General features: G+C 34.3%; 17 protein-coding genes across 34 annotated transcripts; 8 read left to right on the top strand and 9 right to left on the bottom strand.

Moving 5' to 3' along the window:
* The first annotated feature begins 4929 nt into the window (after positions 1-4929).
* On the top strand, positions 4930-6304 carry LOC118267310 (transmembrane protein 11 homolog, mitochondrial). Its single transcript, XM_035581233.2, has 3 exons — positions 4930-5095; positions 5238-5458; positions 5675-6304. The coding sequence occupies exons 1-3, from the start codon at positions 5073-5075 to the stop codon at positions 5953-5955; spliced, it is 525 nt and encodes a 174-aa protein (XP_035437126.1). The 5' UTR covers positions 4930-5072; the 3' UTR covers positions 5956-6304.
* LOC118267318 (dehydrogenase/reductase SDR family protein 7-like) lies at positions 6296-9308 on the bottom strand. Of its 2 annotated transcripts, none has more exons than XM_050702841.1 (6): positions 9144-9308; positions 8774-9023; positions 8465-8608; positions 8054-8273; positions 7572-7817; positions 6296-7198 (listed from the first exon to the last, which is right to left on the bottom strand). In XM_050702841.1, the coding sequence occupies exons 2-6, from the start codon at positions 8921-8923 to the stop codon at positions 7008-7010; spliced, it is 951 nt and encodes a 316-aa protein (XP_050558798.1). In that variant the 5' UTR covers positions 8924-9023; positions 9144-9308; the 3' UTR covers positions 6296-7007. The 2 variants fall into 2 exon arrangements, with proteins under 2 accessions (XP_050558798.1, XP_035437138.1); XM_035581245.2 differs by having other exon boundaries at positions 9109-9263.
* A 616-nt stretch (positions 9309-9924) lies between these two features.
* Positions 9925-11992, top strand: LOC118277315 (uncharacterized). The gene is made up of 2 exons (XM_035596053.2): positions 9925-10362; positions 10541-11992. Exons 1-2 carry the CDS (start codon positions 10235-10237, stop codon positions 11697-11699), a joined length of 1287 nt encoding a protein of 428 aa, XP_035451946.2. The 5' UTR covers positions 9925-10234; the 3' UTR covers positions 11700-11992.
* Positions 11985-14646, bottom strand: LOC118274205 (uncharacterized). Its single transcript, XM_035591638.2, has 3 exons — positions 13759-14646; positions 13347-13599; positions 11985-13255 (listed from the first exon to the last, which is right to left on the bottom strand). The coding sequence occupies exons 1-3, from the start codon at positions 13951-13953 to the stop codon at positions 12000-12002; spliced, it is 1704 nt and encodes a 567-aa protein (XP_035447531.2). The 5' UTR covers positions 13954-14646; the 3' UTR covers positions 11985-11999.
* Positions 14647-16847: 2201 nt separating this feature from the next.
* LOC118267316 (nipped-B-like protein B) lies at positions 16848-29640 on the top strand. The gene is made up of 27 exons (XM_050703312.1): positions 16848-16998; positions 17353-17462; positions 19246-19414; positions 19513-20075; positions 20278-20486; positions 20571-20802; positions 20991-21152; positions 21256-21443; positions 21540-21777; positions 21858-22123; positions 22209-22445; positions 22521-22742; positions 22823-23005; positions 23631-24386; positions 24465-24785; positions 24926-25064; positions 25141-25265; positions 25346-25580; positions 25740-25894; positions 25969-26233; positions 26405-26595; positions 26920-27116; positions 27204-27327; positions 27505-27651; positions 27792-27985; positions 28438-28615; positions 28694-29640. The coding sequence occupies exons 2-27, from the start codon at positions 17396-17398 to the stop codon at positions 28856-28858; spliced, it is 5928 nt and encodes a 1975-aa protein (XP_050559269.1). The 5' UTR covers positions 16848-16998; positions 17353-17395; the 3' UTR covers positions 28859-29640.
* Positions 29641-31913: 2273 nt separating this feature from the next.
* Positions 31914-36542, bottom strand: LOC118267317 (uncharacterized). Its single transcript, XM_050703313.1, has 4 exons — positions 36386-36542; positions 36212-36305; positions 34109-36095; positions 31914-32100 (listed from the first exon to the last, which is right to left on the bottom strand). The coding sequence occupies exons 1-3, from the start codon at positions 36404-36406 to the stop codon at positions 34201-34203; spliced, it is 2010 nt and encodes a 669-aa protein (XP_050559270.1). The 5' UTR covers positions 36407-36542; the 3' UTR covers positions 31914-32100; positions 34109-34200.
* Positions 36543-37431: 889 nt separating this feature from the next.
* On the bottom strand, positions 37432-46301 carry LOC118267305 (VPS35 endosomal protein-sorting factor-like; the record flags this gene model as incomplete). The annotated part of the gene is made up of 17 exons (XM_050702939.1): positions 37432-37994; positions 38239-38504; positions 39193-39361; positions 39687-39826; positions 40038-40209; positions 41078-41240; positions 42174-42343; positions 42752-42898; positions 43305-43486; positions 43755-43858; positions 44103-44278; positions 44540-44882; positions 45144-45316; positions 45434-45588; positions 45715-45859; positions 45941-46045; positions 46206-46301. Coding segments are annotated over 17 exons (2796 nt in total), but the record flags the coding sequence as incomplete, so codon positions are not given.
* A 1581-nt stretch (positions 46302-47882) lies between these two features.
* On the top strand, positions 47883-50060 carry LOC118267309 (mpv17-like protein). The gene is made up of 4 exons (XM_035581232.2): positions 47883-48302; positions 48456-48589; positions 48922-49053; positions 49344-50060. The coding sequence occupies exons 1-4, from the start codon at positions 48176-48178 to the stop codon at positions 49536-49538; spliced, it is 588 nt and encodes a 195-aa protein (XP_035437125.1). The 5' UTR covers positions 47883-48175; the 3' UTR covers positions 49539-50060.
* Positions 50061-51156: 1096 nt separating this feature from the next.
* On the top strand, positions 51157-57202 carry LOC118267301 (tectonin beta-propeller repeat-containing protein). Its single transcript, XM_035581219.2, has 6 exons — positions 51157-54275; positions 54355-54551; positions 54636-54845; positions 54960-55049; positions 55136-55457; positions 55792-57202. Exons 1-6 carry the CDS (start codon positions 51470-51472, stop codon positions 55971-55973), a joined length of 3807 nt encoding a protein of 1268 aa, XP_035437112.2. The 5' UTR covers positions 51157-51469; the 3' UTR covers positions 55974-57202.
* LOC118267312 (splicing factor 3B subunit 1) lies at positions 57192-66039 on the bottom strand. Its single transcript, XM_050703182.1, has 21 exons — positions 65834-66039; positions 64404-64675; positions 63505-63631; positions 63304-63383; positions 63003-63194; positions 62722-62914; positions 62266-62516; positions 61878-62067; positions 61178-61461; positions 60895-61098; positions 60534-60732; positions 60296-60454; positions 59888-60180; positions 59653-59811; positions 59380-59568; positions 59110-59292; positions 58845-59023; positions 58516-58761; positions 58224-58436; positions 57898-58114; positions 57192-57606 (listed from the first exon to the last, which is right to left on the bottom strand). The coding sequence occupies exons 1-21, from the start codon at positions 65859-65861 to the stop codon at positions 57448-57450; spliced, it is 4017 nt and encodes a 1338-aa protein (XP_050559139.1). The 5' UTR covers positions 65862-66039; the 3' UTR covers positions 57192-57447.
* Positions 66040-66565: 526 nt separating this feature from the next.
* LOC118267302 (vigilin) lies at positions 66566-75638 on the top strand. The gene is made up of 17 exons (XM_035581220.2): positions 66566-66639; positions 66722-66788; positions 68372-68642; positions 69739-69954; positions 70074-70280; positions 70369-70584; positions 70684-70867; positions 70962-71092; positions 71452-71635; positions 71730-72686; positions 72776-73062; positions 73248-73496; positions 73582-73719; positions 73828-73922; positions 74092-74305; positions 74391-74603; positions 74679-75638. The coding sequence occupies exons 3-17, from the start codon at positions 68418-68420 to the stop codon at positions 74967-74969; spliced, it is 3807 nt and encodes a 1268-aa protein (XP_035437113.1). The 5' UTR covers positions 66566-66639; positions 66722-66788; positions 68372-68417; the 3' UTR covers positions 74970-75638.
* Positions 75639-76479: 841 nt separating this feature from the next.
* Positions 76480-78003, top strand: LOC118267314 (phosphatidylinositol N-acetylglucosaminyltransferase subunit P). Of its 3 annotated transcripts, none has more exons than XM_050703184.1 (3): positions 76480-76719; positions 77006-77134; positions 77273-78003. In XM_050703184.1, the coding sequence occupies exon 3, from the start codon at positions 77395-77397 to the stop codon at positions 77872-77874; it is 480 nt and encodes a 159-aa protein (XP_050559141.1). In that variant the 5' UTR covers positions 76480-76719; positions 77006-77134; positions 77273-77394; the 3' UTR covers positions 77875-78003. The 3 variants fall into 3 exon arrangements, with proteins under 3 accessions (XP_050559141.1, XP_050559140.1, XP_035437132.2); XM_050703183.1 differs by having other exon boundaries at positions 76480-76778; XM_035581239.2 differs by having other exon boundaries at positions 76483-76778.
* Positions 78004-80935: 2932 nt separating this feature from the next.
* LOC126910600 (myb/SANT-like DNA-binding domain-containing protein 4) lies at positions 80936-84363 on the top strand. 3 transcript variants are annotated; one of them, XR_007706788.1, is made up of 6 exons: positions 80936-82369; positions 82646-82778; positions 82872-83054; positions 83169-83370; positions 83586-84097; positions 84216-84363. XR_007706788.1 is itself a non-coding variant. In XM_050702794.1 (6 exons), exons 2-6 carry the CDS (start codon positions 82308-82310, stop codon positions 83924-83926), a joined length of 921 nt encoding a protein of 306 aa, XP_050558751.1. In that variant the 5' UTR covers positions 80936-82114; the 3' UTR covers positions 83927-84307. The 3 variants fall into 3 exon arrangements, 2 of the variants coding, with proteins under 2 accessions (XP_050558751.1, XP_050558752.1); XM_050702794.1 differs by having other exon boundaries at positions 80936-82114; positions 82308-82369; positions 83586-84307; XM_050702795.1 differs by having other exon boundaries at positions 80938-82114; positions 83586-84307.
* A 79-nt stretch (positions 84364-84442) lies between these two features.
* Positions 84443-85507, bottom strand: LOC118277416 (putative nuclease HARBI1). The gene is made up of 3 exons (XM_050702796.1): positions 85406-85507; positions 85155-85296; positions 84443-84889 (listed from the first exon to the last, which is right to left on the bottom strand). Exons 1-3 carry the CDS (start codon positions 85406-85408, stop codon positions 84501-84503), a joined length of 534 nt encoding a protein of 177 aa, XP_050558753.1. The 5' UTR covers positions 85409-85507; the 3' UTR covers positions 84443-84500.
* A 1676-nt stretch (positions 85508-87183) lies between these two features.
* LOC118266839 (serine/threonine-protein phosphatase 2B catalytic subunit 3) lies at positions 87184-90249 on the bottom strand. Its single transcript, XM_035580423.2, has one exon. It carries the CDS (start codon positions 89980-89982, stop codon positions 88495-88497), a length of 1488 nt encoding a protein of 495 aa, XP_035436316.1. The 5' UTR covers positions 89983-90249; the 3' UTR covers positions 87184-88494.
* Positions 90250-95342: 5093 nt separating this feature from the next.
* Positions 95343-99851, bottom strand: LOC118266758 (protein RER1). The gene is made up of 5 exons (XM_035580284.2): positions 99539-99851; positions 98979-99083; positions 98089-98185; positions 95756-95979; positions 95343-95539 (listed from the first exon to the last, which is right to left on the bottom strand). The coding sequence occupies exons 1-5, from the start codon at positions 99614-99616 to the stop codon at positions 95456-95458; spliced, it is 588 nt and encodes a 195-aa protein (XP_035436177.1). The 5' UTR covers positions 99617-99851; the 3' UTR covers positions 95343-95455.
* A 1311-nt stretch (positions 99852-101162) lies between these two features.
* On the bottom strand, positions 101163-125762 carry LOC118266757 (TOX high mobility group box family member 3-like). 13 transcript variants are annotated; one of them, XM_050702845.1, is made up of 17 exons: positions 125568-125761; positions 124582-124766; positions 113205-113279; positions 110269-110397; positions 108091-108200; positions 107339-107377; positions 107028-107247; positions 106241-106318; positions 105933-106066; positions 105718-105853; positions 105552-105632; positions 104412-104687; positions 103923-104156; positions 103664-103795; positions 103511-103633; positions 103204-103322; positions 101163-103084 (listed from the first exon to the last, which is right to left on the bottom strand). In XM_050702845.1, exons 2-17 carry the CDS (start codon positions 124645-124647, stop codon positions 103015-103017), a joined length of 2022 nt encoding a protein of 673 aa, XP_050558802.1. In that variant the 5' UTR covers positions 124648-124766; positions 125568-125761; the 3' UTR covers positions 101163-103014. The 13 variants fall into 13 exon arrangements, with proteins under 13 accessions (XP_050558802.1, XP_050558801.1, XP_035436176.2 ...); XM_050702844.1 differs by having other exon boundaries at positions 103511-103795; positions 103923-104153; positions 125568-125762; XM_035580283.2 differs by having other exon boundaries at positions 103511-103795; positions 124582-124828; positions 125568-125760.
* Positions 125763-141913: the final 16151 nt, after the last annotated feature.

Genomic DNA, 141913 nt, shown 5'->3' with positions numbered 1-141913 from the left:
GAGAGAAATGAGATGTTAAGTTTTTAAATTTTGTAGAATGAAAGAGATAAGTCATGAAAGTTAAAACAATTCAGTATTTCCAAACCGATACGACCTTCAAACTTTCAAGAAAAGAGCGTACCCCTTTTTAGTAAGGCCGGCAACGTAATACCTGTGTCTCCTCTGGTGTTACTTGTGTCCATAGGCGGCGCTGATCGCTTACCATCAGGTGACCCGTCAGCTCATTTGCCACCTATTCCATAAAAACAATTAATAAGCACTTAAAACAACATCATCAAGATATGAAATACTATAGGGCTAGATGAGTGTAAGGTACATTATAAAGCCGAGAGGAAACTTCGCCCGCTGTGTTACTTATTGCAATGACATTCACCTCTGCAACACAACATTATTTTGTACATTACTGCTGGGCTATTGGCCTTACTTGTGACCACCTTTGCCAGCATTAGACAAAGAGGTAGATATATAACATTGGCATTTAATTTTATTGAAATTATCAGTACTGCAAACGTTCTTAAGATGGTGGTTTACCTCTGTGGTTTACCTTCCTAAGAACGTTTGAATGAGATTGCTGATTCATTCATTTATTATTTATCTTATAAATTACGTTGTGAAATCGGTTGTTTATTATAATGTTCTTATTATAATTAGTTATCGTTTAACATATTTATGTTAAAAATTATAAAATGAGCATGCGTTAATTTCCAGTTAAAGGCAGGCCTTTGTTTCATCCCAAAGGATGGATTCGGCCACCTTCCATTATAAGTTTAATATTTTTATCCAGTATCACAAAAAGAGCTTGTAGAAATAGACAATGTGGTGTTGCCCGAAGGAACTGTGAATTCGTGAGCACGAGGTAAGTCGGCACAGGCGCAGGCGCGGTTCGCAGCGGAAGCGCGCGGCCGACGCGCTGCTTGCTCGTGAATCCCGCGGATGCTCGGGTTCATTACCCGCGCCCGTTCGATCACGGACCATCCACAATGGGGGCCATACCATACTTGAACGTGGTAAACCACCGTCTTGGAACCGTTCACTAGTAAAAGTAATACATATTCAACTATTACAGTATCTAACCTTTACAAAATTTATAATATTATTTTATCAATCACATTCGCTATCCGGGTCGTAAAACGGTAGATTTTAGCGCCCACATTTAAGGACACAGTCAATATTAGGAGTACATTATGTGTCATAACATTTGTATTTACCGTGTAGGCGAAATAGCACTGACATTAATTTTATGCTTTAAAATACACAGTAAGACTACGGAACGATAAAACTTTAAGTTGCACTTAACTTAGGTCTATTGAGCTTAATACAAAATCCCACAGAATGCCTAATTTGTATGTAGTTAAGAACCCACCTACTAAGTACTTACCTACTTGCAACAGTAACAGATATTAGTATTTCATAATAAATATGAAATTCAATAACGCAAGCGCTTTTTTAAATAAGCTCTACATCTTACGAAAACAGACAGTTGATTTATCTATATATTAATACGTGAAGCAAAAACTTTGTAATTCTTTTTACGAAAATTGCGCGGACGTAGGAGCATAAAATTTGGTACACTTATAGTTTATGTGTAGGAGAAGTGCATAGCGCTAATATTTTTCAAAAATAATGCTTATAAAGTACATTAAATCAATAAATAAAACATTACACACACATGCATAGTATCTGATCGTATTTGACAAAACGTCAAAATCGATAGACATTGCGATGATATTCTCACGTCTCATATGAAAAGAGTTTTATAAAAGAGTTTGAGTTAAATAAAAATTATCCTTCAACGTACGTTAAGTGGTATTGTAAATTAAATCATATATGGTCGAATTTCGGCCACTAGGCGACCACTAGTATAGATAAATATGCATTTTTAGATTAATGGTATATTAAAAGGAATTTAATATATCTAGTATCTATTATTCTTTCTATTTTCTACTTAGTATAATATAGAACATTCAATATTATTATAAGTAGATTATCTAGAAATCTGAAGACTTATTGGAACTCATAGAAGAATAGTTGTTGTTTATGATGTTAGAATTATTACAGTCCTGTTGTTTATGTTAAACCAGTAGATTATGCATCGCTGCCGTTTCTTCCTAAAACGCAAACGAGGATCTGGATAGTGCATGGCATACAATACACATAACATATATAGAACTTATCGATATTATTATACATATATGTATAAATAAACAACACAAGCAGTCCCATCGATTGTATTTTGTACACAGTAGACAATATGAAGCATTGCTCTGTTAGGTAATTATTTAGCAAGTGTTGTTTACCATTCTTTCAAATTGTTAGTTCAAGTGAACCAAATTGTATCATTTCGGTATTTCAGGTGTTTTATTGGGAGCAGATATTATTTGTAGAGATCTCCAATAGCGATAGTTCTACTTTCTAATATATTCAATATTTGGAGATACCTCTACTTAACTAGAAATTATTGCAAAATATGAACTAGAAACTAATATAATAATAACCGAAACAGTTGTTGCTAACTTTTGGGAGGGGCTTGGTCAGAAGGGGCTTCTGGTTAGTTTACAATACCTATGTACCTAATAGTACAGATTAAGAAGTCATCTTACCTACAAACTTCTGAAACAGAATTTGTTGGCATTATAACCTTTATTTAGGTACCGCCCAGTACCTAGTGAGGTGGTTATTAGAATAATATTAGGATAAATATCTATAGCTTTGTCTAATTATAAGTTCTACTTAATACAAGCACGATTCGACACACGACAGATGATTGATACCTAGCAATTAGACGCACTTCTAGCGCATCTATATTTTTCAAGTCTTTCATTAATTATACTTAAGGCAAGTAAAAAGTAGGCATGTTATAAAACATTCACGAATCATATAGTTTTAATATCAGGTTAAAGTTCTTTTACATCATTTATGGTGATAATAGCAATCGAGTGTGGGATGTCAGGGAAATCATTCTAAATGTTTAGCGAAGACTGTGGGTAGCACCTATAAGGTCAGCCTTGCACCCACACACTCCTTTTAAGTAAGTATCTCTACACTAAACAAGATAATACCAAAACATACACAACGTCGAATGTCGCAATTATCCTACATTTGAAATTCAACCTTATGTTGTGATAATAAAGTGTCAACCCGTAAAGCTTTAGTTTTAAAGTTACTTTTATGTTACTTGTGGGCACACAGTTTGCAACATTCACCTTTTCCTAAACAGGCAAGCGGATTTTAGAACGGCTGTTGTGGGCGACAATCGTGAGTGGAGGGAAATACTTTGCTTCAAACACACATTCAAATTTTTACATTTTTAAATCTTATTTTAGCTGTGTGGCTGTGTAGAATATAATTGTTATCACCCTGCTCGTTACCATGTAGTTATCGTAATAACCGACTAAGGAGCTACATGATACATCTACACAGCTATACATATAATAAAAATGTAGAAATATTAATTCTGTACAATATTTTTTATTCTATAGCATACAATTGCATAATACTTTGACATAATTTATGATCTAGTTCTAATATTAACAATTTTTTTTAAATTTCGTCACGCATTTTATCTCTGAAAGGGCAGACAGAGATACACCTAGCGACACGCAATGCCACTGTACGATGTACCCCATGTACACCATTTATGTTATAAGTCCCATGTGTCCTATATAATAGGGGGGTGAGCCTATTGCCATATGCTGAGCACAATTAACCATAATTATATTATTTATATTATATAAGTCTGTTTCTATAATTTGTCGTACTCGTACCCGCCTATAGTTATTGATGTTTCTACACTCTTACCTATATTAGTGTACCTATTTGTTTATTTATTTATTTACTTTACTTGATATTTACTTACATTTTTAAATATTCAATAAAAAAAAATACATTTAAAAATATAAAAAGTAATGTACTTTATTACTAGTTACGTGAATATTAACTTCCGTGAGTCCTTCCCTTCCTACCTTGAAACATCCTTTACTGATTTAGATACTGTAGGTAGGTGTGAGAGGAGGCCTTTGCTCAGCAGTGAGCACTTACCTGTAGAGTGAATCATCATCATTAACTTATGTTTTTCCATTTCTGACACCTAAAAATTTGTTCTACATAGTTGTTTCATCAATAGTCCCACGAGGTAATTAAACCTCATGGGCACATTTTACAGGTACATGAATAAGTTTCCATAAAAAATCATGTTGGTAAGATTAGATAATAATCACACAAATTTTGCAATCAAATGTCCGACTGAAGACCGAAGAAATATAAAAGAGATAATCTTTTATATTTCTTTAGCTTGTAAAAAGTTGAAAACCCTTCCTCTGTCCATAATTTAACTTTTACCATCTTTAAAATTCGGGGAAACCATTAAAATAATTGAGAGTGCTGTCACAACAAAAAATATATAAATTAGTGTTGTCATACTAACAGTTGCCATCTGACAAATACAAAATACAACGCATTTTAATGTTTGTATTCTATTATAATACATTTTTCAACATTATTACAATTTATATACTCATTTCCGATAAATATGAAATATTTTATTTGTACATTTTATTTTTGTGACCAAAATGCTAGTATGTAATTTATAGTATCCGACCAAAGCTTCAGCTTCAGCATCCGCCAACTTCGGGCCGAAAAAAAAGTCCGAGCAACCGTCGAGATCGTAACTTGTTGTTATTGTTATTTACAAAGAATTTAGTGTTTATTATGTTATTTATTACTTTAGTTTCGGTCTAGTCGAGTAAAACAAAGACTGATTGATTGGTTTAATTATAATTTGTGAATTACATAATAAAGAAATACATATATTTTATAAATACATAAATCAATTTTTTTTAATTATGACTGATCATTTAAAATATAAAAAGTTTAAACTTTTATAAGCCCAATAAAATCCATATTTTTTGCCTTGCTTGCTGATTTTCAAAATTACCTATTTATTCAATGGTAGAATTCTAAAATAAAGGACGTTGCGTCCTTGGGTAAAAAATGATTTTTTCTAACCATAATACTAACTCATCATAACTCTACTGACTCTACTCTATAAAATAGTAGTTGTCTATATTTATAAGATGGCGGGTGATGAAAGTGACAGGTTTGTAAATAGTAAATGAAATACCAAAAACATAGTTTTAATAATTATTTCTCCAAATAAATTAACTTTTAACAATTACCCTCTAAACTTATTTGTAGTATATCATTTGTTTTGCAATTACATAACCGGCCTTTGTTTATAGTGATCTAAAGCCATCCAGTGTCGCGATCATCAGAGAAGTTTATGATAGTGAAAATGCTCACATCAAGTTTGAAATGGAACTGGAAAGAGCACTGGAGGCCGGCGTTAGCGTTATTGTGATAGAACCAGAGCCACTTGGTGAAGAAACAGCACGCTGGATTTATGTAGGAAACCTCTTGCATAAGGTTTCTGTTTACAGTGGACTCTGTAGCATTGCTTCAGGTGTGTTATTTTTCATTGTTATACATGATTAGAAAAAAATACAACATTGATAATAGAATATTATAAAGCCTTTTTGTTCATAATTCATTGGTAAATAATGAATTTGTAAGATTGAAAGCTCACAGTAAAATGTTTGTTTACTTTTTGAGGTGAATTTAGTTATTAAAAAACTTTGGTTTCGTATTAATCATTAGTATATTTTATCATTTATTTCAGGTCTTGCATGGAGTTCATTAGCTTGTGCACCCTTTGGCATTGTGTCTGTACTGTGTGCAGGTTGTTACACATTGTCATGGCAGTGGGATCCGTGTTGCAAATATCAAGAAGAAAAAAACCGCCGCCATTTATCCACATTACCTATGTTGAGTGATCTAACATCTGCCTCACCTGTTGTTCTGGTGCACACAGACAATAAAAGAAAAATTACTTTACATACAACAGTGTCTATAACAGCGGCAGCTATATGCTTATGGAGACTATATAACATTTTTAAATAAAAATATAGTCCTGCAAATAGCATAATAATGGTGTTGAGCTTTAGTCATTAAATGCTCCAATGAAAAGCATAAAATATATTAGTGCTTTCTAATAATGTTGTTTACGTCTGAAGTCTAATGATGTAATTATACAATATGTATAATTTGTTGTAGGATGCAATGTAAAAATGTTATTAATAGTAGAATTAGTTTAAAGCCTGTACAAAAGATATTTTCTTGTAATTTAAGGATGCTTTTTAGTTAATCAATTGTGATAGTGAAGGATTCTGTTAAAAAGCAAGGTAATGGTGATCTCCAATTAATAATATCCTCACTGTTATCATGTAATAAAACAATGATGCAATTTGAATGATTGTTTTTATTTATACCTTTATAATATTAAATTGCTATTGTGCCCATAATAATTAAAAACAATAATTAAGTAGTAAACATTTTCAATAATTTTTAAAATAATCGTAATATATTAAAGGTGCTTTGTTCGAAATACAATTTGCTTATTCATATAATCTAATCATGAGTGTGTCACATTGGTGCAATATCATTTATACTTTTGTCCGAGATAAAATAGTATTATGTAATATTGACTAAAAATAACCCTGTAATATGAACCATAAGTAAATAAAACTGTAGCAATTATTGATGAAGGTGAAATCAATCAAATAACTTTATAAATTAAAATTGTAAAACAATTGCAACATTCTTCAGTCTTTCACCATAAATAAGCAAGTTAGCTAACAACAATTTGAGTATTAATTTACGACAGTTTATAATTAGCAATGTCAATGTTACTTCCTAATCTAAAATAAATTTATCCTATTGATACCACAAGTTTGGTAATGGCACAAGATACATATTGCGGAAATACAAATTGTATTTATAAAAGAATAATATAATTTCTTATATAATTATAATTAAAAAGTGTCCTCCTTAAAACTAATAAAAACCCCTTTGCCATTAGAGAAAATAAACAGTGCCCGTAAAAGTTTTCATTAAAATCTTTATGGACATAAATCTCTTTCTTTGTAAAGTACTTATGTTAAAAGTTGAGGCCACTAAGATGTGTTGACAGCTCTCTTTGCCATAATCCAGTGATACAATGATGGTGTACAATGTCTTAGAGTTACAGCTAAACTGGGTAAAAACTGGCTAATAACCAAATCTTTTTCTTTGTTCACAATTCCATTAAGGATCCTGTTTGCAGTGTATTCTGGAGAGAAACCAGCAGCGGTGCTTTTATCCATTACTGAAACAGATTCAATAATATTTATGTTTTAGTATGATAAAGGGGAATGACAAATGTGGGAGAGCCATGCTTCGGCACGAATGGGCCGGCTCGACCGGAGTGATACCACAGAAAACCGACGTGAAATAACGCTTGCGTTGTGTGAGCGATGTTACTGGAGGCCCAATTCTCCCCTTTCCAATCTTCCCAATCCCCGATTCCCGAACAACAACCCTTAAATTCCTAACCCCCAAAAAGCCGGCACTTGTAACGCCTCTGGTGTTTCAAGTGTTCATGGGCGGCGGCGTTTGCTTACCTTCAGGTGATACGCGATTAATTTTACAAAATTAATCTACAGATATAAGCAACAAATATCAATTATTAAAAAACTCACCTCCATGGGCTTCACCAGATCCTGTGTATGCATTTAAAGATATAGCAGTTTTTATATAACCAGGGCTGACAACTGTAACATTGATGTTATGCTGATGCATTTCTGCTCTAAGAGAATCTCCAAAGGCTTGCATAGCATGTTTTGCCGCCGCATACGCAGAGCGCTCAGGTATGGCAATGAGTCCCTGGACTGAACTCACAAATACTATGTGACCAGATTTACGTTGAACCATTTTTGGAAGACATTCTATAAAATAAACAATAGAATTAATAAATAAGATAAAAATTGCTTACATTTAGTACAAGTAATATATTTATTATGAATTACTTGTGGTTATCACATCAAGTAGAAAAAACATTTGCATCAAACCTTAATCAATTCAATGCATTAATATCATGTGATGATTTCACATTAAGTTTTATGAATCAACCAAAAAAACAATTTCTTACAGAACTACAAGAATATCTGAACAAGAAAATTACCTTTTGTTAGAGCAACAGAGCCAAAATAGTTAACATCCATAATACTCTTGAAAACATCTATCTTAGAATTCAATATTGATCCTCGATGTGAGATACCTCCATTGTTAATCAAAATGTCTATGTCTCCACAGGCGTCATAGACACGTTGAACAAATGAACTCATTTCTCCCAATTTCATAAGGTCCAACTCCAATACAACTGGTTCCAGTGTTGGAATAGACTGAAACATAAAAATAATTTTAATAGTATTTTCTATTTATAACAAGTTGAGACCCACATTCCCTATTACTCCAAGAAAAAAACCAAAACATTCAAAGACCATGGTGCCCAAAAGGTCTGTTATAGAAAATTTACTGACAGAGTAGCGGTTTAAACAAAGAATGTGTGTAAAGAAAGTATGAAGGTACATACCAGATTCTTAGACATTAGGTCATTTTTTACTCTCTCCAATTCTGTTTTTCTTCTAGCAGCTAACACTACTTTACTTCCTTGTTCATAGAATGCATGAGCCAATGCTTCTCCTATCCCAGAACTTGCACCAGTTATTACTACTACCTGGAAATATAAAATTACAAACCATATTAACAAGGTGACATACATAATAGACATAATTATGATTAAATTGCCTCGCCATATTATTGCCACATACAACTTCTATGTAAGAACTTGCCCTGAGTTTTAAAGTAAGGTAAAATTTACTAAAGTGAACTAAGGTCATACCTTTCCTTGCAATGCAGCACGACGTCTATTTGTGGTGATACAATTGAATAATTTACACATTGTCACACCAATGGTCAATGGTATACCAACGTACTTCAGGTACCAAGTAAGTGAGTGAACTGCAACTGCATCACAGTATAAAAGATCCATTTTGTTGAACGTTTATTAGTGATGATCGTTGAGCTTAAAATCCAGTTATTCCAGTTTACAAGTCCAGGCGTAGAAACTCCAGGCAACCAATTTATTAAAGCTAAAATATTTGATAAGAATAATTATTAGTTAAGTTCACAATTTAATTGGTTGAAGGTTTCAATGAATTAAAAGTAAAAGATCACCGGTATTATCCTAACTGTTCAAAGGGCCACCTTACCTTATATAATTATAAAATGTATTGGTTAAAAATTTAAACAAAAACATTCAATTAAATTTAAACTTCAACCTTGACTTTAACCTTACAAAGTTAATATTATTCTGATATGACAGATGACGGAAACAGATATAATAAAAAATGAACTTTAGACTATAGATTGCGATGACACAAGTACTGATACAATATCGGTAATCGGTATGTAGTGCTACTATGATTAGTAGAATATTGTCTGTGCGAGTTTAGTACGAGTACTCATATCGCACAATGAAATTGATAACTATTTTTGAGTTAATTACAAATAATTTGAATAATAACTCGAAACTGATGAACCAAAAATACTTAGAATGTAGGTAGGTTTCTATTCAGGGAACTTATAACATAACTGATGAAAAGTGGATGTTTGGTTTATGTTCAGCTAGGTTTAAATAGCAATGTCTATAAAAATGTTAACTATTAGGTAGGTATATAAGTGCATTTTTGCATCTTCCTCCAATAGGGAATAAGGTAGTATTCCACCACTAGACGTTAATATTTGATAGCTGTAGTGATTGGATTAAAAACCTCTTACTACATTGGTGCCATCTAGTGAGCAAAAAAATGGTAGCCTCCAGATGGCCCCAAAGAGTACAATGAATATAGGGGAACTGGGTTGGCCCCCAATACACAGAATAATAAGTACAAGTACAGAAGCACCACTTCCCGTAACAATTCATAGAAATAGAGACTCGTGCTACTAAGCAACAAAGTTCAATTCAGCTCACATAAGCGCTTAGTACCTAACGAGATATTCACCTAATAGGCTAGTATCCACTATGAATAAATCGGATGGATTAGCGTTTACAATTAATGTTTATGATATATAGCTACAAAAAAATAGAACTATTTAGAAAAATAAATAAAGATTGATAATATTTTTAGAAAAGAAAATCGAAAAAAATAGGCATTTAGTCACGTGACAGTAAACGCCAATCAGAGAATGTTACGTCACGCCGTGTCAAACATGGTTGTTGTTGACGTTTTCATTGAAAAGGACGCGTTGACTACTTCACATTTTATTCGTTTTTAGCATTATTCTCAAGTTGATAGTTATCATGGAACCAGGTTTTGTTAAAGCAGACAGTAATAACTTGCCTAGAATCGACGCAATTATGCTTGGCCGATTTTTCGCGTCAAACAATGACTTTTGCTCATCGGAATTTCGCAATGTCAAAACTTCGATGTAAGTATACCCAAGTGTAAAAATATTAAAGCTTAAATTAAAGCAATATACAGTTTCAGTATAAACTAACATATCTATTATGTAAATTTATTTAGTAGACCAATTTTTTGTTAATTTTGAGGTTAGAATTACGAGGTGTAAACAAGTGATAAATTAATGTGAAATAATTTAATTTCAGGTCATCACGAGCTTCTTACGGAGATGACGCCGTAAGCTATGTGCAGCTTAAGCGAGAAAACAAATTTTGTACTGTAAAGTGCAAAATATGTCCAGAACACAAAGTTCATGCCAAATTATATGGATGTACATTGGTGGTTGATGAAGAAGATGACATTATTCTGTCTGTCCAGTGTCAAGACTGTGTAGCATCACAGGGTGGCTGTAAGCACGCTATAGCGTTCCTTATGTGGGTTCATCGTCGAAGTGAGGAACCATCATGCACTTCTGTGGAGTGCTATTGGAAGAAATCCAAACTGTCTCAAGTTGGTACTACAATTAAATATATGACAGCGAAGGAATTGTCCAAAGGAAATCCCATATTACCAGCAAATCCATCTGTTTTTAATAATTTTTTAGAAGAGGCAAGAAAGAGAAAAGTTGAGGACTGTCAACTTTTAAAATACCAACCTACTTATAGTGAAAGTGAAACATGGGCTATCTCAATGCATCAACTTACTTATAAGTTTAAAGAAAGATGCGTTGAAGATTTTTTGAAGAAAATTGAAATAACAGCATCTTTAATCAAGAAAGTGGAAGAGGAAACAAGAGAACAGTCTAATAGCGCTCTGTGGTTTGAACTGAGATATGGTCGAATAACTGCTTCCAAAGCATTTGAAGTAAGCCGATGCAAAACAAGTGACGGCACACTCATTTCCCTCATACTAGGTGGTAAAATTCCTGATACTCCGGCCATGAAACGTGGCCGTGTTCTAGAAAATGAAGTGAGAAAAACAGTTGAGAGCAAAATAAAAAAAAAAGTTAGTAAGTGTGGCCTCTTGTTAAATTCTAAGTACCCAATGATTGCTGGTTCACCAGACGGAATTTTCGAAGATGGGATAGTTGAAATTAAGTGTCCTATTAGTAAAATAACATATAAAAATTATATAAAAAATGCACTGGCTACAGAAAAATATTATGCCCAAATGCAGCTTCAGATGTATTTATCACAAAAGAAAAACTGTTGCTTTTGTATAGCTGACCCAGACTTTAGTCAAAATAAAAAAGTGGATATAATAAATATAGAATTTGATCCCCAATATGTTGAGAATTTTATCAATAAGTTATTAAACTTTTGGAAAATTAATATATATCCTTTATTATATCAGAGTGTAGAGTGAGTATGTTTGGGTTTTAAAGAAAAGTTACATTTTAAATTAGTTATATATATAGTTGATGATACTCATAAACTGCATAACTAACAGTGATTCAAATTTAGACTGAACAGAAAGATTCAAATTTATGAGTGAGTCTATGAGTATCACCGACAATATATTTCTTGTATTTGTATGTATGTCCGCTAGTATTTTATAAAATAATCTTACACTTTATTCATCATAGTGTAGACTTAGACTAAGTGTGTGTATGTAGGTTCATAATATATGTTTTGAATAAAAAAGAAATAATTTTGAAATTTTGTTTTATTTTACTAAAGAATCTTGCAAATTAATTAAAGCACAGGCTATGATTACTATGTCATCGAGTATTTTTACATGTTTTAAATTAACACATGCATGTGGTTTAAGCATATAAAATTCACGTAAGCGCCGAATAACTCTTTCTACATGTATTCTCAAGCTGGCTATCTGTTTGGTTAGCTTTGCTTGACTTTTGCTCATTTTCACTCCTGTTTCAACGCTTGGAGGCCTTACTAATGTAATATTTGATTTTTTGAGATACTGCTCTACATGCTTAAAGCCCCTGTCTGCCATAACAACCATACCACTTTTTAATGATTTCACAAAGTCACATGATTCCACTACACATGTGTCAGTTGTCCTGCCTCCAAATCCAGGAGAAATATAATTAACCAATCCATTTGGTGTGCATGATATTAAATATTTTATGGTATTTGTTTTTTTATATTCAGACCATGTCAGAGCTTGGTTTATTGCCTTAGATGGCTTTTGGATCTCAATTTCAAGGCAGTCGATAATGCAACTTACATTATAATATTTGTGCCTGAATGCCATAGGTAAGGTCCTTTTAATTATATCCCTGTCTAGCTCCACAATAAAAGGACGCATAAAGCTAGCTATCAGAGGTATATTTTTTAAAAATATCTTGCTTAAACCTGCTGGAGTCATTCCATAATCATCTGTGAGCTGATTAAATTTAACATCCAAACGTATCTTATTTAAACATAGCAATATATGATGTTTAGGAATATTTAATTCAGCTTTTAGTATGTCAATTAAGTAGTAACAACTGCTCGGAACACCAATGTATATTCGAGGTTTCTTTTCAATTTTTCCAATTGTGTGCAACAGTGTCTTATCAACTTCTAGTCTTCTGTCTTCTGCAATTAATTCACTACAGTCAGAAGATGATTGAACTTGTAATGATTGCACTGATGACGAACAACTGTGGGTGGCAACAGATGGTGTATATAAAGATATATCACTATCAGAGTGCTCTTCTTTATTCAATACAGTTCTTGTAACTTTGTTTAGATTGGAGACAGAAGGATATGTTTTTTTGATGATCTCAGCTTTAAACGGGGATGTGGAACTAGATATTATTGATGGCTTCAAGGGTGATGATGCCTGGTCTTTTGTTTTGATATTGATCTGGACAGCTTTACTTCTGAATTTCTGCGTTATACATGCTTGAACTGATTTTTCTACTTTATGCTCACATGTAACTTCTGGCTCATTTTGTTCAACTGTTTGGAAATCTGCAAAAAGTAAAGTAATTAATTTCATAATGATGATTAACTACTTACTTATTGAATAAAATTATTTGTTTTGTTTATTACTCATACACACCTGAACTTGTTTGAGGAGTATCTTCGAGAGACGAACTTGGAATACAACTTTTATCTAATTCATTAAGACACTCTGCTATTGTCGTAATTCTTTGTTTTTTTACTATGTATGGTCGTTCTGTGCTGCTACATGTTCGTTTTCTTCTATCTTCTTGACATTCAAATTTACTTGGAGTACAACCTGGTTTCATGCGCACTTGTGATACTCTTCCCATAACACGATACTCGGTATAATTAAGCATATCATTCGGCAACTAGAACAATAAAACGTGTATGTTAAAACAATGAATATAAATAACAGATTCTAGATCATAAAATCAAAACAAAAGAACTAACCCCAACCACTATTGAGTAAATTCATTTGTTTTCTTTTACATTTATATTGCTTACATTATGTTGTGAATAATACTTACATCGAAATGATCTTCACAAAAATACATTCTCGATTTTGTTGATAAAGAATGAGCATCATCCCTTCTTGCTAGAGTTAGCCACTTTCTTCGTATTTTTACATCGTTTGGAACATATATAAATAATTTGTTTGGCGTATTTATGCTTGTGCTTGTACACTGGGGCACTACACAGTTCTTGTAATACGAGGGATTCATTTTTCAATAAATAAAACACTGATACTCTCCGTTCTCTGTATACAAACACACTTGTTTGCCAAGGCGTGACGTCATCCAAGACGCCATGACAGTCTTAAGCGTTTTAGAGGATAATTTGAATTGGTTTTTTTAAATGCAAAATACTTATTGTGAATAACGCTATTTTTCAAAAATATAGGGTTTTTGGGGTAAAATAAACATCAAAGTATATTTTAAACCAATTTTTCAAATTTAGTTAATTAGCCTATAGTCCGGTTAATTTAGACCTGAAAACTTAAAAATCTAATCCTTATAGTAAAATTTATTTTTAATCCTTATAGTAAAATAAAGGTCTGTACCAAAATTCAGCTCTGTCGGAATTTTTGTTATTTCAATATCGTGTAATGACCGGACCGGACTATAAGTATTGCCGCTCTCTTAGCTCTGTCGCTGTCTGGCGCTGAGTGACGCGATACCTATGTCGCTAGGGATGTCGGCTTGCCGATGCGTTGCTACCTACTACTATAATATTCATCGTCTATCTATCTACATATTCTATCTTACGTTTGATGCGTATTATTTATTTATTTACAAATTTTCATATACAACATTACAGCTTACGCCAATATGTTATACAGCCAAAAGAAGAAATTAAAATCTAATACAATTCTCAACAAAAGAGATACAATTAAAAACAAATATATATCTAAATAGTAACTAAACATAAACACATCTTTACAAAATACATAATATAAAGGACATGGCTAAACCAAAGTATGGAAGTCGTAACCCGTACAAATAAATCTATTATATAAAAATAAGTCGGGTTTTCCTTCCTGACGCTATAACTTCAGAACGCACGAACCGATTTCCACGGTTTTGTATTTGTTGGAAAGATCTCGGGTTCCGCGAGGTTTATAGCAAAGAAAATTCAAGAGAAAATTTAAGAGTAAAGCAGGAAAACAGTAAAAATCATTGATGGCGAAACGGAGTTCGCCGGGTTCGCTAGTATTGTATAAATATGGTACCTAGCAATAAATAAAGCCGCATAATTAAAAATTTATATTTTGTAATTAAGAAGGTCCAGAAACTTGGCATATCTGCGCAATCCTGAAAATAAAGTAGCGCTCCTACGTCAAACAACGTTACAAAAACTTCAATCTATAACATTGCTGTGAACTTTTACCAAGGCGTTTTGATGTACCTGAGCCGAAAGTTATTTATATATGAGGTAGATAGGTAAACAATTCTGCTTATACTAGATAATGAACACAAAGTAACCAAGGACAGACACAAAATATATAGTAAGATTGTGCAATCTTATACAAAATATATATTTTGTGTCGAACAAAACATTTATAATTATTTCGATTTGATTTGCGGGGAAACTAATGTCCTAATAATAGCTTGCAGTACCTACTTCCGTGTTGTCATGTCAAACCACAACAGAAAAAAATAATTATGAAACTTATTTTTTGTTAATTTTTGTTCACCAAGTTATAAGAATTAGTTAAACACAAAATAATTCATAAGTGAATATTTAATTAATACGGGTTAGCGTGAAATTCGTATTCTTGTTATTATGCCTGGGTCAGTCATTTAGCCATCTCCTTTATAATTACTCAGTAAATGTTTGTTTTTACTCAAATATTTTTCCAAAACAGTTAATAAATGCCTTTTACAGTTTTAATTTCGTCATTGGGAGGGTGACAACATAAAAAAAGCCCAGAAGTTTGACTTGATCTTGATAATGTTTACGAAAAGAAATATTAAGTTGTAAAATATAGGAAATAACGCATAACTATGTATCAAAAAGTTACTCTCTTTCTCTACTACACACTACACATTTTGTTAGATGTTGAAATAAAAAATAGCACCTACTTTCCTTATAAAAACTGGTAGTATTCCTGTCCCTTACTGTAGTGGCAAATTATGGCGAAAAGTAGTTGTTATAATGCATTTGATAATTGGAATTGTCGTGCCACTTACATAGATACGGGGATTTTCAATGATCAACTTGTAATATACAACTTGTCTATTTAATCATGAAAATAAATAAAAGCCGTCGCTCAAATAGCAACCCCTTCAGCGTGACTATAAAAAAAAGTCATATAGTATAATAGTATATATTATAGTATTCATATATATATAGTCAGTTATAGTGTAATATTGATACTAGCGTATTATTTTATATTAGAAGTAAACCTGAATTACCGATAACATGTTTACTAGTGAATCTAAAATCAAGAATACATAGCGAGTAGGTATATTAATTAACCAAATAAAAACGACCACTTTCAAGTTATCTACAAAGTTGCTTACTGTATTTTCACACAAAAATCTATATTTTTTTTAATAAATAGACACTGTAAATAGGTATTTAGATTAAAATAAAAAAAAAGTAAATAGATTTTTGTTTTGTTATCTGTACTTTTGAAGTGACAAGCAAGCAAATGACAGTTATAGGTCATTGACTCAAGTCAAAGTTGACTCACAGGCTTACAGTAGAAACCGTGAAACATCATTTTTGTCTATGATTCCTTCCATACACCCAGGTAGTGGGTAGGCCACCGCCACTCGGCCATACCTGTCAGCGATATAATATACCAATTGTCAACAAATTTACGAGGCGCCGGCGCCACTCCAACTGAGGGGTGTCGCTGCTCACGCGTAGAGCTCGCACGTTTGTTTGGTGGAAGTTTTAATATTACTATAATACTAAATAAGTTTAAAATAAGAGAGAATGTCTGGTTTAAAGCATTGCGCATTTGATGGATGTATGTCAAGACAAAAGGACGAGGGATTGTCCTTTTTTTCGTTACCTGCAGATGAGAAAATGTAAGTTCAAATTACTATTTATCCGGAAAAATGTTCATCTCTAATATGTATCTCCAGTTCTAGGGATGTAGCAAATTGTCTATGGTCCTGGAAAATATTTTAGCGTCATGTGGTGAAATTTTTAATGATTGGCAACACCAATTCGTAATTTCTTGATTATCTAAATGTTGGGATTATGTTTGATTTGTCCTGGATAAATAAATTAGACATAGTTAACATAATGTTTCAGTGAGTATTTGCTACATATTCAATCAACATATGGTTTAGTGTCAGTAAAACTAATTTTCTCAGTTTCTCATGGGAGTGTCGTACAGATGCGCTGACCTTCGTTTTGATGCACAACGCACAACAAAGCATCAAATTGACGGCTGCCCCATTTTCACAACAATCTTTGGATTCGATGTAACTTCAATTATTAGTGATTTGTCCTATTTGATAAATAATCAATTGGTAATGTTAAATATTCTTGTGCAAAAGTGTTACGTGAGTGGAAAGTAAAATGATAATGGAAACTACTACGCAAACAATTTTGTATGGTGTGTTTTATAGTACCACAGCAAAAGCTTTCTTTTTAACTTCTAGGAAAATAATAGTGCACCTGAGAAAATAAAACTGTTTAATCAAGATGAATGAAAGGGATATCCCAAGTGTCCCTATTACGACTTTAGCAGGAGTAGCCAGCTTGACAGACTGTAAGTATGTGAACTACATCAGGTATGAGTTCTTTTGACAACTAACATTTACATAAAACTCCTCAGTATTCTTGGCAAATCACATCAAGTAATTTAATGAAATTCTACATTATTGTTGTATCATACTTGTCTTAGGAACTGCATAACCATATATATAATATATAATCATAATAAACATAAAAAGTATTATTTACATAACATTAATTCTAGGTATGTACCATCTGATTAGTTGCTTCTTGGGTGTTTTTTTTTTATTTATTTAATCTTAAATAATTCATAGTTATTTTTTCTAATAGGAACAAATTAAGGATGCCTTAAAGAAAACTGTAGTATAATTCATAATTTTATTGGTTTAATATTATGGTTCATATATTACATTGATTCTTAGCTGTAATCAGACTTAACATTAAAATATAATGTGGTTAGTAGGAATCCTTATGTGAAATCTTACTAATATTATAAATGAGAAAGCTTGTTAGTTTGTATATTTGTTATTCAATCACAATCTAATGACTGAAGGGATTGGGATGAAATATGGAATAGGGGTAAATTGACAGCTAGAATAACACAGGCTATTTTTTATCCCATGGGAATGTGGTCAAAGCCGCTGGCAGGAGCTAGTTTTCCATAGTTGAAGGTTGATTATTTAAATCTATTTCGTATATTGTTACTCTAAAGTCAACAAATGTGTTCAATTTACTATTGTACAAAAAATATGTAATTATGTCACATTTTAATTTATTTATAGATTAATCAGCATTAATGAAATAAATATGGTATTTATTAATTACATTTATTTACATTATTCCCCTTAAAATTGAAACTATAACATTGTATATTTTTTTATAAATATTTTATTTATTTATTTGAAAATGAGCCTAACCATAGACTTGTTGTAGTCATCCTTAGTGGTAGAGAAACTGTTATTTTATGTAAAATGTTGGAATATTTTCAAATATTTTTAAAACTCAGAGCTAAGCGTTAATAAGTGTTTAAGAAAAAGGCATCAAAGGAGAGGAAAAAGGAGATTGATATTTGTATTGTATATATTTCAGTAAATTAGATACTATTCAATAAACTAGATACTATAGAAACACATTCAACTTTCTCTTCCCAAAATAGTGTAAGTGGATGTATAGTATTATCATCAAATTTCTTTTAACAGATTTTTACTAATAAATAAATAAGAAGGCATGTTATTTCTTGGTAGATTTACCAATTAAATAATATAATGTTATAAGTAAAATATTAATTCATATTGAAACTTAGTTTTCCGATTACTTTCATACAAAGTGTCCCTGAAGTCAAAGTCCAAAAGGCACCAGGTGATTGACAAGGTTCTAATAGTTATCAGAAAAATATATTAATTATTTTAAGTCCTACATTTTTAAATTACGGACTGGTTTATTTTGGCTTTTACTATAACATAATGAGTACTACACTACACTATGGTTAGTGTTTAATTAGCAGCTTGGTGCATAGTTTTGTCCATTAGCCTAATCCTGATAAAACTAGTGTGTTATACATATATGTGACTGTTATATATGGTGGAACAAATTTTACCATAGTAAGTTAATTGGAATATGGAATGTTAGTGTATTAATGAGCTATTGCAGTGGCATATTTACAGTTTGTAAAAATGTGTACACCCTCCATTATCTTTCACACAACATATCATGGCGATCTGTTACATATCTACATCCATTAAAAATGTACTACTACTACTTTTAATTCTAATTATAATAATTTTTAAAAATGTAATTTGATATTTTTTCTCTTCCAGTGTTACCTGTGTTACCTCTTCCAGCACCACTGCCTGCAACACTTAACAACAAATCACAGTTGTTTCACCCTCGTGTTGCTGAAGAGGCAGCGATTCTGTTGGCAACACGTGATGAAAATTTAGTATCTTTACTAATTCAATCTCTTATGCAGACATCAGTATCGCACATGTAATATTTTCAATTGATTGTACATATCTATTATATTATATTAGATAAGGTTGAAGTAATTTACATGCTCTTAATGAATGTAATTTTCATCTTTTCAGAGATTTAAAAGATGATGCTACTGCAAACACTTCAAATCCTCCAACACCACAACCTTTACCAGAGCTATTGAGGGCAATTTTAAGTGTAAATCCTAATGTGTTTGAACAGCAACCAAGAACACATTGGGGTCCAAATTGTCACTCACACCATAAGTTTAATGGTATATCTCCTAATACTGTGCCCTCAAGTCCATCATCACATGGTACAGCATCCATTCCAAATCAACAATTGCTGGCTACGGCCTCTCAGTCGTCTCCCCATGTTAACATGGGCTCTCCCCCCTCGCAAGCCAGGCCAGGGAACCAAGTAAATAGTACTTCTCAGAACAGTGTGTCCCCAATTTGGAACAGTGGAAACTCTTCCAATATGTATCCAAGCCCACTGTCAAATGCATCCAATTCCAACCCACAAAATGGTGGTTTTTATAATAGTTTAGTACAAGATAATAGGAGTTATGGTACTAATTTAAGTGAAGATAAAGATCCACTTTCTATGTCGCCAAGCAACCAGCCGGATCAACAGAGATTATTAATGCAACTGCAAGAGAAGGCATTTGAGCAAGGTATTTACTGCTTTACTATGTTCTACTCATTTCTATTTTTCTACCCCTAGAAGGAAACAGGTTTGTGTACCATGAGTACACCACTCATGGTACACAAACTTGTTGTTTTTAATTATATTATTATAATTTTTATTCTTGCAACCAAGCAATCTTTAATTTTTTTTATTCAACTTTTAACACACTATCAATATTAATATTGTAGATGGTAATGTGAGGACAGGGCAATCTCCAGCACAAGCCAGTGTGGCGCCATCGCCGCTTCGTTTAGAACCGCAAGTGCCTCAGCCTTCAATGGGAGCCCCATATGCTCCGCCACAAGCTCAAAATAGTAACCAAGACAAGCAAGACCCGAGTAAAAGTACGGGTTCTATGAATAATAGATATCCTGTCGTCAAACTTGGGCGTTTATCAGTAAGTTTTAAAATTGATCATTTTAGCCTAAAATGATTTTCAAGCCCATGGTTTTCAATGTCCAAATAATAATTCAATTTACAGGAGGGATTGTTGAAAAAGCATGACTTTACAGCTGAAGAAAGGTCGAGGAAAAATAGTGCCCTTGAGTCTGATTCTGATGACAATGTTCCTTTGAAATCGAAGTCAACTAGCGGTACACCGACTGTAGATAAAGAAAGAGAAGCGATAGATATAGCTAGGGAGAAGAATTGGGAAGCAGTTAAAAGGAAACATGAAGAAGCCAGTAAGAGGGAAGAAGCTGAGGCTGCTATAGGTATCAAACAACTTTTTATTTATTAGACTTATATTAATCTAATATTATGTCAAATTTTTGTTCCATATATTTTTGTCATAAATCGTAATACATTTCGATATCTAGAACGTGTGACATAAACTTCTATTTTCTCCTTAACAAGATCAACTTTAACTACAAATACATAATATTTTTAATTGTTATTTCAGTGCGCCCAAAGTTACGTAAAGTAGAGCGGAGATTAGTACCTGTGCTAGAAATGCTATCTGTAGATGAATTAATGGAGACAAATACTTACCAACGTTTCAACAAATTGATTGAATCAGTATTCGAAGCTATTGACGACGACGTATTAATTACTGACGAAATGGGTAAGTTAAACCAAATCTTTTAAGCCCTTATTATGAAACTTGCTTTCAATGTAATTATTTATAATTAATAATGATTAATATTTAATATGGATTTCCATTGCAGAAGGAACAGATATACCTGAAGAATTATTATTACCACGTTACCAGCTTCAAGAGCTGTGCTCAGAAGCTGCTAAGTTAAAGAATCTTGGTGCTATGGAAGCTATACCAGCAGACAGATTAGTTCGATTGTTAAACATATTAGAAAAAAATATCAGGGCGGCGGAGAAAATGTCGTTAGTCAGCGACCCGGTAAGTAAGCGTATATCATTGCTTCAAACGATACACTATATTATTCTACTATCTTATTTACTTGTAAAACATTAAATAACTGGTTTGTCTTTGTAGGAGGACAGTGAAGAGATGCGGCAAATATGGTTAGAGTCTGCGTTAGAAAGGGTCATGTGTGCTTCGGATGCATGTCTGACGTCACTGTACGTGATGACGTCCCCAAACATGCCGAAGCGGATATTTCTTGAAGATGTTATAGATAGAATTATTATGTTCATCAAATTCCAGTTGAACAACACAATCTATTGTGTCTACGACCCTGTGTATAGCATCCAAAGTACTTCTAAGAAGAAAGGTAAATAAGAAAGGAAAATATTCATTTTAGTCATAAATTAAGTTTGAATGAGAAGATATTCACATCGATGTTATCCGCAGTGGATGGTCGCAAACGGCGCGGCGGCGGCGCGGGCGGCGGGGCGCGGCGCAGTGGCGGCGGCGGCGGCGCGGGCGGCGGGTCGCAGCGCGCGGCGCGCGAGCTGTACACGCACGCGCACGAGTCCGTGACGCTGCTGGCCGAGCTCTTCGCCGCACACCAGCTCACCGACACCACCGTGCTGCACGCCTCCACCGTCGGAGTCTCGCCCTTCTTCGTCGAGAACGTCAGCGAACTCCAGCTCAGTGCGCTCAAGCTCGTCACTACCGTCAGTATCCGACCCTTTACGGCTCCGCTCCACACCGAAACAAGCATTTTATCGTCTTTTTATTGACATCAAATCTTCCTTTCAGATATTCACAAAGTACGAACAGCACCGGCGGCTGTTGCTAGAAGACATACTGGCATCGATAGCACGTATTCCCAGTTCTAAGCACAACCTCCGATCGTTCCAACTTAGTTCGGACCAACAGATACAAATGTTGACTGCGCTCGTTCTTCAACTAGTACAGTGCGTGGTTACGCTGCCAGAAACATTGTGCAAGTCCCAAGATAAAGACAAAGATCCTGAGCTATCTGATAGCAAAAAAGTAAGTGACGATTCTCATTTCACCTCCTCCTATTAAGTTTGATAATAGGTACCTTATTTATATAATTTGTTACAGAATGCAGTGGACAAAGATCTCATGATAATTTCTAAGTATGAGGCAGCAATCAGTGTGGGTGGAACATTCCTGACGTCATTCCTAAACAAGTGCCGAAGTCGGAATGAAGAAGTTGACTTTAGGCCCCTGTTTGAAAATTTTGTGCACGATTTACTTACCACCGTGAACAAACCAGAGTGGCCTGCTACAGAGTTACTGCTCAGTCTGCTAGGAACTATGCTGGTATGTTGGATTTGATTGGTGATTTTCAAGTATTGTATTATCTGTTGTGGGCGGTGTCCAGTAAAGAATGGTATACGCAGGTGAAGTACATGTCAGACAAGTCGATGGAGATGTCGGTGCGCGTGGCGTCGCTGGAGTACCTGGGGCTGGTGGCGGCGCGCCTGCGGCGGGACAGCGTGCACTCGCGCGCCAAGCTCGCCACCATGGACGCCGTCGTACGCGACATCCGCGCCGAGGAGGAGAAAGACGGCAACCAAGCACAGGTTTGTTTTACCTTATGTTGTACACTTCCTATAAATAAAAGTTTTATAAACTGAATGTAAGAGATTGAACAAACTGCGCGAACACTGCCACAGTTCAAAAATGGAGCTTTCGCATCCAATCACCAAACAGAAAGTCATTCAAACGGGCGACGAACGTAGCCGTGCGCTAATTTGAATTTAAATGTTTATCATTCACTTTACCAAAAAATTCCAGTACCTGATACGATTGTAAGATAGTTTGATAAAAAAAAATAAGGTTTAGTAATAAATATAAAAAAATAACCCCTATTCCTCTATTGAAGTAGCCTGTACTGGAAAATTTTATTTATTTTTATGACTTTTATATTCGCAATATTGGCATAAAAAATTGCGAATGTCAAAAAATGTGCGAATATTCGCGAATGCGTATGCGAATGTGAACATTCGTTACATCACTAGTACATATAATAATATAATGTACTAAACAATGTAACAAACTTCCTTATTGTACCAGAAATATCCACCAATACTCACCACTTGATAATGTAAAAGTGTAACACGACCCATGAAGTAGTTCATAAAAAAATATATTGCACCATTGTTCTTAAATTTATTATAATAAGTAAATATTTTATTTTATTTATAGAGCGCAACTTCGGGACTGGATGAAGATGAAGAAAGAACAGAATTCTTGCAGCGTGTGTTACTGGATTACTTGGCCATCAATGGACAAAAAGATCAGGCTTGGAATTGTGCGCGGCATTTCTACATTACGCAGTGGTACAGAGATATGGTGATACAACCTAAAAGTACATCACCGACAAAGAAACCGAAGAGCAAGTCGAAGAAACGTTACATAAAGGACGAAACCAGTGAGGAGGAGTCTGACGCTGACGATGACAGCGACGAAGAAGGACGACGGCTGAAGGCTGACAAGAAGCTGGCCAACAGTGCAATTGTGTCCGCTGAAAAGTTTAAAACTATAGAGCGACGGAAAACTTTCTTCCTCGAAAAAATCCGACCGTTTAGGTATCAAGGTGGCACCCAGGTGCAAGTTATGCAATCCTATATAGATTATAGTGGAGCTGAACTAATCTCTCAGTACTTAGCTTCAAAACGGTCATTCTCACAGAGTTTCGACAGGTATCTGAGGAAAATCCTTGTAATTTTATGTGAAAACACAATAGCCATACGCACAAAGGCAATGAAATGCCTTGCGATGATTGTGGAGGCAGACCCCGCGGTACTAGCGCGACCAGATATGCAGATTGGGGTGAATCGATCGTTTCTGGACCAGTCTACTGCCGTCCGGGAGGCTGCCGTCGACCTCGTCGGAAAATTCGTGCTCAGTCGGCCCGACCTTATTGATAAGTATTATGGAATGCTCTCAAATAGAATATTGGTGAGTGTTAGGTGTTTATAATCCTTTTAATTTCTATTACGGTTAGTGATCAATTTAAAAAATGAATAATTTTTTTAGGACACTGGTGTATCGGTGCGTAAACGTGTTATAAAAATTCTGAAAGACATCTGTATAGAGTGTCCGGAATTCCCTAAAATACCCGAGATTTGTGTGAAGATGATCAGGAGAGTGAACGATGAAGAAGGAATCAGAAAGTTGGTGATGGAAGTGTTTCAAAACATGTGGTTCAGTCCGTGCGCCAACACGGCGCGGCCGGGCACGCTGGACATGACGGCCGCCGCCGCCGACCCGCTCACCAGGAAGGTACTCAATATCACCGACGTCGTCATTTCCTCCCGGGATATTGGCCTCGAGTGGTTCCAGCAATTGTTGACTAGTGTAAGTATTATAATACCGATCGGTAACTTATAGAATTTTGACATAAGCTCCATACAAAATGTGTCAAAATTGTACGGCTATACTTGTTGAACAACATTGACATTTTTAATATATTAATTACCATTGCATATTTTTTACAGTTGTTCAAACCTAAAGAAGATAAGGATGATTCTACAAAAATTATTTATCAACCCCCTAAATCACTATTGCTTGCTTGTCAGCAAATAGTAGACTGTCTCATTGAAAGTTTACTGCAGCTAGAGGAGACAAGTGCTGATGGTATAAAATTAATAAATATTTATATTGCTTAAATAATGTTGTGGTCGGTAAATAAATATTATTTTTGTATTTACAGGGACTGGTTCATCACAGCGCATTCTAGCTTGCCTCTCCACATTGCATTTGTTTGCGAAAATTAGACCGCAATTATTAGTAAATCATGCACTTACTCTACAGCCGTACTTGAGTTTAAAGTGTCAGGTAAATGTCTATTCAATTCTATGGACCATCAAAACCTTCCATAGACTATTAGGTATAACATCTCAATTTCCTATTTACAGAATCAGTATGAGCAACAGATTATGTCGACGGTGGCTTCTACGCTGGAGTTGGTAGTGCCTCTAATGGAGCACCCGAGCGAGGTGTTCCTGGCCCAGCTGGAGGAGGACGCCGTGAAGCTGATCCTACAACGAGGACAGCTCGTCATCGCCTCCTGCATCGCTTGCCTCGCAGCCATCGTCAACAACCTCACGCACAACTACAAACTTATTAGGGACGTGTTCAATAAGTACCATGGTGAGTTTTATTATTTTATCTTTTATTTTTATTTAGAAATGTTTTTCAGTTATTTCTATAAAATATTCCACTCTGTGTGTTGAGTTAGAAGTAGCTACTGCGACCCTTTAGTTCTCATTTTATGAATATTTGTTAGATAACAAAATAAACTCATTCCAGGTGTACTGCTTCAATGGAAGCACTGCTGGCAGCGAAATCCTGAAATGACGAGAGCATTACACTCAAGGCCTTATTTCAGACGCGCGTTGTTTATCGTAGGACTTTTGTTGCGGTACTTTGATTTCACGGAAGCGAGAGTCATCGAAGGACTACCAGTAAGTACTTTTAGAACTCACAAAAATTTCAGTTCCCATCTTCATTAATTAATTTTATTAAATTTTGTCCACAGGCGGATATAAAAGAACAGATATTTACAACGTTGATGTTTTTCGTTGGACTTGAAGATGAGGACTTTGTGTCCCATACTCTGAAGGCGTTGGGTTCGGTCTGCGTGAGGCATTACGAGTTCATGTTGAGACCTGAACTAAAGGAATTCTATCACCAACTTCTCACATCTGATTTAGCGCCGATTGAGATGAAAGCTGATGTACTGAGAAACATTGAAATGTACTTACAAGAAGAGGAGCAAAGGATGATAAGACAAGATAAAGAATGTAAGTATATTTATTTTGAACACCTTATCAGTTTTGAAATAAATTTGAAAAAATTTTGGGTAATTAGCCTTTTAGTAACGTATTCAGTTGTGGTGTAATAATAAAAATCATTTTAATTCTATAAGTTTAGTATAATATGAGATATTTATTTATGTATGCTTGGACTTTCAGGGTCTAAGAGATCAAAACATGAGAATCTCAAGGAGATGGGTGACGTGTCCTCGGGTATGGCGTCGACGGTGATCCAGTTGTACCTGAAGGAGATCCTCGGCTCCTTCCTGCATCCCAGCACCGTGGTACGCTCCAGTGCCATGAAAGTCGTGCAGCTGGTACTGGCACAAGGTCTCGTGCACCCTGTACAGGTATGCTCAAATGTGTATTACATATTTATATTTTATTGATCTGTTCAAACTAGCAAGTCTAATTGAATTAGATAATAATTATTCTTTGATCAAGTAAAATAAAAGGGTTCAATGGAACTTCTATAGATCCAGTTAAAAAATGAGCTTCTTGTTAAAAATAATAATAGTGTAAAGTTGTGTGATTATTTTACAAGGCCGGTATTAACTTCTCTGGTCTTTCGAGGTGTCCATGGATACGATCGGGCTGATTGCTTTATAAATGTAAAAATCTACATTTATTTGGTTCTTTGGATTGTTATATAAAACTGTGTTTTTATGTTTTAGATTGTTCCATATTTGATTTGCATGAGTACGGATCTGGAAGTGACAGTATCCCATACGGCTGACAAACATCTCCAAGAGATAGACAAGAAGTATCCAGGTTTCATTCACATGAAGGCACAACTTGGCATCAAACTTTCTTATCAGTTACAAAAAATATTACAAGTTAATGCAAAAAAAGGTGTTATAAGAGGGTTTAGGTATGTGTTCATCTTGTCTGTATAAATTTTAATTTGTAAAATAAAACTTTTATTTTATCTGTTATTGTAATATTCTTTTATTTGCAGGAAAAAGGATCAAGATGAATTGCCAACGGCTCTCAATGGTTTCTTGTATTCATTGCTTCGCAATACGCGACCACAACGACGAGCGTTGGTTCTATCACTACTCAAACAATTTGATGACGTCTCTGTAAGTTTTGCGAAAACAAGTGCATGTTTAACCATATTTTGTTTGCTGGTATTTAAGATAGATTGTCTCGCGTTAAATAGATGTAAAGTCAAACTTATTCTTAAACAGATAATTTTGAATTGCACAATATGTGTGTTTTGACTTTGCAATAAAATAATATGTGTTACTTTATTACAGACTGCTCCATTGGATCAAATGCTGTACTTGGCTGATAATTTGAGCTACTTTCCGTTTCAAGTTCAAGATGAACCTTTATTTATTATACATCACATTGACATTATTATATCGACATCGGGATCTAATTTGTTACAACTTTTTCGCGAGGTAAATATAATAGTTTAAATTAGATTTTTAACATTAACTATCCTGTATATTGTATTAATATTGTAATGTACATAATCAGGTTACAATGACTACCTACCAGTGGTGTAAAACAAAAATAAATTAATACTTTCGTGATACAGGGACTCAATAAACCAAGTACAGAGGAGAAAGAGGCGCTGGACGAGGAGGAGGATGACGAGGAAGCGGAGACGTTGCTGGCTCAGATGCCGGAGTGCACGCGGCCGCTACAGGACGCCATGCGGCAGGCGCGCGGCTGTCTGCTACTGCTGGTGCTCAAACAGCATCTCAAGCAACTCTACGGCTTCACGGACGCGTTCGTATTTACTATTATTTGAGACATTACCACAGCTATGGCAGTGTCCGCCAGACTTGAACCAAACCCCTGCGTACAGTGTGTTGCGTTGCGCACGCGTCCAAAAGAACCAGACCACAAATGGGGCCCATTAGGTCTGATGCCCGACCCGGAGCTGCGGGCTATCTAGCGGGTTACCAGGGATCCGGCTCGAAGAGCAGGAGTAGGAATGGGGTGATTTTTAGTCAGTAAGAGTCTTACACTCCCTCTCGCCTCACCCTAGGTGGGAGAAGTCGTTGGATGAATTTCCTCCCGTCGAAAAAAAAAAGCTACACCATAGGGTTTCCACACTCAACAGCTTCTTGGAATGAAGGTTTTTTTGTTGTAAATATTTTTTTTCTGCAGAGACCATAATATGCTTGATATTTGCAATGTATATACATGTAACTTAATGTACCTCGTTATTTTAACAGAAAAATCAACCAATACTCACCATCTGAGAACGTAAAGGTGTATGAAAAAGCAGTATCTCGGCGCCACGCGCCTATATTCGAGCCTAAGGCCACCATCACGCAATTACAAGAAGACGACCTCACTACTGACGAACTGGACGAGCGCGGCCGCCGGAGACTGGTCGATGATTACCTCGAGGTAAGAGACGTTACTATTGTTTCACCGCTTTATTCGCCACCGTGAACATGATCCTTACTGAGCGCGTGTTTATTACAGTTCAAGCAGCTGATGCTGAAGTTCGACCCGGAGGAGGAGGAGGACGAGGAGCAGCCGGGACAGGCCGGCGGCAGCGGCGCGGCGGAGGGCGCGGCCAGCGCGGCGGCGGCGGGCGCGGGCGACGGCGGGCCGCCGGCCCCGGCCGCGCCGCCGCCCGCCACCTAGCGCGGAGTCGCTCGTGGCCCGCCGCGGTCCTCCGCCGAGTCGTGGGGCGCCCCGCGTCCTATTTGAACTTCTTTATATAAGTTGTATTTGAGAAACTCGATTTTGTTTTTATATTAAAAGTCTTGTGTGTAGATAATTTTTATGAGAATATAAAGTATATGTACCTACTCCGCCTCGAGTCTTTGCAAGTTCGCCCCGCCCCTCGACCCGGCTCGGCTCAGTCGCGACGCGACGGCGTCGATTCTAATAATAATGTTATATTTGTTGTACATATTTCATTGTTGAGGGTATTAAAATAATTACGCGACTTTAAAAAATATCATTTTATATTTACATTTAAAGAGTACAAAACAAAATTTATTTCATAATATTATTGTTATTAATAGACACACCAATACTTGTAGTTTTGCTGTAAACCTATTGTTAGAGGACGACCTTCTTCTGCCGTTCGTCAGAAACCGCGAATTTGTTACAAAGGAAAAATATGAGTGTCTCTGGTGTGGGCTTCACTTTACCATCGGCGATGAGCCTTCGCAGGTTACGTATACGTTGCTTATGTGGGTACTCTCGAGACTGTGGTTGCGGCTGGAATAAAACATAGAATTAGAGACTGAAAATGGCAACGTCCACTCGATATACCCAGTTACAACCATGCTATAATAGTACACAATGTTTTGTTATGATTATAATATTTATCGCTACATATGTGATTTATGTATGTACATATATATGATGATAATATAATTTTAGAAAAAAGGCATATTAAAGCAATTTCAACTCTTTGAATTCTTTTTTATTTAACACAAAAATGTTCCGTTATTTAATGTAGAATGCTCCAAAAATATTGTGTGCTATTAGCGTAGCATTTCGTATTTGCAATATATTTAACAAACTTAATATAAATTCACTGATTTTGGTTCTATAGTACATAATTATTATAGAAAACAAAGAACAGCTGTATCGATTCGCGTTTGTTTTTTAGACGGAAAAGTTATGAGTATTCAAAAAATAAACAAACTGAGCTATGTAAAATGTATTTTGATCTTAGACGTCATTACTCCACCCATGAACGCTCACATCAAGGCTTTTCCTGTCTATCGATACAATAAATAAATAAGCTATTTTTTCAATGTTATCGCTAGTACTAAGAAATTGCAATAACGCTATAGCTACGCAGTTACTGGGAGCACATACATTGTAACGGTCCAACCCTCTAGTGATATTGATATCTGACTTATAGTTTTTTTAGACGTCTAGTATATTTGGCAACGATCCTCGTTTCATTCAAGCAGGTCTAAATTTGCAATCATAAAAAATACATCCATACAACGATATATAAAAATATAGTCATACCAAGGACATGTAATAAACATTTTAAGACAGGAAGTTATTTGGTTAAAAAGTAATTGATAAATCATAGATGTGGTTACCGTTATATTTTATAGGTAGGGAAGTACAAAGTTAGTGTAAATAAATATGCTGTTTACGATAAAAACAACAGGCCGTTAGATTATATCCATAGCTTTACATTAATACTTTTTCTAAATTCTACTATACATCGGAAACATTTCATTCAAACAAACATTAATAACTTGGCACACAAAATATATCGTGATAGACATAATGAAGTTTACACAAATCTGTTTGTTCCTCCTTTAAACTGTTGAAACCTCGATGATTTATTTTGTTTGAATATTTAAATAACATTGGCACGCTCGAGTCTCGAGTTAATTGTATGAAGACATACAGCGTGTATTAAATCTCAATCGTCACTGTGGTATGCGGTTTCCGACTTGCCAATGATGAAATTTTATGTATTTTTTATTATCAATTTGATTTAGTAACCAAATTATAGTAAATCACTTATTAGAAAACAAGACTAGGTATCAAACCTAGATCAATATAGAATATTATAACATTATTCTTTAAAGTGATGCTTGTGAACATACTCGTATGGTTGCATACTCATACAGTAATGAAAATATTCAAAACAGTTTGATGAGAAGTGTTCTCTGCTGATCCAAAATGTACGAGTCAAGTCATACAGTGAAAATGAAGGTACCGAGATCTGTGTGTGTGGAGGACAATAAAACAATCCACTAGCGACAAGACTTCACGTTATGTGCGACCCATTGACATAAAAGGTGACTACTGAATATGAAAAGTGCAGGCACCTTGGAAAAGAATAAGAGACGAAGAAAACAGCGGCATGTTGCCATAGATAAATACCCATTAAGCACGGCTTCCAAGCGTTGCTTGCTATCGTTAGAAATCCCCACATTATAGGTTTTTGGGTCTCATTAGTAGAGTGGCACCATGTGCTCGAAAAATAAGGACAGCAGCTCTTCAACGTTTGTCAGCCGAGTTTTACATATAGAATGCATAATAATTAAATAATAGGCATATGCAAAGATAGCATACAGTGACGAACACTACTTATACTACATAGAAATAATTTGAATCATGAAGATTAAGACAGGCGAGTTTTCGCATCACCGACACAATAATGGCTAAAGTGACTGAGCTGACCATTTCCTCCGGGGGATCGAAGTCAATAAGACCACGAGGGTTCTTGAGTCGATGAGCTTCAGCATAAGTAATGTATGGCGACTCCCAGCGCCGAGGAACCTGAATAAAGCAACTGGACTAGTCTCAAGAACTTTTAGAAATTGGTCATCCTTTGTAGTTGTAACGATTGTCCTCCTCGCATCATATTTTAGGTAAGTAACTGGTTAACTGTAAGGGAAGTAACTAACTTCATATCTGAAGTAAAATACGTCGAGCGTATCATCGGTTGAGTGTGAACGGTCAAGTGTTTTTCTATACATTTGTCTGTTCTGGCGTCACGCAACTGATAATACGTGACACATGTTCCCTCAGATATGAACCTTCCCTAAGGCTTTTAACAATATTATTTACAGGGACATAACTTTAACAAAGTGTCATGAGCTTTGTTTTTACTGTACAGTAGGTAGGTAATTAGTTAAATATAGGTTCCAATTTACAAATTAATTGGTTTTAAGACAATTTGATGCAGCAGGATAGGTATACCTCATCTGTCTCCCTCTGTTCTTGTGGAGGCATAGTGTTTAGGGAGTCGTCCCACATGACGGGATGCCAGGGCCGACGCACAGGCCGCTCTGGTGGTACCATGGGCTGCGGGGGTCTGAGTGGTAAGGAATTGACGTCGACGTATCCTTCTTCATCATATTCTATCTCATTCATTGTTTATAGTAGATTGTCTGAAAACGTATAAATTAACTATCATCACTTCAGTCAGGTACTCATGTTAGATAGGCGTATGTTGCTGAACTATTTTATTACAATAAGTACTGAGTACCGTACCTAAACTATCGAGTCTATCGAACTAAAACATATGTTTTTGTTTGTAATAAATAAAAGCGCATCATGTCAACACCGTCTCACCTATCATATGGGTCTCATAACTGATGAAAAGTGTGTTACACTGTAAATCTGGAGTGTGTCGTAGGTATGTGCACTTCTGCCTACCTCTTTGAGAATTTAAAGACATTACTTTATGTATGTTATGTACGGACTCACTTTTACGTTCTGTGGTAAATGTACCACTCAATTTCACGTCTTGTGGAATGCCACAAGACGTGAAATTGAGTAGGTACCTACCTAGGTATTGCACTTACGATCACTTGACCAATGGTGGCCAATGAGGCAGTCTAAAGTTAGCTTAAAATTGTAAATACGATAAAAATAAGTCTCGCAGCCAGCGTTGCGAGCCTCTGATCAAACGCTGCGCAATAATATAACCCCGTTTTTTGTTCAATTGACTTCTTGGCACAGCGACAATAATTTTTTTCAGTGTCGATACACAACGGCGGCATTCTTTGTATCGGATAAGTTACGAATCTTTAATAGTTTTTTTTTTTGATAGAATAAACTTAATAATGCAATCCACTTTGCACTTTTTGCTTAGAGATGATGAATTAAAATTAAAGTATACAAAATTAGGAACCTAATAATAATAATTTATTAAAAAGAGATATAGATAGTTAATGAAAGTTTATTTACTTAATTTTATGTAGCATATCGATATTAAATACTTACAATAACTTCAAAAACACGGCCGGTACTGGTTGGCTACGGACTAGTCCGTCAGTCACTACACAAAACAAACAACTATCTACAATTTTATTATTGGCTTCCGATCTTGCACAACTTTATTTATATCAAGAACAGACAGAACACTGTGCTGTTGTATGACCGGCTTACGACTGAAATTAATTACTTTCTTCCGAAGTCGGTACCCTGCTTCTGCTCATACGAGTTTGTTCCTTAGTGACGTTCGTATCTTGGACAATTACCAGCAAAAATAGAAGCATTAAAACAGTATTGACATCTAGGACACTGACCGAATATCATGCCAACTATTGTGACCTGACGATACAGTTTCATCTAGGTATCGGTACATGTGGCTAGCATTCTAACCTAACTAGCTGCAGTTAGGGTTCTACCAACACAAACAAATAGGTAGGACTTATGTTATATGCTTTTTTTAAAGTTATGATAATATATGCCCATTTTTATTTAAATATCTAAAAATATGCATCTATGGTAGGTAGGTAGGTATAGCAATTCCGCGAGGGGCGAGTGCAGGACTTACTTTTCAAACAACTGAGTTACTGCTTTAGGTAGGTATGTACCTAGGTACATACATAGGTATCTACAGTGTGAAAGTCTGTTTAACCGACGAGACTTCTCGGTTTTTTTGGTTAACTTAACACTAGTTAGATTTGTTACATTTCCTTGACAATAATTCTACTTAACTTTTTAATTTATCTAGAACACTTTTATGCAATTAACTCTTGTAAAATTATTGTCTAATGTTTGCGGATCACATCGGTGTAAGTTAAACAAAATGAAAAGAAAAGGCCATATAATAACAATAACGTCAAATTTAATAATTTCATAACATCTATAACTAGTTAACAACGTAAAATAAGTACTTTGATATAAAATGAACAGTCATCATACGAAGTTCTTCAGTAGGTAGGTATGACATCCTAAAAATATTTTTGTATTACATACGCCTTACTACACATTTCCACTTTATTCGTAATTATATTATAATGAGTAGCCAACAAAAACACTACCAATACGTTGATTTGTTTGCACGGCGTGTCTGCGAATATATTTGTTGTTTTTCAATTGTGACTCGCAGCACGTCAGTCCGTGAAATCTTATTTTATTTACTATTACACAACAAATACCCGTTACCTTTAGTTCAGGTTTTATCTAAAGCGTTGTACAACCGACACGCTCTACTAATACTGAATTTGTTGGCTAACAAATCAAGCCTTAAATATCTTTTACGCGCTGGCGACGGTTTCATCAAACATAAGTTCGTGCTCCGACCTTGACAGCATGAATTCAGGCAACGTTACACCTAACGATGCGCTGTATCTTGGCATGGTATCTGCCCAAAAAGCTCCTCTAGAGTCGCTTCCCGCGAATTCCTCAGGCTGGGCGATATTGGTTACATCTACAATTTTTGCATTTTGTTCCGCTTCAGTTTCAACGCTCCTCTTAGTTTTGCGTGCAGCCGGTGCTGCAGGTGCAGGTTTAACTGCCGCTGCAACTGGCGCGGTAGCCGCTGCAGCAACACTCTGCGGCGCCTTCTTACGCTTTAACTTCTTGCCGTAATTTGTATTGTCTACTACATACGCAGCAGACTTTTGAGCTGGAGGAGAACTTGTAGTCACGGTTTGACTTTCAGCACCCTCATTTCCTTGGTCGAGTGTGGCAGGCTTAGATGTAAATTCTTTCAGTTCTTGATACGCTAAATGGCTTCGTTTGGGCGCTGATTCTGACACAAACATGCATTCTTCATTTTTCAGACCATTTTTGTCGATACATTGGTAACAGGTCATTCCGTTTTTCTGAACTTTCTTGCATGAAGACCTATCCTTTTTCTTGAATTCTGCTAATACGTGTTCCACATCTTTTTTAGGCTCATTATCAGTATAAAAACCTGGCAAAGCTTTTTGGTAGTCATAAGCTTTTCCTGAGGAACCGTCTCCCTGCTCCTCCGAACTCTGTTTGTCGTCTGCAGCACGTAAAGCTTCGCTAGGTGTAGGTTTTGAATTATGTATGTAGTAAGCCTTATACTTTTCTCCAGAATTATCATCATTGTTTGGTGCGGGTTCGGCTGCCTTACTGTACTTGTCCTCGCTGCTCTCAGCGGACTGGACATATTTTTCTGATTTCTTCGGTTGTTCACTTTGTTGCGGTGCCTCAGCTTCATCAGGCTCGTCGTTGCTGTCAAACTTCCTTTCCTTAGAGTAGGCATATTTGTTGTTCTTTGGTTCAGCAACATAGGAGCATGACTCAAAGTTTCCTCCAGTTTTGGGATCTTTACACGTCGTGCAGGTCATACCATCTTTTTTCACTTCTTTACAGTTTCCTGGATTTTGTTTGATCTCAGCGGCCTGCTTCTCTGACAGCTGCTTAATCCTTTCATATTCTTTGTGGTCGTACCCTGAGTCATAGCTGTAAGGATACTCGTAGTCCTTGTTGTTGTCTTTTTGTTCTTTGTAAGCACTGCTGTACAAACTACTGTCGAATGCTTTCGGTTTAGAAATGTATTCGACGTTGTAGTTATAGGGATCGTCGTCATCATCACTGCTCTTCTTCAGGTTTTCCCTTTGTCTTCCGCTAGTGTACCGTCGGATACGAGCTGGTCCTGGAATATAAGCATTTGGCTTGTAGTTCTGTTCAATTTCAGAATTTTCGTTTAATTCTTCCTTGCGATAGTTTAGTGGATGAGCCACTTCAACATTGGTTTGTGTGGGTTTAAAATAAGCAGCCACGCTAGGATTTTTTTTCAAAGCAGCTAAAATCTCTTCGCCCTCTTCCTCATCCTCAGGTTTGTACACTTTATAGTCAGCATCATGCACCGTGCGAATATCATATCTCAAAGGAGAAAGCTGCTGCCCAATAGGTATCGCTTGTGGTTGGTTATGTTGTTGTCTCGGCGGCGCGGGCGCTACTAGTCTAGCAGGTTTCCCCGGCGGCAAAAAGCTTTGACTGGCAATGGGATTAAAGCCGAAACTTTCGGCAGAAAATGCTTTTTCTATGGGTGCTACACGAGTTTGTAAGGAATCGATGGAACTACTAACAATAGTGTCAAAAAGTTTCGGATATTGTCTTTTATCTACATTTAGCACTGCAGCTGCTATAGGTTCTGAAGCCAGCGAAGTAGCGCCTGAAAAGACGATAACAGTGAAAAATAAATAATTATATTAAATATTTGCGTGCGAGCATTAGCAGTTGGTGCTGTTTGTGTTCTCTACATCCTGAGTACTACTATAAATTAAATACCTGATTCAAAAATTGGCCCAAAGTCCAACGGCTGCACGAATCCATTTTGTTCTTCATTAGCAATAACTCCTTCACATACGGCCCAGACTAACAACTGCAAAAAGTATTCAAAGATTAACTATATTATGTCACGACTTGTTCAGCACATAAAATAAACCACTAGCGATAACGTACCAAACATCCGAGTTTGGACATTTTGAAAATGGGTTTACACCCAGATAAGATTTTTGCACGAAGATTACTTTTCAGGTAGTCGAGTTGTATTCTTCGTTTCTGTTGGAATGAAAGTAACTTCACATTATTGAAATGACAAGGTTTTATAGGCGTCAATATTGCGAAGGTGAAAGATCGGCGCAACAGAGCGCGCACCACTCAAGCGTGTCTTGCCGGACAATGTCCGCTTACTCCATCCGGCGAACTACTGTAGGGGTCACCTGCAGCAACGCGACCACTCGCGCCTCGCCCGCTGCCACTCTCGCCAACCGCCGTCTGCTACCGAGCACCCGCTGCAAACCTCATCACTGTATTATTTTCAAAGTAAGGGTTCTGATCGCATTCAAGTCATCTTGGAATTATTATCAAAAATAGAGAAAAACAACGGTATCCATCGAAATGAAGAATCAACCAGATGTCTAGTTATACCTAGTCAAAGCCAAGCGAATACGTTACAACGTATTTACTTATACACATAACTTACATCGTAGAATCTATTTAAAAAAAAAATTGTATAATAAATTAATAACTATCATAAGTTAACTGAATATATCGGTTTGCCGACTCGCTTAAACTTACCTAAGTCGTTTTACTGAGAAAAGCTCTCCTAATTAAACTAGTAGAGCTTACGTAAATAAACCGATATTTTGGTAAATAATTGAGGTTGTCAATAATTGCAAAGGAACTAGTCAACATAGGTATTTCGTATGTTTACAACATTGTTATCAAAACTGCTTTTATTCATAAAAACGTAACTGCAACTATGTTACTTCACAAATAAATGAAAAAAGCCAAATTATGTTTAATAAAAGTCTTTCTAATTGAATGAGAATTGCACTCAACAGTGCGTTACTCGATGGACAATCACCAACCGCATTAATAAAACCAATTTGTTTTCTAGAAAAGTCTATTGTGGTATTGTAGTTACAGAACTTATTATACTGATACTTGTTACTAAATGGTATATTGTCATTACAACATAAGCAATTTAGGAGAATGAAACACACTTATAGATATTGATACATATATTATCATTTCTCATATTGTTTTATTTTCAGTGACCATGATACATGAAGCACCTGTAATACGATTAATTATAAATATAGTAATTACTAAATTTACTAAATAAAACATAAACTAAACATATTATACTAACGGAATGCTTGAATAAATCTCTAATACTCTAAAAATAAACAACAATAACATAAATCATTGAACCGAGATTTCTCAATTGTTATGAAATTAACGGTAATTAAAGTTAAATTACAAAACCTCTTTTACAATATTGAGCGATATCACTATGACGTCAGATTCATAGAGAATAGATATTTAGTGCAAATCTTTCGAAACTGTCATAGGTATAGTTAGTGTACTAATTTCACTTAGACCGACTTCTCGAGCAAAAAATAGTTATAAAAAATGCTAGAAGTAATCGAGACATTTATTTGAATAGCGCCAACTAAGATCTTAATAAGTTAATTTAAGTGCTTTTTGATCCTTCTTCCAACTTTTGAAGTAAGACGCGTATAGTGGGGTTTGTTTCTTTTTTCAATGCAGCAATTATTGATTTCTGTAACAAAAAATAACTATTAGTAGATAATAATTAAGTTATAAGTTGTTAAACTGACATGGTCACTAACACTAATATTAGAACTTAAGACGGAAATATCGGAAACTCAAAAACATTAATAAACATGGTAAATATTCTGTCTTAAGTTCTAAAGTTAATAATTAAGTTATTAACTAAAAATATATATAATGTTTCTGATGTTAATCGGTCAAAGTAAAGTGTGTGTATTGTTTGAGTCACTCACCCCAAGTTTATTGTTAGAGTCTTGTGTTTTTTGTGACAACATCCACAGGTTAGCCGCGAGGCTGAGCATGGGACGCTCCTTTAGCTCGCCGCGTCTCACCACCCGCCAGAACAACTCCAGAGACAAGTTGTATTGTTTCTTAGTCTCCCTGTTATCGCCCAGCATCTTCAGCACTACTAGTAACTCTTGACAAATATTCGTCGCATGTTTGTCTAATACACTTATGAATTCCGGATCACATCCATATAATTGGTCATTAGAGAGCACTAGAAACAAAAATAAATTATAAGAGAGGTCCAATTCATATATGAGTACTTTTTATGTAGTTTTAACTAGTATGATAACGAGTATAATGATTATAAAAAACAATATGTTAGAGCCATTGACTTATAAAACCCAAGATTCACATTCAACGTCTCAAAACCGTCCACATGAAATGAGAGCAACAGCAACATGCGAAATTGCACTTTTCAATCAGTCTTGTATCGAACAATATGCCATTAATGTTCTCTGCAGAATTGTATAATACGGTAAAATTGTATAACCGCTTTTTCGATATAAGAACGATTCATTAAGTTTCCTTCTTATTCGTATGTAGTATATTGCCTATTTATTATAGTCGCAAAATTTTTAATATTATGTCTTTTAAAGAACCTAGATATTCGTCTCCATTCAATGCCTTGTCCAACTAGCCAACGTCAATTATACAATTTTATTGTTTTTCGTATAATTCATTTTAATAACAACTTTAAACGTTTCACGTAGGGTTGAATTTGCAATGTCATATGCTTATGTGTATGTGTGTTTTTGGGGACAGTTTCCAGTATTATTCCATCTGCATCTTGGGTTTTATAAATCAATGGTTAGAGCACTTGATATAGTAATGTATTAGCTATGTATTAGCTTGGCAGCTATTATTTAAAACCACTTGTCTTTCTTAATGAAGATACTGACCTGACTCCAAGTGATGAATGTAGGTGTCCTGCGTCATTTCACAGAGCAGGTCCAAAGTCCGAAGTAACGTGCTGTAATACAGAGGCTCAGTCTTCTTCCAATGTATCCTCTCCATCGTCTTTATAAACCCGGTCAGTATGTAAGCTTTGCAGTTGCTATCCACGTTGTCCTACATATAGGTAATATCATTTTAACACATTACATAAAGAAAACATATTCTTACCGCCATACTCAGAGTTATTTAATGATTACTTAACCCAGTCGTTAGCAATTATTTTCGATACAATAATGTTACTAAGGAATAGTTAAAGTAATCATTAAATGTCTCTGAGCGCGGCAGTGAATGTTTTTCTTTTATAGAAACTTCATTAAACTGCTGTTTAAATTATCAATATTTCCTCCAGTTTCTTAACCAAACTTACTTCAAGAACTTATAGGTAAAATACTTTTAAGAAAACATAAAATATAGGTGTCGATATATGTGCAAGACTCACAGGCAGCAACAATAAAGTAGACAAGAAGTCGCTGAGAATGCCTGCGACTTTAACATGAGTTGGTTTCTTCTGTCCATCTTCTAATATGTAATCTGGTATGTCAGGTATCAAGCCAATGAGAGCTTTGAAGTTTGCTTCCGCTACAAAACAAATCGCTCTGATTTATCGTCACGCCTTTAATCCCCGAATTGGTAGGCAGAGAAGCACATTATGGCTCTGATTTAAGCCTTTAACTGCCATCAGAAAACTGTTGAAGGCAAATCCTCCACTAACGTAGGTCACCGGTGACCTCCGGTGTATCCAACCAAATTATCTATCATACCTACCACCACGTTATATTCTAGTACATACCTTGTCCAATACAATTATTGAGGAGTGCAACCTGTCCTGACAGAAGGTAGAGCTGAGTTTTGGTGAGCGTGCAATGCAGTGAGGGCACGGTCACGAAGCAGTACGCGGCGCAAGCACGCTGCAACCACTTGCCGCGCGTCGATTTCGCTCGCGCCGCTAATGTGTTCACAGCCTTATCACGGAATAGGAATGCAAATATTAATTTATTAAACACTAGTGGGAATAGCGAGCATCGAGTCTCGGGTCGGTAACATTGGGTTATTTTCGGTTATATCGAGACCTGAAACTGGGCCTCGGTTATGGCAGTAGAAACGCCTCCATTATACTGGACTTATAACTGGCAAAAACTTTTGTTATAATTTTAATATGTGCAAGTCTGTGCACAGTCAATAAGAGGCGAATGTGTTTTTTCAGATTAAGTTAACTATATCACTACATAGTATAAAACAAGGTCGCTTTCTCTGTCCATATGTCCCTTTGTATGCATAAATCTTTAAAATTACGCAACGGATTTTGATGTGGTTTTTTAATAGATAGAGTCATTCAAGAGGAAAGTTTTTATATATAATGCATGCATAATATATCACCATAGCACCAGTCTAATATATTACAAATAATATTATCATCATGTACGCTCCAGACAGGAATTTCTGGTGGCATAGATACCGAGACGCCTAATTCGAAATAAGGAAGGAAGCAAAACATTACCGAGAAAAAACCGTCCGTCTTATAAAACTTGGCACAAATATCAGCATGTGGGGATTTTACTGTAAACTGAACTCAGTTTATAGCAAGCAATGACGCCAGTACGATGCGGCTCGCTAATTTAACGAACGATGTCATACAAAACTGTTTACATTATTCACGCACATGCAACGTGACTGAATGCGTGTCTTTTGGATTTTGATCCACAACATAAAAGAATATCCTAGTGTTTAATTACCTAAAGTAAAGTATAAAAAGGACAGGTTCGATGTCGCAGTATATTTTAATATACTAAAAAATATTGACATTGCAGATTTACAAGAATGTATACTTACATGAACGAGAGTAATGAGTACGGTGTCCAATTTAATGAACGAAGAGCGACATTCCACATAGAAGTTCAACTGTCGCTCGAGATCATCTTGATACGTCACGGCTTGTATGAACTTATTGATCAACTCGCCGCAAATTTTACTCTCATCTTCAACTGTTACCGCACTGAAATAAGAGTTCTATTTAAATATTTTTAAGGTTGCTAATTTATATCAACGATATTACTTTTGTTTGAAGAATGATATGAAGAAAATCGGATACATATATGAATACTATGACGACAATAATAAATGATCAAATGTAATAAAATCTAGGTTCCTAATAATAGAACTAACATTTGCTAGTAGAAAGCTTAGATTAGTACTTTTAGTACTACAGTACTACACAGTATTGTGCCATCCGTACCATTTCATCAATTTCTCATTTTGGCCTTTGTGACTTCAATTCTTTGGTTGCAATAAGTATTTAACTACTTCATTCAGTTTTTGTAGCAGATTTCAAAACATCTTAACAGAAAACCTGTCGAGTGCTAAGAAAAACATAATCTGTTTCTCAATGCGACTGGATCATTGCAGTGAAGCGTAACAACTTTATGTCTTATGATAACAGATTCATTATGAAGTAGAACAAAAGTCGGAAGCATTTAGGTAACTAGAAACTTCTCGTTGTTTTTTTGTACTTCAAGTGTTTGCAACCACAAAGCATTTAAGTTTAACCCGTCGTGTGCCGGAACGCAGATCTACGTGAGACACAATGTATTTTCTATTGTCTTATATACCAAACGAAAGATTATTTATTTGGTGTTTCGTATTGTAAAGCTCTCAACAATGACAGGAGTCTTATAACAATATGTATTTTATCCCTAAGTCCTGCACATATTAAAATATGTTATTCAACTTTTCGCCAGATTTTTTAATTAGGTAATAGAAGACTAATGAACTGCCGCGTACTGATCGCAATTCTAGATTCAAATTGAGTCGGTTGTGAATGAGAATTGATACTTTAATTTGTGCAGGGCTTTTAGGCATAAAATACACGTTGTTATGTACGTCTGTCTGGTTGATTTATTACTAATTTAAGATGCGAAATTGTGCGTACTTTATAGAATCGTGAAGGATGCAGCATAGCCTCATTAGACTAGAGATGACGATATGGTCTTCAATGTGCACCGAGTTGTATCGCGAGAAGAATATTGAGAGCACCGTCTTAGCCAACATGGTGCGGGCGTTCGAGGTTTGTACCAACTCCAACAGAGGCATGAAGGCATCCTGCAACAAAATATTAGTGTAAGTAATCCAATTTAACAATTTTTTTGATTGAGAACAAGTAGGTAGCACTATATTCATCACATGAGTATAGTTTTCGGTTCCGAATATTGATAAGTTAAGTAACTATTATTATTCAGGTACAAATTGGTGATTGTATTCAAATTATAATTAATCGGTGTTGATGAAGCGAAAGAGGTATGTAAGATTCGTAGCAATTGGCGTTCCATTGTCTCTGCCTACCCCAATGGGACACAAGCGTGACGTTATGTATGTATTTGAATGTCTATTTTAATTAAATATGATATAAAATCCATATTGATTTTTTTATACTTACTTCTACTATTCTATTACAGTTGCTTCAAACATTTAGAAGTTATGAGTGTATATGTTCAGTTACTTATTACTCACCATTAAGAACAATTCTTCAACATCAGGGATGGACTTGAGCATCCTTTTAATAACGAACTGGAAGTTCCCAGAGAACTCGTCGGCGGGTTTACCACACTTGATCATGTAGCGTATCGTGCCACGCAATATTACGTTCACATGCTGCGTCTATAAACAATGTTCAAATATAAGTAACAGTGTAGCAGTTTATTTAGAACTTTATTCTATACATCTAGTTTCTTAGGTACCGTAAAACATTATTCAATTATGAATTTTAGACTATATTTCTTCATTCAAACAAGATTGGACATCTCTTCACATTATTACACAAGTCCAAAGGTACCGTAAAATGGGATGTATAGATACAGAAGAGGGGTAAATATATTGGGAAAATGATCTAACATCTATCCACCCCATTCCTCTGTCTATTCACCCTTTGAATTTTATTCACCCCGTTTTACCTCTGCCTCAACCAGACAAAATATAGGTACAAAAATATTATAACCGCGTCAGCAATGTTATTGATCGCTAACTGTATAACTGAACTTTTCTTCTTCCAAAATATTTTATTTACCGATAAATGCGTGCAAGCAAATTGAAGCCATGGCTCTAGAACTTGCAAGAAGTGGTTGGTAGACTTCATGTTGCTGGCAATCTTCCACCACGTCTGTATCAGAGACTCGGTCGCTATCTGGCGATGTGTGTCAGCTTTGCACAGGTGCTCGCCCAGAGACGCCAATACTTCGTTCATCATAACTATAACAAAGAGTAAGTTTAAAATAGGTAAGGTAGGCTCAACTATAGTAGTGTACTAACAAAAGGTCCTTATTTCATGAAACTTATAAAATCTATTTTGCAACTGAATTATTTCAATGTCGTTAAGTGGGTGTTACATTTAAATGGTGGTTACTTTTTGGGGATGAAATATGTCATGATAATTTCATAATTAAAATAAATTTCAGCTCTCAGCATACTACACATACATATTCCCAAAAGTCTACATACATCACAAAAGAAAACATACCCATTTTATCAGCATAACTGTGCACCATCTCTAAAATTTTCGGAGCCTTCTTAATTATTGTTGGAGAGTCAAATGCAGACACAAGGCAACATAAGAACAATTCACTGAAACAAAGTCACAGAGCTTAGTACAATAACAATAAATAAGCATATTCACAAGTAAATACAGCCTGATTTTTTTTCACCAACCAAATTTTTCTTTGAGAGTTAGGTATCATTCAAAATTCCATTAAAAAAAAAACGTTTTTATTTAAAATTGGAATGTTTGAATAAATATCTAACAGTCAGAAAAAAAATAGCTGGTGATAGAAAAATCAGGCTGTATGTGTTTCATAATCAGTCTTATTACTTGTTTTCAATTTCTTCGCATTTTTGTATGAATTCATCCAATAGGTCACTTTTACATTTATTAGAATTCAGTGTCCCAAACAGCAGCCAATCCAAAGCTGGTACAAAGAGATTCAAATACTTGTCTTGTGTTAGTAATTGTGTTTCATATTTTTTCCTCATTGAAGTTAAAAATATCTGAAAATCAAATGATAAATTGGGCATGGAAAATTGTTAAACACATTTTTTTATAATTAGGTCTATTTTCATGAACGGAAAACGTCAGCCCCATAAAGAATACATCATTCAGTACATACTACATTTATGGCCTCAGTCATAAGGTTAAAATTGATTTGACAATCAATACTACATTGCACTAATTTGTAAATTTAATTGAGAAACAGCAAAACAACCACACAAAATCTAAACATTTAAATTATAAACTTTTTAAAGAATTACCTGCTGATATTCTTCAATAAATTCCTTTAAATTTTCATAAAAATATCCCTCACTGTCTTTGCCTAAAAGCTTAGAAGCAGTATGACACAAGTACACACGTAAATATATGGCCACTAAGGGATTTCCTATTCCTCTGATCATTGTGGTAAGCCTTGTGATGGCTGGCTTTATTTCTTCTCTGGATATGAAGACGTAACATTTCAACAGAGCCATCTCCATATACAGTCGAGGCAGCAACTCTCTGATCGACGCCATTTTGTACATCCAGTTCTGGCATGTCTCCTTTGCTGTTTCAGGCACTGTTCTTGGATCAATATTGTGGACAGTTATCAAATTGTTGTTCCTGTGGAAATAACCATAATATTATTTGTATAATGGAAGATAGAGAATTTATGAATTTTGTTCAAGGAGGTTTATACTACAGTGCAAAGCTTTTTGAAGAACTGGCTTTTTGAAGGCTTTTTACCTTTTGGAGTTGTCTCCAGAAGGTAAAAATATAATGAAATAAGCTCAATTGTGCAATAACCAACTAACACTTTGCCATCACTCCTTCAGATTGAGCTATTTTACTGTAAAGTTATAATTAAATTTAAATAAAACTCACCCAAAACTTTTTTCTTTAAGACGATTGAACACTAGATTGCCAAATGTATCCAGTGTATCAGTGATCAAAATAAACTTGCTGGGATAAAACTGCATTACATTGATATCAGACAACAGTTTGGAACACTGTATGCCTATTTTAAATGCCTTCACCCTTTGCTCTGTCTCCCAAGCCTGTAACAAAGTTGATATAAATATTACTTAGTACCAAATTATATCTTTAATGTTAATAGAAAAGTGACACTACTTTTCAGTTTATTTAATTTGGGAATAAATATTTTAATTACTTACCTTTTTAATTTCATCATTGAGTAAGTTTATTTTTGTGACAAATTCTTGTTGACTCAATCCCATTGTCTTCCTAACTGACCCTTCATCAAAATCATCTAATTGTTCCAGCCTGTGTTTCACCTTTTCATTCAAATTGGATACCTGTCTTATAAGAGCTGAAAAGGAACTAACTTAAAATAGAACAAAAAAAAAAAACAAAAAGTAAAGAAAATAAAAGATAAGTATTAGTATGATAAGTCAATAAGTACAATTTTTAAATAAACATTTGCTATGACACATACTTTTTTCTCCACCTGGTAAATAGCTGCTAACAATTGTAAGTTTTTCACCAGTTGTGTACTTATTCAGAATGCCAGTTCGCCTTGAATTCCAAGCTTTAGTGTAATTAACCCCTTCAATGGTTTCTGCCTCCAAAGGAGATATCTCCTAAACATTATCATAAAAAAATGTTTAATTATTAAAACTCAATAAGTACACCAGATAATCATTTAACAAGGGTCTACTTACTTCCTCTGCATTCATTTGTTCAAACCTTAACAGTGGATCCACTTCTTCGAAACCAGAACTCCATTTATTCAGGTGGTCAATAAGGGTGGAGCTAGAGGGCTCCTTCTACAATAGAGAAATATATAGTAAACAGACATGAAGGGATACTGAGAACTGAGAAATCAAATATTAAAACATGATGTGTGAATGTAAGTGCAGGATACATCTCAAACTAGTATTTAACATTATACAAATGTCTTTTTAAACTGCATAATTTGATACTTACAATGGTAATAACATTTGTTTTCAGAGGGTAGCTGGTCACTACAAAACTAGGTGAATCCTGTTTGAATCTCTTTGATTTCTTCAATGATGTCCTGAAATAATTAAGTAGATATTTCAAGAATTTTTATACAACTTCTTTTTAGTTTGGATCCTGCTAAGTATAACATAATTCACAGATTGTTAAATTCAATTAGAAACATTTAATATGGGTTGAGTGTAATTAGGGGCGGATAATTTAAAACATTCTAATTTAGTCCGGTCAATTTAGACCTGAAAACAGTAATGAAAGAACAAAAATTCCGACAGAGCTGAATTTTGGTACAGACCTTTATTTTACTATAAAGATTAAAATATTAAAAGTCCCCATCTATCCCATATGTGCTTCAAAAGTTATTCGTCAAAGGTCAAGATTTTAGGTTTTTTGAGTTTTTCAATAAGTTTTTTGAAAAAATACCTCAGACCAAATTTGTAGATCTCAAAATTCTCTACAAAATGGTCCTTATAAGTTTTTCTATAACTATTACCGTTTCTAAGATAGATTCGTGTGTCCCCAACTTTCAAACGATTGATTTTAACGAAAAGTGGTTTTAAAAACCTTAATGTCTTTTTTAAAGACCTATCCATAGACACCCATCACGGATATGTTAGCAGAAAAAATTTTTTTTTTAATCAATTCCATTTATTCCTTTAATTTTTAAATTTATTAATTGTTATTCAAAATTCGAATAGCGGTTATCGAAATACATCATCCTACAAAGTTTCAACTATGTAGACCCAACAGTTTCGTGGCCCAACAGGCTGTGACATACGGACGGACGGACGGAAGGACGGACGGACGGACGGACGGACAGACATTTATTTCCGAAACTGTTGGGCCTACATAGTTGAAACTTTGTAAGATGGTGTATTTCGGTAACCGCTATTAGAATTTTGAATAAAAATTTAAAATTTAAAAAGTAAAGGGGGGCAACTGGAACTGATTAAACAGCTTACATATCTGTGAGTGCAAATTTTTTAAGGTTTCTAAAACCACTTTTCGTCAAAATCAATCGTTTGAAAGTTAGACGCTTCCAAAGTGTCTCTATCTTAGAAACGGTAATACTTATAGAAAAGGACCATTTTGTAGAGAATTTTGAGATCTACAAATTTGGTCTGATTTTGTCACAATAAACTTTTAATCTTTATAGTTTCTGTACCAAAATTCTGTCATTTATATTTCAATATCGTATATTGACCGGACTAATTGTTATAAAATTGTGATTACAGGGATTGTCGTTAAAATGTCAATGTTGGATTTATAGATATAGATATGTCAATCAATTAGAGATGGTGGTATATGCGTTTACATTGTTTTAGAATCTATGGTCTTGCAAACTAAATAAAAACATGGTTGGATTGATTGGATACTGTGCTGACTGTGCTGGACGATCTATTGACCGTTATGAATTAGTAGGTACATTTTGTATTACTAATACTTGTGGAGTAAACTGAATGCATGATGTATGCGAAAGAACTAGGAACCGTACTCATTAAGATTACTAATAGTTATTTCATTAGTTAAATCAATTTTGGTTATCATTCGTGATCGTGTACTGTTGTGTCTATAGTCTTTGATATCATTTTAATGAATGTCTATATTGTCAAATTCAAATGACAATGGTTAATGGCAAATGTCATTGTCAATGTCAATACTATAGAAGTTGCTCGATAGTCGACATGAACTATGGTGTTCAAACTTAGTCAAAGTCAAATTAAAACTTTGGCCTTGGTGTGATTTTAGAATTAGCTGTAGTATAGCATAGTTATCAGTGGAAGCGTTTTGTACTTTCATGAATTTTATTTATAGGTGGCTATATTGGCATTCTACCAGGAAATTTCGCTGCTAAGCGACATTTCCTTATTCCTCTTCTTTGGGTTATGGAATTATGAACTTATATAAGTGTAATTTCTTGCTCTACTGTCTAAATAAATATGGGGGCATACAGCAAATTTATCAATGCTTTCAAGAAATATCCCCTTTTAAGGGGAATGGCATCTTATAGTATTATCTGGCCAGGTTCTAGTTTGATACAACAAACCTTTGAAGGAAAGTCTATTGGTAAGTGCATTAATTTTAACTTTAACCTTTGGTAATACTTTGTTTTAGTTTTATAAGTAAGTTCAATAAACTAGTGTATATTATGTTTCATTGGAGAACATTAGATTGAGTTTTCTTTTTCAGTAATTTAATTTTTTTATTTATTTTTTTCAGATAACTATGATTGGTGGAGATGTGCTAGGTATGGTCTCTATGGCTCTTGTTATGTCGCCCCTACATTGTATAGTTGGCTGACAATTGCTAACATAATGTGGCCAGGAAGTTCTATAAGAGCAGGTATCATTAAGGTAATTTAAAGACCAGCTAAGTACACATAAAATTAATTATCGAGCAGAGTGATTAGTGATGCAAGAGTTGTAGTATATGGTGTTATTTATTGCACAATGTTTCTGTTTATGTAATATCTTAATCTTAATTAATTTTAATAGTAATTTCCTCAATAAAAACTTGATAAATACTTTGCACACTGTATAATTATCAACTAAATAACTATAAAAAGATCATACTTACCTAACACAATAAAGATAATTATGTTTATCCGTGAGTAGGGTCAATTATCAATATTGTAGATACAAAGGGCTTTTAAGTATTTTATTGCGTTTTTATTTATTTTTTTCAGACATTTGTGGAAACAATAACATATACACCATTTGCAATGTGCAGCTTTTATTTTGGTATGAGCTTACTTGAATCAAAGCCCTTCAATGAAGCTATTGCTGAAGTTGAAGCCAAGTTTCTGCCTACTTATAAGGTAAGTTTTCATAGCTCTGTGTTTTAAATGTCCTATGTAGATAGGTCTATTTAGCAGATACATGGGCCCTTATAATTATTTATGTACCCAAATGCTATTCTAAACTATTGTGATTGCTAATTTGAATCACTTTTATCACCACAGTACAGGCAGAGGTGGCAGAATCGAGATATCACTAAGTAAATAGAGATATCATTAAATGGCCTTATGCATACCTACTTCATACATTTGATAATACTTTTAATTTAACTATAAAGAGTATTTATTCATTTTCTTGTTTATGTTTTCAGGTAGGTGCCTCTGTGTGGCCAGCTATTGCTATGATTAATTTCTGCCTCATTCCTCCAAGAAATAGAGTGCCTTTTATTAGTCTGTGTAGTCTTGTATGGACATGCTTCCTTGCATATATGAAACACTTAGAAAAAGAGAAAGTTGCTGCAACAGCAAGTGCAAGTCCCATAAAATTATTAAAAGTTAATTTATGAGAGCATGACAACTTAGCAAATTTTTAGCTGAATTGAATGTTACTTTATGTAACATGTTTAGATTGTGCTATTATTTATTTTAGGTCAATTGTTAATAATTCCATCTCAAATATGTGTGATATTTAAATAATTTATAGTTACTATTACAATGATCTTGATTATTATTTATTTCTGTGTTAATATTTATATGAACAGTATTTACAAAAAAGTAGGATATTAATAAATGAATACATATTATATTGAATGTTGGAATAATTGGGCTTATTTATCATTTTATGTAGATTTTATAGTTAAGAAGTAATTGGCAAAATGGTAACAAAAAAAATCAATCAATGATAACCCAATTATTCTAATAATTATATCTATCTACATATATTTTAAATGTAGTATTCGTTTCTACATATTTTCATTCAATGAAATCATGTAAGAGACCAAAACAGGGTGATAATAATACATTTCAAATACAAGGTTCCAACATGAATGTTATATAGATTAAGTAATAAAAATTGACAATATACTGAATGTTGTTTTTATTGAAACCTAGTAGTCTAGTACCTATTTCAATACCTAGTGAAGGTTACGGCCAGTAAATTACGAATGCATGACTCACGTACACGAGTAGGTAACAAGTAACACGTGCAAGTCGACATACTATGATATATACCTTATTAAACAATAGTCAGTGCTGCCAATTTTCTAAAACATTCTAGAATTTGGCAGATAGTAGGTGAATGTATTATTTACTATGGGGTTTTTTTGTATTTACATAAATTATTAATTAGTATTTTTAACTATGCATACATTGGCAAAGGCCTTTGCCCTGCAGTGGGACGATCATGGCTGAAATTAAATCATACATTGGGGATTATTCTAGATCAAAGAGTATTTATTATATCTTAACCTACATAATTATAATACTATTGGTAGATGGTTTTTTCTTTCGAAATAACAATAAGTAATTAATGCAATTCCGAACGCTACGCGCACAGCTGGAATCGCTGGCTTCTGTTTTGTTGTATTTGCTATTGTAAGGCATAAGTCGGTTAATAACCCCTGGATGAAGCCGGAACAGGCCTCCAGAAGACTATACTGTTATGATAAAAGGAATTTTATTAGTTGAATTAATCTGCCAAAGACTGGAACTTATAAGTTTCGGTTTATTATTGTTATCCAGCCAAACTGAAAATTTCCATAGATCTATATTAAATCTACAACCAAAAATACTACCTGTTAGAACTTGATTGTCCCAAATATTTAGAAAAACACAGTAATGAGTAATATTAATCAACAAAATAAAATTAATAATTTCGATGTTATCAATTCGCGCGCGGCGCGCGCCACTCGTGGAAGCGGAAGTATATAGTCTATGGCAATTGCACTGCAATATAGATAATACACACAACTGAATGAGCAAGACATTAAATTATTTACTGTTTTTATCATTGTCATTTGATTATTATGTGTTAGTGGTTGAAGGATTGTCCTTCGCTTTTTGTAGTCCCTTTTACATATCATTTGGTTTGTGGTTACAACATCTCGATCTTTTCTTGCTGCCTGCGAATGGGATTCTCAGTCTGCGTATAAGCAACTGTCATTCCAATGCGACTGTCATGTTTTTTGTTACTTGTCACTTGTCAGCTGCTTGAGAGAGTTGAATGAATGAGAAGAGAAATTGGATTCGCCAAATCGAAAAAGTGATTTGGTGTAATCGTATGTGGGTGCTTACTAAAATTTAACCGTTCGGTATATAGAAATAGGTGAGTGTGAGTGATATATAGTCCAATGTTGCAGCGAAATGGTTCTTAAGACAAGTATTAAGTTTTGAACGCCAACAATGGCATATTAATTCAAAGACTTGACCAAATAATGATACATAAATAAACAACAGCTTGCAATAATTTTGCTATGCTTGTATGAAATAAAATTTTACAATGTCTAGTAATTCTTTACTGTTTTCCATTAATAATGAAGGCAAAGTTTACGCTTTGTCAACAAGTGGATCATGTTGGAGAGAATTCATGTATCTTGGCTTAGAATTCAAAACATTATCTGCAGTACCACATTATCTTTGGGCCGTTGGAGGTGATCGACAAATCTATCTCCACGTTCACGGTCTGGAAATACCTATAAGAGTTAAAGAGGAATCATATGAGAATGAAAGGTGGTTACCACTAGAAGGCTTCAGTGGAAGACTATTACCCACAGACAGATATCATTTCTCTTCACAAGATGGTACTAAAGACAGATCAATTGATCGTATTAGACTACCATCCATGGCCTGGCAGTGGGAGGGCGATTGGCAACTTGAATTGACATTAGATGGTCAACCCTTAGATCATGATGGATGGACATATGCAGTAGACTTCCCAGCTCAATTTGGCCCCTCTAAACAATGGAAATCTTGTGTAAGAAGAAGAAAGTGGATAAGATACAGAAAATTCAGTGCTATGAATTCATGGTGTGCTATTGCTCCATTGCACAAAGATCCAACACAAGAGCCTTTCATAGATGTAAGCATTGGGGGCAATCAAATCCCATATGCATCTCCTGGAACATTAGCAGTTTGGGCCATAACTGCTCATGGGCGTGTTATGTATAGAGCTGGAGTCAGTACTACATCTCCTGAAGGATTGAAATGGATTAACATAAGTATACCTCCTAATTGTGATATTAAACAAATATCTGTCGGACCCACTGGATTGGTATGGGCTCTATTGTGGACAGGAAGAGCTATTATTAGGAAAGGCATAACCAAAGACTGCCCTACAGGAGAAGCATGGATGGAAGTCAAATCTCCTAATGATACAAAATTGGTGTCACTCTCTGTTGGATTTAATGCTATTTGGGCTGTGAGTTCAGATACAAGAGTCTGGTTTAGAAAAGGTATAGACGGGAATTCAGCTGGCACTTCAGAAGGAGCTGCAATGGGAAGTGGTTGGCTAGAAATATCAGGACATATGAGCTATATTTCTGTTGGCATCAATGATCAAGTATTTGCTATTGGTGACTCTGACAAAAGTATTTACTGGCGTAGTGGTATCACACCTGCTGAGCAAACTGGTAAAAGATGGCGGATGGTTCAGGCTAATATGCAACTAAGTAGGACATCAAGCTCAGCAAGTGTAGTGTCTTCAGCTTCAAATGCCAAGCATCATAGTCTAAATATGCTCAATGAATCTACAACTGAGCTTAAGTCTAACATCAATCTGCATAATTCTTGGGAAGAATCACACTCTGCCCCTATTGAACACACATTACCCATTAAACCAAAAGAAGCTCGCCAAAAACGAAATGAGCAGGTGGACAATATTGATTATACAGGGAAAAGTTATGAAACCACTTTAAAAAATCCAAGAGCATGGAGTCCCGTGAGAAGTGTGGGCTCTGTTGTAGGAATGGAGGCGCAACCAGACAGTGACAGCAGTGTGTTTGATGTTGATTCAGGAATGTTTTTTGATGATGAAATTAGCCAAACTGCCTGGGGGACCTGTGAAACTACCTGGGCATTTGTGGAAGCTGGGGCTTGTTCTGTAGATGTAATGCAGGTTCCTCATTGGTTTACAGACTCTCACAGTGCATTTAATTTGGATCTCACTTCTAAATGGAGACTCCAAATTTTGGATAATCTCAAAACCAGGAATAATAATGTAACAGTAGATCTATCTAATTATGGTGTAGCAGTGGAAGAAAAAGGCTGGACACGGAGCTGTGAGTCAAGATTGATAAATGCTAATAATTCCAGTGAAGATTGTATATTGTCTTTGTATTGGCATGATTTAGAAAACATTGGGACACTATCTGTTTTCCAACCAGATGGTACCATAAAGTTTATCCTAAATCTAGGTGAAGTTACTAGTGTAATAACATCATCAGAACCTGGAAGTCCCAGAATAACATTGTCTGTTCCACGCCAAATCAAGAGCCCTATTAAAGTACAATTTATATCAGAAATGGAGCAAGAAGAATGGTTCAATGTTTTAGTTGATATTACTTCTCAAATTAATGGAGTTACTGGCAAACCATCCCAAAACTCGGTTTGGGCAATTGCTAGTTCTGGTGATGTATTGAATTGGGATCCAATGCCAGCAAAACTAAACATGTCAAATAATGGGCAATATGTCAAGGAATTCCAAGTCTTTGGAAAGGATATAGTTGCTGGTTTCACGACAGCTTTGCACAATAATTTTCCGCCTGGAAGCACAATAAAAGTTTCAGGTTGTTTAAATGATGAAATAAACAGATTTCATATTAATTTAGAAGGACCAGAAGTAAAGAAACAGAGACATAAAATTGAAACTGAAGTCACTGAAATACCTTTCCACTTCAATGTAAGGTTTGATGAAAGAACTGTTGTTTGTAACACAAAAATCTTTGGTAGTTGGGGAGTGGAAGAGCGACATGATTTGCCTTTGTCTCCAGGACAGGAATTCTGCGTAACAATAATTTGCGATGTGAACGTTTTTAAGATCCTCGTAAATGATAAACTTTACTGTTACTATGAGCATAGGCTCAACCCTAAAACTATAACAGCAGTTTCCATAAAGGGTCCCCTAAAACTTTTTTCTTTGGAATATTCCACTACAAATGCTATAATAGGATCTGAGGAAATGTACTGGAGAATCATTGGAGGATACTTGCGACGTGTCGAGTCTTGTCAAAAAGGAATTGTTTGGGGGATATCTCACGACCACCGAGTCTGGGTTTATACAGGAGGATGGGGTGGTGGGATACTTAAAGGTAAATAAAGAAAACTTTTATTCACTAAGTTTCTTATAATTTTCTCTGTATGATATGAAAAATATCTTTATAATTTTAGGTATAGGTAGCAAAGAAGGAATTCATTCAATGACTGATACACAAACTTATTGTGTATATGAAAACCAGAGGTGGAATCCTCTTTCTGGGTATACGTCTACAGGCTTGCCTACCGACCGTTACATGTGGAGTGACATAACTGGAAAACATAAAAGAACTCGAGAACACACGAAACTTCTGAATCGTCATTGGCATTGGGTAACACATTAATGATTAGTTTTATTAGTATTTTTTTATCGTGTCGTAGCATTAAAATAATGCATTTCTTTCTTCTGTCTTTAGGTATCTGAATGGATGATTGACTATAACACTCCCGGAGGTGTTGATTCCGACGGATGGCAGTACGCAACCGATTTCCCGGCACCATATCACGGGAAAAAAATATTTACTGATTGCGTTCGACGACGAAGATGGTATAGGAAAGCGCAGATAATTACCGAAGGCCCATGGATTAGAGCTGGTAGTACTGCGTTGTTAGATATTTCCTTATGGGTAAGTAGCTTTAAACAAATGTGACGGTTATTGAGATTACTAAGTACCTACTTACCTAGCACAATCTAAGTATTGACTTCAGTATTAACTGAGTTATAAAAAAAACCTCGACAGGCTAACAGTGACGACGACATAGCAGTTTGGGCAATCACTTTGGCTGGCGATGCCATATACCGGACTGGAGTTACAGTTTCATCACCCACGGTAACTAACTATACGTTTTTATATAGGTAGGAAAATACGTTGAATCCTTTCGTAATTTGTAAGTTAATTCTGTTATAATATTGTAGGGTACTCATTGGGAACACGTGAACAACCCACAATCGCTTATAGCAATAAGCACATGTAATAACATCGTTTGGGTTGTTGGCCGAAAAGGAGAACTTTATTATAGAGAAGACATATCCAAAGAGCATCCATCCGGACTCAGCTGGAAATTGATTGAGGCCCCTAAATGTAGTCATTCCTATAACCACAAGGCTGGCGCAGGCGCTAAGGCAGTTTCGTTAACCAAAACATCAGCATGGGTGTTGCTCTTAAACGGAACTATTGCCGTCAGGACCGACCTTTCTAGAAAACAACAGGATGGTAAAGAATGGAAATATTTAACAGGTAAATAATTCATTCATTGATATGACGCACCCAAAAAACCCAATATGATTAATAATTATCCTGCCTACCGAAAAGTAAACCCAAAACTCATAAGGAAAATATGTATGTATTTATATTCAAGTTTGTAGTTGCAGTATATCAAAACGGTTAAAACGTACCTATTTATTTTTATTATGCCCAATCGTATTCCTTACGCCATGAGTAATAAGTATATGTAATATACTAAGCCTAACTTAACCTAAATAATTAGAGTAGTGAGTGGTGACTCATTAGTAAGTTACGCAAAAACATAATATTACACATAATAATTTTAAACTAAAACCCTTATTTCCAGATTGTGATATGACTTTCAAACATGTTTCTGCTGAAGACAACGAGGTATGGGCGATTACTACAGACGGAGTAATTCAGAGAAGACTCGGTATATCTGCAGATAATGTCACCGGTTCAGCTTGGCAACACATTTTATCAGCCAACCTCGTACATGTTTCCGCTAGGGGCGGTTGTTTAAAATGAAAATAATTACGTCTCTCGTTTAGATAACTTGTACATTTAAGTTGCATGAATTTCTTTCTACTCAACTCAGTTAAGTATTAATAAGTTATTCATTACAGGCTTGAGTAACAGCAATCGTAGAGATGTCAATATGTAGGTATACTAAGTTTCTCATTCTTAGGAAATATGATATTATTATAGAGACATGCTTTCTAAGACTTTTAAAGAGCAACTATATCAATTGTGTTTCAGTCTTGTATCGTCTTGATGACACGTAAAATTAAATAGGTCTAAAATCCGTTGACAAATGTTAAAAATGTATTTGTGTAAAAAAATCTAACTAAACTATATCTTGCTGTGTGAGGAGAAAAGCCTCACATTCGCAAGTTAATGGTCGGAGTATCAATCAAAGGACATCCGAATATGATCTCTGGGAACATTTATATCTATAGATATTACTAGTATAATTATTTTTATTGTTTGTTTCACACTCTTGTGTAACTAAATATTATTCCCATATAAAAAGCCTCGAAATCGACGTAGTAATATTAATTTTTCTAGTTACTTATTAGCTAAAATTATTCGGTATAAAATATTTGTATACACATTTAATCTTGAGACATGTATTGCTTCTTCGTGAAAACTTCCAAGTATTAGCAACACTTAGTTAATAAGAATAAGAGCAAAAACCACTAGACCCAACTTATTACAGTGGTTTTTGCTTTTTGTATCGTCCTGACGAAACGTCGCATCGTCAAAAGCCGCATAAGTTTATGTAACGTATTTTACAAAGTGACATTTAACTCATTATAACAACAAAATTTTTTTATTCACTGTTTTGAAAAACTTGCTGCATCCTTTTTATATAAAATTAATTTATATTCAACTATTTAGTAACATCAACATATTCAATATTCGATCGTCATTTCGTTAGGTTATCTCAACGTTTTCGGTGCGTTTTTCTATAGTGATTTTTCGATTTCCAAATATAAATTGTGATTTTATTATATAATTTTAGACTGAGGCTATATTTAAGTTTAAAATGTTAGTAACATTCCAACTTAGTAAAACTCCTTTACTTTATTTAAACTTTTACTCTAAGTAATAGGATAAGTAATAAGATATTGTTTTCTAGTCATTGGTGTTTATTGTACTAAACTTATGTTAACTAATTCGAATATACCAAAAATAAAGCTTGCGCTAAACAAGGTACATACTTAAAATTGAATAAAACAGCTATCATATTATAATGCCTTTTTAATAACTCAAAAACTGGTTTATTTTAATTTAATGTATGAAGTTACATCTTAATCAAAAGCCATACTTATTTTGTAAACATCAAATTCTTGTTACGGCTGCTTTTTATAATAATTAACACAATTGCAAATATTTCAGAAGTTGCATTATACATATTTCATTGGCTGTAGTTTCTACAATGAAAGAAAATAGTTTATATTACTATTAAACGAATCTGTAGCACGACATTTATATTTATTTAGAGCAAATAATCCAGTTCATATCTCAAATAGTGATTATTTGGATCATTTTGTATTCTTGGGTATCCAGCGACTAATGCATCTTGTCCTCCAATATATAGAGTGTTGTAAATTTTCCAGTACACATCACGAACTTTTCGTGCAGGGTGGAACAGTCCCTGTAACAAACAATATGTATCATGATTATCGAAATAATGTGCATATTAGAAACCTTACAAAAGAAAATCACATCAGTAGCCTTATAAGGAGGAGATATGGCATTAATTATCAGCGCCTTGAGTAATCAAGGTGGATTGGCAATTTCAAACTTATTATCAGAAATTTACAAGTCCAGGTTTTCTAATGACGTTTTCCTTTCACGATCATCTTAGAATATACGAGAAATTAAATGCAGCAAATTAACTACATAATGTATTCAACCCTTAGCAATTTTACCAATATGCACATACCTGTAGGGCATACTGTAAGATTTTGACAGGTCCTAGGGCAACCCGCATGCCTTCCACGGCATCCATGAAAGCTTGTACTAAATGTGGTGAAGTCTCAAAGATGTTTGGCCACACATGGTTGAGCAGGTGAACTAAGGCATCTTCGCACCCGAATCCATATACTCCCAGAGCCATGTGCTTTATTGCAGCACACGCAGTCTGCCGATGCACCAGATCTCTGAAAATATTACAATATTAATCAGTTTTTTATTTAATTTTACTACACTGATATAAAGTGTTCAACATAAGCTCACATACAACACATCTGATAAAATTGGTTATCTCACCTGTCCATAAGAGCATCTTCTAGCAAGGGACATACTGCATAAATGTAATCTTTTCCCATTTCTCCAATGTACTCAAACAAGAAAGAGAGTGATTTTAACACTCCATTTTGTACATTCAATTCTGGTACACGGTATTCATTCATCAGCGCTGGCAAAACCGTGAAGGGAGAGCAAGTTTCCGCAACTATAGCGATAGCCACTGTTGTACACACTCTAAAACAGAAAATAATATTATATATTGGCAATGTAAATATCTACTATTATATTGTAGGCACGAAGAAAGATACATTACCTGTTCTGTCTCTCCTGTACTTTCAAGTTGTTGAGCAAGGTGGCCAACACATCATGAGGACCAATTGCTTTGGCAATGTAACCAAATGTATTTACAGTTGCTCGTCTGATTGCTTTTTTGTGAGCCTTTAGCAGCTCCAGCAGTTCAAAGCATATCCTCATCCATTCCCTTGCCGAGACGAATTCTGGACCTCTATCAGCAATACGTCCAACCAAATCAATGCAATTTTCTTGTACCTTTTCATGCCTAAAAAAGAAGTAATACAGTTTCATTAAATCAAATATAGCAAGTATTTAAACATTAACTTTTATAGATTAAATGCAACTTACCTGTTTTTGAGGATAGGTGTTAATCTAGGTAGAAGATCCTTGATGGGGGGTGTCATTTTTGTCATACCAATCACATTAACGATAGCCTTTAGAGCACCCAATATCGAACCCAGTACTTCCGGATATTCTTCACCCAAGTATTCATAAAGTACGACGCCAAGATGTCCCATTAGTTTTTCCTGCGCAAAACATTGAAACGGTATTAAACATATCATGAGAATGTATATTTTTATTTTAAATATAAATAAAAGGACTCCGGACTTACCTCCTGACAAGTTTTCATGACGACAGCAATGCGTGAAATGAGATCAGCTGCTTGTTGACGAACTTTGGCGGATTTATTGTTCATACGCCATAATATAATACCGCAGATCTGTGGCAAGTACGGTTTCACGCGCTTGCCCAGTTGGTTTACTATTGTGCCGAAACCATTCAACATTACAACATCCTATAATAATAAAAAATAGAATTAGTTTACAAATTTTATTGAAAAAAATAATCTTACTTTTTTCAGACCAGATTAAACATCTCTTACCTCTGTAGTCTGTTCTTGGAATGCGTACAATATACCATCAATAAGAGCTTCCTCTAGTTTGGAATCAATGTCAGCTGCGCCTAGATTGGCGAGAATCTTTTCTATGGATTCCATCACCATCTTTCTGTATTGTTCATTATCGTCTTTCAGGTCGTCAACAATTCTGTTTATTATTTCAGATGCACCAACCTGTAGAGTAAAAAATTATATTAGAAAAAAACAAAAAAAATGTAAAGTACCGTAATTTAAGCCTTATTTGCAATATAAACTTACTTTGTTGGCGATTTCAACTGTGGTGTCCACAAGTTGGCGGTAGTTGCGTCTATCAAGCGCCATACGATGATTCCAGAAATGTTTAAAGAAATGTGGAAGAATTTCGTCCATTATATATTGGGGTTCCACACCGTCAGTACCACAACATTGTTTCACTACCTGTAAAAAAGTAAAACATTTAGAAATTCAGTTGATTGGGTTACAAACGTAAAGCTATTTGAACTGTATCACATACCTTTAACACAATCTTTTTCATTTCCTCATCTGGAGACTGGAACTCACGAATAAGGATCAACATCACTTCACGCGTGTAATAATTAGCGTATTCGGCGTCCATGAGTGGGATAAGATAACCGATGGCCTTCAAGAAAGCAGCCAGACCCTTCCCGCGATGAGTTCGGATACCCTTCCACAGAGGTTTGAGCACAGAGTCGAACGATTCAATACCGTATGGCGTGGCTGCCTCAGCGAGAGCAGCGCTCGCTAAAGCTGTGATGGTACGCACTTTTTGTTGTTCATCAACTAACCCTGAAATTAAAGAAAATAAAGATTATAGATACACGCAAAATTAGTAATATGCTAAAAAGCTATGCTAATTAGGTATATTAAGTAGCTTTCGCTCCGCTGATTACAGAATACATACCATGTTCAATAATTTCCACCAAGGATTTTAGATGGGGCAGGATAGCGCAACCCATAAGAATAGCAATTTGCTGCACAATCTTTATTCCAGTGTGCCTGGCTTGCCAAGATTTCTTTGATCTGCAGACAGCCTTTAAAAACGGAAGGAGTGATGGAATACCTGTAATAAATTAATAAGAGTTACTTAACATGTCAATTTCAAATACAAAAGTTATATTATAAAATTTTCTTGTACTCACCCAAAGCAGAAGCTACAACAGCAAAGGCCCTGGCAGTTGTGTTACGCACGTATTCATCGATGTTGTCTATATCAGGTCTCATCGTAGAGATCATAGTAGCCAAACCAGCGGCCTTAGCCAGGTTAGAGATAATTTCTCGACCTTCAACGCGCGCATAGTAATCTTCGTCAATCAACAGAGGTTCAATTACGACAAGGATCTGAAAATAAATTTACCATTATATAAGTTCAATAAAATTATTATTTCAAGTTCAATACGGCAAAATACAAAAATTGGGTCGCAGAAACAAATCATATATTTTTTTTATTTATTATTCAATTTAGTTTTTATTTAAATACATATTACAAAATTAAAGTCATACCTTATGGACATATGGACGGACCAAATCATCCAATTTGTACAGAATTCTATCAATAACTTTGACCAGCAAATGTCTCTCTTGGTCTTCTAAAGTAGGACTCATAAGAAGTGGCAGAATCTGGTTAAATAAAGGGCCAGCTCCAAATTCACGAGCTTTGTCTGTTATTTGGCGAAGCGCAGCTTTGCACATAGGTGGAGTACCATTCTGGAAAAAGTTCATAAAAGCGTCAGTAGTGTCGAAAATATCACGTAAAAAGAACTAAAATAATCTTGTTGAAAATTACCTTAATTTTTAACAGAAGTTTCATAATTTTCCTCTCTTTTAGTTCTTCTGGAGAAAGAGTGTCTTCGTCGACGTCAATGAGCAGTTTATCAAAGTACTGCGCATCTTCTGGTTTCATGAAGGGCAGTTGCTGGCTGCCTTTAGGCTGCGGGTCCAGTAGCCGCGCGGCTGCTGCGGCCGACCCTCCCAGTTCCTCCGTCTGCATGAAAAAGCCGATAGGGGTACCACCCAGTGGAGTAGGAGTTGCTGTCAGCTTTCGGGCTGGGGTCCGAATCGGAACATAACCTGGGCAACAATACAGAAGGTTAACAATATCGCTCGAGTCGCATGCCGCAACGAAGACTATTATCTTGTTAACATGCAGATTAACGTAGTATACAATCAGCAACTGACAAAATATTAAAGCTCAATCTGGCAGATTATCCAACGGCATGAGACTGTAAAGCCATATTGTCATCATTCATCTGAAAGAAAAATTAAGTATTAAAATGTAGGTATATTAATCTATCATTTTAATTGTATAACACATGTATGTATCGTACAACACTCAGTTACGGCGATAGATTTCCACATGTTGTTGACTTTGTTTAATACATGTGTCCTGAAACTAAAGGGGTTATTAATAACTATGTGTAACCCTTAATATTTGTCACTCTTAAACACAATTTAATAAACCTAGGCCCACATTAATTTGTACATACCGGCAGGGGGCGGTAAAACCTTGTACCCAGGTGGGAACATGGCATCTAACTCTTCATCAGTGTAGGGACGGTTGCGCTCATCAATTTCCTTCTCCCAGCGGTAGGCTTGCAACTGCTCAGGTGTCATAGCAGCCACGTGTCCCGGAGTTGGTGTCGCCATCGCCATAGCCTTCATCCCCACTGGTGTTGACTGTAATATGAAAACATTCAGTAATCTAACATACAACAAACAAAATCTAAATCCTAAAGATGTTTAAATCAGGACAAACAAACAGGAAGACCAATTCCTTTAAACATGGTAACTTAAAGAAAGCATAATTCATATTTTCTTTTCTAAAATCGTAAAAGAAATTAAAGCATAATTATTTGGATAATAAGAAGAACTTACTCCTCCAGGTGTAAACATGGGCGTATGAGGAGTCGGTGTAGCGTGTGAGGGAGTAGCATGTGAAGGAGTGGCGTGAGTAGGCGTGGCGTGCGACGGTGTCGGCGTGGCGGCGGCCGGCGTGGCGCCCGGCGTCTCGTCCCAGCGCGAGCGGCGCTTCGTGCCCGGCGTGGGCGTCTCTTGGATAGTATCCACGCCAGAGCCACGGTCAGTGCGGGGTGTTTCAGCCCAACCACTGTTATGTCCGGGTGTTTCTGTAAAAGCATTAAAAAAATATTTCAGAAATGTAAAACCAGATCTGTAATTTGTTGAAGAATGTGGGTGCAGTTACAATAACTTAAGTAAAACAGATAAGTCGTTTACCAGTAATTATTTTTTGATAGTTATATAGAGATGAATCTTTACTTAATCTTTCCATTTTTATTATTATGCACCAATTTTGTGTGACTGTGTACTTACCTCTGTCGGTTTTCGGGGTTTCATCCCAGCGGTTACGGCGGGAGGCATGTTGAGCAGGAGTGTCTCTACCAGGAGTGGCATGTCCGGGTGTGATATGTCCAGGCGTGGCATCCCACACGCGCGCTGATGGCGTTGCTCCGGGAGTTTCTCCACCTCGACCAGGCGCACTGGGTGTTTCCTCCCAAGCACCTCTCTGAAAATTGTGATTTATACACAGTAGAATTAAATTGACAATACTATTATATATGAGCAATCAATTTCATAAGGAACAAATAAGTTACCTCTTGATCCCAGGATGGAGTAGTTTGAGAAGTTGGTGTAGCCGAAACAGTTTTCTTGGCCACTGGTGTATCCTCAGAACTTTGATCCCAACGACCTTTGCGTTTTGATGCTGGTTTAGCGGCCTCACCATTGGACTGAGCTACTGGCTTAAGAGTACCTTCCCTTGCCTTTTCCAATAACTTTTTTCGCAACTGTAAGCAAATGTAAAATAATAATATTATTGAATGAACTACTGTTAATATTGAAAAGAAAAAACAAAACACTGGCTAATTACATATCATACAAGAATTAGTAGCGTACCTCAGTTTCTTCAGCTCGCAAGTACTGCTCTTTCATAATCTCAGTGTAAGTCCTAGATCCAACATCTGGTGTTTTTCCACCTGTAAAAAATATGAATTATTTATAATCAGTACAATGTTTTGAAACCATTTAACTTATGGCTTCATTAAGGTTGATAAAAAAGCGAAAAAAAAGAACAAAATTACTTGAATGAACAATTACCTTCTGCAAATGGATCTGTACGCTCTGGAGATATTATCATCCTACGCCTCTTTTGACGGTACTCATCTTCTCTGTCGGCAATGGTTGGTCTTCTTTTATCAGCAAATGGATCATAATCCTTGTCGGTCTAAAAAACAAAATAAAGTGATAAGATTATAAAAAAAAATTAAGTTCTAGGTATAAGGCTCGGTTCATATTTGACGGAACATATGTCGCGTTTTACCCTTCGCACAACGCCCAATGCAATCAATTGATGATACGATTGATACGTTAGTGCTATCGATGATTGTGGGTCTGGGGACGGGGAACGAGTCTCAAAGAGCGGGGAAAATTAGGAACGGGGTGGTTTTTAGTCAGTGAGTGTCTGACACTCCCTCTCGCCTCGCCCAAGGCGGGAGATGGTGATGGTGAAATTCCATCGTGGTGTCCAAAAAGTTACAGATAAAGTTAGAAACTGCTTTACTTTACTCATTTGCCATTAAAGAAAAGAAAATATGAGAATTAGAAATTTTTCTCTCTTCAAATTCTAATTATCAATGGTGGAGATGTCACTGGCTGCTGAGTGAGTGACATACCATACAACGCTACAGTAATTAGTGGTAGCGCGACCAGTGTCGATGTATGATTAGTAACATTCTGTGCTGCCGTCAGAGGTGATCGTGCCCTAAGATTCTTGTTATCTAAAACACTGTGCAGTGTACACCTTACACAATGTTGTGCAAGTTTACACCTTACACAATGTTGTGCAAGCTTACACTGTGTTTTATGGAATGGTTTTATTACCATTCATTATTTTAGTAACCATTACTTCCAATACAAGTAATTAATATAAAACCATTTTGTGATAACATTGTATACAGTTGTTTTAATAAAGTAAAATATAAAAACTAAATAAATACCTGTGCAATATCATTCAGCAAGGAAGCTGGTGCAGTATAACCTCCTGACCTCTTTTGTGTGATTGGGACATTTTCCACATCATCATCCTCCACTTCATCATTAGCAGCTATAGAGGTTACATATCCATCATACCTAGATTTCCCACCCTGGCCAGCATTATCATAAATATCACTGTCATAGTATGTCTCGCCTAGAGATACACCTTTATTTGAACCATTCTCTGGTAATTCATTTTTCTTTGACTGGATTTCTCTTATCTGTGCTTCAATAGCTGTGAAATAAAACAAAAATTGTATTATACTTATAGTTTCAATAAATTAAAATTATATTTGGCACAATTTAAGAGGTCAACTCTGATGTTTGTTCTGGAATATCTACATAAAACATTAGAAAATCGAATTTGTAATATTAATTCATTATTTTGTTACTCATACACTTTCATAAAGGATATCATTTATAAGCATCAATTTCATCTTAATATTATAGAAATGCATTTAAATAGATGAATTATAGAGAAAATAATATACAAAGAGGCTGCCATCACATTATCTATCCTTCAGGTTGGTTACCAATACACTCCATTTTGAGGTCTATAATAATATTTGAATACTTGTATTATGAAATTAAAAGATAGAATAATAATATCAAAGTCGAATTTTATATATTTCTGGTTTCATTTTATATACAACTGATCTTTGATAATGTGTAAGCTTAGATCTTCCAAAACCATTTTTGTCTTGATATCATTTGTTTCTCGTCTACACATTCTCACATTATTTCACAATTTCCTGACATATAATTATATTTTATTTATAATCCAGTGATTACAAATTTTAATTATTTTTACTCAATGTAACGTAGGAATCGGTCATAAATGGCAACCAATCTTATTCACCCCTCACTACATGGCAATTGTCAGAGTTGCCTTCTCAGATTGTGTGGACTATAATCACTAACTTAGATATTCGAGAAATTGAGAGGTTCTAAGTTAACTCACTTGGAGTTAACTTAGAACCTCAAGAAGAGAAATTTGAATAGAAACCTTAAGAAGAGAAATTTAAATGGTATGTATGAAAACAAAAATAAACATTCTATTGGACTACTTACTATACATTAACACCAAATAGGCAATAATCTAACATTATGAAAGTTATAATTTAAGCAATATATATTCAAAAATAAAGCAATAAACTGTTTATTCCTGATTAGTCGTATCCTATACATCCATTCCTGTTTCCAATGAACTATTCTCCCAAGGCGTGGTAATCAATACCATGTTAGAGACATGTATATGCAGTTTATTATTAAAATACATCCAAGAACATTAAATTCCGATGCTGCACTATAATAACAATAGAGTTATAACAAGTCAATTGCACAAACAATGTGTAAACTAATAAAATATGGCCACACAAAACAAATTTATTACCTTCGTGAGTCCTAGGAATCTTATCCATTATTCACGAATCATAGGAGAAACTAAATCCGGAGTAACAAATACTAGTGAAATGTTATCTTTATAATTATATGCATTCAAGCAACAAAATCACCACCATTTAATTTCTAACCAATTTATTTAGCCATTGACAAAAATATGCCGTAGCTATGTATGTCATCGAGAGCAAAGATAATAAAAGTCTTATTATAGAGTGATTACCATAGACTAGTAGACAATGGCTAGGGGTGTATGTTGATATTTGTTTGTTTAAACGTGCAAATCTCTGGAACTACTGGTCCGATTTGAATAATTCTATTTGTATTGGATAGTGCAGCTACCAGGGAAAACTATAAGCTATAAAATGACCAAAAGGAGTTGAGTTGATAAATTATATTAATAAGAAAGTAATTTGCGTCTCTGCCTTTTCTTTGCGCTAAACCAGTACCGTAGCTTGATTTGAAATTCCTTTTGTGTTGAATAGTCCATAATATCGAAGAAGGTTACAGACTATAAAATATTACGCTACGATGAATAGCTAGTATAACATTAAAACAATTTTACTAATAGAAGAATGAGATCCTATTTCCCGAGATTTGATCCCGAGAGATATATTATAAATGCAAATGTTGTATCTCAATGTTTTAAGCGATAATTTGGATAAATATTCAGTACTATCAATTTTGAGTATTTGATAATATTTTTTTAAATGTTACCAGACTCAAAAATCTCATATATTAAATTCTCTTTTAAAACTTTCTACTGTTATCTGTGCATATTTCTCTCGCTACTGCAGCTGGGTACGTGTGTGTCTGTCTTAGAAAATTAAAATTTATAGTTTTTACTTTTAGATATTTATTGATAATGTTAATTTCTGTACAGGGAAATATATAACCGATCCTGGCGACTAAAGGATAATCTTCCAGATTGATTAGCTACAGTACTTTGGGTAAGTGTTGTTGTATTTTGTTAAGACGAGTTCCACGTCAAATGTGCTGGAAGGTGACACGTATTATCAAAATCGGGATGCCAATTTGTCTTAATTTTTTTTACTCATATTTGATTATTTTCAGACCGAATGCGACACAATAACGCACATATTTCTATTACATTGAGTTGCTAAAAAACCGCATTACTTTTCATTAATTACACGAACATTGAAATTAATCATAAATGTCTAGTTATGTAGAAGTCTCATGCACCATATACATACATAAACGCCGAAAACTTATGATATTACTTAAATTTCCACTTAACAATATAGTTTGACAGATAAAATGTTATAATCCTTCTTGTATAAATGTATTTTTTGTATGAATCTATTTAGAAGCTTGAAGTTCTACAATAATTTCTTATTTTTAACATCATTTTTAATATAATACAATTTTTATTTCATATTCTTATCAGATTTCTAAGAACCCACTGATCAGTTTTTTTTTAATAAATAAATGTGTTTAAATTAAGCCTTTTTCACTTCAAAATCATTCTCAGGGCATAGAAAGTATTCCTCAAAGTACATTCTATTAGATATTTCTATAATAATAATGTGTTCTGTGAATTAATCATACATATACATCAAAATACATGTGAATTTTTCCTTATAAATATTATACTTTTTTGTTATCACTAACTAGATAGATAAAGGCTATCTCAACATATGCTTTAAATATTCTTAATTGCATGTTGGTCTACATTGTTGGTATAACTGTAATAGTTTGATAATTGAGCATTCTAGTTTTATGTTCTCTATAACTAAGGTTTTACATGTTGAACTTAGGCTAAACTATTTCAAAACATTAATCAATTATAAATTATACACTAATTGTATATATGCATCATATTAAGTCTTTTTAATTATTAACTAGGTAATTTGTGGTAATTGCTAATGGCAATATTTAAAAAGTTATTTATTGTTATTGTCATGATTTCTAATGCCATAGTTAGATAATGAGTATTTAATTAGATTAATCATTACGTCAGCACACTCAGCACATTATAGTTACCTTAAATTCAACATTTGAATATTGATTGATACAGCTATTTAAATTGGTAATGAAAATTCTTTGCATTTATTTGGAGTGTAGAGTAAATTTCTTATGTTATATCAATAAAGAAAATCAGGTAATTGCCTAAGACAGTATGATTTTACTTATCAACAAATTAATATGTAGTTGAACTTATAAAGTTGAACATATTTTACTATAATAATTTTTACAATACATATTATATTCCTTTTTTAAACACTAATTTCAACTTCAATATTTCTAAAATCTCTACAGCAGAAACTTAAATGTTCCTATATTTTTTAATCTAGGTTGTACACTTTAAAGAATTGTCCTTGATTAAAGCTAACTGAATTATTATAATCAACTTATATTGTATTCAATATTGGATACAATGAACATAATTTTAGAATGAATAGATTTTAAACAATTGTTCAAATATGATAACGCAAATAAGACCACACTGCTGCTGTTGTACTAACTGACTATGTTATCAATAAAAATGATTGTGCTCTATTTAAATTATTAGTACTGTAACGACTTGGCGCGAAAAAGGACTGCTGGAGGGGACGAACATGATGCATCAGCAATCCATGATGGTTGGAGATATGATTCCTGTTCATTCTGAGATACCCGGGCATGTTGAGGAGATGAATAATGTGAATGTGACCTACGAGAACAACGCTTCCTACGCCTATGACGATCTGTTTCCGGCTTTGCCTCACTCTCAGCCACCTGTCCAACGCAGCATTCAACAAGCTACTAACAAGTTGCGCGTGGGATCGTCGCTGCATACTCAGGTAGTTTTCATATCTTATCCATTTTTTCTAAGTTATGCTAAAAGTAGGATTTTACCTAACCACCTACCCACACGTTATATCACTGTATAAAGAACAAGTTTAGCAACCCATCCGGAAAAAAAACTAGTAATTTAGGTACCCAACCCAGGCAATGGAACCTAAGACCTTTTACATATTGAATTACAATAGCAACCATTGGAATTAGTTGTAATAGGACATTTCGATTAGCAGTCAGTTGCTATACATTTTGTATGATCAACACTTTAGAGTTTTGATAGGTACCTAGTACCTACCTAATATTGATATTTTGCAGTGAGCTACATACGTAAATTATACACGTGGAAGGCATACTATTTAAATCTTACGTAATCAGTAATGGCTAGTGATAAATAAATGTTGGGTAATAATATTTAAGTTCTTACAGATAATGAAAACAAAATGAGTTGATAGCCAACATTGTTATCACCAAACAATTTATTACGAGTTTTGATTTTTAATATCTTTCATAAAAGCATATTGTTTGAGATTATATATTTTTATAAAATGTACAGATTTATGTGAACTTCTACTGAAGCTCAACAATGACATTCATGTATATTAAATGACTTGGGCATTTGTAGTATGTAGGGCACTTGTCCACGTGTCTGAACACATGTAAAAGCTAATACAAACTGCTAGTCTTTTTTTTTAATCTTTATAACTGCTAGTCTTGTATTAGTATATTGCTTACATACAAAAGACGTATACTCATTAATACATATCTAAGAATTTGTAGGAATTCAATATTATTAATTAAAAAAGTTTTCGACGCATATTATGTCGTCATAAAATAATATCGAGATTTCACCAAACGATTTAATATTCAAATAAAAAGTTAGTAAAGAAAGTTTGAAAGTTAAAATTAACTAGTTAATTGCAGTCTAACTATTGAAGTCCAAAGCATGGGCTTAATATCAGATTCTACGTGACAGTCGTAAATACTTTCTAACAAGATGAACATCACTGGGTTTTATATAATACTATACGTTTTATTTGTATAAGACCACCACATAATATACGGTTAAGTAGTAATACTATAAGAAAAATACATTTACAGGTATTCCATGTGCCATATGAAGAGAGAAAGTTAGACAACGCTAACACTTTTGGTGAAGGAGAATCCTTGAGAACTTGTCAATCCATCACTAAAGATACTGGAGCGCACATCGAAATATCTACCAGCAAAGACGGCAGTTTGACTTTCTTGATAACTGGCAAGCATAGCGCTGTACTTGACGCAAGGCGCCTTATCTTGACCCACTTCCAGCAACAGGTAATGTTATAAAAATATGTACTTTTTAATTAAATTTATTTAACTAGATTCAAACCTCGCCAACGGGGCAAATCGTCGCGCAGCCAATAACAATGTCTATAAAATATATTTGTTCATAGGCCAGCAAGCAAATTAACATCCCCAAGGAACACCACCGTTGGATTTTGGGAAAACAAGGTCAGAAGTTGAAGGAGTTGGAAAAAGTGACTGCTACCAAAATCAATGTTCCTGGTATTGCTGATAATAGTGAGACCATTACTATCACTGGCACTAAGGAGGGCATAGAAAAAGCCGAACATGAAATCCGCGTTTGCTCTGAGGAACAGGTAACACTTTTGTCTTTAATTATTGTATCTTGCAACCTTATTTTGTTTTTGTAAATTAGTATTAAATTATACGATTTTTTATTTACAGTCGCGTAAGGCTTTGGAACGCATCAAGATCCCGAAGATTTACCACCCATTCATTCAGGGTCCATACGGTGAACGTGCATCTGCGCTTAGTGCCGAGACGGGAGCACGCATCCATATTCCGCCTGCGTCGACTCAAAGCGATGAAATCGTGATTGCCGGCGAAAAGAATGGAGTACTCGCTGCTAAAGCACAGATTGAGCAAATCTACGAGGAAATGGTAAAAAACGTTAACATACCATATATTCTAATTAATTTATTATTTACTCTAAAAATTAGCATTTATTTTTTATTAATGTGATAATATGTTTGTTAAAAGGTCAAAAAATGTTCAACTGTTCGTGTTGAGGTACCCAAATCTCAGCACAAATACGTGATTGGCGCTCGTGGTACAACTATTCAGGAAATTCTTAAAGAAACTGAAGTTTCTGTGGAGATGCCTCCTCCAGATTCTCCCACTGGTACCATTACACTGCATGGACCCCACAACAAGATTGGTTTGGGTAAGAACTTCTGACTATCACTTACACTGGCAATATAAAATAGGAAATGTGCCTAAATTATTTTAATTCTAAAATTATCCAATTTTATCCACAGCTCTTTCAAAAGTATGCGAGAAAGCAAACTCTGTGAAAACTGCTACTGTTGATGCCCCAACTTGGATCCATAAGTATATCATTGGGAAGAATGGCTCTAATATAAAAAAGATAACTCAAGACTTCTCAAAGGTATGTAGTATATAATATCATTTTATAACTATCACTCGTGACTTCGTCTTTGTAGAATAATGAAGTTGGGGTTCTGATTTTCTTCTAATATAAAATACTTTTTCTAAAACAAAAGTAGCCTAAATGACTCCTTAGTACATCAGCTACCTGCCAATAAAATAAGCTGTCAGCAGCTCTTGATTACTCTACTTGATTAAATCAAGCATTTTCACCTAATTTGTTTGTGTTTTTTTTTAATAATATTTTGTTCTACTACAAGTAAACTCGCATTTTTCATTTTAATTATTAAAATATTTATTGTTTATTTGGTAGGTTTTAAGTCTGTGTGTCAATGTTCAATCAATTTTTTTTATATTCAGGTTCACGTTGATATTACCCATTCTGAAGATAAAGTGAAGATTGATGGTCCCCCAGAGGAAGTAGAGCGTGCTCAAGTGGAGTTGGATGACTTTGTGAAAAACTTGCTGGCTACTCTGACCTATGTTGAACTATCAGTCGACCCTAAATTCTTCAAACATATAATTGGAAAGAATGGAACTAACAGTAAGTTTGTCTCATTACTTTAGATTTGCTATTTTATGAACATATTTTTAGTTTAGTATTCATTTATTTTAACAAATGATTGTTTTTGTTTCAGTTAATAGACTGAAGGATGAGACTGGGGTAGTTATTAACATAATTGAAAACGAAGGCAACAATATAATTCGCATTGAAGGTAGCCATCAAGGTGTAGCTGATGCAGAAAGAGAGTTAAGAGAAATGGTGATGAAGCTGGAGAATGAAAGGACAAAGGAAGTCTATGTTGACCATAGATACATTAAATCTCTGATCGGAGTTAGAGGAGAAAAAATAAAAGAGCTCCGAGAGAAATTTGAACGAGTCCTTATTTCTCTACCTGATCAAGGGCAAAAGAGGAGTCCTATTAAGCTTAGGGGTCCCCAGGAAGATATTGAGAAATGTGAAAAATACCTTCACAAAGTAATAAAAGAAATAGCCGAGTCTTCATATGTCCAAGAAGTGCCGATTTTCAAGCAATTCCATAAGTTTATTATTGGTAAAGGTGGTGCCAACTTAAGGAAAATTCGAGATGAAACCCAAACTGTGATTGATCTTCCAGCTGAAGGTGACGACAGTGATGTTATAACAGTGCGAGGAAAACGCGAAAATGTTGAAGAAGCTGTTAAAAGAATTCAACAAATCCACAATGAGAAAGCCAATGTTGTTACAGAAGAAGTAACAATCGCTCCTAAATATTACAATTCTTTAATTGGGGCTGGTGGAAAACTTATTCATTCCATTATGGAAGAGTGTGGTGGAGTGCTGATTAAATTCCCGCCTGCGGAAAGTGATAGCGACAAAGTCGTCATCAAGGGACCCATTGAAGATGTTGAGAAAGCTAAGCAGCAACTGCTGGCACATGCTTCAGAACGTGAACTGACCTCCCACACTGCTCATGTACGTGCTAAGCCGGAACATCACAAATTCCTGATTGGTAAAAATGGTGCTAATATTAAAAAAATACGCGAACAAACTGGAGCTCGCATTATCTTCCCGACTGAAAAAGATGAAGATAAAGAAGCTATATTTATTATTGGTATGTTATGCTTGAAATATTTATTCAGGTATTAAAAATTATTTAATTTTGAAATTACAATGTGTTCATTAAATTTTATCGTAATACAGGTCGCGAGGAGCAAGTAGAGGCGGCTCGCAAGCAGCTGGAAGCCGCCGTAGCAGAAATCAGTAATGTTTCGGAGGGCGAGATGTCAGTAGCGCCACGTCACCACCGGCACTTCGTGGCCCGTCGTGGTGAGGTGCTTCGACGTATCGCAGAAGACTGCGGAGGCGTACAAATTTCATTCCCAAGGCAGGGAGTTAACAGTGACCGTGTCGTACTCAAAGGTCCCAAGGACTGCATAGAGGCAGCTAAAGTTCGCATTAACGAAATCATCGAGGATTTGGAAGCAAAGGTTATTACCATATTTATATCTTTAATGTCTTCTGCCGGCGAGTTTGCCCGCGTCCATCCTGATCCCTTCAGCTGTTTTGACGTGATCGAATCGCAAACATACACACAAACTTTCGCAAAAATCCTTATGCGTTCTGAAGTTTTCTGACACATATTTTTTACTTAATCTTGGATCTTATTTTACAGGTAACAGTAGAATGCGTTATACCTCAAAGGCACCATCGTACAGTGATGGGCGCCCGTGGTGCTAAGGTTAAAGACATCACAGCCGAACACGACGTCCAAATTAAGTTCCCCGAACGTGACACGACTGAAGGCGCAGATGTTCCCGTTAAAGAAAACAACGAGAGCGCTGAGCCTGGACCGAACGACATTATTAGAATCACTGGTCGCCCCGAAAATTGCGAAGCTGCTAAGAAAGCTTTACTTGAGCAGGTACTATTGCGTTTAGACATAGAATTAAATTCACTATTATAATTAATAGAATGCTTTATGATTTATTATTTTTACTTTTTTCCAGGTGCCAATCACCATAGATGTGGAGGTTCCAAATGAACTGCACCGATTGCTCTCTGGTCAGAAGAGGAGGGAACTGATGCAAACATATGATGTACACATCTTGCTTCCACTCAATGATGACCCTAGTGACTTTGTTAAAGTAAGGAGATATAGTACACATTTGTATTTCATATCCATTCCATGCCAGTACCTATAGTAATACTCATCAAAAATATTCAAACAATAATAATGTATTGCTTTTGTTCAGGTTACAGGTACTCCTGCCAATGTTGAAAAGGCCAAACTTGCACTACTTGACAAAATTGTTGACATGGAGAAAGAGAAAGAAGACAGAATTCTCAGGTTAGTACTGCAATGACATTCCAGCTGGGTGGGTGGGCTTTACAGACATCCATAAAATTAAACAATTTATATGTATAAAAAAATCCTGTTGCTTATTATTTGTATACTCAGAATACTATTCTGTTTGATGTTTGATAAAAAAAAATACAATTTATTCTTTTGTTTTTAGATCATTCGAATTGAAATTTAAAGTTGACCCTGAATATCATCCTCTTGTTATTGGCAAGGGAGGTTCTGTCATTTCAAAGATTCGGACTGACTACGGAGTACAAATAAACTTACCAAAACGTGGTGAGGCTGATGATGACATCATCACAATCCAAGGCTATGAAGATAAGGCATTACAAGCAAAGGAAGCTATCATGGCCATTGTGCATCAGCTGGTAAGCTTCATTTATATAATTATATTTAGTATGTACTAGTTCTATTTCAAAACCAGATTTTCATAACTATTTCTCTCCTATGCAGGATAATCAGTGCCGAGAGGAAGTGGACATTGATCCAAGAGTTCACAGGAGGTTGATTGGTCTGAAAGGTAAAAATATCAGGCGCATTATGGATGAGTACAAGGTAGACATTCGGTTCCCGAAACAAGGCGATGACAGTATCGTTGTCATAACTGGAGACGAAGATAATGTCCTTGATGCAAAAGACCACCTTCTCAATTTGGCTGAAGAATATGTAAGCATTATCTATGTAATATTTGATCACATTCTATGATAGGCTATATAACTAATAATATTTTGTTTTCGTCAGATGCAAGATGTTGCTGACCGCTACCAACGACCAGCTGCACCTTCTCTAGGTGATTTCGGTGACGTGCTTGGTTCGGAAAGAGAGTCTGTAAACAGCAGCGCAGGTTCGACTGCTACGTCCGCGGCAGCTGCAGGTCCCGGCGCCGTGGGCTTCGTGGTGAAGGGAGGGCCGTGGGAGCAGCGCGCGCCCGACACAGCTTCCACGCAGGAGTTCCCCACCATGCCGGGAGGCCCGCGCGCCGCCGCGCCCGCCGCTCCCGCACCCACTACCGCCTGGGGCCCCCGCCGCTAGTACTCGACTGTCGTCTACGTGTACTCGTATGCGTGCATATTTTTAATCCTATAGTTCTTAGTGGAGTATGCCGCATGATGTTTCATCGTCGTGAAGCATCTGCTCATCATCATTATAGTCTTGAAAACTGCAAATATCTCCTACTCTCTCATATTATTACAAATTTGAGGAGCCAGCTATTTACGCCAACGACTTTCTTGTGATTTATCGGATGAGGTCGCTTCTATTTTATGGTGATCTCTCTGGATTATATAAATAATGAAGGTTCAGCCGGACGATTATATCATATAAGTATTCGGTTACGCCATTTCGTTATTTTTAAATGAATTAATATTATGTATCTAATTATTATCTATGAGAATAAATGCCATTGTACTAAGTTGTTATCTACTATGATATATTTATAATAAAATACATGTTGATGTATTTTGAATATATGCATCTTTATAGAATGCATAATAAACTGATTCCGTGTACTTATTTAAAATTATAATGAAATTTCTATTTTTCATACATAATAGTTTTCACGTTTTTTTATCATGTTTATAATGTTGCCTATAAAAATAATGAATCAATAAATAATAAGACAAGAATGAATATTTTTACAAAATAATGTGTACATAGTAAATTGTGTTTGAACATATAATAAAATCTTTTACATGAATACAACACTACTTTTTGCTTCTCGCACAAATTAGTCCTGTCCTATCCTAAATTAACAGCCAGTGTACCATCATTGCGGAGACCACATTGAAATAATATTTTATTGGTCATTAACATCTGAAAAGGATTTTAAAGACCTAGTGTGAAGTAATTTATAAATATCTACTGTAGAATTTCCGGAGCTCGACTATCGTTTTTCCGTAACTGAGTACGATGAACAAATAGTTGCGTGATTGTGTACGTATAAACAACATAAGAAAAAATCTAGTGAAGGACAACGTTTTCTAAAGAAAGAATGATAATAATATTTATGTAGGGCGTATGTTTAGGTATATACAATCAGAGATCACTACGCATACGATGTATTTGTGTGAACTTGCCCTAAGGGCGTGGCTTTAGTATAGTAGCAATAAGCGAGTTGTTTGGTTTGGTATGACCTTTTTTAAATTTCTATTACATTTTATAAAAGTACGGTTTATTTATTGATTAAACAATTACTTGAGCAGTAAGTATTAATTAATTTCATTATACAGATGACGATAAAAATTCCTTTCCTTATAATTCTCTTTGCCATGGACAAGCAAGAAATACTTATGGATTATGATTGTCATAATTGTCATGGCATTTTAAATGATGTCATCTGAATTCCCCTTTACTTATTATACTCTTTGATCACACTCATACATACCTACAAGATACGCGCGTATACCCTGAACCTTCCTAATCGGGTAAAAAAATGTACCTTCTGTTAATATTGCTAAGGCCTTCGAAAACATAATTATTTCTTAAAAACACGGCAATTTTTTTTTAATTTCTCCCTGGCAACACTGATGTTCGTATATGTCATGGACTTATGGTTCATGGTCATAAAATGAGACGACTTCATCATTCGATTTATTACTTTTATTTTATGTAGCTTCTTTAATATTTAGTATTATTAAACTAAGCCCATATCTATATCCAATCAGATTCAGAAATATATTTAAATTTCCTACGATTGAGTTACTACATAAATAGACCTGCAACAATAAAATAATCAGTCAAATGATACATTACAATAATAATATACACATTATAACCTTTATCGGTTCGTATTGATGCTGATTACTGCATATTATTATTAATTTCTATTTAAAATATGGATATGTGAGTATTACTAGTTGCTTTCAGAACGGACATTGGACAAAAACACAATTACCACGAACTTTTTGTAATGTAAATATGAAAATACATTTCAGCTTGAGCACTTTATGTTATCACATTGCAAATGATGTCATATTAAAGATTATGATCAGTTCAGTCCACAATTTCTTTTTAAATAGGTATGTGTATATTCTTACACTTATTGAAAATCGGATTTGTTTTTATTTTAGATCATTGACAATTCCTTTACCTTCAGCTGAGTCTGCATCTCTAGCTCGAGATGTGCTAAGCGTTGACAAAGAATTAAAGAGAAGTGGAGTACAGAGAAAAATAGAAATTAATGCTGAAAATCTAGTGATGTAAGTTGAATATTGTATTGAGCATTTTCCCCATTTTTATAAGATCTATTTCAATTTTATAATTCATTGAGATCTAGAACTAGAATATTTATTGAAATTTTCTTAATAATTACTTACTCATTTTTTATTGTGTTTCAGAACATTCCATGGCAATGATTTGAAAAAATTAAGAGTAGCGGTAAATTCTATGATACAAAATATTATATTAATAGTTAAAACAATAGAACAGTTTAAGTAATATTATAGAACTAACTGACAATATGCCAGAGCATACTCCTGCACCAACACCGGCAAGGTCCCTATATGGGTTTTTCATGTATTTATTTAGTCAAACCATGATGTTTACATATTTTATATGGGCAATTACTCCAGATTCCTGGCTTCATTACTTCAATATTTATTACTATCCACAAAAGTACTGGTCCACAGCTGTGCCAATACAATGTCTAGTAGCATTAACCATTTTTGCATTTTTTATATATCCTAGTTCTAATTTGATGTTAACTGCTAACATAGATAGTATTAGTACTATAAGTGATCCTCATGCTCATTACACATGTGAAATAAATGAAAATAACAATAATGTAAATGAACAGTGTGTGTGTACTGATGTAAATAAATGTGTTAAGAACTCTCACGTAACTTCAGAAGAAGAGTTGGAAGAAAATACAGTGCCTCCATTATGTGATCTAAATATCCGCTTAGTTTGCCAGAAATTGTACTTCAAAGAATACCTGTAGTACCTAAGTTTTTGAAAGTAATATAAGTCTTTGTTATAAATACTGTAAACTTTATTTTGCAAAAATGAACTGTACCAACTAACTTGCACTGAAAATACTACAATAAATATGTCTATATTATGGGCTACATATCTTATACTTTATTATTATAAAACACTGAAGAGTTTGTTTGTTTGTAAACACTCTAATCTCGGGTACGAAAATGTGTTGTAAAGTAGGTACATTTTTCGAGAAAGACTAGGCTATAAAACATCGCGCTACCTACGACAAATAGGAGCTGACCAAAGCGGAAGAAACCGCGCGAGAGTGCTAATCTGTATTAATATATAAAGCAGTTATCTTTGTATATCGAAGTATAAAATTTGATACTTAATTTAAAAAAAAAAAACTCAATCTTTTTCTTTAGGAACGCCAATATTATACTTAGGCGTGACGTCAATCCCTTAAACTAAAAAAAAAAACAAAACACAGTAAGCGACATTATGCATAGCGTGTTTCATGAACAGTCCATGTTCCACAATAAATTAACATCGGAACATTAAACATAAGTACTACGTTCAGTATCTGATAAAAGCGTACCTACTGGGGGTAACCTAGTTTCTGAAAGGCTGGTTAACTTCAAAAGATCACTGTGGTTAATATTGTCCATATCTATTCGAACAACGATTTATCCTGGTTATCTGTTGCCAAAAGACGTCATTAAATAAGCAAATACGTTACGTACCTACATGATAACAGATTACCCACGGAAGTGCTGTTTTTATAACAGGGGTTGATTATACTAAAAATAGCGATGTTGTAAAGTGCTACTTACATGAAATAATGCTATATTTGTTTTTTTTTTAAATAAACGTTACCCCACATTAGGATTTTCTCATGTGTTGTGGTGTGGGTACTAACACAATTTCACATACACAGTCTCCTAACAAAAATTTGTGTATCACACAAAGAGTTGCTCGGTGTGGGAATGGAACACGCTTCACGTTGCGTGGCAGACGGTTGCTCACGCACCGCGTCAACAGTGCACAAAACGTTCCTCTGAATATAAAAAAACCCCTGTACCTAACAATTTCGAACGTTCCTTCCATACCAAACACCTACTTCACCCAACCCAAGAATCGAATACGAAACCATTGGTTCAGTATACTAGATACTTAAATTATTATGTAGGTTTAAGTTCTTAGGTACCTACAGTTTTGTAAAAAAAATACCTTGGACTACTTATAAATTAGGTACTATCAATTACTATGCTGTGCTATTCAGTCTTGTCAGTTACACCATCCGTCACAAAAGTTTTATAGTGGGTAGCTAGGTACCTTTTTTTAAGTGGGCAAAATCGGGAGAGGGATTATCACACTCTTACTGACTAAAACCACCCCGTTCCTACTCCTGCTTGTCGAGCCGGAGCCCCGGTAAACCCGCTAGGTAGTCCGCAGCTTTAAATTTAAAAACCATATTTGTTAGAGTTAGATACAACCATTCAGGATAAAAACATAAAATATTATCAGTTGCAGGTAATCGGTCAGTATTTATTTATAGCAACTTAGGCACATAGCAACGTGTTACATAGTTAGGTACCTGTGCGTGCGTATGTATTATTAGTATGATATAGCTAGTATGAAATTTAATACCTACATTCACTAATTCTCATACAAACACTCGTAATTGTATAACTAATTCGGCAAATTTGCCAATGCCTACCTAAAGAAGATAACGTGTAACATCTTATTTACCAATTAAAATTTTGGTTATTTCAGTATTAAACTACAAAACCTTATCTTCGGATTACACTGCCTTGCAATCTTAACGCCAATTTTTCGTGAATGATTATTCACGACAAACTTCTCATTACAACTGTAGAAGTGTAAATTCTGTACATTGAAAATATAAAAAAGAAGTAGAGGATGTTACGCGACAGATATGGAACCCATTGATTAAAAAAAAATTGTCTGTCTGTACATATGTTTGTTCACGCGTCACGCAAAAACTACCGGTCCGATTACTATGAAACTTAGTATAATTATACTTTAAGATCCTGCATAACACAGGGTACTTTTTATCCCGAAAAAGATTATTCACTAATAAACAAACTTAATCGTGCGGTTCGTTCCCTGATTATGACTACTGTACCAAACGCAAATATAAGTTTGTCGAATGATAGGTTCCCTGCAGCTGACTTTACGCTGTAATCGTAGGGCTCATGCTCGAAATCAGCTGGCTTGCGGTATACCTACGAGTGGCGCGAGATGCAGCGCTACGCAACAAATTTAGCTGGAATTCGGTGCAATGTTTGCTTGAGACCCGATGACCTGAAAAGCGACATAAAGTAGTAGGGTATCGGTATAGTGTGAGTATGGATGCGGGTGTGTGTGTGAACTGTGGATACAGGTGAAGGTACTGGTACGAGTGAGGGTAGAGGACTCTTAAACCACGCCAACAATGTAAGTGTCAGGCACAATAATTATAAATTGAGAGCCAAAAACAGATAATTATGTAAATCACACGGGAACTATGAGCTAAATTCCCGGAATTCTCTATCTCTTAAATCACCGAATCTCATCATCATTACCATCCAGAAGACAGCCGGAAATCGTCGACTGCTGAACAAAGCCTTCCCGCTTAGTCCTCCACATCAAACGACAACTATTTGTGTTGACAAATGTAGTAGCTATGTCTGTTATGATCTCACGTTATAGAAAACTTAAGTACTAACTCGATTCTGATGTTTGATACAGATCTTAGAGAAGGCAAAATCCTAAATACTGCCAGACCAGAAGTCAAGTCGCGGGCAAAAGCCAGTTAGTAAAAAGTTCCTAATACAATAGTTTTTACATTTTTTTTAAAAACATCTCATGTAGGTACACACGTTTTCACAGTAGTGTACCTTCTAGGGCCAGTCTTTGAATTACTCTTATTGTGATGAAGTTTTAAAGGACAATATTTTTTTAATTGCATTATATTAATATTGGTTTTCAATTTCGATAAGACTAGGCTAAATTCCAAAATACTTGGTCCTTTAATCCCAAATAACTTTCGACGCACACGAGGTCGATAGGGACTCTTCACTTATCGACCTCGTGTGCGTGGTGAATTCAATTTAGCTCTTCCCTTATTCATGTTATTTTACTACTAATGGATGTCTACTTGGATCAGACTAGAACTACTAGAAAGTAGATGTAAACAATTACATATCGTGCTGCGACTTGCGCGTCAAGTAGGTAAACGGCAAAAATAATGCCAAAGACATACCTACATATAAGACTTATATCTATGGCCAAAGACAAAATTATTGGTCCCAATTTTTAAGTCAATGTTCGCATTCGCGAATGTATAAGAAATGAAATTCGTTACATCATTAGTACCTACCCACTTTAATATGTTTTTTTGTAGAAGCTCCAGTATCTGCCATAGAAAAGATACTTACAGTAGGTACTTATATATGGATACTTACAAAATGTTTGATTACACATGATAGCAGATATTTTAGATCGCTGCACGAAAACCAGGAACGGTGAAGGTGTTCAGCCTCTGAAAATAGTTGAATAAACGACAAAAACACTTTTCCTCATCATTGGGTATATCATACCTATATTATGTATTTTCCTGTGGCCACAAACTTTATTGCCGACTAAACACTGTCCAGGTTTGGAAAAGTAGGAGTAGGAACGGGGTGGTTTTCAGTCAGTAAGTCTGACACTCCCTCTCGCCTCGCCCAAGGCGGGCGAAGTCATAAGATGTCCCCGGTCCAGGTCCAGGTAGACGCTTGGTATTTTGTGACTTATTACTTTCCTGGCTATCTTATTCCTACTCCTACAGGTACCTGCTATGCTTACCATCCCCAAACTATATTTGCTTTTTCAAATAATCAGGTAGATAACCAATTTAGAAATAACTAAATCAAGAAATAATATCGGTTGATTTGGCTCCACATTAATTTTAAAACCTGGGGGCCTAGACAAAATCCAAGCGTTTTCCGCACAATCGTTTTCCGTTCACGCTAAGGACTTTGCGTTAGCGTGTCGAAAATGGTAGACAAGTTACAAATGGAACGCGAAACGCTCATTCCGCAGCGTTAACCGAAACACTCTATAATTAGGCTATGGAATAGCGTTTGTAAATGTTACAGCGACATTATTGCGCTGTCAATGTCAAACACAACATACGCGGGATAACAAAATTATTCAAAAGTTTTGTGTGTTGGAACTTGGAAGTGATTGAAGAGTAAATTATTACAAAGAAAGTAAGTAAACATGTTTAAATAACAATTCAAGTAAATGTAAGAACTGTAAGATTACAGTTCTACTGTAATCTTACAGTTCAGTAGGTACTAGTTAGTATCTTTATAATGTAATAAAATAGTTTTATTGCGATGAGTATTCAAATCAATCCACCCCGAAGGCTACCCACTGACCTAATATTTTTTTAAATTTTAGATGGAATCTAGACTTCGTGCGAGTCCCGAGCAATTTAGTTTACTAATAGAATTTATGGAAAGGCAGGTTTTTTCCGATATTTTTTCATCTATTCCACATTTTCATTCTCATTTTGACTAGTATTGGACCTACTTATTATGGAATGCGTAATGTAAACAACCTCACAATGGTGCACTTATATGATTGCGGGTCTTACATTTGTTATTCCAATAAAGTTAAACTTGATTCTAAACCTTAACACTTGTTGATTAGGTATGGTATTAGAATGCTGGTAGCAAACTTTATGTTTACTGGCTCTAATTCTCACGGGACCTTAATCTTATGAATTCTATTTTTAGCCATGGTGATCTTTCAAGGCCTCAAATGGGACTTCAAGGAAAGGTTCGGAGTGAAGGTTTGTGGCAGGAATTGGCAGAAATTTTAAATGCAGTGGGTGGTGGTATTAACAAAACAGCTGACAAATGGAAAAGGGTAATAAGCTATTAATTATTAAAAGAATTATGTATAGCTGTTGCATATGCAGAGCATTAATTTCAAAGTATTATTTTAAATTTTGTGCTACAGGTATGGTCTGACTGGAAGACCAAAACAAAAAAGAAGGCCTCTGTTATAAATCGGGACATCCATGGTACTGGTGGTGGGCCCAGTAGGGGAAAACCATTGAGTCGTCTTGAGGAAAGGGTGTTAAGAATAATTGGGGTCAGCTCAATTACTGGTAATCAAGCTGTACAAGAAGCAGGCTTTCAAGTAAGTGAACCCTTCATACATTGCTTTTTTTGTAAAAACTTATTTTCAGATTTCATAAAACTTCATCCATAGTTTTCATCAATAACAATTAGTGTTATTCCTTTTTGTACTTAGGAAGAACCTCAACCTCAAGTAAGACATGCAGCTGATACAACAGACACGGTACCATCACTAGTGGATGAGACAGAGTTCACTATAATAGAAATAGCTCCAGAAAGTACATCCACATCAGTGCCTGTGCCGGATATTACTGTTCCACCTAATCGTCCTGACAGTCCTGTGCCAGGCCCTTCAAATTGTAGAACTGTACAAAGAGGTAATAATTACAAAATGTATCAGGATTCCTAGAAATGAATTATTCAAATAATTATTGATACCTACTAGTTCAGCAACACTAACAAATAAAATTTAAATTACTTCACTCGCAATATCTTTTTTCAATTTCGTCCACCATTATTTTAAGCATGGTAGATTTTCTACTATTCATTCACAAAATACAGAGTAATAAAAATAACTTTTATCTGTTCACAGAAAGATCGCCTATATCCCCCGGCGCTTCTACTCCGCGTCGTCACCGTGTCAGACAGCGAAGACTCCGCCAAACACCGTTCGACCGAGCCACTAGCGAGTTTGTTGCAATAGAGAAGAACCGGTTGCGTTTGGAACAGGAGAGGGAAACTCGCCAACACAATTTGGACATGGAGCGATTAAAAATAGAAGCAGAGCGGGTGAAAATGGAGGCAGATCGCGTCCGGGTCGAAGAAGCCCGTTTGGCCATAGAGGCAGACCTACTAGCCTCAAATCAAACACTAAGTTCTCAAATCACAAGTCTAATTTCCTTATTGGAGACTCGTGATTTGAGACCAAGTTAGTTATTATACAAAAAAAAGATGTTCTAACTAGTATTAATACTTACTGTGATTTTAGTTTTTTTTTGCACTGTGCAAATTTTTTAGATTTAAGTTATTATGATTTTGCATGTAGTTAGTTAATATACAAAAAAAAGATGATTTATCTAGTATTCAATACTTACTGTGATTTTAGTTTTTTTTTTTGCTCTGTTATATTTTTTAGATTTAAGTTATTATGATTTTGCATGTAGTTAGTTAATATACAAAAAAAGATGATTTATCTAGTATTCAATACTTACTGTGATTTTAGTTTTTTTTTACACTGTTATAATTTTTTAGATTTAAGTTATTATGATTTTGCATGTATGTAGTTGGTAAATATACAAAAAGGTAATTTAAACTACTAAAAAACCCGACTGTTTTTATTTATTATTTTATCTTCTAGAATTAGGTTTTAGTCACAAATTAATATGAATATGTGCCATATAATTACACTTTTTCGTGCATAGTGTAAGAATAATAATATAATAAAACATATTGTAAAGAATATAAAACCTTTTTAATTTTGCTAAGTTACATTTTACAAAATTACACACTAATTAAGTCTCGACAAAAGATTACTAAGTGCTGCCCTGCCTTGAAGCAACTCACTTTGGTTGCTAGCAGCACCAACACTGTCAGACGCATTATTATGCTGCGCATCATCTTCTACTTCCATTACAGGTGGAGAAGGTAAATTAGCCTCTAAAGCCATGTTGTGTAACACACAACAGGCAAGTACAATATTCCCAGCAACCGTAGGATGGTAATGTAAGGTCCTGTGTCTTAACAAGCACCTCCAACGTGACTTCAGCAATCCAAAACAGCGTTCTATACAGTTCCTTGCTTGTACATGTCGCTGAGTATACGTATCTTCAACAGAGCCAGGAACTGCATTTAATATTGGAGTCATCAGCCATGGCCGCTGTGGATACCCAGAATCACCTAAAAAAATACATAAATAAATATTAGCACCATGTTATAATTATTTGCCACACAACAACTAATTAGTTTTTCATATATTTTTGAATAAAATGTTATTATTAACATAAAACAAAAATATTTGCCCTATAATTTAAATTTCACATATTTTTAGATTTTATTTAAAGGTAAAATTGTAGTCTTCAAGATTGTTAGCATGGTTATGGTCTTAAATTTAAATAACAAATTTATTCTTTAAACAAAAATACTACATTATTTATTAACCTACCTAACAACCACACTTGTTCTCCATTTTGGTGCAACTCTCGCATAAATGTTTCCATTCTGCTAGATGCCCATATGAATGAGTCATGGGTGGCTCCTCCAAACTTTGAATTGACATTTATAATTTTTAAATTACTGTCGCATACCTGTTAACAAAGGAAAAATTTAAGAAACATATAAATACATTTCTGTAGTTACATACTATTTCAAGCATTAATAGTTATTATTACAAGCCACAAGCAAATGTAAACTTACCATTTGTACATTCAATGAATGATAACCTTTTCGGTTAAAATATAAATGCTCATCTTCTGATGGCTTGACTAATGCTATGTGGGTGCAGTCTATGCATCCAACTACACCTCGGGAGTCTAAACCGCCGCTGAAACCTATGGAAAACATAATACATATTTTATATTATAGTCAACAATTGCTTTTTAGATACATATTTAGAACCTAGTGTGGATACATGGCTCAATGAAGCATTTTCTAATACCTGTTGGCCTTAAAGTATATTAATAATGTTTAGTGTAAAATACTAGTAGTGAAGTATATAAATATAGTTGACATAACTATCATAACTTACTCAAGTCTTATTTGGGCTCGTTGTTGTGGCGACCTCGGAAACACAATCCATTTATTTATAATGGCTGGGTGGCTCAATGCATCAACAACCTGTCGTATGCACCTACTGGCAGTTCTTTGCACCAAATGCTGCGATAGTCCAACAATGCGTTGATATGAACCCGTAGCTAAAAAGCTGAGAGTACACAAAACCTGAAACATGATTTCATTGAGATATGATAAAGGCACTTAATAATGTTATGTACCTAAGTAGGTAAGGTTAGAAGAACAAAACGTACCTTGAGTTGTAAGCTAATCTCCCGGGTGCCTTTTAATGAGGTTAAATGCCGCAAATCATCACAAAGACTCCGAAATGTTTGTTTGTCTAACCTAAATCGATGAACAAATTCTAAATCTGGTATATTTACAATTTCGTCCAGTTTACGCCGATCTAATCTCGTTTGACGTCTTTGCAATGCTGCTTCATTATTTGCTGACCAAAATAATCGTAAGGAATGCATTTTCACTACTTAATTTAACTTAAACTCACAACAAAAATAACAATGTTTACTCCTTCTCACAGTTAGCGTCAGGGACCGACCTCCCGCTAACAGAGCGTGTCGCGGAAACGTCAAAATATCACTAGCGTTTGTCAAAAGTGCCACTTGTCTACCATTTTGATGAAAATTTTTGGCGTTTACGTTTTACGCTCACTCCAACGTTCCTTTCCGCATGAGGAATAATGACTTTGTCTACCAATTTAGCAGCAGTCACGTGACATCGAGTTAGCAAATGTCAAATCCATACAATTTGATTTTTCTGTTGGCATTAACGCTTACAGAAAAGGGATTTTGTCTAGGCCCCCTGTATTGAAGGTTGCTACGCAAAACAAACAACTTTGAAATTGATTCACACCTTTTTAGTTTTAAGTCTCAAGTCTGCAATTGACTAAAACGTTTGGTTGTTTGCAGCGTATTTATAAAATTCCTTGATCTTTTTCCTAATTTAAATATGAACAAGAATGTTATGTCGTACCGGATAATACTATGAAACAATGTAGGATTTACTGGTCTATAGGTGGAAAAATGGTTTCTACCTACATATCTATATTTTTTGCTAATACTTTAACAATAACTAATGCAAACGATTATGTACAAAAGGTGCTTAGCATAACAACGGTCTCCACCGTCAAGGTTACAGCGCCACGTTAAGATATTCGCACGATCGCGTTATGATCGTTATTGTTCACTTGGCCGTAGTTGTTAAATCTTAGTGTTCGCAAGACATCGGATTATGTTAAAACGCCACAATCTACGTACAACTACAATCTGCAACAATATTTAAATTATTTCTCTTATAAAATATTTCATTCCCTTGTCTTCCTATTGAACTAGTTTCTAGTAAAAGTCATAACCTAACACAGATTGTGTCTCTGCATTTCTTGCGAAGGACATATTGAAACCATAATATTATGGAGCTCAATGTTAATATATTTTTAAGGATAAAACAACACTTCCCATGATTAGTACAAAATAAAATTAAATATATTGTTAGTTTTTTACATAGGTAAAATTTATTTAAAAGTACAGAACATATGAAGGACTACACACTGAATTGAGATAAAATACTTAGTACTGACTTGAAAATGATGTAAGCCACTTTTAGTATTCACAATATGAACTTATTGCATCAATTAATGATTATTTGGCAGACCAAAAGAGATTTTCCAACAGTGCATAGGTCATTAAACCTTATTTTATTATATAAGTGAAATTTGGAATAGAAGCTGTAAGAAAATCTGCAATTAGACCAGCCACTACACCTTATATACCGAAACATTATATGGCTAAGAAACTTTAATATGTGATGTTCCAGCATACAAGTTCAGCTGCATGCAGGCAACAAGGGGCCAGCATACACCCAAATATTATATTATTATAAATTAATTTTAAGTAATATTTCATAGATAGTAATTTTAATATATTTTGTACAATAAAATACAATTAAGTACAACTTGTAGCAAAGATATTAAAGAGAGTAATATTTATCTCAAGTGTTAAAGCTGCAATAACGTGTGTGTACGCACAAGGCATATTTACACAGCACACACGCACAGCAACAACACACCATGTGCTGCACACTATAGTACATAATTAATTTTATTACTTAATAGAATATAAAGACACGCCCAAGCTGAGAACTTCTCCACTTATTTTACAGATTTCAATGCATGATTAGCCAATGAACATGCCTGTACTCCACTAGCAGATTGCTATTAAATAATACATTGATCGTCGCTTAATATCACAGCTAATTATGCTTTGAAAATTATAGACATGTCTAATTTTCACTAATGTAGATAACAATGTAGAGTATAAGTAGACAATCTGAATTAATTTACATTACAATATCATGTCTTTTCATATGAAAAATTTAAAATTACATTACCAAAAATTAAACAGTGCAGCGCATTATAAATAAATGTGCATACCTTAATATTTAATTGACTAAATAAATTTGTTGCCTGCAGATCTGACATATTTTATTTAAATATCGAGAGGTAATATCTTAAGAGAAATTTTAACTTCAACTATTGAAAAAAAGTTAAATCCAAATTTAAAAATATTTTGTATTTTATTACGACAATTCCCTTCAAATCCACCTAGTTATTATGAATGTGAAATATCATTCCAAAAGCTGAGTCTCCGTCACACATATTTCACTACCACTATAATTGTGGATCAAAATGTAAGGATCGAAGAGAAGTAGAAGCTAGCACTTCACGAATGTGCATTGCTGTTCACATGCGCCTTTTTTTCCTGTGCATCAGGGGTACGCTGGCCATCACGCCTAGGTGGCATGCGTTCATTGATAGCATCCAGACCCTTGGCCTCAGCAAATGAAGTTATCTTATGATTTGGAGAGAAGCCTTGAAGGGCATTCTTGAGAGAGGTTTTACCACCAGAGAGAGCACCCAAAGGCAGAGCGCCAGTGGGAGTGAGCCCTTTCAGTTGTAGAACAGATTCACTTTCCTCACGAAGCACAGAGAACACATGAGCCATTTTGCCAATAGCACGAATCTTATTGCGGATGACTTCTTTCCTGAGATTTGCTTCCTCCAGTGCATCATCTCCCTCAGACATCAGTTCATCATCAGAGCAAATGTTTAGAACATTGACCAACATTTCTGTTACTTTCTCGCCTACAAATGGCAGAGACCAAGTAAAGACATCCATGAAGTTGGGCAACCAGTATGGGTGAGGGGAGCAGTTGAACTGTCTAATGTTCATCACATTGTTCTCATATTTTAGAACAGCAGCTTTGTTGTTATAGACATCCAAGTAGTTAGGTGCAGAAAAGATAGTAATGAGACTGGGGAATCCTGTTGTTTGGCTTTTACGATACATTCGGTAACCTGCATCTTGAGCTTCATGAGCACGTATGATGGAGAGTAGATTGTTTCTTTGTAGAAAATCACAACAGGCTGCATAGCTATAGAAGTATGAACAACCTCTGACTGAGTTGTGCGAGAAATGTTCTGCATTCTTTTCATTTCCAAAGTCTTCCAATGGATCAGACCAAAGCAGGTCACACATAGCTCCAAATGCAGGTGGTTCTTTGAATCTATCTAGTTTACGAATATCATCTAAGCTGTTGATCTCAGGAGAAAGACCTCCATGCACACATAGGAACTGCTGGTTCATAAGAGCAGCAAGAGGTAAGCAGTCAAACGCGTCCATACATGCATCATACACCTTTTCAGAATATTTGATTTTGCATTCTTGTTTGAAAGTGAAATACTCTGTCAAATGTCGGCATTCGTGATTACCGCGTAATAGGAATAACGTCTTCGGATAACACAACTTCAAAGCCCAGAGGTAAAGAACACATTCTATACTGAAATAACCTCGGTCGACATAATCACCTAAGAATAAATACTTGGTACAAGAAGGAGAGCCTCCCACCTCGAACAATTTCATCAAATCATAAAATTGGCCATGGACGTCTCCGCACACAGTCACCGGTGAATCGATCTCGATCATAGTTTTTTCTGATCGTAATAAGGTGGCACCATCTTGGATGATTCGCAAAGCTGCATTTTCCTCGATCCGACCTTCTAAGATAAAATGTTGCTTCAACACCTCAGGTAGAGGCTTTCCACTTTTTTCATCGAATACTTCAGATACAGTGAGCTTGCGACTGGGAGGGAAAGCAACACTTTGAATCATACGCTGCGTAGTCGACACTTTATCATTGCTCCCGGACATATTTGTCACATAAAAAACACTAGGTCTAATCCATACACGCCACTATTTTCAAAATGGCAGAATAGATATAATACTAAAACAGAATCCCGATTTCACGACAGAGAAACTACTGCGCACTGGAAAACAATGCGCAAACATCTGGCGAGTGGTCAATAAAATAAACAGGGATATCGAGCGCGTTTTATTACTTTTGAAAATATCATTAAATAGTAACACTGGCAATTTAAGGAACAGTTGCCAGTAAGGTCTTTAAATAAACCATTACAAGCTCTCGTATGTTTATGTAACAAAATTGAAATCACATAGAAACTTGTGAAAAGTGAAATCCTTAACAAAATTTGAAACATCATAAAAAATCTATAGTACTTTCTTTATTTCTTGTAATGTCTGTAATGATAATTTAAAACATAGTGGGAAATATAAATATGTAGACATTTATTATCGGTTAATATTGGATATTAACATAATATTTAACACCAGTTTATTCATACAATGTATACTAATTTATCGTAAACGATACTTTATATTATTTATTTTGCCCCCAAAATTAAGAAAAAAAATAGTACAATTCGTTGTAAATTTTAATTTTATTAACATGGAAAATTAAAGTTTCAAAGATAGATCCACACTCATACAGTTGTAGTAGTAGTAATTAACTGGATGATTTCGTGAAACAGAGCTAGATTTCAAACCTCGGCATCCTTAATTTAGCGCGATTTTTAAATGATACATTATTGTACTTCATAATAATGCTTATTAATTTTGTTGTAATAATGTTTTTTATCATAGTTCTAATTGGAATATTTCTGGTTAACTTAATCTTATAAGATTTCAGAAATTTTAAAAATAATTATTTCAACCAGACTAGACTTTTAAGAAGGTGTTTGATTTCGTGAAATGTTTATCTCTGATAGGAATTAGTTATTACTCCAAAGCTAAAATAAAAATCTCATAAAGTATTCCCGTACACGTAATCGAGTAAGATCTCCTATTAGATTATGGTAAGTTTTTGTTTTGTGTTACATACTTATTAGTTCAGTTAATGATATTGAAGCACTAATAATAACTTTGGTAAATTGTATTCAGGGTTTAGGTTAGTAGGTACTTTGCCTAGATCTTGAAATAGGTAACTAATTAGTTCGTTTGTTAGTTTGTTGCCTTAAGAACCTCTTAGTGTAAACGTATAGGTAATGATATTTTATTTTATACGTAGACAGGTTACATAACTACGTAGTACCTACCATTTACCAACGAGTACCTAATCTCATGGGTTGCCGCTTTATTATTGTAGGCAACTAAGCAGTCCATGTAGCCTAAGCTGCCGGAGAAGTTGTTGCCATCACGAGTGCTTTGTCGATCATCGACGTGACAGGTGACCCAATAGGTTTTATATATACGTTTCTGGGTAGGGGGACACGACAGGTAATATAGGTAACCTACTAATAGGTAGTTTTTAAATCTAGGGACAGCAGGTCATTGTGTGTAACTTGCCATAATAGTTTCTTAATTATTCATCATCCAACATTAGTAGATATTTTTATTTTTATTAGGTAAAATAGCTACTCCTGCGCAGTTTCACCCGCTGCTCGGCTACTATCGATCGTAGCGTGATTTTTTTATGGCCTTATAGCCTTCCTCGACTAAGTCGACTGACGAACACGTAATTATTCGATTCGAACCTGCAGTTCCTGAGATTAGCGCGTTCAAACAGCTTTATATATTAAGTACCTACCTATATAGGTACCTACCTAGATTGGTATCAGATGGTAGGTGTATAGTATTACTATGTACCTATTGCATGAATATTAATCAACAACTTTCCAGGCCCAAAATCAACGGAGTATCATTGACAGTCAATCTTTTATAATGTAGGTCATTAGACGAAACTGGGTAGGCACCCATACTATAGTTAGTTTCTAATCGGGCTGCTGCCCAAACAACAGCTATATCGTATATACCTACCACATTATTTTTATCGCTATTCGCTGTAGCGACTATTTATACTTTTATTTCGGGGGTACCTATGTAGATATAATACGTGAAACAATTGCTTTGTATTAATAACTAACTGTCAAATGTCTATTCTTGTCATTATAATTTGGATGATAGTTGCAGAGTTACTTTCCTACGAAGTTAATTTAAGTATGGCGGTACCTAGATACTAAAATTAGATGATTTTACTGCATTCGTTTATCGAGGTATTAATTGCTACCTCAATTTAGAATTTGTGATTATTTCTGAACATTGTTCTTCTAATATGTAGCGGTTGATGTAGATTCTTGTAATTAATATCGTTTGTCTACTTTTCTCTATAGTGACCTCAATTGTAATAGTGAGTTAAATTATTGTCGGTTGGTACCTATTTGGCATCCAACGTCTTTAGCATAAAATTAGGTATAAGTAGAATAGGTGGTACCTGTCTAAAATATATGCCACATTATTCAAAATAATCCCGGCCTCAGATTGCCGACCGTTGACTACAGTCAACGTCTATAGCCCAGGTTTCTTATTGCCTTCAGCTTTCTGGTGACGGAGAGGTGTAGAATAATATATATCTACTCCATTTCTTTCTATTGTGTGTGTCATACATAACACATAGCCGTCTACTAAAGCTTACAAACGCCTCATGTAGAAGTCGCCCACAATTGGACGGTCGATTATGCCTTATTGTAGTTAAGCTAAACGTATTTATATATTCGTTGTTTTTCTAATACCAGAACTAGATGAGATGTAGGTAGGCAGGTACATGGCTACAGGGCTACAGGAGTTAATAGAAATAACAAATGAAGGTAGATTGACGGTAACCCACTGCTTGCATCGAGTTGGTAGCTACGCGTATGTGAGCATGTCCCAAATTCAAAAGAAATATATCTAGTAGCTATGACCTGTCAATTGAATAGTAAAGGTACCTATAGTCAATATATTATTCATACAAATAATTTTCCTTGCAAATTGTCTAACTTACAACAGTGACTAAAGAGGAAATACCATATAACTTTATGGTAGCGGCGTCGTCCTTGCAGGGGTTAGAGTTCCTTCTCAGCAAAATTGGTCAAATCGAGTGTAGATTTCTGGAACTTTCCGCATCTCTTGTTATTTTGCTTCTCATCATAAATTTCTTTCAATAGATCAAATATTTTGAAATAGCTATACATTTTTAGCACCAGATTACCAAAAAGGTGGTGTATGATTCCTTACTTGTTTGAAATTAGTTACGTGTGATTGTCGATGCCAAAATACACCATAATCGAGCATTCTATTACTATTATTTAGTTAATTACTAATAAGCAGACATATGTACTTTTTTGGTTGTACAAGAATTACAAGAATATCAGTTTGAAGAAGGAACTGCGTTTCGTCTAGTAGTTCGGAGGCTTAACCTAGTATTTGATTGCATCGTCGTTTTTGGAGGACCTCTGTTACTTTCCATTCTGGGCTGTAATCTTTGTGCAATAGTGAAATGGACTAGGAGTTGTGAATTCCCCCTGACTACGAAATGTATCCAATAAAAGATTGAAATGCTTGCATTTTGCTGCTGTGCTTTTTAAGGCTTTGAAGCAGTAACAAGAGCATAATTTGCGAGTAAAGTATCAATTTACATATTAGGATCTATCGTAAAAGACATATTTGTAACTAGCTTTTGCTCGCGACTTCGTTCGCGTGGAATAGTGACTTCCGGCAAATTTTTGGTTTTAACCACATAGTTCCCGATCTCGCGGAATCTCTTCAAAAATGAGATGTAGCAGATATTCCAGGGAAGTCTTCAAAAATCAACATAATGAACTCTGCGTTTGAATTTAATAGATGTATACTCACTTAGGGCATTGAAAAAAATAGTTTAAAAACGGACTTAAACTAAAGAAATATTATAATCTTTCCGAACTTAAGATGTAAACTAACTTAAAACTAAAGAAAGCTACGAATTACGAATTTATAACAATTAAAACCGGCCAAGTGCGAGTCGGACTTGCCCATGAAGGGTTCCGTAGCAGCAAGTAGATGACATAATATAAAAGTTGTAAAATAACTTGGTTTTACATAGTGTTTGTATGAACGACAAAGTTATATTTGCGGTTTTTGAAAATGTTTTATTTCTTAAAAACTAATAATGATATCTTGTTCAAACCAATTTTCGTTGTTAGTTTCTATTGAAATCTACAGCATATATATTTTTTTAGTTTTCTCACTCTCTTATTTTAAAAGTTAGAGGGGGGGGACACTCATTTTTCCACTTTGGAAGCGTCTAACTTTCCAACGAATGATTTTTACGAAAAGTGGTTTTAGGAACCTTAATGTCTTTTTTAAAGAACTATCCATAGACACCCATCACGGATATGTTAGCTGAAAAAAATTTTTTTTTAATCAGTTCCATGTATGGAGTGCCCCCCTTTAATTTTTAAATTTATTCATTTTTATTCAAAATTCGAATAGCGGTTAACGATATACATCATCATACAAAGTTTCAACAACAGACAGACATGACGAATCTATAAGGGTTCCGTTTTTTGCCATTTGGCTACGGAACCCTAAAAAAAGAAATTATATTACAACCTATCCTCTATGCTATAATAACCAAGCTTAAACTAAATAATTTAAAAGAAACGACTTAAATCTAATCTATCTAATTAATAAATAAATTAGACTTACAATTTTATTAAAAAAACTAACTACAGTAACTACTAATAATCGATATCAAACTAAACCTACGTTAAATAATTTAACCAGAAAACCCAACAAATAAACTTATTAATTGACAAATACAACGAAACCAATTTATTTATAATAGGTATACGAAACAGCAGGACCACTACAGACAAATAATCATACGACTGATAATACGCTTCTTTTACGATAGTACCGAAGCGCTCGGCCGATACCCAACCAAATGAATGTAACTATCCTATGGCCTTTCTAAGGTTCTAAACTATATCTGTACCAAATTTCAACCAAATCCGTCAAATAGCTGCGGAGATTAATGGTATAAGCATAGAATAGTGTTCGACGTGATTCTTTAATTTGACATAACTTTTTTATTTATGAACCGATTGACATAAAACAAACACTAAATGTAAATTGAAGCATACCACAATATATTCGTGAAAACCGCATCCAACTCGGATCAGCCGTTTCTGAGATTAGCGCGCATAGACACACAGACAAACAGACAAACAGATAAACAGACAAACAGACAAAAAAAAAGTTAATTACATTTTTGGGTTCGACATCGACATAACAATAACCCCTGCTATTTTTTTTATTTTTATTTTCAATGTACAGACAGCACTTTTCTACGATTTTATTATATGTATAGATTTGTCAAACCATTTACTTAATTAAGAATAAAATAACTTAAACATGAGGAAACATACAATAAAAACTGTATTTCTAGAAATATTTGCATACAACAGTTTTTAAGTTAATTAAACTAAGAGTCCTGAAGGTTCTTATTAACATATTATGTTCATGTATATCGTCAGTTCACCGTAACAGCAGGATCAACAGTTTTGTACTTTGGTTTGCTATGAGTAAATGGTAGATACCGGTACTTGATCATGTGCTGTGAAAAAAAAAGAGATTATTAACATAAAATATAGATTAAATAGAATAAAAGGCACGTATTTAATTACGCTAAAGAATTAAAAAATATATTGATAGTAGACTAATAAATTATGAGTGTAGAATGGCGTTTATAGAGAACAAAAACGAATGATCAATGACTAATTTTAAGTGTATAAGAAAAAGACCTTAAGTAATAATAATAAGAAAAAGTTACCTTGATTTGTCTCTTCATAGTAATACAGAATAGGGTTATAAAATACATTACTAATATTGGCCAAAATACTGGAATATTAAAAGCATCTATGAATGTACAGCAGAAAGCTATCAGTGTGCTTTTGGTGACAGACAGCCAAAATTTAAACTCTGGCAATCTTCGTATAAACGGTCTGAACTCTTCAGTGGCTCTGGTAGGTAAGGCGGGACCATTATCATCATCACCTAAGACATTAAAAAATTAATTATTAGTCAACAATCATCAGCACGCCGCGACTACACGCTTGGCGTAGTGGTTCGGTGATCGGCTTGCTGCACCAAGACTCGCGGCTTAGAATACTATACAGGGTTTAAACGGAACGCTCTTGAAAAACGCCACAAATTGTTTATGTTTTTATAATTTTAATCGTTTTTGTGTTTGTATTATTCATGCTATATTAACATTCAGCATTAGATTACAACTATTATTACTTAAAATAAACATTGAATTCTTTATTTTTTTTTAAATAATACACGTTTTTTACCATCACCTGTTTGCGACGTTTGGGAGCGTTCCGCTTACACCCTGTATAGACTATTGGATCATGGATGTGTATATTGGTAAAGTAAATGTAAATAAATACACTAACGAGTAACGACACATACACAACGAGTTGTACAATTTTGGTGTAGAAAAACCTTAAAAAAATCAGTGTGCTTTATTGATAAATTTTTCTTATGAATAGTATTTATACTATGCATATTATTCAGTTGATATGTTATAAAATTGAATGAATAACAGCTTAAACATATAAGTATTACGTGGAGTTGACGTGTGGTACCGGTTACTATAAGGAAAACCAAGTATTACGTGTTTGATGTTTTTGATATTAATAAGAATGTCTATGAAAAATTAAATTAGTCATCATTGCAGAATTGGTGAAGAGAAAGCAGAGCAACTAGAATTCCGCCTATTACCTACCTAGTGTACTAGTATTACCTTAGGAATAGGCCTACGCCTATTCTACAATAGTTGTTTTTTTTATGGTTATACTTATATTATGACAAAAAAAAAAACAATTCTACGCCATTGAAAGTATTTGATCGTGTAGAAAATAAAGTTGCATTTTGAGTCTTTTAAGAGCACACGTCGTGTCTCGGTGTGAGCTGGCCCTTATGCATTTTGCTATACCCTGTTTCAGAAATATTTGCGGCTTCTTTAATGTACGGTGCGTTATAATTGATTAGAAAACACAACTACAAGACACTGGTTGGTCGAGTGGGACTGCCAAACAAGAGGTCTCGTATTCCATTGCCGCGTCCAGTAAAACATTATTATTGAGTTTTATAAACATCTCACTAATAACTCTAGGAGTTCCGAAATAATAATTTTGTTATGTTGAATAGTTGACCAAGAACAGTACGTATTTCTTAACATCTTAACAATAATAGCCAATCAAATTCAATTAAGGTTCTTCTCACTGTGAGCACAGACACCCACAGATAAATCATAGTGCTTGTTTAATTCACATTCTTTGAACACATAACTTTAGTGAGATGTGGGTTTGTGAGATACATTAATCAAATACATATCTACAAATAAATATGTATGCAAACTTGGGAATGTTTGCAATGTATGGCTTTCTATTTGTTGTGTTAATTAGGCCATGACTTATGACATTATTAGTTGTAAATAATTATAGGAATCATTTTATGGATTGTTGAAGAATACCTCAATATTTTTGTGTTATAAGGCAAAAGATGCAATAGTGATTTGTGCAATTTATGATTGCTATTGCATAAAACTTTAGTTAGGTAGTACATATAAAATTCATTATTAATATACTCTGAATATTAATTTGTTGTTATATTATTAGTGAACCTTTTTTATATTGATCTGATTGGAATATTACCTGACAAAAATAATAACATGTTGATGGACTGTAATTTATCACAAACACTGGCTCCTAGACATTATGGCCTAGTTGCATGTTTCTATTTGTTAGACAATTTCGAATCTTCAGGTTGATTATTTTAATAGATTATGTATATGTACTTGTATTATGAAATAATTAAATATAAAATATTAAAATTCAATCATAATTTTTTTTGGTTTAATATAACTTATGATTTGGTATGCAGTCTCACACTATTTCGGAAGTTCTAGTTATTATAATTATAATGTCTGACCCAGTGTTTATAACACTATTTATTTATTTTAACTTGACATGACTTAGGTCTTAAACAGTGACAGATTTTATTTACTTCTCACTGTCCTAATAGCCTACCTGTGATGGCTATAGTGGATCAATTGTAGAGTAATTATTTGATTGAATAGGAAAAATAAACCCTTACCATCAAAATCCATGGCAGGATCAATCTTCGGTGTCAGGAATGCAATAAACAAGTTTAAATGATAAATACCCAAAGCATATGTGACAATGTACCATCCCTGGAATAGAGAAAATATAAACATGTAAATGATAGCAATATATTAAATACTAACTTAAAATGTTAATGCACACTAACAATTATGTTATTATTGTAATGGTTATAGAAATTGTAGAGAATTTTACTGTTGATAAATTAATATATTTAATTGGATGGCTATGAAGAAAGTGTGGCAGATCCAACAAAATAACTACTGCATTCATTTGTATTTTAGTAAGCAGATGATGAAACTCTGCAAGACAGACTCATCAATTAATTTAATTATTTATGTATTTTATTTCTGTTATTGTAAGTAAGAAAATTCATTCAAATAAATATCTTTATCAATTATATACACAAGTCAGATTACATTAATATTGTTATTCATTTAATATAATGTATTTTTTATGATTGCAAAAATATTTTGATACCACATCAAGATGAGCTGTGGTGAAGTAGATAGACCACAATCCTCAAAAGTTTTTTTTTGTGGAGGGAAAATGCAATGACTTCTCCTGCCTTGGGTGGAGCAAGAGAGAATGTCAGACTCTTACTCCTGCTTTGAGTCAGAACTTCAGTAACCTGTTAGGTTGTCCACAATTTCAGGGCAATTGTCAAACTCTGCATTTTGATTTACTTTTAGTAATAGATTAGTGATGTATATTTGTGATTTATTACATCAGTATAAATATTATTAATTAAAACTATATGACAACAAGGATATCCTCATTACAATGACTACATTTATCAGCATTTTATTAGTAGTTATATTATGTTGAAACAGTACTAAAAGAGATAAGATAAGCATAACTTACTTGCTTTGTGAATATTCGTAGCATAAACAAAAGTAGAAGTACAAAACTTCCACCCCATCGAAACTTGGCATGTGGTGTCCATTTATCTAGTGTACCTTGGTAAATCTGTAATCATATTTAATTACTTTTACTCCATCTGACAGTACCAGTAGTTATTTAAACTGGTTAAAATTGGTTTCTTTTTTATACAATTAATAGCCAAGGTTAGTCACCTTGGTGCATAATGAAGGATTAGAAAAGTATAGTAATTTAATTAAGATTATATATCAACTAACAGTTGTTCATATACCTACTTATTACTACAAAATAAAACAGCCATAGTTTATTGGTTAGTGGAGTTGGTATTCATAATGAATAATGATACAACATACAGTACAACACTACAGTAGACCTACATACGGTTTTATTACAGCTATTGATTAAATTATTTGACCGGTGAAATTGTAAGTATTCATAATTCGCGGCATAAAGATATGACAACTCACTAAAAGATTAGTGTAAGAAATGTTCTGTCACTTTCTTATAAATCTAAATTAATAACCCCAAAATATGAAATTTACCTGAGAAATTCGAGTCCATGCTTGTGAAATAATACCTCTTCTTGAAGTTTCAGTAACTAAATCATTTCCGTCCATCATTTTATATCCTCTAATTTCCTGACTCGTAAACTAATGCTAGATGTACATTACTGACACATAGCCATTAAGGGCTAGTAGGGAGTTAATATTTACACAATATAGTAATTTATAAGTAATATTTACATCTAAAACTTGTATTTTAACAATAAGTTTCCTTTTTTCCTGCCAAAAAAAAGTTAGAATGAGAGACTAGTTGGAACCTTGAAACCTAGTTTTTCTCTGTGGCAAGTTAATGATGGGACATACATGTAGTATTTCAATATTGAATCGATTTTAGTTAAATTAAATTATATATTTTTTACGATAACAATGTTTAGATTTTAATTTTATAATCCGGAATATAAAGTTTATTCTCTTGTTATTATTTTAAGATATTTAGTCTTGTCTTATCTTGTGAAGTTTTATCAATTTATTTTTTCTTTTTCCTATAAGTAGCAACAGTGCTATAAACAATGTCAACTAATTTAGTAAAAATACTTGCATTAACTTTTGGGTAATGTTAATCGATTACATTAATTCGATTCGAATGAAAATGATTTATTCAAAGTATTTTTGGGCGTTGCCATCACTATAAGTGAAGCATGATGTTGACGTCGACAGGTTCGTTTTGAATTAATTATCGATGTTGCCAGAATAGTTATCAATTTATAATTTTAGTACTTGCCAGGTATATGAAGTATAGAGATGTAGAGCCGAATATGTAGCTATTTAAATTCATGTACTACACAATAGTATCTCAGTGCATACTACAATCAACATGTGAACAGTTCATGAATTTACAGACTGCATAGTTGGTGCAGAGAGACTATTCAACTGCTCCCAAACTCCCAAGTCCCATAGCATTACTCTATGGGCTGCTCGTGTTATCGTTAAAGATATTGAAGGCAAAAATATATTACCCTGGACCCTACGTGGTGGCTACCATGCTGCCAATCATTTGGCGACCCACCATGCGACACGTGACGCTAATGTATTTCTGCCAATATTTGGGTTAGGTTGACCTGAGTATATAATTGGAGCTAATTTTAACATAGCGGTAGGGGCTTTAGTACCCTACGCTATATAAAGACGGCCTCCTGACTGCCCTTACTACAAGAATCGCAGTACAGCCTTAACTTAGCGATTTGTTTAGAACATCACCAGTATATCCGGTGAATTCAGTACAGTAAATCTTAGGAATCCTAACTTGTAGGGTGGGTGAAAGCGCAACTACCTAACAAGATACGTTGGTTCGGGTTCGGATAGATGAAACAAAATCATTGGTCAAAAGTGCGCCTGTTTAGAAAAGGCGTCTTGAGTTCGATTGCCGAGTTTTTGTTAAATCTCAGCAGACTAAACTCAGAAATTCATACCTATTTACAACTGATTTAAAAATTGTTATTTACTTATTTAACAGTATTTTTTAGATTGATCTATATAATTTTTATATGATGCTTGTATTTTTTGGTAAATTGCAAATCAGCAACTTGAAAATGTGTATTTTATTTTGATTACTTTGATTAATTATCGAAGATTTTGGGATTGGATTTAACGAAAATGCAAGATATGCTGTTTAAGAAATTTAATGGAATCACTTTTCTAATTACAATTTATACATTGTCATATCTTACATTTTTAATATAACTTTTATCTAAATAAAGTAGTTCTAATGAGACTACTAATAAATAACATGAAATAAAAAAAATATGCCTTATGTAGTCTCTACATCTACGTCTATTATTGCGAGTGTTTATTTACAATTACATCACTATATCATAAGGTATTGGACATACAATAAAACATATTTTATCTTAAAATATTATCATTGCTTTGAATATAAAGAAAATTTTGGTCCAGCTAAATCCTATCATACTAAACGCAACTCCTAGAGAAATGGGTAGATATTGCTATTAGTTTCATAATTAGAAATTTACAATGCAGTAAAGTATTAAAACTTGCTAATAATAACCATAATGTATTTACTAAGTTTACGCAAAATACGATACAATCGTAAAATTTATCGTTAATATTCATATTAACATTTAGTATAATGTCACCTATGCCATAATAGGTGCTAATTTCCGAAATCTAAATCGACGTCCGCTCTATAGCCTCAACGACGTGTTGCGATGAAAACTGCCATTTTAACATTTTAGAAGAAGAATAAATGCTATAGTTAAAAACAATAATTTAACTTCAAAAATACTGCAAAATAATACACAACGATTTTTATAATTTATATATAATGCGCTGCCTCTCGGTTTTCCAAACGACTTATGTAATATACAGATACACTAACATTTTAGAATAAATATGAAATTAATGGAAGTATTTTTAGCACTCATCAATGAACGTTATTGCATTCAATTTACTTTAATATCAATCTAATATGTAAGAGTATTATTATTATGAAACTTTGTCTTATCTAACAGTCCTTTATATGAATATTTCGGCTAATAACTACCCGAAATAAGTCGGTAGTTTAAAAAAATATTTTACACTTTACTACACTGTGCTCTGGATTGTAATTCAAGGCAGTACTTTGTTGGTTTTATAAGAACTATGACTGTAGAACACTTAGGAATGTAGCTAAAATATAGAAATAGTATGACATACATTGTCTTTAGGATGTCAATTAGGATAAATATGACGCTCATAATTTGTTACAATATTTATTAAACTCAGTACTGCCTATGAATGGTTCACAAAAATTTGAGAATCTTTTACAGTTGATTATTGGAAGTGCCTATCAGAAAATTCTCAAGTTAGCAAATGTATGCTTTCTTATATTGGTTGCTTATTTCATCAAACAATATCTATCCTATAATAATAAAATCACCATTTTCTAGAAATGTTTGTCTTTAAGATTATATCATCCGCTTTTTAATAGATAGGAACAACACAATGACCAACTGTAAAAAACGTTAACTGTGTAATTCATTCTAATAGTTTACACAATTTATTATACAAGTAATTATTGGATGATTTTCTAAAATTCCAGCAAATGAAAATAAAAATTAATATAATTTCTACCAAATTTAGTAAAATTAACTAGTCAGGTATAACAACATGCAGCTGTGCCATATCCTTTAACATTTGAAACATTTCGAGTATATCATGTTCATGCTAATGTTAGCATAGTCAATTATTGAAGTAGTCCTAAATATGTAAGTAATATGGCACAGATGAGCCTGGTTAGACCTTCACAAAAATGTACAACATATAAATTAACAAATCTGTTCCACATTTAAATAGATTCGTAACAGATAATCTTAAGAATTCCAATTATCACAACATATAAAATTAATAAAATACTTAAACAATAAATCCAAGGATTCTTATACAATAAAGATTTATTCTTGAAGTTCATACAAGAGTGAATTTATTAAATTTGATATGTACCTATGTAGTTACGATGTTTATTTGACTGCAGAAAAGTTTTGAATTTGGTTACTGTTATTGGATGCCACCCAGGAACTGAAGACATCTCTGGAAGTTACAAAGTAAATTAAGTTAATGCAAAGAGTGAACACAGTTGCATTATATCTTATTTTATTTTCACATTTCAGTTCCCAATAATGTAATGTAAATGAAATAAGTGACATTACCTGCAATGGCTAACAACACATTCATTAGAGCAGTACTCATCTTCCCATTCACTGTTAGCAATAGCTGGGTTAGTACACCCCTGCCGGATACATGATGGCGTACTTCGGTTTTCATTTTGCTGTAATGATATATTTGTCTTAATACATTTCAATATTGACATTTGAGAGAGCAGTGGGAGACCTGCATAACAACATTTAACCTTTCATAAGATATTTAGGCAATTAGAATTTGAATTAGTTCTGAGTAAACTTAAGGCAAAGGGAAACTATATTAAAATGTTAACTATCTTATATGAAAGTAATTTACATCAGCTGATTGTTGTGGGACACCAGAATTTCCATTGCTATTAGATTGCTGTTCAGATTTTTGCATTTGATTTTGTTGTTGTGATGGCTGCTGAGATTGTTGTTGTTGCTGCTGCTGCTGCTGTTGTTGCTGCTGCTGTTGTTGTTGCTGCTGCTGCTGTTGTTGTTGCTGCTGCTGTTGCTGTTGTTGCTGCTGCTGCTGTTGCTGATGAAGTTGCTGTTGTTGTTGTTGGTACTGCTGCACTTGGTGAGCTTGCTGCATCTGTTGGTGGGTCTGTTGCATATGCTAAAATAAATGCAAATGTATAATGTAAATGCATTAATACTTTAATATATCATTACTAATTAGAAAAAAATGCAAGTGAATAGATATTTTATCAGTTATTAAAAGTGTTCATTAGTCAAGTACAAACCTGTTGTTGAGAGTGATGATACTGCATAGCAGCATGCACAGAGCCCATGGGAGGCGACTGGGACTGCACTTGTCTGTATCCAGGAGGTGATAAGGCCGAATTGTTAGGGTAGTTAGTAGGAGACTGTGCAGACTGGTAGTTCCTTGGCGATTGGGCAAGATTAGGCTGGCAACCTTGGGGTGAAGTGGAAGGGTTGACCTGATAACCCTGAGGGGATTGATTGGGCACACTCTGCTGAAAATAAAATAAAATATATATGTCAGGATACAAATTGATCCTAAGATAACAATGTTAATAAATAAAAAAAAGGAAAACAGAAGTTGTACAATTTTACACAATTTGGTAAGTTCATTTAACAGCTTTACTGATATACTAATAAAAATTAGTAATATAAATAGTATAAAATTATTAAATCAAGTTATTGATTTAAGTTGAACAATATATGATGCATAGAACTCCTAACAATTTGCATGAATCCTCAAATCTTACCTGGTATGTTTGAGGTGGGAGACTCATGTTGCCTTGATAGTTTTGAGGAGACTGCTGAGGGTTTTGTGGGTAGCCCTGAGGTGTCTGAGCAGGGTAGGAGGCCTGATTCTGGTTTCCAGAGTAATTTTGTGGAGAATATCCTTGTGGAGCAGGATTTGGTGCATAGCCTTGAGGCGAATGACCATTACCATATGTCTGTCCTTGATAGTAGTTACCATATGTCGGATTGGCACTATTGGTGTGATTATACATCGGCTGACTTTCCTGCTCACCTCCCTAAAAACATATTTAGATAGTAGAAGTGATATTAAAACAATTTGTATTACTATTCTTTTAAATACTAACAAATTCGGAATTACATTGGCTTATTTGAGGTATTTAATCCGTCGCATCATAATTTTATAACGAATGCAATACCGGCAAAGTCGGATATAAAGCCGGTTAACGCTGTTGGTGATCAATAATAATGCAAGTTGAGACTACAATATTGGCTATATCTATAAAATACACACATTCAAAATATAAGTAACTCACAAAAGTAACATTTTTATAAGACTTATAGTTGAATAAACAGATAAACCTGAGTGTATTGTGTACAAAATAAGCTCACTTTAAAGTTCCTAACCTCAAAATTCACAAAGCTTTGGGATGAACTCTTTCTTACCAGACTTGAATTGAAAGGATGTGACATTTAAGTTCACTAAGCACAGTTTGAGGTGAAGTATTTGTATAAAACAGCAAGATACCTACTTTACAAGTAAATTATAAGATATCTAAACAAGAAAGCTACAACAAAAGCTTTCCGACAGTGGATAACTGTCAAATTGACAAAGATAGAGAACAGCGCCATCTATGAATACGGCCAAACACTATTCATGTGTTGATTGTGTTAAAGTAGATGGCATTACATGACGATATTATTTACGAAAAAAATATAATTAAAAAAAAAGAAAAAACGTTGGGAGTGTATAAAATACAAATTGAAATTACAGATATAGAGTATTCATCGGATACAAAGATAAGTAAAAGCTTAAAAGAATGTTACTTCTAAGTAGCCAATTTTTTTAGTAATTACTTGTAGTTAAATATTAAAATCTTTAATTTAAAAAATGTTTAATAATAAATAAAAGTAGTAAATACCTTTGATACCAGGCTAGCTCTGTAGGCAGCAAGTGCTTTCAGATATTCCTTCTTAGCTACTTCTGTTTTTTGTTTATAGACCTATAATAAAACATACATTTATAATGCCATTTTAACATAGGTACATTACACAACAATGTAATAAAACGCCGATAAGAATACTCACACTTTTGTGTTCAGAGTCTAATCCATCCCACATGGACGCTACGATTTTGGACACTTCACCAAAACTTGCATTTGGATTTTGGCCTTTAATTGCAGCTTGGGTATCTCGAAAGAATAAAGCGTATGCAGACACAGGCCTGCAAAATACACGATAAGTTAGTTATATATCTCACAAGTGAAGTAATATTTCTTTTTTTATAGGTAAGTATCACTTACTTTTGAGGTTCATTGGGATCTCGTTTTTTCTTCTTTTTCTGAACTTTAGGTTTTTTCTGCATCTGTCCCCGATTCATTCCATTATCCATAGGTTCAGGTGAAGATCGTTTTACCGCCATGTTGCCAACACCCATCTGTAAGTAAAGTTAAACTTACATTTTCGTTCATATTTTATAAAAATAACTTTGCAATCAATTGAAAGATTCTATAAATACAGTTCATTGGCAACATAAACATATAAGTAACAAAATTGTGAATATGTTTCTAAACATATGTAGGTTATGAAAAGCGATAAAATTTGCCTATACCTGATGAAGCGTAGTTTGTTGCTGCCGGCTCGCTGAGCAATAATGGATAGGCAGAAGGCTTTCCGCATCACCAGGCAACTACCAACAAACAACCAATTCATTAGAATTTTATACTTATATTTCTACTGTTTGATTTGTTCATATTTTTATAACTACAAATAAAAAGGATGCCAATGAACTATATCTCTAAGAAATAAACTACACTAAAAAATAAACTCATGGTTAGTTGTTAAGTAATGTGACACTGAAATTTTGCTAAATGATGGTTTTTATAATTAAATGTTCATGCAGCAAAATAATTATTCATTACTAATTAAAAATACATACTTCTTTTAACATTTGTATTTAAAAACAGCAAACTCATAAATTCTTTTACTTTTAAAATAGTTTTGTCGTTTAAGAATTAATTATATAATTTATTTAGATTTTTTTAATAATGTGTATAAAGATATTATTGTAACCTACATTAGAGAAATATACACATCTTTCATACACATGCCAAAACATAAAAATGATAAGTAAGCATTTTTGCAATTGCATTCATATTCAATTAAACAAAGCATGCACACTAATAAAATTAATGCATATTATAAATTGAGTAATTTATGAGCTGTCTTTTTTATTATTCTTTATATGAAATTAAACACATACATGATTATATGATGCATAACAACATAATCCACATACAAAAAGCTAGTTTAGTGTCTGCTTTATAAAGTATACATAAAACATGGTGTTGTAAGAAAATAAAACTAATAAAGAAGTGTGATTGGAAGAACTGTGGTACCTGTGAATGGTGTGAAGGCACACTATCATCAGAGTCATCACTGGTGGTGCCAGGAGGAGAGGCTCGCTGTGGGGATCCATATACTGGAGCTGAAGGCTGTGTGGGTGTACTAGGAGTTGGTGGTCCACTCATGACTTGGGTTGGCTGTAGCATCAATAGCCTCTGTTGTCCTCCAGGCTGTTGCTGGATCATGTAGTTTCCAGCGGGTGCACCTGCTCCACTGCAAGTTAATTCTATTGTTATAAATCTGTATCAAAATAAAATTAACATCAACTGATTAATTCATTAGGTATGAAAGTCTGTAAACTTACATTTTAATCATGACATTGTCTGTGTGTTTCCATGCAGATCTGGGAATTAAAGAAAAAACAGTGTACCCGATAAATAATTATATAAAATAGATGATTGTAATTATAATTTTAAATGTTCATGAATGTTAACTTAGATTTTGGAGGAAGAGGTGACTCAAGGAAAATTTAAAAAGAAGCATAGAAAATTTTGCAGATAACAAATTAAAAGAGTGTTTTGTGAGAAAATAAAAGTTGAACACACATAGAAACTACTGCTACTGTGACGACTATAACAATATCAAAAAGTATTATGATGCCAAAAATTTCCTATATTATTAGTTGTACATTTGTTACATTCATTTTACAGTGTAAGGTTAAAGATAAAAGGATTTTAAATATGTGGCCAATGTTGTTCATTTATTATTCATATAAGTTGTGAAATTAGTGAATGTAGTGCTGTTTTATTTTGTGGCTATTTATTGACTGTTCATGAATTTCTTTAAGTCCCAGATCAGAATGGTACATATAACAATATTATATAGATAGTTAATGACTTACACATTGATACTTATTCATTTTTTATGCATAGGATGACCTAGTGCTCTTTAAATAATATAAAATTATATAAAGCTGAATAAGTTTATGTGTTTGGGATAGAACATTGAACCACAGTTTGTACACTATTTTTTTTTAAGTGGTTAATTATTTCAAGAAGTAGATACATGTTTGTTTAAGAATCATTATCACATTGGATAGGTCAAGTAAGTACTCACCTGTGTGATGTCACTGGAGTGTGTGGTTCTTGTAGGTATAGCGGTTGCTGATAAGAAGGAGCCCCGCCAGGTGGTGCTAGGCCATCTTGCGCCGGGTTCATCATACCAACCTAAGATAAACAATGTTTTTTGTCATCTTTTTCTTTGTTAAAACTGCTAGCATGTTTGCAATACGTATTGTGAAATGGTCCCTTATTTTTAAGCCGATCAGTATTTATAGATAGAGCGGGTCACTTAAGTTTAATTTATTAAGTGTAAACAATAAACTACAACTTGAAGACAGAACAAGGCACTATTTTATAAGCAAAGTGTTTTTTATGAAAGATGTGTAACTTGAATTACAGTTACACAATAATATAGTTAGTTCTGTATTAAGAAAACTTTTACTAAGATGAAAGGAAACGAAATAAAAAAAAATGTAGCGGAAAGCGTATAACTTTTGATATGAATTTCGTCACATTGTAATTGTATTCTGTCATTCAATTCAATTTGTCAAATAGTCAAAAGACGTAACGTCATCTGTCAAACTACAGTCAGCGACAAGTATACTCTATCATTCCATCAGATTGCCCATTACTATTTTACTAATAAATTACATCACTAATTAATTAATAATTAACGGTGCTCTGTTTTAAATTGTCTATGTCTATTACTAAAAAATAAAGATATATAAATTAGAATTTATGACACGACAATGTCACGTGATACTGGCACAATAATGTTGTCTTCCCGATTACAGCGGTAATTTTGAAAATGGAATGTTCCATACATCTAGTTTTTAATTCGGTTAAAATGAAACAACGCTTTGCCTTTGTATAAAAAAAAAATACATAAACGCAGTCGGGTAATGATACCATATTTTATGATGCTCTATATAATTATTAGTCAGTATTTAGGCAATATGCACTATTTTGATTTATGTATTTGACCAAAATAGCTACAAAAGAACATCGGAATTAGTTTTGTTATGAAATTATAATAAGTTTTATAGTAACAATTCCTGCATGCTGGTAAGCATAAGTCTTGTTCCCTTGAATTAAATTGCTGAAACAAGTGTGTGCTCACAATAATAATTATCTGTAGTCGTTTATTTATTTATTTAAGACTTCAAGGACAAAAATTATATTATGTACCTACATTACATACGTTTATGTAAAACCAAACGTAAAAACAACAGTCAAGTAGTTTTGAATCTTGTATTTTATTTTGAAAAATATTTATTGCTACACGTTTTAATAACCAGGTATCGGAAATAACCCATATAAGTAAGTCGAGAACTGCATAAAAAACCTTTTTAAATATTACATTTTTAGTTCGAGCAGTTAAAGTATTTACGGTAAACTGTAGTGTATCTACTGTACCTATCTAATCTATTTGAATTTAATAATTTCGAATACAAATTTTCAAAGACGCATTTCAAATACAAATAGCCAAAACAGTTAGTTTTTGACTAAATTAACTTTGTGAAATGTACTTATAGTGGGAGGTGCCTAACCTATCCATTGGAAGCAATTCAATTTCAATAAAACCAATCTAAAAAGTAGGACAGATATCGAACGTTGTTGTGTAACTTCTAGGTTCGATTTGCTTGAAAAAAATATTATATTTATCTAAGAATGAATGGCAAGAATAAGTTTATTTTACGTTATTATGTTTACTATTTTTTATAATGGTTAACCATACATTAGTGTATATGGATAAAAAGTGTATTAATTGTGTTTTTTGTAAAAAATATTAAGTATTTTAGAAATAGGGTGTTGATTATGATGAATAAATATAAGTAAGCAATAGTTATCTGGGATACGAAGTGAAAGATTGTAGCAATACTAATCAAGATAAATTAAGTTGACCCTATAAGACGAAAGTGAACAATCCATTTTTCTCTTATTAGGTTTACTAAAGATGATTAATTACTACATGTTTCGAGGGAAAAACATTTAGGTACTTAGTTTATTCAGTTATTATTAAGTTACCCACTCTACCAATACCTATTCCCTATCAAGAAATATACGTATGATGAGGACGTTAATCTTATGTTTGTGTAGATTGGTAGAGAAGACAGCATCTTTAACTAAGGTACTGACTATTGTCGCAAAAATTCACTACGTCTAGACAATCCATGTTGAGTAAACTTACCCATTAATAATAAAAATTGACACAACTTGTTTAAGTACTAACCTGAGGAGCCGAATGGTGTAACTGTGTGTACTGTATGTGAGAGTTTTGAACACCAGTGTTGGCTGCATGCTGTCCATGTATCAGTGGAATGTCAAACTCTTCGTCGCCAAAGGATGGTGTGTGAAATGTCTGAAACAAAGTACAAACAGATTAATTAGCATCAAACAGGATTTTTTTTTATAAAAACACATTTCGTAATAACCGATATAAAACTGATTGCGTAGCTAAAAAAAACTAGTCTATACAAACAAAGGAGGACATGTCTCTAATTTATCTACCTAAGCATAAGCTCAATGGCTACAATTAATAATCACTTCTTATAAAATTACATGGAATGGGTATAGAGGTCCGGAGTATTTCTTTTTTAATATTATTTATTTTCAGTGGTATTAAACTGTTATTTAAGGTAATTAAAATCAAAAATGTCGACTAATTGATTTAGTAGTAGGTACTTTAGGACACTACAAGGATAATGTTTGCATAATCATTTTATAAGGTAAATTGGATAAGATAAGCAATACGGCGAAAAGGTCGAGGCCCTTCAAGAGTTCAACACATCCTTTACGTAAGTTCGTTGACTTTTTCTGTTATCTGTTTATGCACTAATTTGAAATTATTGTTAAAGAGATTAGCTAACATTATTATAATAAAAATAATAAATTAGAGAGTAGGTAATTAATTGAATGTTGATTAGAATCCGTAGGCCGCATCATCACTTACCATCAGGCGAGATAGCGGCCATTTAACATAATAAAATAAAATAAGTATAATAATGTTTATTAGAAATAGGAAGTCATTTTCTCTATGCGTTTTATAACATTTTACTTGCAAAACAAACCGACATTATTATGTATAGCTGATGGATGAATCATTACAAGTAAAATTTTAACTGTAATTCTCGGCATTCAAAAGCACGAAAGTCTTGGTCTTGAAACCTCAAATAGGTAAGATATTTTCCATTTACAGAGCAGTTGACAATTTTGTTCTAATTAAAATCATATCGAAAGAAGGAAAAACCAGAAAAACTAAGTATACTTATTAATACAAGAATTAGAAAAGTAAAATATTAGGGTGCGTGATTGTTGATTTATACATATTAGCAAATAATAACTAGGGTACATTCGATTGGGAATTCCAATTGGTATAGGTAATATTAAATATTGGATTTATTATCCCAATATTACATAAGAGTGGGTACCTTGAGTTAGGAGGGTAAGTAATCGACAACATGCGTGACAAGGGTTCCCCACACCTGTCCTTGAAATATTCGCGAACTTTATAGCTGTTTCCAAAGCGAATAAAACGTTATTGCTCCGCCTTTGTAACTTTAAGCCCGGTTGTCCATCAGAGCGCGAACGACATTTATAATACCGACACAAATTAGTACAAAATTTAGGAGAAAATTACTTAAATTATTTAGGTGTGTTCGGTGTTCGCTCAATGAAGTTGTATTACGGCGAGAAATCAAATTAAAATGAAATAAGTTTGTATAGAAAAAGATTGGAGCGGAGAATTTTAGCTCGCGATCACGAGCGTGTCGTAGTCATGCGTTGCCTTTACTAAACACAAAAAGTGCTCAACAACCATTAAATCTGCTAATAGTCTGGAGAAAATTAAAATATGTTTAAAATCAAGACCTTCGGGGACAATTATGCTTATAATAGACTTAGCTTTAACTACTACTCTTACCTACTATGATCTTTATTCAATAGTTGAACATTATAAGAAAGTCTCTGAGAATAACAGAAGCTAACAAGAAGTGAAGTTTCCATACAATCTTAATGGCTATAAAAAGTTCTTAGTATAATTGTACCATTGTATGGTGTTCTCTCGTTTTGTTGTTGGTGTATTTTCAATGTGTTATTAGTAGCCTATTATCGTTTACGTACCTGTCTAGGTAGTTATAGGAACATTAAACGTAACGAGACACTAGAGTATCTCGTCAAAAAACCATAAGACCATTCCTATAAACCTGGTATATTTCCAGACTGCGAGCTATTAATGAAAATTTTTTTTTTGCAAAATCGTGAAGGATTCTATTCATGCTATGTCCAAGTTGGGAACTGCACCGAGATTCTGCTCAGCAGTAACATTTGCGAGCCTAACAAATATTTGAAAACTGAGGTATATTATATTTTCTTATTTTAAAATAAGAACAATCCAAACTACCTATATAATAAGGACGCCCTAACAACGACTATCCGAAGACTCCAGGATGCCAGAATAAAAAAAGAAAAAATAAAAAACACAGTAGAGGTCTCCAGAAAGGGAACCTGTTATCTTTTACTCGTCTTTACATTTAGAACTGTTTTTTGTATGGAATGCTCAAGTCTGAGGTTGAAACGAAAACCACGCACGATTAGGTGACATAATTATTTTCCTAGGTTTAGGTTAATAACTTTCAAGTCAAAATAGTAGTTCATTTTCTTTTATGTAACTATTTGAGATATATATATTTTTTATTCCTAGCAGCTATAAAGGCGTGCGCTAATTCGTAATTTTTCTTTTGACATATCTGTTACTGGGTTTATTTTACGTTGAAATGCTGCTCTACAGGTCTCATTTAGTGTTGGCATGCCTTTGGTTTATTAGTCAAAATATTGGTCTTCCAATTTCACAGAGATTTGTAGTACCTAAGTATGTTGTAAGCTAATTCTACTTACTTTATGTTTAAAACTTGTATAATTTCTTCTACTGTCTATCAAAACCGTTGGTTGTATGGTATAAGCCGCTAAGCGAAGAGACGAATAACCTGATGGTAAGCAATCGCAGCCGCCCATGGACACCCGAAACACCAGAGGCGTTACGAGTACATGCGTTGCCGGCCTTTTGGGGGTTTGAATTTACGGATTGTTGGGGAGTTAAGTTCAGTTGAGTAATTAATAAACTAAAAATATAAAAAGTAACATCATGGCTGATGTTATTTTGTTACCAACCTGATCATTCATAATGTAAATGCTGTTCTTTGCGTCGCGAGGAACTGACAGCGGAGACTCGAGGTTTTCTGGTCTCTGGAACAATAGAAAACATAGATATAGATCATTCATAAACTTAACAAAAACACACAACTTATAACTTCAAGCCTCTTAATTTACGAAGGGGTAAACCGAAGTGCACGTGTACAATCTAACATAGAATTGTTAGTTTTTACCACACATAAAATACAACCACCATAAAATATTTGGCTTATCCGAAAATCGAATCCCTAATTCCTTGTAGTCCCACTTGCGACTTAAGACGAAGGTGAAGACAGTATAATTACTATGCTAAATATAGGCCGAATTTATTATTTAATAACTTTAAAATACTACTTTTAGTTTCTTGGAGCAAAAGTTCTCGACATTTGAATTACCAAAATAGAAAATTCGTAACAGTAAAATATTTTAAAATACAAGAACGGTTGTTGTGCTTTACGATAGTTTTAAAATTACCGCTATATGCAAGTATTTTTAAAATTAAATGTCCAACTTTAATTAGCCGGTAGGTAAACTAAAGAAAATTAAACGTCGTAAAGTGCGTCTTTATAGTTAATTTTAGTATATTTTATGCAAGTAGGCATAGGCATCGCATTTTGATATTGTTGGTTAAAGCTTGGATCAAATCAACTCGGATCATACTCAATTTAATAAAAGGTAAACAAAGTTACATAATTTATTAAATTATGAAAATCTAGAATATCTGCCTGATTTTTCAGAACTAAATTAATTAATTTACTCTATATTATACTAACTTCTACCACGCGGCTTTACTCGCTGTTGTTCGACTCCTATTGATCGTAGCGTGATGTTTTATAGCCTTAGCCTTCCTTGATAAATGGACTATGCAACACAAAAATATTTTTTCAAATCTAACCAGTAGTTCCTGAGATTAGCGCAAACAAACTTTTCAGCTTAATATGTAAAAAAAGTTTAATGTTTAGTTAGCCAGACCAATAAAGTTATCCATATCTATCATATAGTCAAATTCACGTATCAAATTCATAGAGTGCGTTTTAAAAATCTTTGACTTGTGTAGAAGGAAACCCTCTAATAATAATTTATCGTAATTATAATAGACAAGTATGTTGTTAGGCATGGCCTCAAGAGATGTTTCCTGTGCTATGATGAGCGGGGCGGGAACAATTTCGCGATCACAAGTATAATACCAATAACCGAGGTACACAACAACCTCGTTAGCTTCCCAACATGATAGTTACGATCAATTTTATTGCTTTTTACTTTTTACACAAAATTAAGTTTCCTGCGGCCCCCATTGGGTAAATTGTTGATTATAATCTGTATGGGTTCATGAAAGCAAATTATTCTGAGCTTAGATTGTGGTGTAGCTCAGTTAAAATTCCTCGTAGAACATTATGTAACGAACTCAACTCAATTTGCCAAGGAGGCAACAACTAAAACGTTTTACAATAAACTTAAGATAGTTATTTTATCAAGTTTATTTTCTCAATTTAATATTAGTATACTACTTTTTCCTAACGTAGTGTTCATTTATAAAAAACTACATAATAATATTTATTTCGCATTACTTATTGCGAGTTGCGCCAATACTTGATCCAGTTACTATTTCTTAAGATTGCGATATTGAATGGCGAGAGTTGCGCACACAAATGGCATTCTCTGTTTTAAACTGTTCGTTTAGGTTGTAGCCGATTTAATTATTATGTAATTAAAATACAATAACAATAAATAAGTATTTTGTAGTTAGATTCGAATAAGAATATTTTATCCAGCATTTGCGAGATGAGAGCAAATTGATTTAATTTAAATGGTTTGATAGGTTAACATGGCGCATTATTATGCCATTAATACTTATTTTATAATACCTATGTACTTTATAGTAGCACTTTAGTAACTTTTATTTCAAACGCTGACATTCGTTGTGTTTGTTTCGTACCATTAAATATTAATAATCCTTACATTGATTTACTCACATCTTAGGTAATTTAAATGTTTCATATTTAAATTAACTTAGATCAAATCCACGATTAAGTTACATTTATAGAGTTATAATCTTAGACAGTGTGGTGCGGTAAGAACGTCGTTATTCCAGATGTTCCGGCTTATTAATTTTTCTCTAAAAATACATAAAACTTATTCAGGTACTCTAAGATATTAATAAAGAGTTCCTTTTGTTATGTAGGTGTAACGTAATATAAGAAGTTTAGCTTAAAACTATAATTAATGAATAAACTCCACGAAAAGAATGCGTAACTAGACATTGGAATCTCTTTCTTGAATAAGTAACTATTCTTAATATGAGAACCGTTTTAATCGTTGTTCCAAAATGCGATTGATCAACATTGTAATAGTACCTTGAGCCACAAGTCTCATGCCTCTCAGACCGGTTTCCGTGGCACACCGGCTGCGGTCCCATTGGGCCTTTATACACACACCACTATCAACAAGTAAGTGAAAGGACACGCCGATAATTGCTTTCTGTACGATTCGATTTTGTAACAACTTAGTAGTTAGTATTAATAAAATATTAATGAACTCTCAACTAGCTAGATGTGGCTCCATCTAGCCACAATATTTTGTACCGCCTTATTCCCAAAGTAAACGCATCTCATCTCATAGTAACCGGCTAAAATTAATTCCCTAAAACAATATGTCCAATTAATTACTTCATTAAAAATGAACCATAAATAATAATACAAACAATTTTCAATCAGATAAATCTTAGTAATGGTCGATTATAAAGTGGCATCCATAACGATACGATGTTTCTAATATGTTTTTAGAGCGTGGAAAGTAGAAAGTTTCAAAAGTAGGCAAGAAGTTAATACAGTTCGGAAAGTATCTAGTATATTTGTTTTAAATATTTCATATCTTAACATGAATCAAAGTAGATTTCTAAAAAAAAAACATTTCATAATTCCACCGTTTTACAATAACCGAGACAAAAACTCGGTGTTATTTCCGCTGATATCTTAATGGTTCATATATTTTTATATTACTTATTATATTTTAAAATGTAAAATAAACTTACATCATAAAATTACAAAGTAAAATTATAATAGTAACATTTGAATCCATTACTGGCGTGGAATGGACGAGTCTCTAGGAGGACGTAATTGCCGGTCAGTGACCTCGTTTTGTTCCTTCCACTAAAATAGCGTTAAATCAATTGATGTTATTACAATTGGAACACAACTCTCATCATAACTTACAATTTGTGGGGAGACACGTCTTGAAATAAAAGCGCAGGTGGATATTTTTTATAAAACATTATTTCTTTTCACAGAACTGTGTAATGTTTGGTTCCGGCTATTTATTCACATCTATTGTTTACTTAAAGTCCAAACACGTCTTGTTTTAAAAAACGATTATGTAAAGGAATTTATTCAATTTCCGTCATGTTTAACGTTTTTTTTTTGTATTTTAAATAGGTACGTTTTTTCTTTGGAATTCTTGACATTCTTAAACTATTTTTGTTAATGTTTGGCCCGCAAATTGCCGTTACTTGATTCTTACGATGCCTTCATAGGGTTTCATCACCGTTCATTGCTCTTATTTTTAGGGCGACCGTTGTGTATATTTTTCCTACAAAATTGATGTGCCTATTAAGCTTCGATCATGATTAATAATATAACGTTAACGTGGCCGGTTACGAACAGTGAATGAAGTGCCAGTTTTTAAAACCTAGCACTATGGTACCTATGTTGAATTTATGTAATATTTAATCATATTTTTTTTAAGTTTATCTACCTACTAATTGAAGTACAGACATTTTTCATTTACAGCACCATTCAAATCGGTGAATGTGGATAGTTTGTGGTTTTAAAACATTGTTGCGGTATGTTTTTATGTAACTTCAATTTGGTACTAAAGTTGTAATAGCCTCTATTCCAATTTCAGGGGTCGCTTTGTATGTCACAGCTGTCACCGGTAAATTTCGAAATCTGCTAACCATATTGACTTACTTTTCTCATTTTCGAATTACGGATATAACACGAGGAAAGCTCCTCCCGTTAGATACGAAAATACGAACGGAGAAATCGATGTATTTACAGCTCTTGATAAATAAATATAACATTCAAATCATATTCGTTTAAATTATGAATCTAGTTTTAATATATTGTATTTTATTTTAGAGGGCAAATATAGGTTATTATAATAGGGGTGATCCTATTTTTAAAAACTGGATGATATTCTAGTTTAAGTGTTATCTGTCTACTGATGTCTTCGACGTCCAGAAACGATAGTTAATTGTCCTTATTGTAACTACCGAAGTCTTGCAGTAAGCATTTATTTAAGGAAATTAGAGTTTTATTTTTAATTTTGTTTACGTCGTTTCGTTGCACCTGTTTAACTTCCAACGCATGTCAGTAACACCCAGTTATTTGAAAGGTGTTCAAGTATCTGTTAAGTAACTCATTAATGTATCAGTAAGTATCTAAGCAATGCCTGTTTTAGTACATTAAAAATATTCATAATTAATCGACGTAAAAGATAATTGTTAACATAGTACAAGTATTTGAGGGAAATTACTAGCAGGTATATCGTTTCAGTTTACACTTACATACATACATTACCTATTACTTGCATATTTTAAAGAAATAAGCCACGAGATACATCTGAGATTTATTATTTAAATCCTTTACAACGTAAGTAGTAGTTCTTCTAGGCACGAGTTAAGTGGTTACAAGGTCCATCATGATTATATTTTGGGGTTACGGCGCCATCTGTTGGCCGCTGGCTGATTCCAGGTCAGTGGCAGAGGGATCACCGACCAAAGTTAAGATGGACGTTAGGGAAGCACATTTTTATACGCGTTCATTTTATACCCCTCTAACTTTATTTCTGTATCCAATCGAGTCGATTTAAGAGTACAACAAAAACTAAACGGGCTAATTGGTTTTTCATATTGGAGAATTAATTGCTTAATCGAACTAAGTTTTCTAGTTAAAAAATGTAAATTGTTGTTTTCTGGAATAATCAAAGGTAATAGTGTCTCTACTGGAAGAAAGTTTTATTTTAGGTAGTATTTTTAATCTATTTGATTACTGTTTTGTATACAACAATCGCTTATGTAGATATACATTTGAAGGTGGGATTAAGAAAAAATCCTGTAAATAAGTAAAGCTTAAAAAAATATTGCAACTAGTTAAAATCTTAAACCCTTAGGAACTGATGGTGTATATTCCAATACTACCTAAATTGCTTACTTTTATAAATGCGGAACAACAACAATAATTAAGGTTCGTTGATTATCCCTCATTTCTCCCTAAACCAAAACTTCATAGAAATATAGATACTAGTAGATTCATAACAAATATTTATTCAAATAAATAAGGAATGATAATTAAGTACGCCCTACGTCTTTATCTTATCTTTATATCAATATCTGTGTTCCAGTTTGCTAGAGATAGTGTTATTTATCAACCACGGAATACGTTTATAAATATTAGATATACAATTACATACTCAGTAATTCAAATTAATTATTTATTATCTAACAATAACATAATAGTTTGAATGTGAAATATTACGCTTAGAATAGGTCGACATTATCTGGTAACATTTGGAATGAAAAGTTAAAATGACAAGCAATTAAAGTGAGCTACTGTAGTATGACCGTCCACTGAGGTAATTCGTTCAGGAAGCAAACTGTTACAACGTTGTTAAACAAACTCTCTTTTTCGTAATCAGGTTATTCTAAAACAGGCTTCGCTGGGTCTGATTGTATCAGATCTGAAATTACTTCCGCAATCATTTAAATATGTAGGTCTGAACTACTAGCACGATGCGATGAAGTAATTTTAATTGTCTTAAAAATAATAAGACCAAACTGAGCCATATAAATTCATTATAATTGTTAATTTTAACAACACTGAACAGCAAATAATATATATCACACAAAATACAATAATTAACATGCTAAAAACATTTGATTCGTTTAACGAAATACATTTGAGTTCAAAACATAGTTATAAACAAGTTAAAAATTCGTAGAAGAATGTTCAGAAAGTTTGTACCCACCATTTAAATATTTAATTAGCTGCTATAGACATATTCCATCCAACGAAACGAATTGGGTTTAGTAAACATACATTAATTTAAACGTTCCGGTCCCATGTAAGTTCTAATTAATCTATGGAGGAAATAGAAAATAATACAATTTCAACTTTAATTGATAGAGCACTGAAGTCATTCATTCATTACACATTAGGTTTAAGTTTAAATACCGGAACGATAAATCGAACTACTCTTGTCCTGCACGAAATAGAAACACAATCAATTTCTGTTAATATTAATTTGTTCCACTTGAATATAGACCTATTTCGAGTTCGTACGGAAACATTTAGTAGAAGCACGATAGAAAGGCACGCTAGACGCACGTGCGGACCGCGCGGGAAGACTGCGTGGCGGTCGTGGCGCGCGCTGCGGTGGGGCGCCGCGCCGCGCCTCGCCTCCACCTAGTACGAACTACCGCCGCAACATGCCGATGGCGCTATGTTCATCCTATTCCTAAAGCAACATTGGTTTTGCCTTTTACTAACAGACGGAACCACAAGAGCTCAGACTTCCACCATTTGTTTCTGAACGCGAAAAATTGGAAAATCTACAGATTGAATTGTCAAAACGAGAGCTATATAATTTTAATACTTTTTAATCAATCGCAACGGTGCATTAAGATTTAATAATTAAAAAGCTATTTGAAGTTGGAAATTAACCGAATAGATTTATATAACTACAGCTACTTATAACAATGTACTTTATTTTTCCCGAAACTGAATTTAAATCGGTTTAAGTTCAAGTTATTTTTCAAAATTCTTTGTTATAAATTATTGAAAAATTAAGATGCGTTTCTCTTATGATAGTATAAAAGATACGTGTTTATTTTTTCTTTAAATTTAGTCGTACCTACAAATTCTTTTGCACATTTAATTGATAACTAAATGTATTCTGATGGATATGGTGAAACTTTTAAAATAGAAATAGTTGGTTTATTAAATTAAAACAATACCATCCGCTTCGAATAAACAAAAAAGTATTTATGTTTTATGGTTCCAATAATAGGCTTCGGACTACATTTTAATGTAAATTTACTTTTATCGCAGTTTTGTTATGTCTATAAAATTACTATTGTGTATTCAACTAAATTGCCCACTTGTTTTAAAAGGGTTTGACATATATTCAGATTTTAAAAGGCTACTATTGTAGTCCAACTATAGATATAAATCAGGAATGCCTCCAGGAACATTTCTTGGACCAACAATTTGTATGTAACTATTAGGTAGTAAAATGTCCGGCCTAACCGAACCGACAAAAATAATTTCGGTGATCTTTGGTCGTGGCTTGGCAACTGATCCTTTAGGAAACTGTTTAATTGACCTACCGCTTTCAGGCAATCGTACTATACATAATTACGAAAATTAAATACATACAAACAAACAACGACACACCTTTTATCTCCGAAGGAGTAGGCAGAGGTGCACATACTGGCATGCCTCTGTACAATGTACACCAACTTTTCACTATTTGTGTTATAAGGCCCATGTCATAGGGGGTGAGCTCAGCAGACTCCGCAATTAAATACACTTGGACATTCAAATTATAAATGTACAAAAACTATAAAATTATTAACAGATAATCTATATACACACACTGAACTTTAAACTAACTTTTGTTTCAGTTAGGACAAAAATACACTTAAGACTTAAGTATTATTGCTGGAATTGCATTCGAGTCGTTTAACGAAATACGAGGAAGTCTGTATGTAGCCTCGAATATGTTCGTTCGCTAATTTGCTGAGCTGAGACAAGCTCTGCAATTTTGATGGACTCTACAGGTATGCTCTTGATACACGTTTAGAGCAGTTTGCTCCGATTTTCAGAAGTTAGGAAATTAGGAAATGTTTGAAATAACTAGCACAGAATGGGAAATTTTGCAACCATTTGAACTCAAAATATAACATAATATTTTTTGTTTAATGAAAAAGGATTTAGTTAAAAGAGATATAGAGTAGATTAAATTATGGGAAGTATATTAGCAAATATATTCATGTTTTGTAAAGTGATTCGATTTCTAAGCCTTTATCAACAGCAATCAGATTTATCATGTAAAATAGTATTTAAGACAGACCGTGTTGTATTTCTCGTTATATTCCCACATTAAATATCAGCTTTTGATTGAGACATACTAAAAGAAAAGACCTATTTGTCATAGAATTTCTAGAAATTATTGTAAATTTCTAGAAAACAAAAAGAAGTTGCTCCATCAGAAACCAATTTTCACCTTTTTTAAGATTTAACGTTTCATAGCAGAGTACGCGTTGCCCAACAGTCACTTAGTTTTTAGTAATGGAAGAACTTTATAATATAAAAAAAATACTATTATGCTTTTCTAATCGATCATCAACTAAATAATTTTAAATGCCATTGCACCATTAATTGATGCAAACACATCCTGAGACATTGTAGTAATCACGACTGCAAGCTTAATGCTGACCAACAATGCCAAAAAACCAGTCTTTGTAGATAATGACAAATTAATTATAATACTTTTAGAGTACATAATAAAAATATGACTGTAACTACAGCATGTATTATTAAATTGTGAAATTGGCTTAATGGCCACAACACAAGAGACGATCCAATTTCTTATTATTGTAATTACGTGGCCATTTTGGTTTCTAATAGATTAGAATATTTCGTTAGCCTACTAATATTATAATGTGAAAGTTTGGGTCTTATTAAGGACTTTTCTAACTTATGACGTTGTTTTCTATTAACATAAAGTAACGGTTCGTTTGATTTTCTTTAATTTTGGAGATGAACTAATAGTAAGATGTTTAAAAATTCCTCTCCAAATGAGAATGAGGTCGTATTTATATCACGATAAAGAAAAAAATAACGATTCTAACACTATTGGTACAAACAACCAGTTTTTTCAAAATATTTCCAATTCAGTTTTTTTTTATATTTATCCGATTTTTAGTGTTTAAAAACTACGCTAGTAGAATTTATGACCAACAGCACAAAGTATTTTTTTTATTTAAATATGGAATGTTCGAATGATACCTAACTCTCAGAAAATATAATTTGGCTGGTGATTAAAAAAAAAATCAGGCTGTATGCCTTGTCTATTTTCAAATGTAGACCCATGCTATGTCATGAGAATTTCATAATATTACATCACATCTTTTATTTTATGAAGGCAATGTAGTCAATGTCTAATTCGAAAATATTGTGCAATTCTAAACTCTGTATTATTTCTGAATATTTGTGGAAATTTAAAACCCTTTCTAAGACTACAGATGGAATTCCGTCTTTCTTCACGATTCAATTGACACAGGAATAAAAATTAGAGGCAGATAAGATAAATCTTTATACATACATTTACTAGCTTATACACGCGACTTCGCCCACGTAGAATAATGCGATTACTTCCGGCAGAATTTAGGTTTTTCGTTTTTATAAAATAAAATAATTTTCTAAAATAAAAGTAGCCTAAGTTACTGTTGCCTATACCTGCCAACAAAAGTCCCGTCAAAATCGTTCCAGAGATTAACCAGAACCATACAGACGGACAAAAATTGTAAAAAAAAATATTTTGGTATTTATATTATGTACATTCAATGCATGTTGTAAAAATCGGTTATTAAAAAGTTACAAAGAGACACCCTGATTTAATTTATTATAGTGTACATGTAGAAGTAGAAAGCTTCAAAAATAGTAATAAAAAGCATTTGAGGCTGAAGTGTCATGACGATTTTCATCATTCATCGAAAGTGGGATATAATAGAATTCAAACTTCTTATGTTTGGTCTCTTATGAAATGTAATCAAATTAAAAACGTTTTTAAGTAAAATATAGTCAATATAAGACCTCCGAGTATCTCTAAGCTTTACACGCCTTAACCTCAAGAGGCCCGACTTGCCAAACTCCTATACTTTGGTCAAAACGCATTGAATGATATGTAGTTTGTTACTGATACACACCTTATATCCTTGAAAGGGTAGGCAGAAATGCACATAATGGAACATTATGCCGTATACATAATATACAATATGCGCCAAAGCACAGGTTGCAAGCATATTGTCATATACCGGCCACGATTCCATACTTCGCGCTACTGAGATATTTTCTATAAACTGTAAGAAACCTAATAATACTTTGCCCGATGCAGAAATCAAACACAACATTCTTTATTTGGATGTCACGCTTGCGACTACTCGAGCAAGAGGCAGAATTACGAGGTGGCCCGAAGGTTTAAATCACCCGCTTCTCATGCATGAGGGTGAGGATTTTTGAAACCTACAAACGGCAAGTACCAATATGACTTTTTCAGGGTTATATGTACTTTCTAAGATTATTTAGACATCACTGCCAAACGGTGAAGGAAAACATCGTGATGAAACCCGGGTTTATAATTTCTAATTATAAGTTTAAAATTGCCAACCCGCATTGAGCAAGCGTAGTAATTAATGCTCAAACCTTCTCCGTGCGAGAAGAGGCCTTTGGTCAGCAGTGGCCACTTATGGGCTGTTGATGTGTGTGTGATTTCAATATTTGGAGCTTTGTCTTTTGTTTGGCTCTTCCAATTTGGCTTATGAATCTTATAATAGTAATTTTTTACTTATTTATATGACATCACGTCGTTCATTCTCCGAACGCATATGTATTCAAGGCACCTTTAATCTTCTTCGATGCATTGAGCACACTTGAATGGATTGTCTTGACCGGGGAAGGAATCCCTTTTTAAATACCAGAGTGAATGGTACAATGATGCTACGTTTCGTCAGTAAGTGAGGGTTTCGTATGCTTATTTGATTACATCATGATGTTGATTAGGTTATTATCGGGGAGAAGGCTCCCAGAAAATGCTGGTGTGTAAATGTTTCCTCCATGGTTGGCAACGCACTCGTGATATCTTTGGCATTGCAGGTATATTTAGGCTACCGTTGGGTACGATGATCGCTTACCACAATCTACACAACTGGTAATATACAAAAAGTATAAATAGCCGGAACGAAGCTTATTATTCGAAAATTCTGCATAAATCTTCAACGGTTTTTAAACAAAAATTAACTTCCGTCTTCAAATGGAGTAGGGTTACAAAAAACGTATAATACTTACATTATACTTATATTTTAATTGTAGTATTAAAATACCTATTTTATCGAAGTTATTTTGACAGAAACATCGTGGTACAACAAGATAAGCTTCCAGAGACGACTAAGATTCATCTGCTGCTTCTATCTTGGAACAATTCAGGGCGAATCTCTGCATCATGGGATCACCTATGTTTCATCAACCTCGTCTAGTTCCGACCTGTAATATGACATGTGTGAAGAGAATAAACTTACCTTGTACATGCTGTAGAGCTTGTAAGCTCTTTCTTGGTCGTCCGGTAGAGGCTGGACTGACTCCATGCTGTCTCCTCAGCCGCGAGGTCAGGCACTAAATCCAATACGTTGTTATGACGGTCCATTTACTGGTACAAACAGATTACAGTTCTCGCACTATAACTCCCGTCCCTGTCGTTTCCAAACTATTCCCATAACATTATTTTATTGTTAACGGCCAATACGATAATAATTTACTCGTAAAGACCTTTAATAATAAAATCGTGATCGGTTAAATGCTTTAATTTAATTATGATAGAACATTATTTCGTGAACTGTGTGTTATTTCAATGTAGCGGCTATTTTCTCACGTAATAACGAATTATTCAATATACCAAGAAAGTCGTAAATTGTAATCTACTTTTTATTAAATGTAAACATTCGAAAAATCTTAAAATACTGAGCGTAGTTCTAAAATTAGATATTTTTACTCTATAAATAGCTTGGATAGTTGTTTCCTGGTTTCACTATTTATATACTTACCCAGGTTATTCTTATTTAGTATACGTGTATATTCGCATATTCTCCATATACTTAATTGTATTATTAGATATTTTAAAACTCTAGTTATTGCGTACTGGTTAAAATGTAAATATTAAAACAAGATTTATAGCGGCGACGGCTACTTTTGCGAACTTAACACTTGGCAAATGGTTTAGATGTATGAACGAATTATAATATTCAAATATGTAATTTATTTGAATAGGGTAATATAAGGCAACATAAGTAATATAAGGAACCACGGTACCAAACGACTTTGCCCGAGTTTGTTTAAGAGTTGAATACGATCGTGATAAATTTATTATATAGTTTGATTGACGCCTGTAAATATTTTATAGGTACTTATAACACTATTATATAATTAACTGTTACGTAATCTAAGTTTTAACTAACTTATTTTTAATTTATAGGTAAAAAGTGCACTTAAGTAAAAAAGTGAGAATTACTTTAATAGCCGATACTTAATTAGAAGTGTTTTATCAATGAAGTGCGCGTAAAAAAGCGGGGTGTCGCCAGTAGGTGAGCGGAGGCCACGTGGCCGGCACGCGGGCCCGGCGCGGCGGGATACACTTGCGAATCCGCGAGGGAGCACCCGCCGGAAACCGAGGTGTACCGGGGCTCCTCGAGTACAGAGAAGTGGCGGCCCGCGGCGCGCCTGCCCCGCGCCCGCGCCCCTCGCACCCCCGCGCCACACACCCGCACATGCACTGACTCCGCAGCCTTCGTCTCCACACCACCACTCACCCCGCGCACTATGTTTGCCTTAATCGCGAATTAAGGTTCCAGTAATGTTTTCTGTTAAGCTTAGAGCTTAATTTGACGTCATTCATTAGAGATCCCGTTTGCGAAACAGACGAAGGGATTGCGGTACCTTCTCACTGAATGTATGTTCGTGCCTATCTTTTAATGCAACAAAATGAAAACTCTACTTACATTTCTTAACTGGATTTCTGCGAGTAGAATATGGCCCATAGCGAACATATTATTATTTCAATAGAGTAATTATGAACGGAATTGGTTCTTTAATAGCATAACATTAAGGTCAGTTAAAAGTTCAAGGATCCCAAAAGCATGGTTGTTGTCAAACCACCTATTCGCATGTGTATTTGTATGTTGGAATAAGATATGGCTAAAATATTTTTATGCTCACTTCCTAAGAAACCTGTTATGATCTCTAAAATTAGTATGAATTGCGATTCGAACTAGTTTTGCCTTTGATAGATAACTGAGAACACGTTGTTTTGACACGTTAAAGTAGAATATCGTCACGATGTTCTCGAAACTAACGATCCGTACTCGGGGTATCAGATGATGTATATTAAGGAAGTATTTTTTTTTTATTTCAGGTTGAAATCATATTGGTATTTAATAAGTTGTAGATAATCTTGTTATGTATATAATCATTTACTTAATACAACAGTTTAATTGAATGGTACATTTTAAGATAAAATATATGTACAATACGTAGTTTTATAATGTGTACCAGGTTTCAACTAAGATAATGTCGAAACAAATGATTTCAATTTTAATTACTTGTACTGATGTTTCGTCATCATAACATTGAGTAACAAACTTTCAATCAATCTCGGATATTAGATGTAGTAATCAAAAATGACTTTAATTTATAAAGATTTTCTTTTGGAGCATGAAAAGAATATTACCTAAGAAAGTAATGAAACGTTGCAAATGTTAGGAGCATTGAAGAAAATTAATTTCCCACGGGCATAAAGCACAAGTAATTGTAGTCTCAGTATGTAGATAGATATACCTCCAGGTATTTTTGATATAATGAACAGTAGGTAGATTGGTAAAATTGTAAGTATCTACATGTCTATGATTTTAGTTATGCTAGTCTTATACTGCAGGTTCACACACAGTAACAGATTTAAGGGATTTCATTAATATACTAGTGAAATAATCTCTGAAAATCTGTTGCAAGAACTGACCATGTTCGGATCTTCCGGGGTTCAACTATTAAGAGATCATGGTGACTTTCTGAATACAATTCTATCACAATACTTGAGTACTGCTCAGTTCGTGCTGTGCGAACTTATATAAACCGTACTAAGATTATGAGTAATGAGATGGATGTTGCGTAAAACTGATCTTGCATAACAATGGAACCGTGCTTTGTAGATCACCGCTGTCGAGAAGTCTGTAGATCACTTTGACGTTGATTGTCCTACAGGTGGATACGTAGTAGTAGTCGTAGTAGCGTTAAATTGTTGCTTAATCACGCTACCGAGTGGAACAAGTGTGTCCTGTCTTGTCTCCTACGCCAAAAAACTTGTTCGTCGTAATGGCGGCGGTGCAGTGGGCTCGTGCCGAGTTGTTGCGGTAGATCACAGTGGTGTAGAGTAGGTCGGTCTATTTGTGGTGACAGGAGAGGCGTGGGTGCCGCGTGTACTGAGCTGGAGTGGCAATGACCTTGACACTAAGCGAGTGGCCTTGGGTAGCACGTGGCGGCTGACACCCGCTGTCTGTTGTCGGAACGCCGCCGCCGCCTTTCCCAGGGGAGCCTATTGTGGACATGCCCTGTAACAAATACCGTTATTTGCAACTGGTTTTTGAGAGCAGATTTACCATGTTTATACTTGTGCTACACTAAATTGTTTTATTTAATTTTGGTTCATTATTCCTAAATAAATTTACTTTGTCTTAGCAAAAATATTGTAACTTTAATCAATGTTGTTTTATTTTTATTTAATGAAATTAAATGAAACTTACAGGAATTATTGTAATTCATTAAGTAGAAACAAAATTCCATAAAAACTTCAGTGTTTGTACCAATAAAATTATTAAAACAAAAACTATTAATTTTCAATAAATCTACCAATAAATCATCGATTTGCGTTATTAAGTAAAATTTTAACTATCGTGTAGTCAATAAAACATTTATCGTATAGTAGATAATTATTTTTAATTTGGACTATAAATAACCAAGTTTCTTATTTGTTTCAGTGATTTTGGAAAATTTGCAAATAGGTAAATATGAAGGTGGTGTATCCACAGTAAGATATCGTGTGAATGGGTGCGATTCAGAGCGTCGGCGACGTGCGGCAGCGTGTCGAGTGCGGTCGCCGCGGGGCGGCGGCGGCGGCGGCGGCGAGCGTTCAGTAGCCCCCGCCTGGCCGATACGTTTACGAGCCGACACTAACTTTAAGTGACCCCGCCCGCACTCGTGCGCCACAGCCTTGTTTATATCCCATCTCAATGAAAATAAAAGCGACGTCATTTCCTTGACTTTCCACAACACCACGAGCTTTGACGGCATACGCCAAGCTTTTTCAAAACAATTAAGCTCCACTACAATATATCTCGAGAGATATCACGAACTAGGAAGATGTCTCCCAATTAATTAATTAACACATACATACGAATCGGTCGTAGATTTCTGTGTAATCATGTTATTCAGAATCGAATTATACTAAGAGTAAGCTGTAATTTAGCTACTCATAAATTAACTGTAATGTGCACAGCCTGTGGCATAAAACCATCTACAGTTTATTTATTAACTATTTGTTGTATTTAAATATAACTAATTATTTACACTCTTAAATCATGCATTCATGAATAGCCGCGTGCGTTACCGTCGCTACGGCTACTGCAATAAAACGTGGAATAAGACAGTGTGAAACTCGATACACACGGGACACGGACAGGTTTCGTCATTGAATGACGAGCAAATATTCGACGTTGTACTGGCATTTGTCGAAAAGAATGCAAAGGTAATGGACGAGGTAACAGTTGTCAAAGAATGCGTGTGACGTGACACGGCCTGTGTGCATGCGATGACGGCACGCCGCACGCCGCCATGCGCCAGCCGCTCCGAACATGAATGAACGAGCTAACTTGCTTTTTATCGCCATTTTCTCGCACCGAAAGTGACGGTTTAGCTTTGAGCACCTGTAATTTGCTTGTTTCAATTATGTCAATCATTTTGATTGACGACTCCGGTTTGGAAATTATGTGCTAAGTGTTTCTGGGTTTTTATACTAAAACTGTAATAATATGATTGTGTATTATCATTTGGTTTATAATTTTTACTAATATTTTATATGTTTTTATTGTTATAAGATTTATAAGAACTAATCATGGTTGTAATATAAAATACATTGTTTCTTTATTCGATTCGTAATTTCACGTAATTTACAATTTAATCAATCATTAGTAACGAAACGCTGAGTAACAATAAACCTGATTGTTTAATACTCTTAATTGAGATCATACAAGATATTTGCAACAGAAATTACAACTTTGGTACGTTGTGACATCTTGTGAATTTGGGGTCTACGCCGCTACGAAATTGCTACGCCGCGTAGCCAGTGGCGATCAGACGTTGTTCATGTTTTTTTAAATGCAATCAATATCCTGAAATGGTGTTATTACATTTTGTAATTAATATTATATACTTAACACACAATATCACACCTTTTAACCATTGAAGGGATAGGCAGAAGCAGAGCGTATTACATGTAACACCCTCTTTTCACTAGTTAGGTTTTGAGTCCCGCATAAAAGGGGCCTTGCTAATACCCTGCATACACAATATTCCAGACTTCCTGCTAATACTGTATATTTTCAGAAAATGGAATATAATAGAATAAAAATGGACGTTGTGTGATCCGAGTAACAGACCTGCAACCAATTGCTCGGAAGTGCTGTTAGACCAACTAGGATAAGACGTTACATTGCAAGTCTATCGAGAGTTTTCACCAATCTCTCCTAAATTTTAAGGAAGTCCTAAACAGACATAGGTGAAATTTAACGAAATTTTCACCAACCTATAAGTGACACCAAAATGTACAGTTAAAGGTGCTACGTCACACTAAGTGATTCTTAGTTAAGTGGCAGTTTAGGGGAAATTGGTACAAACTGTCATAAATCTATTAAAACTTTTGAAATGGATTTTAATGGCATGTTTATTGAACGCTGTATAAGTGTATTTGTATGTATATCTATTACTGATCGTCTGAACACCTTTAAATTGCTTTCTGAAGTGATGGTGTAATGTCAGCTTCATCTGGCTTAATCTTTAATTACTGAAGTAGAAACTGTATCATGGTATCGTTAGACCTTTTATCTCTGAAGGGCTAAGCGGTGATGCACATTACGGCACGTAATGCCACTGTACAATGTACACCCACTTTTCACCATTTGTGTTATAGGTTCAATGTAGCTAGAGGTAAGCCTATTGCTATATATTGGACACTACTAATGCCAGACTGTTGAGAAATTTTCGGAAAACCGAAAAAAGCCCAGTGTGCCTCAAGACCCCATGTCCCGCAGTCACACTTGCGACCACTCGACCAACAAGGCAGTTGTGCAAAATGCTCCCTTCTGAATTATATTTACAGAAATAAATGTCATTTACTTTCATAAAAATAATGTCATTTCCTTTCTGAATGGACCTGCATCTACCTGACTGGCAGACAACCTTAAACTGTAAATCTGTGAATCAGTCAGTGTCTTTGTCATCCCGCAGTTGGCCGATTTTATTAACAAACTCGTTTTACGGCCTGTCCCTCTTGATGACGCTCTGAGAGATTTTTCCAATTTATCTCACCAATTAAAAACGTAGATTGAAATTCATTTTTGCAAGATTCGCGTCCGACCGATGTAAATGCGGAGATGTGTTTTCGTAAAATTTCGTTATTTTGTCAGTTGAAGTGTGTGGTTCATTTTTATATAAAAAATATACATAATTACAATTGTTTTTTATTATCAAAGGATTAAGGAAAAGAGCACATTTACAATGTTACACCAAATTTTCTTCAGTTTTTCATGAGTAATATTATTAAATGTGCAAGATTACTATAATATAATCTATATTAAAGTACTATATTTGGGTAAGATTACTTTGCTATTAAGTCAAAATTTAGTTATCTATTCCATAGAGATTATCTACCGCACACTTTCGGTAAATAATAATCCTATCATGTGGAGCAAAGTAAAAAGCAGAGGTAAGAAAATCTCAATAATATCTGGTCCAAGAATAACCCACGGCAACCACAGCTATGGTTGTGGTTCAACTGTATAGTCATATTTGTTGAGAATTAAATCTTTAAGTAAAAAATAATTATTGCAGGAATAACCATTCCTTAACCATTTGTAATGAAAGAATGTATTGTGAATTTACATTATATAAATAAAGCTCTGTCTTAAATTTAAAATATTGTATGTTGTCTTGAAATGTACGATCCGTTTGCTGTTATTAATGGGATTGTATTTGGTGTATGGCAATAGGCTCACAACTAATTACATGAAACTCATAATAATACATTTTATATTATGAACTTCTGCCTACACCTTCTGGGAATAAAAGGCGTTTTTTCTTTTACTAGGCCATCTAAAAGCTTGAATGGTCTAAGATAAAATCTATGAATACCATTCACATGGTTTTTTAAATGAAAATAAAGTCTTCTTTCAGTGAAATCAGTATTTAAGGCTTTTTAAATAGTATTATGTTTATGTATTGAATTGCTTCTCTGTGTAGTCTTTTTAGATAGATTCATCAACTGCGGAAATACCATATTGTACAAGTACGAGCACCATTACAAGTGCAATATTAGTATCTTCACTTCCCATGTTCCGACCTGAAAGCAGTTAAGCCAAGCCAAGTCCAACGGTGCTGAAGAGAGTCGAATAGAGGCATGATTTTACGTTTTTTTCTAATAATAAGGATACTGGTAGCAACGCGACAATTACGGCGTCATGTGTTGCGGAATACTGTTCATGAATATGAGCTCTACCATGGCTCAAAATTAATCGAGTTCCTCGTCAAACAGTTACGTGAGTAAGCAGATAACATAATGATTAATAACAATACATTTGCAATTTCTTGCAATCACTCAAAATATACTTTTCATAAATTTTTTCATGACTAGAAAGCACAATAAATATATCGTCATTTTCTGCTAACCAAATCAAAAATCCCAGAATAATCGAAGCAGTGTAGTAGTCTTCATGCATGCATAGACCATGACAAAAAAGAAATTGTCTAAAAAACCTCCGCGACATGCCTGCATGTGACCATATTAGATCTTAAAACCTCGTTAATAGTAATTAGTGTAAAGAGAGCTTTCAACTAAAACTTTAACTACAAGTCTTACTACTTAATCCTTGTGATTTGAAAGTTTTGATGGATATTGGCTTCCTAAAACTTGGCAGTTATGCTACGTTATACGTACATAAATAAATGATAAATGATATTTATTTTGCAAATAGGTTATAAAATAACACTTTTACACGTCAATCTCTTAAATAACTAGATGAGGCCGGCATTTCCTATCCGACTACCCTGAGAAGAAATGCCGAAACAAACTCAGAGGTCATAGTCTCTTTTAAAGTCCAGACAAAATCAATTAAAGATGTCGGAGAACCGTGCAAGTTGATTCTGTAGTGGTCTTTTGAGGAAAGAACCACAGCAGTTTGAGCGGACCTGTTCAGATGGCAGCACGCATGTGTCAGTTTACAATCAGCTCAGCTGACGGCTGTTGCTGAATGATCCGACGAACAACACCAACCAAAAGAACATTTGGGTAGGCCACACAAATGCTCAAACTGTCAGAATATAATTTACTAAAAATAAAATGACTAGCAAAAGTCTCGCACGGTCCTCAAACTAACAATTTTAAAAGGAAATATAAAAATATAAAAGGAAAAAAAAAATATATAAAAACAATGTCAAATTGTATAAAAAATGTAACTATATGTTACAAACATGTCAGCAAGACCTGTGTGGACATTATAGCAGTTCATTCCCAAGCCTGACTATCCTCCAAGTAGTCTTTTATTTTATAAAAAGCTTTACTACATAGTTTTTCTTTAATAACATTTTTAAATTTACTTAGGTTTAAACTTTGAATATGGCTGGGAACTTTATTGTAAAAGCGTATACATTGACATCTAAATGAACCGCTTATTTTCTTAAGTCTAGTAGTAGGAACAACATATTTATTTTTATTTCTAGTGTTGATATTGTGTATATCACTGTACTTTTTAAATAATTTTATGTTTTTATGAGCATACACTATATTTTCATAGATATATTGAGAGGCAACAGTCATTATATTAATTTCTTTAAATAGTTCCCTGAGAGAATGCCTCGGACTAAGATTATAAATTGATCGAATGGCCCGCTTCTGCAGCACAAAGACAGACTGAATGTCAGCAGCATTCCCCCACAGGAGAATACCATATGACATGATACTATGGAAATAACTAAAGTATACTAGACGCGCTGTATTTACATCAGTTAAATTTCTAATTTTTTTAACGGCATATGCTGCTGAGCTGAGCCTTTTCGACAACTTATCTATATGTGGGGCCCACTGTAGCTTAGCGTCTAGGGTTATACCTAAAAAGATAGCTGAATCTACAGGGTCCAACTCCCCGCCCTTGATTAGCACGCTGGTTTTGACATGCCTAACATTTGGTGTTGTGAATTTAATGCATTTAGTTTTTGATTCATTAAGTAGCAAGTTATTGGCACTAAACCAGCGTACTATTTTTGAGAGAGCACTATTTACATGATCACTGACTAATTGTCCACGTTTGAGTTTAAATAATAAAGAGGTATCATCAGCAAACAGTACTATCCCATGGTGATCCTTTACAAGGTAAGGTAAGTCATTAATATAAATAAGAAATAAAAACGGACCGAGAATTGACCCCTGCGGAACACCCATCCTAACAACAGACCCGGCAGAAATTTTCCCGTTAATCTCAACTCTCTGAATTCTATTACTCAAGTAAGAGATAAGTAGGTCCAGAGAGTTGCCCCGCATTCCATAATGGGATAGCTTCCTGATCAGTGTTTCATGAAGGACACAATCGAACGCCTTGGATAAGTCACAAAAAATACCCAATGCGTCCCCTGAGTCCTCCCACGCGTCATATATGTGATTAAGAAGTTCAACACCGGCATCAGTTGTTGAACGACCCCTTGTAAATCCAAACTGGTTACCATGCAATAATTTATTTCTATTAAAAAATCTTTGCATCTGATTTAGAATAATTTTTTCAAAAATTTTACTGAATGTAGGTAGTACTGAAATAGGTCTAAAGTTAGTGGGGTCAGAAGTACTACCCGATTTAAATAACGGAGTTATTTTACTATTCTTCATGAGATCAGGAAACACACCACGATCAATACAGTTATTAAAAATTAAAGCTAATACAGGTGCCACAATAGTTATTACAGAGCTGGTAATGTACACAGAATTACCCCAAAGGTCAGCAGTCTTTTTCTTATTCAAAGTATGAATACATTACTTACTATGTTTTAAAATTCTTAGTACCATTTTGAAAAGATGAAAAAACGACTAAGAAACGCCTCGTTGGTCGAGTGGTCGCAAGTGTGACTGCCGAACAAGGGGTTTCGGGTTCGATTCCCGGGTCGGTCAAAGTATTACTAGGGTTTATTTCGAAAATTTCTCAGTAATAGCACGGAGTCTGGAATTGTGCCCAGTATATGGCAATAGGCTCATCCTCCTATTACATGGAACTTATAACACAAATGGTGAAAAGTGGTTGTACATTGTATAGCGTCCATACATGCCGTAATGTGCATCTCCGCCTACCCCTTCGAGGAAGAAAAGGCGTGACATTTATTTAAAAAATGAAAAATCAACACACTGTTGAAAATCGATGGTTACCAGGTATTTACAAAGTTCACGACATTCCAACTAAACCGCAATAAGGAACGCACTTTGTTTATATTATATTTCTCCTCCAATAACTAAGAATGCGGAAAAGAGAACTAGTATGTAGAGCAAACGTTACACTGTAACACACCAATCCGCAATAGGCAGTTGGTCGCAGCTAGTACAAACGTTAGAGCTAAATTTTACTATTCACTATTTTCTTTTCATTGCATTTTATTTCACAAAACGATAAGTCATAATATACGTTTTTAAACTGCATGTTGACTAGTGATATTATTAGCATTTAAAATATCGGAAACTCACAAAAACCAATAAACATGGTAAATATCCCGTTTTAAGTTCTAATGATATGATGATAGATGAGTTATAATTTATTTTTGGTGTTAATTACAAAATTATTCAGAAAATACATCAACCGATATACATTTTACAATAATAAAAATACATTTAAATGATACTTATAAGTACTCACGCCCCCATCGAAATATTGTGTGTACCAACGTCGCCCTGACTGAAGTCGGAAAATTGTGATCTTTGCAATGCAATTGAGTTTAATATTATTCCATTCCACGTTGAGAGCTTTAAATTTAATTACATGGGGACAACAGCGATAACGCAGACTTGGTAGAAAGAGACAAACTTCTGTAATATTTACTTAGCAGAGATTCATACTACATACATACTACTGGGGCTATATTTACTTAGTTGAAACGTAATAGTCTCTCTTCATAAAATATTTTAACCTAATCAAGGCTAAGTACGTCATTATAAAGAATTCAATTTCATACAAGCACATAGTCGCTCCTATCTACGTGTTGATACAGCCATACACATACAGAGCACTCTAAATGTGATACAGATAATATAATAAAATAAAATTGCGATACGAATTCGTGAGAAAATTTAAATAAATGACTTTTCTGTTTGCACATAAAAAGAAATATATTGCGGCACAATGAATGTTGGGGGGTGGTGTGGGTAGTGGGGACAGTCGCGAGGCGGACGAGAGACGGGGCCCGGGGAGGGGGCAGGGAGCCGCGGGGGCTAGGGGGTGACCCACTTTAACGGGACAAGTAATATTACTTTTTACTTTTAGGCAACTATTTCATGTTTTATCGCGATAATAACATATATTACCTATTGTATAACCTACCCTTCTTACGTGAATTAAATATTTCTTGTAAATGTAACATCATGTTAGAAAAGTAACGACTGTACGGTTAGGAATACAGAATAAAAAACTTCCGGTTTCCACAACCGTGATTCCATTTCCGAGGGAATTTTATAAATGAAATAACATTTTCGATTCCAGCCATAAATCGTTTGCGAATACAAGTAGGCAACTAATATTAAATGGGCAGATAAGTAGTCTGAACGAGCGATTATTTTAATTTAGTATCCGACCAAACAATCAAAAATCGAAACTAGCAATGCGCAGGAAAAATAAGAAAGCATTGAAAGCAATCGTACGTGTGATCTAAACGAACACAATGCCTATACAAATTGTATGCTTACTTATATGAGCTTATGTGTTATTGACGTAGCTTGTTTTCATACATACCGACCTAGTATTGTGTATGTATGTTGGTTATTCCACACTCTCTTGTTTTGCGTAACAGGATGAATATTTGTTTGAATTAATTAATATCAATTACTACGATCGCCCACGTTCCGTACGCGGGATTTCAATTTAGATCTTACTACTTACGTAATAAGATTGTAATTTAATTGACATCAAATTTTAGTTTGAAATTGTGATTTTAGAGCAATTTACCAAACTTAAAGAAAAGAGAATAGCAGTTTCCATTCGTTGAATACCAAATTTAGTATAGTAATAACGTTTTTGTAATCAAACTTTTACATTATTGAACCAAATTATGGGTTTAAAGAGATGGCTTATAAAAATGTTGACACTTTAAACAGCTTTTTAATTTTCATTTTCGACCAATTTTGATGGGGAGAGTTTTTTTATTACGTCACAAAGTTGATTACATTGGGTGTTTCTTTTTTTAACGGGAAAAAATATAAGGTACTGTTTAATATAAAATTAGAAATTTATTACGTATTTGAAACATAATGAAAAAAGTATTCTTAAAAGTATAAATATAGTCAGGATATATCCGCAAATCAATTACTCGGGGATACCGATATCCTAGACAGACTTTCGCCCTTAGGGCTTCCGACTGCCACTGCCAATTGTGAAAGCTATTCGCTGCGCCCTACGCCGCCGCCGCCGTCGTGCTCACAAAACAATTTAATAGTTTTGATCTATACGAAGGCCAACCACCCTCTATATCACTGTACCGTATGTTTTGTTTAGGAAAACATGTATGGAACTTTAATTAAAAAGTTACCGTAAATAATAATACATTATAAAATGCCATGAGTTTGAAGTAAGGAGAAAAGTTAAAGATAGAAAGTAACATATTTTGATTTTGATTATAATTAAAACATTACCTACGTAATTGAAATTTTGTTTACACGTTCATTCAAAATGCCATAATCAACTATACGACACTATACAATTTGTGAACGGTGCAGATTCATTTTCATAGGGTTGAGTTTGACTTGTCTGGCCCGTCTGTGGATATCGACCACCCCATATGATGACATATCCATCTATTTTATAGGTACAGGGCTATTCTTTGAGCATGTAGTAGTTACTATGCAATTTCGACGCAGTTGAAGGTAAAATGACGATTTAATAAGGAAGCTGGAAAGTTAGATCAATCTACGTACATCTATTTTATTACGAAAGAGAAAACGTTTGACTGTTTGTTTGTTTGTATTGAATAGTATTCAAGTATTTATTGAATCCATATTGTTACGGACCCTGTCACGCACAGCAAATTTTAAAATTTGTGGATTAATATGAAGTATATGTATATATACAAAAAAATAGACTTATTAAAAAATATATAATCCTAATTCCCGGAGAGAAAATGCGTTACTGACCAAGTAGTAACAACTAACGAAGTACCTATAGTAATAAAAAAAATCATAACTCAACCAAACTACATGACATTTTGAATACAGAACAAAATTCCCAAATAACATTTTCATTAAACATTCTATTCGATGGCACTGTCTCTAGCAATCACAACTGTTTGATCGAATGTAAAATCACCACAAAGATTTTATCGTCAATAGACAAATACAAGCTATGCTCCACCACTAAACCCTCTATCGACGTAGGTAATTCAATTTTATTTCATTTCTTTCTATATTCCTGTAGCCTGAGCGTTTAAGCTTTAGATGTTATATAATCTAGTATCTGCCTTGGGTTTATTAGATACTATTTTTTTTTCTAAACGGCTTTACTAACGTTCTCTATTGTAAATAGGACTTATGCTTATACATATTGTGTGGGAAATAGGATTGTAGTATGTATTAAAATTTGTAACTTTGCAAATTACTTAACAATGCGTCACGGCTTTATATCCCAGAAGGGGTACGCAAAGGTACACCTTAAACAAAGTGACACAATAATTCTTAGCCGGACTCAGGAATCGAACTTGAGACCATCCTTTGAGAGTAGTAAGTACTTGTGACCACTCGAGAAACAACACGAATGACAAACTAATCCATTTAATCCTTTCTATGGTATTATGGTTAGCACGACATACTAATATCCCACGTGTGTGTGTATGTCGATAGTACCACGTTGGGTCATTGCGTACCAACCTTTACAATTGAAACGATCAAAGCGTGAATAAATCGCAATCTCGACTTATCCTCTAAGATTGCTTGTCTTAAAATAGCAGTGTTTATAAAACAATTTACTTACGTATAATATTTTAAGATAGGTATTAATATTAACATACGATGACGCATCTTCATATTCTCGGCGTTCTGATTGGCCGACTCGAATAAACCAACCAATCAAAGCGGCGAACGCGTTCTCGATTCGATTACTTTCAACGTAAAGCAAACTTGTATTAAGGGTATAGAAAGGACGGTTACGTTCGTTAACACTACATTGCTTTTGACCAGAATACTCTACAAACGATTAAGTTTGTCACACAAATGCTTAATTTTCGATCCCTGAACGAATATTTGCTAAATTTAACTTCACATATTGTACTTTTAAATAGCTTGTTATCTCATAATTTTGAGGTAGAAAATCTATATTCACAGTATAACTGTATTGCGACAGATTTCGTATTGTTGTCGTTCAGTTGACCTTTTTTAATTAATTCCACTCAACTCGATTAATGAGATCAAAGGGTTCCTGCTATCAGATAATCGAGATCGAAGTAAAGCAGTATATTTTGTCGGTACAACAATGTTTTGTTTATTGTGCCTGCTATGATTGTTACTCTGAATGCTGCGATCCTTATCTTATTAATAGAATTTCTAGTTGCGTATGCTAGTTCATTACCTTTTTTTTTCTTCACAAAAAACCGCCTGTTAATCGTCCCGTGAGCTGTTATTTCACTTGTTTTCAATGTAAGAGTTTAATTATTACTTACCTTATTTATTATTATTAACCTAAGAGAGGTACTTAAGTAAATTAAATTCTTGTGTAAGACAAATTGTTATTTAATTCTTCCCACTTAATTTTAAATGAGTCATATTTTCTATTAAAACATAGCATATATTTGTTACATATACTTGCTCCCTTTTAGAAGGGATAACATGACTGGCAAAATCTGTATTGACGTCACGACCCCTTCCTGGGCTCTCAAGGAAAAACGGGCGTGAGGTTATGATTAATTTAAGGGTTTAAATAATAAACGAAAGTTAAATTAAATTAGAACAGTAATTCAAAATGAACTTTGTGTAATACAAAAAATCTTATCTAAAAGTCAACAGAGCCCTAGTTTGTTTCCCCAAGGGGAAGAGTTTGCTCACCGAGAAAAAAGGATTAACCTACTAAATGTCAGCTTTTTATGCCTAATTATTTTTTGACTGTTAACTTTGTTTGCTGACCAGATTTTAATTGCCAAGTTCAGAATTTTTATTCACAAATTAAAAATCTTTGGCTTTGGAAGTTAGGTACCTACTACGAAAGAGATAACGACCATCATCAGACTTTTAAGATATTTCTTTTTAAATGAAAATACTACAAGTAAAGGAAGAACATAAATGTAGTTTAGAAATCACGATGACGTATTACAGCGATATACATCTAACGCAACTATAGTTCAACTCTTATGTTTTTGTCGCTTGTAGTCGGGAATTTTAATGAAAACTAAACTCGTATACTTGAGCAATTTCAGGAATGAAACGAAGACGAGTGCTCGTTTATAAGCGTGATTTAACAACTCCAGCATATTGATTTTTACGTCGCCGTGGGCCCACCCCCTCCCCCGCGGGAAGAGTTGTGCACGGGGGTAATGCTAAAATGCTTGTTCCCCTATTTGAGAGTACATGCTGGAGGGACGTTCAATTGCGGCCGCGATGTTGTTCAGTTTTTCTTATTCATTTAATACATATTTTTTTACTTTATCGTGAATACTTTACGTAAGATTTACGACCGGATGCGTCTTCATTGGAACGTGAATGTGACACACTTTCTATCGTACACTCTTATCTGTATTGTATTTTAACAACTAGTTTAGTAGCTCTATTGTAGTGTTTTGTTTTTACAATAACTGTATTTTGAAAGAATTCTCAAATCGCTATTTAACATTGTTATTAGGACTACCATACAAAATTTGAATGTGTCAATGACACAAAGTGTTAAGACAAACGTTGTCTACAATTGAAATCGGGATCACGTTTTTATTTGAACGGTATAAAATGAGTTCTGTATCGGAATCATGTATGGCTGTACAGCTCAAAGTTATAGTTATAGATTAGTTAAATGGAAACCGACCCTTTTAGACTTAAAACATTTCCTCAATCAGATTAAAATATTCCGTATTGATTCGAAATGTATAAGATATTTGAAAGTGTGTCGGCCTCAGTTGTATGTCCCCGCGAGTTTGTTCAGCCCCACCCGCGCACTTTTCAGTGGGCCGCCCCGCGCCGCACCCTTCACTGCACCCCATGTGTTATTCTCCACTCCGTCCCGCGCCGGGACGCTCCTTCATTTTACTCCAATTTACAGCCAAAAAAATTCAAACAAACATTCCCTAAATTAAATTTAATATTAGGCCTGGGATTGAATCCGACATTCCTCTGTAGTATACTTAAAGCCAGTGTTAGGTGAGAGTAGAGTACTTCTTTAACAGCTCCTTATCTATAGTCTTTCAGGCGTGACTAATTGCGGCCGCTGTCAAACAGCGTTCCGTGCCATCACTAGATATGCTTGTAATTTGTTACCACATTTGCGACACTTGTGGGATTTACGTCAAGTTGTAAACTCGTCCGGCGGTTTCTGGTTGCTCTTTTATTTACTACTACATACTTCTATGATCTGTATTTTACTGAAACGGTTACCTTTTATAGTTATCGTCTTGTAAAACTGAACGGTTTTCACATTTTACTTTAGTGTCTCGCATTTATTGAAGCTATCGTTTTATTATTTTAAAGAGTTTCAACATATCATTGATTTACCTATTTTAAAATGTTACATGTAAGATATAATAAAATGTAAAAAGTATAATATCACAGAAATACACCCGCTCGTTCATATAAGTATCTCAGAACGGAATATAGTTTAGTTTGGTAGGTATAATAATTGAGGGGCGCCACCCCAACCCTACCGAGTTTGAAAAGGAAAGCTTTTAAGAGCTTTTTGTTTTGTAATTAATTATGTTTTTTTATTTATTTATAATGTTTTGGTACGGTTTTATTGAGAGTTATTTTAAAAACCTTGAATTAACTTAATGACTTTGTTTTTAAAACATTGTAAGTACCTATGTGTAATCTAAAGAAGGAAATTCGTTACAATTTAGTTATGGTATAATGATTGAAAGTACTACCTTTCCTTATGAATGTTCCTGGAATTTAAAATGGGGCCGTCGATCACCTCAATATAATCACGGGTTTACGTAACAAGCCCGTGACGTATTGCGTACATTAGACCAAAAGGTTACACGTAGAAAAAGAATTGTACAAAACGTCATATTACTACATATACCATACAACTGTATACAATCTTTCCAAGAAACGTTTTGCTCTAATCTTTTCTATTATATCTTTCTTTTTCAATCCTTTTTATCTGATTGATTCAG

This window comes from Spodoptera frugiperda, chromosome 23, assembly GCF_023101765.2.
Source record: "Spodoptera frugiperda isolate SF20-4 chromosome 23, AGI-APGP_CSIRO_Sfru_2.0, whole genome shotgun sequence".
NCBI classification, from domain to species: domain Eukaryota; kingdom Metazoa; phylum Arthropoda; class Insecta; order Lepidoptera; family Noctuidae; genus Spodoptera; species Spodoptera frugiperda.
This window is presented reverse-complemented; position numbering and strand designations above follow the sequence as displayed.

What these genes read in the sequence shown, in the direction of transcription:
- LOC118267318 (XM_050702841.1), bottom strand. Translation starts at nt 8,923, where the DNA reads ATGGATCTTTTATACTGTGATGCAGTTGCAGTTCACTCACTTACTTGG. An exon ending in GTGCTGCATTGCAAGGAAAG is followed by an intron (nt 8,609 to 8,773) that starts GTATGACCTTAG and finishes TTATATTTCCAG; the next exon opens with GTAGTAGTAATAACTGGTGC. An exon ending in CTCTGTTGCTCTAACAAAAG is followed by an intron (nt 7,818 to 8,053) that starts GTAATTTTCTTG and finishes TTTATTTTATAG; the next exon opens with AATGTCTTCCAAAAATGGTT.
- LOC118267310 (XM_035581233.2), top strand. Translation starts at nt 5,073, where the DNA reads ATGGCGGGTGATGAAAGTGACAG. An exon ending in GCGGGTGATGAAAGTGACAG is followed by an intron (nt 5,096 to 5,237) that starts GTTTGTAAATAG and finishes CTTTGTTTATAG; the next exon opens with TGATCTAAAGCCATCCAGTG. An exon ending in ACTCTGTAGCATTGCTTCAG is followed by an intron (nt 5,459 to 5,674) that starts GTGTGTTATTTT and finishes CATTTATTTCAG; the next exon opens with GTCTTGCATGGAGTTCATTA.
- LOC118267309 (XM_035581232.2), top strand. Translation starts at nt 48,176, where the DNA reads ATGGGGGCATACAGCAAATTTATCAATGCTTTCAAGAAATATCCCCTT. An exon ending in CTTTGAAGGAAAGTCTATTG is followed by an intron (nt 48,303 to 48,455) that starts GTAAGTGCATTA and finishes TATTTTTTTCAG; the next exon opens with ATAACTATGATTGGTGGAGA. An exon ending in AGTTTCTGCCTACTTATAAG is followed by an intron (nt 49,054 to 49,343) that starts GTAAGTTTTCAT and finishes TTATGTTTTCAG; the next exon opens with GTAGGTGCCTCTGTGTGGCC.
- LOC118274205 (XM_035591638.2), bottom strand. Translation starts at nt 13,953, where the DNA reads ATGAATCCCTCGTATTACAAGAACTGTGTAGTGCCCCAGTGTACAAGC. An exon ending in TTTGTGAAGATCATTTCGAT is followed by an intron (nt 13,600 to 13,758) that starts GTAAGTATTATT and finishes TTATTGTTCTAG; the next exon opens with TTGCCGAATGATATGCTTAA. An exon ending in TACTCCTCAAACAAGTTCAG is followed by an intron (nt 13,256 to 13,346) that starts GTGTGTATGAGT and finishes TACTTTTTGCAG; the next exon opens with ATTTCCAAACAGTTGAACAA.
- LOC118267314 (XM_050703184.1), top strand. Translation starts at nt 77,395, where the DNA reads ATGCCAGAGCATACTCCTGCACCAACACCGGCAAGGTCCCTATATGGG.
- LOC118277416 (XM_050702796.1), bottom strand. An exon ending in AGAACAAGTGTGGTTGTTAG is followed by an intron (nt 84,890 to 85,154) that starts GTAGGTTAATAA and finishes GTATTTTTTTAG; the next exon opens with GTGATTCTGGGTATCCACAG.
- LOC118267312 (XM_050703182.1), bottom strand. Translation starts at nt 65,861, where the DNA reads ATGGATAAGATTCCTAGGACTCACGAAG. An exon ending in GATTCCTAGGACTCACGAAG is followed by an intron (nt 64,676 to 65,833) that starts GTAATAAATTTG and finishes TTTATTTCACAG; the next exon opens with CTATTGAAGCACAGATAAGA. An exon ending in GGTGGAAATTATTGAACATG is followed by an intron (nt 60,181 to 60,295) that starts GTATGTATTCTG and finishes CTTTAATTTCAG; the next exon opens with GGTTAGTTGATGAACAACAA.
- LOC118267301 (XM_035581219.2), top strand. Translation starts at nt 51,470, where the DNA reads ATGTCTAGTAATTCTTTACTGTTTTCCATTAATAATGAAGGCAAAGTT. An exon ending in GGGTGGTGGGATACTTAAAG is followed by an intron (nt 54,276 to 54,354) that starts GTAAATAAAGAA and finishes TTATAATTTTAG; the next exon opens with GTATAGGTAGCAAAGAAGGA. An exon ending in TTACAGTTTCATCACCCACG is followed by an intron (nt 55,050 to 55,135) that starts GTAACTAACTAT and finishes ATAATATTGTAG; the next exon opens with GGTACTCATTGGGAACACGT.
- LOC118267317 (XM_050703313.1), bottom strand. Translation starts at nt 36,406, where the DNA reads ATGTCCAAACTCGGATGTTTG. An exon ending in TGTCCAAACTCGGATGTTTG is followed by an intron (nt 36,306 to 36,385) that starts GTACGTTATCGC and finishes TACTTTTTGCAG; the next exon opens with TTGTTAGTCTGGGCCGTATG. An exon ending in TGGGCCAATTTTTGAATCAG is followed by an intron (nt 36,096 to 36,211) that starts GTATTTAATTTA and finishes TCGTCTTTTCAG; the next exon opens with GCGCTACTTCGCTGGCTTCA.
- LOC118266758 (XM_035580284.2), bottom strand. Translation starts at nt 99,616, where the DNA reads ATGATGGACGGAAATGATTTAGTTACTGAAACTTCAAGAAGAGGTATT. An exon ending in TACGAATATTCACAAAGCAA is followed by an intron (nt 98,186 to 98,978) that starts GTAAGTTATGCT and finishes TCTCTATTCCAG; the next exon opens with GGATGGTACATTGTCACATA. An exon ending in CTATGAAGAGACAAATCAAG is followed by an intron (nt 95,540 to 95,755) that starts GTAACTTTTTCT and finishes TTTTTTTCACAG; the next exon opens with CACATGATCAAGTACCGGTA.
- LOC118277315 (XM_035596053.2), top strand. Translation starts at nt 10,235, where the DNA reads ATGGAACCAGGTTTTGTTAAAGCAGACAGTAATAACTTGCCTAGAATC. An exon ending in CGCAATGTCAAAACTTCGAT is followed by an intron (nt 10,363 to 10,540) that starts GTAAGTATACCC and finishes ATTTAATTTCAG; the next exon opens with GTCATCACGAGCTTCTTACG.
- LOC126910600 (XM_050702794.1), top strand. Translation starts at nt 82,308, where the DNA reads ATGGAATCTAGACTTCGTGCGAGTCCCGAGCAATTTAGTTTACTAATA. An exon ending in CTAATAGAATTTATGGAAAG is followed by an intron (nt 82,370 to 82,645) that starts GCAGGTTTTTTC and finishes TTCTATTTTTAG; the next exon opens with CCATGGTGATCTTTCAAGGC. An exon ending in CAGCTGACAAATGGAAAAGG is followed by an intron (nt 82,779 to 82,871) that starts GTAATAAGCTAT and finishes TTTGTGCTACAG; the next exon opens with GTATGGTCTGACTGGAAGAC.
- LOC118267302 (XM_035581220.2), top strand. Translation starts at nt 68,418, where the DNA reads ATGATGCATCAGCAATCCATGATGGTTGGAGATATGATTCCTGTTCAT. An exon ending in AGCAAATCTACGAGGAAATG is followed by an intron (nt 70,585 to 70,683) that starts GTAAAAAACGTT and finishes GTTTGTTAAAAG; the next exon opens with GTCAAAAAATGTTCAACTGT. An exon ending in ACCCTAGTGACTTTGTTAAA is followed by an intron (nt 73,720 to 73,827) that starts GTAAGGAGATAT and finishes GCTTTTGTTCAG; the next exon opens with GTTACAGGTACTCCTGCCAA.
- LOC118267316 (XM_050703312.1), top strand. Translation starts at nt 17,396, where the DNA reads ATGAATGAAAGGGATATCCCAAGTGTCCCTATTACGACTTTAGCAGGA. An exon ending in AGAAGCTGAGGCTGCTATAG is followed by an intron (nt 20,803 to 20,990) that starts GTATCAAACAAC and finishes TTGTTATTTCAG; the next exon opens with TGCGCCCAAAGTTACGTAAA. An exon ending in GTCTCGTGCACCCTGTACAG is followed by an intron (nt 26,596 to 26,919) that starts GTATGCTCAAAT and finishes TTTATGTTTTAG; the next exon opens with ATTGTTCCATATTTGATTTG.
- LOC118266757 (XM_035580283.2), bottom strand. Translation starts at nt 124,647, where the DNA reads ATGGAGTCAGTCCAGCCTCTACCGGACGACCAAGAAAGAGCTTACAAG. An exon ending in ACTCCAGTGACATCACACAG is followed by an intron (nt 107,378 to 108,090) that starts GTGAGTACTTAC and finishes TTTAATTCCCAG; the next exon opens with ATCTGCATGGAAACACACAG. An exon ending in ATCATCACTCTCAACAACAG is followed by an intron (nt 103,796 to 103,922) that starts GTTTGTACTTGA and finishes CATTTATTTTAG; the next exon opens with CATATGCAACAGACCCACCA.
- LOC118266839 (XM_035580423.2), bottom strand. Translation starts at nt 89,982, where the DNA reads ATGTCCGGGAGCAATGATAAAGTGTCGACTACGCAGCGTATGATTCAA.